The sequence below is a fragment of the Onychomys torridus genome, chromosome 19, assembly GCF_903995425.1.
Source record: "Onychomys torridus chromosome 19, mOncTor1.1, whole genome shotgun sequence".
Classification (NCBI taxonomy): domain Eukaryota; kingdom Metazoa; phylum Chordata; class Mammalia; order Rodentia; family Cricetidae; genus Onychomys; species Onychomys torridus.
In genome coordinates, this window is record NC_050461.1 from 16,543,155 (window position 1) to 16,687,333 (window position 144,179).

Consider the following 144,179-nt stretch of genomic DNA (forward strand, 5'->3'; position numbering starts at 1 on the left):
AGGCCAAGACTTAGATGTCTAGTAGACTCAGTTACACATATAGTTAAATTTATGTCATTGTGTTTGATATCAGATATGCAAAAGGTCAATACTAGTCCTTAGCAAGTTTATAAAATAATCCAGTCAAATTTTGGTCTTCTTGAATTCTTTCCTGATCAGGTTTACGTTCTGCTGGCTTGGAGATCTCTTAGTTCAGTATCTCATCATTGTACTGCATCACACTGGATCAACATTTCTGCTCTTACTTATGGCAATGTAGAAGATCTCTGAAAGGAATTCATGAAAGTCAGTGAATTCTTGGTAATTGTAAAATAAAAACATTTTGAGTAAATGGGCATATATTGAGAGCATTCAGTGGTATTGTCAGATTATCCAAAAGGTTCTGTTCGTCCACAAGTAAAGAAACACTATCAGCTAGAACAGTTCGAATCCTGCTTCCCTGAAACACAGATTTTTTTGAGATAACGATCCTGCCTTTGTTTGTAAAGCAAAGCATCTCACTCATCTTCCCAACAACTTCATCATGTGCTTGGTACATGTAGCCATTTAGCATCAGTCCAAAGACAGTGAGATGTTAGAACCCACAAATTATTTCTCATCCCACTTAGAGTAAATCACAGCTTAGGTCACTGCTTAGGAGGTCAAAAGTACATACTTTACCACCAAAAGAAGTACAGAATGGTAACCTTTTACTAAAGTTAATCAGTCACAACAGTCTATAGTGTTTATTAGTTCTGATCAGTACTTACGTTTATCTTTCCAAGCAATTTCTATCCTTGCTATTAATTTCGATCAGTAATAAAAAACTTTAACTGTTATTGGCTATAACTTGTATGTGTATTATGTAACACACACTTGCATATGCACATGCTACACACACACACACACACACACACACACACACACACACACATGCATACACTCAGGCCCACATGCCTTAAAGGAAGAGTTTTAATATTTTAAGTAGTCATGTAGCCTTATTCCTGATCTCAAGAACAGTGTAGCTGTTCCTTATCTTTTCCCTTTAACTTGATTACAGCTCCAATCATAGGAACTATTTCACCAAGTTAGCACTACTATAAAACAGCCAATGGAATAAAAGTCCCAAAGCGTCTACCCATTATCTATCTCAGAATTCAGTCATTGCTTCACATTCTCTTTGGTACTAAATCTTATATTGCAAACTGTATGTTCAGTGGACTCATTAGCAAAGTACAAAGCCTTAGTCTTTGTGTGTAATCAATTGGGTAAGTTTGAAAGCTTTTTTAAAACTGAATTATTATTTTTTATTTGTGTGTCCCTCATGCATGCCTGATCTTTGTGGAGTCCAGAAGAGAGCACTGGATTCCCTGGGACTAGAGTTACAGACAGCTGTGAGCTGCCCTGTGGGCATTGAATCTTTTGGAATAAGAGCAAGGGTTATTAATTGCTGAACCATCTCTCCAGTCCCTGGAAATTGCTCTTGATATCAAGCTAATTTGTAAAGTGAATGAAAAACAAATCTATGAATCATTACTTTATTGTTGGTACAAAAACTCATAGATCAAGTAAATGTCACATTTTTCCATCAGTGGCTTGATGTGTGTGTAGATATAGTGCAAGCCCACTTTGGTCTTTTTCAACATGGTAAATAGTGTAAAATTCACAAAGTAGAGTGGTTTCAGGAATCCCAAGCTGTTCTAGCTCTGTGTCTTCATGAACCATCATAGAACATTCTGTACAAGGTATAGATGCTTAAACTGGGGGAGAGACTCATTTCTGCTTACCCAGAAATGTTAGGTTCAAAGTTGAAGAAGCATCAAGTATTCTTTTTATATGAAGATACTAATATTAGAGTATTTTCAGCCATTTAAAAAATTTTGGTTTAATCATGGCTTCCTCAGTAAACTTACTGTTTTTTCCACAGTGTCCTTCTCCCCATTTTTCTCTGTAAGGACAGAAGTCATGCCCATACATTCTCTACAAGATGCTCATTATCACGTGAAGAGCATATGTGTAGTGGATAAGTACCAACTAGTACTGGGTAAGTAGCATATATGTAAGAAAAGTACATAAACTGGTGAATAGAGTTTAGGTTACCCTTCCTGGCTGGGTGGGAGAGACGGCACTAGGTTTTCATCGGCTTCCTCCTGTTTGTGATGTCAGAACAGGGATTTGTTTAGGGAGCATCAGCAACACCTGCCGCCCTTTCTATTCATTCTCTGTGTTCTTCGCCTAAGAGGGAAGAAGTTAAGTCCACACCTGGCTGGTGTAAGCCCAACATTCTGCCCACCACCAACTTGTTATTGTTTCCCACAGACATGTTTCAAATGTTCACAGTGTGTGTTCCTAATGTGCCATGTTTGTGTTTTAAGTGTAAATAACCTCTTATATGTGCTGCATAAGCAGCTCTTTGTTCAGGTCAGTGGCAAAGAATGGCCATACCTGATAACAAGTAACTAGACAGCAAATTCAGAGACTCTGACCTAGGAGAAGGCTGTAGGAATTTGTTTAGAGGCTGGGGATGTAGACCAGTTGTGAGAGTGCCTGCCTAGTGTGTGTGAAGCCCTATGATCGATCCTCTCAACAGAAACACAGGGGATGGTGGTGTCTGCCTGCGATCCCAGCTTTTGGGGTCAAGGGCAGGGGCTTCATAAGTTTAAGGCCCTCCTTTCGTCTATTTATCATTTTCAAGGCTAGTCTGTCTCTGTCAAAAAAAATATATTTTTTTTTCAGAAATCAAGGTACTTATGTTCCTTTATTAATACAAACAAAATAAGATCTTAGAGATTTTTGAGTAGTGATATAGTGTAAAAGAGAGAAAAATTAAATTTTGAGATTCCACAAAATCAGCAGCTTTACTCCCTCAAACAGAAGCAAACAATTATGGTTAAACAGATTGTTAAATTACTGTATCCCTGGCTGCTTTAGTTGGCAAGTCATCACTGAAAATTTCCTTTAAATCTTCTCTTTAGGGCAAGTGACATAGTTCAGCAGGTAACCTCTCTTGCCACTGAGCCTGATGACCTGAGTTCAGTCCCTAGAACCCACATGGAGGAGGAGAGAACTGATTCCCACCTTGTCCCCTGACCTCCACACATGTGCGTGTACACACACACACACACACACACACACACACACACACACACACAGAATGTAAAAGTATATTTTCAATTCTTCTGTAGAGTCAATGAAGCTGTTGCTGTTGCATCTGCTCTGTGTTATGTAAAAATAAAACCCAGGGGTTGGGGATTTAGCTCAGTGGTAGAGCGCTTGCCTAGCAAGCACAAGGCCCTGGGTTCAGTCCTCAGCTCTGGCAAAAATAAAAAACAAACAAACAAACAAATAAATAAAAATAAAACCCAGAGTATAGCAGATAACTAATTAGGGGGATACATTTTCCTAATTGATAGGTAGAGTTTTAATTGGCTAGATTCTTCAACAGATAAGTAATTTAACTCACCAAATCCATCAATTTGTCTTCTCTCTCTCTCTCTCTCTCTCTCTCTCTCTCTCTCTGTTCCTTTAAACATATAAAGTAAACAAACAAACAAACAAACAAATGAAGTTTGGAACTGAGTGAGCTGTAACTATTCTTCTGCTGAAGCCCATTATCAAATTTCTTGAGATACTGAGGAGGGAACTTAATGACCGTGCAGATTCGGTGCTTTGAGGAAGCACAGGGGGGATTTAGGTCACTTATGCTGCTGACTTCGGGAAAGTGTTGCCTTCATCTGGTAGCACTGGATAATTACCTGGCAATTAGTCTAATTATCCATTTTCCTGTAGATGTTTTCTTTAATTGTTGGTGAGATGTTACAAGCCATACTTACAGTATATTCATTTGCTCAGCAAATACTCAGAGGTTTCTGTGTATCAGACATTGCCCTAGATACAGAGAAAAAGAAAGAATGCAACGGGGGAAATATCCTTCATAACATTTACATTCTAATGAACAATTGCTATGTGTATTATAATATAGTAGAAGGTTTGAAGAAGAATAAGAAGAATAAATCAGTCAAAAAGCAAAGAAATTTCCAGAGTCTGTGTAGACTTTTCTTCTGGTTGACTTAGCCAGCCTTTCCAGCAAGGTGACTTGTGAGGAAAGACTAAAGGAAGTGATGGCTATTCTTGTGACTACATCTGAAATTCACTAAAACCTAAAAGGGCTGGGCACATCTGTGAGGAGTTTTTTTACTTAATTGGATCTTTTGAAGTGGGAAGACCCACTTCTAATCTAGATCTTTGAAGTGGGAAGACACTCCTCTAATGTGGTCCACACCTTCTGCTGGAAACCAATATATATTGGACATGGAAGAGGGAAGTTCTCTCTTTTTTGTCTTCTTCCTTCTGTCCCCTAGTCCATTCCTTCACTGGCATTAAAGTCTACTTCTTTGGGATCCTGGCTTATATGGAAGGCCACCTGAGATATCCAACCTCATGAAGTGAACTATTACTGGATTCTTGGATCTTCCATACATAGGCAGCCACTGTTGGATTAGCTGGACCACAGCTTGTAAATCACACCACACACAGACACATAGACACACAGACACACACACAGACACAGAGAGACACACAGTGAGAGACAGAGACAGAGACAAAGACACACATATTGATTCTACTAAATTTTGTTATTCTAGAGAATAATACAGAAGGTGAAAGAAGGAAAGAACCACGTGGACATGGGGGGGACCAGTGATCCACGTAAGGACAAAGGTGAAGGCTTGAAAGAGTGAACACAAAAGAACAGCCAGGAGGCAGGAAACTTGGAGTAGAGGGAACAAGAGGACAGCAGTAAGATGTGAGTAAGAAGTGACATGAGTCTGCTGAGAAGCCTTTTCAAACCACCATACAGACTCAGCTCTTCATGAAGTGGGATAGAGTTGGAGGCTTTGAGTAGTAGAGGAATACATTCTGATACATATTTTGAAGGTTAATTTTGTCTCTATGCTGAGGACAAGTCAAAGGCATTTTGATAACTCTCACAGCCATCTAGGCTGTCTCCTTTGAGAATGGTAGTAGTGAAGGAAGTGACAGGCAATAATTATGAATTTATGGGTAACAGATTTTGATAACATGGTGAATTTGAGGTATAGGAAAAAGAGAAGATTCGAGGATGACTATAAGTTTTTGTTCTGGGCAACTGGAAGCATCAGCTTGTCATTACTTGAAATGAACAAGAAGGCAGGAGACATAGGAATAGAGTGAGAAATACCAGGATTTCAACTTCTTATTTTTCAGATTGAAATATTTCTAACTTAAATGAAGATGTTAAGTGATCAACAGTATATTTAAATATGATAGTCAGAAGTTATGCTCAAACTAGGAAAAAATACAAAAATTATCATAGATAATAGTATTAAAGTTGTGGAATTAGAAGAAATATCTTCATTAAATATCAATTAAGATGTTAAAAAGATGAGGACTGAGGACTGACATCAAAACATCTAATTCAGAGGATGAAGAATTTTGCAGAGTAAGAAAAGTCAACTAATAAAGTAGAGGAGACTCTGGAGATGAAGAAATGCTTGTAGGGCTGATCAAGCTGGTCAAATTCTGCTCAGGTGAAATAAGAAGAGGACTGAGAATTGACCACTGGTTTAGCAAAGTTGAGGACATCAATGACCTTGACAAGGGGCATGCTATTGGAGAGGTGAGGAGCCACCTAGATGTTTGTTAGTCATGTAAATGGAATTATAGTTGAACTACTATATATTTATCAGATTAGTATAATGTTTAGAACATTCCAAAAGCCAGCCTGTTGATCCAGGTATCTAGGCAGAAGGATGAGTGTGGCCACATCTGGTGGTCTGCTAATGAGCTAAGGATGGGAAGGGGAACTGGATTTTTATGAAGAATCCAGAAATACACACTGGAAAAAATGATAACTTTTTCAACAAATGGTGCTCATCAAACTGAATCACTGCATGTAGAGGAATCAAAATAGCACTGTATTTATTATCCTGCATGAAACTCATGAATCAAAGACCTCAATATAAAACCAGGCACACTAAACCTGATATAAGAGAAAGTGGGAAATAGCTTTGAATTCATTGGCAAAGGAAAAGACTTTCAGAACAGAGCACAATTAGTATAGGCACTAAGATCTACAATTAATAAATGGAATCTAATAAAACAGAGAAGTTTCTGTATGGCAAAGGACACTGTCACTCTACAGAATCGGAAAAGATTTTTTTTTTTACCAACTACACATCCAATAGAAGGCTAATAATCAAAATATATAAAGAACGCTAAAGACTATATATCAAGAAAACAAATAACACAATTAAAAATGGGGTATCTCATAGAATTCTCAATAGAGGAAACTCAAATGGCTGAGAAACACTTAAAATGTTCAAAATCCTTAGCCATCAGGGAAATACAAATCAAAACGATTTTGAGATTTCATCTTACACCTGTCAGAATTGCTAAGATCAATAAAACAAATGACAGTTCATGCTGGAGAGGATTTGGAGCAAGGGGAATACTCATCCATTGCTGGTGGGAGTGTAAACTTGTATAGTCACTTTGGAAGCTACTTGTGGTAGTTTCTCAAAAAACTGGGAATCAATCTACCACAAGACCCAGCCGTACCACTCTTGGGCATACCCAAAGGATGTTCAATCATAACACAGAGATACTTGCTTAATCATGTTCATTGCTACTCTGTTCACAATAACTAGAAATTGAAAACAATCTAGATATCCCTCAACAGAATAATGGATAAATAAAATGTGGTACATTTATATAATGAAGTATTACTCAGTCATTAAAAAATTACATTATGAAATTTGTAGGCAAATGGATGGAACTAGAAAAAAATCATACTGAGTTAGGTGTCTCAGAGCCAGAAAGAAACATATGGTACATAGTCACTTATACATGTATATTAGTTGTTAAGTCAATGACAACCAAGCTACAATCTGTAGAACCATGGGTTAGATATAGAGTAAGGGACTAGAGAGTACAGACAGATCTTGTTAGTAAAGGGAAAAAGAACAGATAGTTATGGATGGATGGTGGTGGCACTAGAACAGGAGGATCAAATGGGGAGGGGATAAGGGGTTAAGGGAGGAGACAGCTAAAATTAAGGGCCATTTGAGGGGTAGTAATAAAACCTAATACAGGAAATCTTCCTAAAATATATACAAATATGAAATTATCAAAAAATGGATGAGACAGAATCCCAACTCTTCTCATCAAATGAAACTTCCAGTACTGGGGTTGGGTTACCTCTAATTGAGTTGTTGGCCTAAGGGGTCCTATAGGAATCCTCAAACAACCCAGGTTATTGCCAAGACTATAGGTTGCTCTCCACAAACTGACAGCAAGGCCCCATTACTGAAGACAACACCTACAAGACTCACACAACATGCGGAAGTTGAGAAAGGGCCTAATTAGAGCCTTCACCCTTACGTTTTAGCATCTTTGGTACAGGAACATATCCTGCAAGCTACCAAAAGAGAAATGTAAACACCAAGCCAGTCACAAATATTTGGTGTCCTGAATGCAAAATATGATAGGGCATATGGTAGTATAAAGCTTGCAGAAGTAACCAACCAGTCAATATCTTGACTTAAAGCCCTCTCAATGAGATGGAACCCATTTTTGACACTGCTAGGCTGACAAAGAACCAGAGACTACATAGTCCAGGCAGAGATGTAGGGTGAAACCAAATACTATCGTCCTAAAAAGAAGTAGCAGTAAAATCACTCCCTATGACACTCTGATAGACTCATAGATCAGTGCCTCCTGCAGCAGATTGAAACAAATACAGAGACCCATAGCCAGACATAATGCAAAGAATGAGAGATCTTGGAACACTCAGCCCTAAATGGGATGTCTTCAACAAATCCCTCCCCTCAGGGTTAAGGGAACCAAAGAAGAGCAGGCGAAAAGAGGGCCAGAGGGTATTGAGGACACCAAGAAAGCAGGGCCCTCTAACTCAACATGATCACAGCTCATATCAACTCACAGAGGTGGAAGCAACCTATGCAGGGTCTGCACAGATCTACACAAGGTCCTCTATGTATGTATTATGACTTCCAGTTTAGCGTGTTTTTTTTTTTTTATGGGATTCTTGAGTGTGAGAACGAGAGGGTCTCTGATTCTTGTGCCTTCTCTTGGGCTCTTTTCCCTCTGTTTGTCTTGTACAACTCTGTTGTAATAGCTTTTGTTTTATCTCATTATATTTTATTTGGTAATGTTTTGCTATTATCTCTTAAAAGCCTGTTTGTTTTCTAATGAGAAGCAGAAAGGAAGTGAGTCCAGATGGGAGGGGATGGAAGGAGGTACCGGGGAGAGTTGAGTGGGAGGAAACTGTAATCAGGATATGTTATGTGAGGAAAAAGGAAACAAAAAACAAACAAAAAAATGTCTTATAATTCCCCTTTTATTTCTGCTGGAGATAAATTCCCTGGATTTTCATTCAATTGTGCACATCTTGATTTTCCTTTCCTACCTCATAGGTATTTTCATTGGTAATTGGATTCTGTTTTACAGTTGGTTTCTTTCAGCATTTGAAAAATACTATGTTACTTCATTCTCATGGAAGTCAGTACTTCTGTTTAAATATTTGCATCAAACGTTGTAACAATTTCCTATCCACCTGTATTTTTCACACATCTTCACCCCTTGAGGTTTGTGTTTAAGAACAGCTCCCAAATGTCAGGCTCACTGGCCAATACATGGACTGCTACACACACTTGTAGAACAAATTCCTCCTGGACACATAGTGTTCTGATGCTTAAAGCCTTTTCCCAAAGAATTCCAAGTCAGATCCCTAGAAATAACTACTTTTATCTATAAATAACTTTTCTACCAAGAAAAGCATTTCTGTGACATAAATAGAATTTGCAATTTACAAAGGAGTAGGAGGGATGAACTTCTGGTTCTCATTTATATCGGTCAAGTGTCTGTCTAGTCAACATTACAAAAATAATGCCAGCCCTAAAATTCATTCATTTTTCCTTTCTAAATTTTTGCCATAAATTCACTGAAGATTCCATGACAGACTGAGGATCCCAGACTGTGTGGTTGTGTGGTCTGTAGTTGGCAGTAGATAAACTGTCAAGAAAACTATGTAATGCAATATATCTCAGTATCTTGTACTGTTATATTTATCTTAAGATATTCAGAAATGCGGGATAAAAAATAAAACGCAAACCACTTGTCTTCTATGAAGTATGTAAATATTTTAATGAGGTATGGCTGAAGCATTTGGTTTGTGCCTTGTGGTTCTGTCCTTCTGTTTACCAGAATCTAACAGTGCACATAGATTTTGGAAAACACAGAAGATCAAAGGTTCTTCCGGGTTTTCTTCAAAGCCAGTGAAGAGAAAAACAGGAAAACCATAATAATTAATGTTTTCCAATATTAACCCCATTACTATCTCCTACTTAGTGTTTTTTTTTAATATCTTATTTTTGTGCTTAGATTAAAAGCAACCCTAATTTTCTTCAATAAATAAAAGATGATGAAAGCATTTTCTTGGGACCACAAAATAAATGAAAACACTTAACTGCGCGTGCATACACACACACACACACACACACACACACACACACACACACACACACTCTTCCAGGAGATTGAAGATAAACAAAAACAAAGGAGATATGAATGATTTGGTTCAATGCTAGAATGCTAGCAAGAGATGTCTGATGACTTCTTAGGTTGGACCCCAGGAACGTCTGATGAAACATTTCATGTGAGCTACTGAAGACACAGAAAACTAATTAAAACTTCAGACTAGTATTTCCTGAACTATTTCTTAAGATGACTGGTTGCTTTTAATAAAAGGATTTTTGTGTAAATAAAATAGAAAGCATCCAGCTGAACTAAGTAATTAGTGAATTAGGGTATTATTCCTATGTGTCAAGATTTTCACCTTTCAGACTTTATGGAGGTTAGATGGTTTGGTGTCTTGAGTGAGAATGCTCCCCCTCCCACCGCTCATATGTTTGAATACTTGGTTGGTCCCCAGTTGGTGGAACTGTTTGGGAAGGATTCAGAGGTGTGGTCTTGTTGGAGGAGGTGTGTCACTGGGAGCAAGCTTTGAGGTTTCAAAACGCCCAAGACATTCTCAGTTAGCTCTCTTGACTGTGCACTTGTGGATAAAGATGGAACTTCTCAGCAGCTGCTGTAGTGCTGTGCCTGCCTGCTTGCTTCTATACTCCCCACCGTGAGGGTCCTGGAGTCTGACACTCTGAAAGAGTAATCCCATTCTCCTATAACTTTATTTTCTTTTATTATATTTATGTTTTAATTTTACACATCAGCCATGGGTTCCCCTATCCTCCTCCCTCCGGCCTCCACCTTTCCCCCAGCCCCTCCCCTCCATTCCCATCTCCTCCAGGGCCAAGACTCCCCTGGGGATTCAGTTCAACCTGGTGGATTCAGCACAGGCAGGTCCAGTCCCCTGACTGAGCAAAGTGTCTCTGTGTAAGCCCAAGGTTTCAAACAGCCAGCTCACGCACTAAGGATAGGTTGAGGTCCCACTACCTGGGTGCCTCCCAAACAGTTCAAGCTATTCAATTGTCTCACTTATCCAGAGGGCCTGATCCAGCTGGGGGCTCCACAGCCTTTGGTTCACAATTCATGTGTTTCCATTTGTTTGGCTATTTGTCCCTGTGCTTTTCCAATCTTGGTCTCAACAATTCACACTCTTACAATTCCCCCTCTTTCTTGAAAATTGGACTCCTGGAGCTCCACCTGGGGCCTGGCCAAGGATCTCTGCATACACTCCCATCAGTTATTGGATGAGAGTTCCAGCACGACAGTTAGGGTGTTTGGCCATCTGATCACCAGACTAGGTCAGATCAGGCTTTCTCTCAGCCATTGCCAGAAGTCTACAGTGGATGTATTATTGTGGATTTCTGGGGACCTCTCTAGCACTTTGATTCTCCCTCTTCTCATGTGGTCTTCATTTATCATGGTCTGTTATTCCTTGTTCTCCCTTTCTGTTCTTGATCCAGCTGGGATCTCCTGCTCCTCTAAGCTCTCTTTTCCTAGAACCTTGCCCTTCATTACTCCCACTGTCGTCCAGGTTGTTCATGTAGATCTCATCCATTTCTCTGTCATTGGGTGATCCTTGGGTCTTTCCTAGGGTCCCATTTTCTAGGTAGCCTCCCTGGAGTTGTGAGTAGCAGCCTAGTCATCTTTGTTTTGCATCTAGTATTCTACTATGAATGAGTACATACCATGTTTGTCTTTCTGAGTCTGGGTTACCTCACTCAGGATGATTTTTTTCTAGATCCATCTATTTGCCTGCAAACCTCATGATGTCATTGTTTTTCTTTGCTGAGTAGTACTCCATTGTGTATATGTACCATATTTTCTTTATCCATTCTTCAGTTGAAGGGCATCAAGGTTGTTTCCAGGTTCTGGCTATTATAAACAATGCTGATATGAACATAGCTTGAGCAAATGCCCTTGTGGTATGATTAAGCATTCTTTGGGTATATGTCCAAGAGTGCTATAGCTGGGTCTTGGGGGAGATGGATTCCCAATTTTCTAAGGAAGCGCCATATTGATTTTCAAAGTGGCTGTACAAGCTTGCATTCCCACCATCAGTGGAGGAGAGTTCCCCTTGCTCCACATCCTCTCCAGCATAAGCTGTCTTCTGTGTTTTTGATCTTAGCCACTCTGACAGGTGTAAGGTGGTATCTCAGAGTCGTTTTGATTTGCATTTCCCGGATAATTAGGAATGTTGAGCAATTCCTTAAATGTCTTTCAGCCATTTGAACTTCCTCTGTGGAGAATTCTCTGTTTAGTTCTATAGCCCATTTCTTAATTGGACTGTAGGGAATTTTGATGTCTAATTTCTTGAGTTCTTTATATATTCTGGATATCAGCCCTCTGTCAGATGTGGGGTTGGTGAAGACCTTTTCCCATTCTGTAGGCTGTTTGTCTTGTTGACCGTGTCCTTTGCTCTACAAAAGCTTCTCAGTTTCAAGAAGTCCCATTGATTGATTGTTTCTCTCAGTGTCTGTGCTACTGGTGTTATATTTAGAAAGTGATCTCCGGTGCCAATGCGTTCAAGACTACTTTCTACTTTCTCTTCTAACTGGATTTATGTTGAGGTCTTTGATCCACTTGGACTTAAGTTTTGTGCACGGTGACAGATATGGATCTATTTGCAGCCTTCTACACATTGACATCCAGTTATGCTAGCACCATTTGTTGAAGAGGCTTTCTTTTTTCCATTGTACATTTTTGGCTTCTTTGTCAAAAATTATATGTTCATAGGTGTGCGGGTTAATGTCAGGGTCTTCAATTCGTTTCCATTGGTCCACATGTCGGTTTTTATGCCAGTACCAAGCTGTTTTTATTACGGTAGCTCTATAGTAGAGCTTGAGGTCGGGGATTGTGATGCCTCCAGAGGTTGTTTTATTGTACAGGATTCTTTTGGCTATCGTAGGTTTTTTGTTTTTCCATATGAAGTTGAGTATTATTCTTTCCAGATCTGTGAAAAATTGTGTTGGTAATTTGATGGGGATTGTGTTGAATCTGTAGATTGATTTTGGTAAGATCGCCATTTTTACTATGTTAACCCTGCCTATCCATGAGCATAGGAGCTCTTTCCATTTTCTGACATCTTCTTCAAATTCTTTTTTCAGGGACTTAAAGTTCTTGTCATATTGGTCCTTCACATGCTTAGTTAGAGTAACCCCAAGGTATTTTATATCATTTGTGGCTATTGTAAAGGGTGATGTAGCTCTGATTTCCTTCTCAGCCTGTTTGTCTATTGTATACTGATTTTTTTGAGTTGATCTTGTATCCTGCTATGTTGCTGAAGGTGTTTATAAGCTGTATCAGTTTCTTGGTTGAATTTTTTGGTCACTCATGTATACTATCATGTCATCTGCAAATAGGGAAAGCTTGACTTCTTCCTTTCCAATTTGTATCCCCTTAATCTCTTTGTGTTGTCTTATAGCTCTGGCTAGAACTTCAAGTACTATATTGAATAAGTATGGGGAAAGGGGGCAGCCTTGCCTTGTTCCTGATTTTAGTGGTATTGCTTTGAGTTTCTCTCCATTTAATTTGATGTTGGCTGTTGGATGGCTGTAGATTGCCTTTATTATGTTTAGGTATGTTCCCTGTATTCCTGATCACTCCAAGACCTTTATCATGAAGGGGTGTTGGATTTTGTCAAATGCCGTTTCTGCATCTAGTGAGATGATCATGTGTTTTTTTTTCTTTGGGTTTGTTTATATGGTGTATTACATTGATGGACTTTCATATGTTGAACCACATTTGTATCCCTGGGATGAAGCCTACTTGATCATGGTGGATAATTGTTTTGATGCATTCTTGGAGTCTGTTTGCCAGTATTTTATTGAGTATTTTTGCATCAGTGTTCATGAGGGAGATCAGTTGGTAGTTCTCTTTCTTTGTTGCATCTTTGGTTTAGGAATCAGGGTAATTGTAGCCTCATAGAAGGAGATTGGTAATATTCCTTCTGCTTCTATTGTGTGGAACAATTTAAAGAGTATTGGTATTAAGTCTTCTTTGAAGATCTGGTAGAATTCTGCACTGAAACCATCTGGTCCTGGGCTTTTTTTGGTTGGGAGATTTTAATGACTGATTCTATTTCCTTAGGGGTTATTGGACTATTTAAATGGTTTATCTGGTCTTGATTTAACTTAGGTATGTGGTACCTATCCAGAAAATTATTCATTTCTTTTAGATTTTCCAGTTTTGTGGAGTAGAGGTTTTTGAAGTATGACCTGATGATTCTCTGGATTTCCTTGTTGTCTGTTATTATGTCCCCCTTTTCTTTTCTGATTTTGTTGATTTGGATGCTCTCTGTCTTTTGGTTAGTTTGGATAAGGGCTTGTCTATTTTGTTGATTTTCTCAAAGAACCAACTCTTTGTTTCATTAATTTTTTTGTATTGTTCTCTTTATTTCTATTTTATTGATTTTGGCTCTCAATTTGATAATTTCCTGGTATCTGTTCCTCCTGGGAGATTTTGCTTCTTCCTGTTCAAGGGCTTTCAGGTGTGCTGTCAAGTCACTAGCGTGAGATTTCTCCAACTTCTTTATATGGGCATTTAGTGTTATGAATTTCCCTCTTAGCACTGCTTTCATAGTGTCCCATAAATTTGGGTATGTGGTGTATTCATTTTCATTGATCTCTAGGAAGTCTTTAATTTCTTTATTTCTTCCTTAACCCATTGGTGATTCAGTTGAGCATTATTCAGTTTCCATGAGATTGTAGGTTTTCTGTAGTTTTTTTTTTTTTTTTTTTTAAATCTAACTTAAACCATGGTGGTCTGCTAGAACATAGGAGGTTATTCCAATTGTTTTGTATCTGTTGAGATTTGCTTTGTGGCCAAGTATGTGGTCGATTTTAGAGAAGGTTCCATGGGGTGCTGAGAAGAAGGTATATTCTTTTTTGTTTGGGTGGAATGTTCTGTAGATATCGATTAAGTCCATTTGAGTCATAACATCAGTTAAGTCCATTATTTCTCTGTTAAGTTTCAATTTGGCAGATCTGCTCAGAGGTGAAAGTGGGGTCTTGAAGTCTCCCACTATTAATATTTGGGGTTTTATATGTGATTTAAGCTTCAGTAATGTTTCTTTTACATATGTGGGTGCCCTTATGTTTGGGGTATAAATGTTCAGAATTGAAACTTCATCTTGGTGGTTCTTTCCTGTGATGAATGTATAATGTCCTTCATGATCTCTTTTGATTGATTTTAGTTTGAAGTCTATTTTGCTGGCTATTAGGATGGCTACACCAGCTTGCTTCTTAAGACCATTTAATTGGAAAGTCCTTTCCCAGCCTTCTATTGTTAGGTAGTATCTATCTTTGAATTTGAGGTGTGTTTCTTGTATGCAGCAGAAAGATGGGTCCTGTTTTCGTATCCATTCTGTTAGTCTGTGTCTTTTTATAGGTGAATTAAGTCCATTGATATTAAGGGATATTAATGACCAGTGATTGTTTGTTCCTGTTATTATTTTTATTTTTTGGTGGTCATGTGTGTGTGTGTACTTCTCTTCTTTGGGGTTTACTGCTGTGGTGTTATCTATTGCCTGTGCTTTTGAGGGTGTATCTGACTTCCTTAGGTTGGAATTTTCCTTCTAGTGCTGTCTGTAGGGCTGGGTTTGTGGATAAGTATTGTTTAAATCTGGTTTTGTCTTGGAAGGTCTTGTTCACTCCATCTATGATGATTGAGAGTTTTGCTGGGTATATTAGTCTAGACTGGCATCCATGGTCTCTTAGTGTCTGTATTATATCTGTCCAGGTCCTTCTGGCTTTCAAAGTCTCCATTGAGAAATTGGGTGTTATTCTGATGGGATTGCCTTTATAAGTCACTTGGCCTTTTTCGTTTGCTGCCCTTAATATTCTTTCTTTATTTTCTACATTTAGTTGTTTAATTATTATGTGGCAAGGGGGACCTTTTTGGGGGGTCTAGTCTGTGTGGTGTTCTATAGGCTTCTTGTATCTTCATAGGCATTTCCTTCTTTAAATTGGGAAAGTTTTCTTCTATGATCTTGTTAAATATATTTTCTGTGCCTTTTGAGTTGGTATTCTTCTCCTTCCTCTATCCCTATTATTTGTAGGTTTGGTCTTTTCATGGTGTCCCAAATTTCTTGGACATTTTGGGTCATGACTTTGTTGGCTTTAGTATTTTCTTTGACTGATTAATCTATTTCTTCTACCGTATCTTCAACACTAGACATCCTCTCTTCCGTCTTGTGCATTCTGTTGGTTATACTTGCATCTGAAGTTCCTGTTCATTTACTCAGATTTTCTATTTCCAGCATTCCTTCTGCTAGTGTCTTCTTCATTTTTTCTATTTTCCTCTTCATGTCTTGGACTGTTTACCTCGTCTGTTTTGTTGCTTTTTCATGATTTTCTTTCAGAGACTTATTGGTTTCTTCTGCTTTATTTGTCCTTTCCTCTAGTTTTTTATAGTTTTCTTCCCATTTTTTGTTTGTCTGTTTCTCCACTTTATTTTTTATTTCTTCTATATAATGCTCTAGCCTCTTCATGATGTTACTTATATAGTTGTTTTCTTCTTCTTCTTCCATTCCGTGATGTTCAGGTCTAGCTGTTGGAGAAGGGCTAGGTTCTGGTGATGCTGTATTGCTCTTTATTTTGTTGTATGTACTTCTGCCTTGACGTCTGCCCATCTCCTTGTGTATTCGTCCTTGGTCTTATCAGTGCACTTGGTCCAGATAGAGCTGACAGATTTAGGGAGCCTCTCTCTGGTCCAGATGGAAGCTCTGGTCCAGATGTGCTGGCCAGATGGAGCTGAGGGCTGGACTCTGAGTCTCAGGAAGTCCCTGGCATCTCCTTATCTTGTCCAGATGGGAGCTCCTCTTGTCCAAATGGGAGTTCCGGGGCAGGATGGAAGCTCTGGTCCAGATGGGAGTTCCGGGGCAGATGGGAGCTGGGGGCTCTGGTCCAGATAGGAGTTCTGGGGCAGGATGGAAGCTGGTTTCTAAGTCTCCAGAAGTGGTTGGGGTCTCCGGCAGATGGGTGTGGGGGCAGGGTATGGAGGTTGTAAGGTCCACCAGAGGGTCTTGGAGAGGGTGAACCTCCCTGGTGGGGATGGGGGTCCTGCCCTATGGCCAGAACCTGGGGCCAAGTTGGGCCGATCTTCCCCAGAATGGCAGGTGCCCAGGGCTAGGACCTAGGTGCGGGCCTCTCTGGGTGTCTCTCCTATAACTTTAAACTCTTGCTTCTATAAGTTATCTTGGTCGTGATGTCATTTCACAGCATTAGAAATGATGGCTTAGATAGATAGCCAGTGTTTCTGTACCTTCAAACTATATTGGTAGGTATACATATATGTGTGTGTATGCTTTTTCACATATGTGTAGTAGTGCTGCCTTTGGTGGGTTTGTCATTTCATCCTTATTCCTATGTCTTCTCTTAAATTTTATTTTGCCTTATACTAAAATTGTACAACAGTTTTCTTCTGGCTACCATTGACTTGGTATATATTTTCCACATATTTTAGCTATGATGTACCATTTAACTTTAGATGTTTTTCTTGTGATCATTGTGCAACTCAAGTTGTTTTTAAAATCTAACTCATCTACAACACAATTCCTACACCCAAGTCTCACAGAACATCACAGAAAATAGTGCAGAAAGATTGTAAGAGCCAGAGAACTAGAAGAACATCTACTGAAAGATAGTGTCTTTTCCTAGGCCCTCTGCATGGCGAGACAGTTGTGTAGCTTGATCTGCTTGGGGGTCCCCTGTTGATAGGATCAGAATCCATCTCTGATGCATGAGTCAGCTTTGTGGAGCCCGCTACCTATGATGGGACACCTCGTGCAGCCTTGAGGCAGGGAGAAGGGCTTGGACTTGCCTCTACTGGATGTGGGTTGGGAGGGGGAGGCTGAGGGGACAGGAGGAGGGAAGAGGGGCATCTTTGATTGGTGTGTAAAATGAATGAAAAAAATTCTTAATAAAAAATTTTTTAAAAAAGGGTTGGGGATTTAGCTCAATGGTAGAGTGCTTGCCTAGCAAGCACAAGGCCCTGGGTTTGGTCCTCAGCTCTGGCAAAAAAAAAAAAAAAAAAAAAAAAAAAGATAGTGTCTTCTATACATGACAGGAAGCAGCACACATGAAAAATCTTAACAATGTGGTTGCCTATGTTAGATCTCACAAGGACAGCACCAGTTGATACACCAACATGAATGGGAAAATTTCACAAGAATCTATCCTTAGATTAGTAGCTACAGACAGTTAATGGCTACTTAGAGAGGGAGGTAGTCAGTCTTCTCCAGGGACGAGCCACCTGACAGGATATCCACTCTCAGGTGATCAGCCCTCAACACATTATACATGGACAATAGTAAATGAAATATATAATGTTATATATAATATATAAATTTCATACCTATCAATAATAATTGAAGAAGCCATGGATTTGAGAGGGAGTGGCATCTTAGTCTGCTTTATACTGTTGTGAGAAAGACCATAACCAAAAGTAACTTCAAAAGGAAGGGTTTTAGTTCAGCTTACAACTCTCAAATCGTGCTCCATCACTTAGGGAAGTCGAGGCAGAACTCAGGGAGAGAACTCAAGGCAGGAACCTGGAGGGAGGAACTGATGTAGAGGCCGTGGAGAAAAGCTGCTTTTACTGGCTTGTTCCTCCTGGCTTGCTCAGCTACCTTTCTTACAGACCAGGACCACTTACCCACAGATGGTACCATACTAGACTTCTCTATCAGTCATTGATCAAGAACACCCCACGTACCTGCCTACAGGTGATCTGATGGAGGTACTTTCTCACTTGAGCTTCTTCTTCCCAGATGATTCTAGCAAGTTAATTAAAAAAACAACAACAACGACAAAAACAATGATAAAAAACTAACCAAGACAAGTAGGAAAGAGTTGGGGAGGGTCAAGAGTGTGGTGGAAATGATATAAGTACAAAACTTATACATGAAATCTCAAAATAAAATCAAATAAATATTAAAAAAACAATTTCCAAATTCTCTAACTTTATTCAGTATATCAATTCATTTGCATACAGGGCACTATTTATTGTAATTTGAAATTATTTCAATATCTTGGCTTGCTGACTCTTCAGCTCACTATTCTCTCCATTTTCCCTACCACCCCACCACTTTACTGGCACATAGTAGAATAATCTTCTCTCTCTGTCTCTGTCTCTCTGCGCCTCTCTTTATCTTTCTCTGCTTGTCTCTGTCTCTCTCTCTGCCTCTGTCTGTCTGTCTGTCTGTCTCTCTCTCCTTTTGCACTTGGATTGCAGGCTACCAACTACATGGTGAGGAAAAGTATTCCACTAATGTTCTCTTTTCCTATGCAGCTGCTTGGCCTTTTTTCCCCTGCTTCCCTTCATATTTTCCATTCTTGTTTTCCATTTTTCCTACATTATACCAAGTTGAACATTTATTTATTAATGGTTCTATTGAAATACAACCTATGTACAGGTAAGACCACAAATGTTAAAATGTCAAGTGTATACCGTGATTGAGTTTTATAAGTTCAATAAAGCTACATTTAGAGAAAGATAGAGCATGCTGATAACAACCTAGAAACTGCCCTTGTACCGCTCATGAGATGTTATCTTCCGGCAGCTGCTCTTCTGACCTTTATCCCATACAGCTTTGTCTGGTTTCTAACTTCATACAAATGTACTTGCGGAGTGTCGGCTTTTCTTGTTTTGAACTATAACTGTGAGATTAACCCATTTTGCTGCAGAAACTGTAGTTAATTTCCCAGTACTGTGTGGAATTACACTGTAAAATTACAACTTAGTTTCCATTGGGGTATTTATTGATATTTAGGTGTTTTCTAATTGGAACTATCAACATAATTCTGTGAATGTTCTCTCAATGTGTCTAGTGAACATTTATGTGTATTATTTTGGATCCATTCCCAAGACAACAACTGATTAATTTTAAGCTTCAATAGAATGTGCTAAATAAAATGGTAAGTGATACATGATTTTCAGTGCAACTGTATAAACCTACACACTCTCCAGCAATGCATGAGGATTCCAGTAGTTTCTTTCTCTCTTGTCAGTGATGTGAATAGTTAGGTCATAATACAAGATTTATTTTCCAATGAATAAGTTATACAACAACTTTTAGTAACACCTGTTCTGAGTGCTTTCTTGTTTAAAAACAAGGGTTCAGCCAGAAATAGTGGTGCATGTCTTTAATCCCCGTAACTGGTAGGCAGATCTGTGTGTTTATATCTAGCCTGGTCTACATAGTGAGTTCTAGGCCAGCAAGACTACATACTACAAAACATATACATACAACAAGACAGACTTTGGATTGGAGAGATAGCTCAGCAGTTAAAATCACTTGCTGTTCTTGTAGGGGACCTGGGTTCAATTCCTAACACCCACCCGGCACTTCACAAACTGTTTGTAATTCCGGTTTCATGGGATCCCACACCCTCTTCTGACCACATCATCTTCTTTCAGGCACCAGGCACACATACATGTACATGCAGGAAAAACATTCACACTTACAAAAATAAACTAATTAAAAAAAACAAAGTTCAGCTATTTTGGTTGGTTTGGGTGGGCTTTCTAGGGACCACCACCTTCTCCCAAGCCCACTCCATCTCTCTGGGACTCCTCCAATCCCAGCCTGCTCTTTGGCCACCACACATGACCTGCAAACTTAGAGCCCTGTCAGCTGCCATCCAGCTGCCCTATCTGGCCTTAGGACCCAGGACTACCCTGCCGGGGGAAAGTTGACTCAGGCTTCTTGACTAAGCCCCTGAAGGTATCCTGCTTGAGCAGATAAGCAGAAGATCAGGGATAATGATACCAGACGAACACAGGAAATTGAAATCCCAACTCGACTATGAATTAGCCCCCTCCCCAGCTAAACACCTCTGCTAAAAAAAGAAAGGTGACAGGAACAAAAGAAGAACTCCATCAATAAATTAACTCTACACGAGCTAAAATAAGATAGAAAACCAAAATAATATTTCTTTTCCCCCCAAAATACAAATCCTATAGTAATGGTCCCCAATGAAACATGCCATGGACAAACCTACAAAGAATTCAATACAATGATTATAATTATGGCCAAACAATTCAAAGAAGATAAGGAGATTGTTAAATAAGGAAATTAACCAAAGACATGAAAATGGAGTTTGAATTGTTGTATAAAACCAAAACTGAAAAGATGCTGGTAGTGAAAAACTCAATAAGACAAATAAAATCTTCAGTGGAAGGCATCACTGACAGAATGGATCATGTTGGGAACATTGACTCAGGGATGAGAGCCTAAGCAGAGGAATTGGACAACTCAATAAAGGCCAATGAGGCATTAAAAAATGAATATAACATGGGAGAGCTTTGGCACAGTATGGAAAGACCTAACCTCCAAATTATGGTCATAGAAGAAAAAGAATACCTTAGTGAAGGAATGGAGAATATTTCCACTAAAACTATAGAAGAAAAATTCTCAAACCTTGAGAAAGAGATACCTATCCAGGTACACGAGGCCTACCAAACACCAAATGGATAAAACCATAAAAGAGATGTATTATAGTTAAAATATTAAAAACCTAGGATAAAGAAAGGGTATTGAAAAACATAGGAGAGAAAAAGTCAAGTCATTTATAAAAACAGGACCTTTAGAATAATAGCTGATTATTCAACAGAAGCCTTGAAAGTCAGAAGAGTCTGGAAAGATGTATCTCAAACCCTGAAAGATCACAACTGTCAACCAAGACCATTATACCTAGCAAAAGTAGCTTTTAAAATTGAGAGAAATGAAAACTGGAAAGTTTCAGTAAAAACACAGTAAAGGAATTTATGAGTAGAAAGTCAGCTCTACAGAGGAAACTAGAAAGATTACTTAATCTTGAAGAGAAGGATAAACACACCCAAGAGGTCAAAGGGAACAAATAAACAAGTAAGTATCAGGATAGGTAATCAAAAGAGTTCTGAGAAAATATAACAAAATGACAGGAGTTAGCACATGCCCTTCAATAATAACTTTGATCTTAAGGACCTCAATCTCCCAACAATAAGACATAGGCTAACCGTTTGGATTAGAAAACAGGTTTCATCTTTCTTCTGTCTCCAAGAAATACACTTCACCATCAATGGTAGATACCAGCTCAGAGTAAGAGGATGGAGAAAAGATTCCAAGAAAATGCAACAAAGGAACAATCTGGCATAGCTATTTTAATATCTGTCAAAATAGACTTCAAACCAAAATTAGTCAGAAATAATAGGAGGACACTTTATACTAATTAAATGATAAATTCACAAGCAAGGTATTACAATCCTAAACATACATGTACCAAACACAAGGGCACCCAATTTCATAAGATAAATACCATGAGATCTAAAATCACAGATTGGCCCTGACACAGTGGTAGTGGGAGACTGCAAAACCCTCCTCTCACCAATATCCAGGTCATGTAGAAAACGTACTAAACAGAGAAATTCTGGAGTTGAGTAACACGATAAATCAAATTGACCTAACATGTATCTACAGAACATGCCATCCAAACACTAAGGAATATATATTCTTCTCAGCAGCCCATGCAATATTCTCCAAAAACCAACCATACATTAGGGCACAAAAGAGGCTCAACATATATAGAAAAATTGAAGTAACAAGCTGAATTCTGTCTAAGTACCATGGAATAATGCTGTATGCCACCATAAAAATAACAGAAAGAAAACAAACTCATGGAAGCTAGATGATACAATTGAACCATAATTGGGTCAAGGAAGGAATTTTAAAAATTCTTAGAACTGAATTGTAGCTGAAGTTATCTCCAGTCCCACCTGGGCCTGCAGCCACTCAGACCCAAATAAACACACAGACGCTTATATTATTTAAACTGTTTGGCCCAATGGCTCAGGCTTCTTGCTATCCAGTTCTTAAATCTTAAATTAAATTTCTATTAATCTGTAAGTTTCCACATGACTTGTGGCTTACCAGTACTTGACATCTTACTTCTCATGGTGGCAGTGTCTCCTGACTCAGCCTTCCACTCCCAGAATTCTCCTCTCTGCTTATCCCACCTGTACTATACTTCCTGCCTGGCTACTGGCCAATCAGCATTTTATTTATCAATCAATCATAGCAACACATTTTCACAGCATACAGAAAGACACCCACAGCACTGAATAAAAATGAAGACATGGGGTTGGGGATTTAGCTCAGCAGTAGAGCATTTGCCTAGCAAGCACAAGGTCCTGGGTTTGGTCCTCAGCTCCAAAAACAAAAAGATACAACACACAAAAATCTATGGGGCAGTCCTAAGAGAGGAGAGCATATAGTACTAAATGCCTACATCAAATCTTTTAGAAATTTGGAGGATTTTTTTTAAAAAATATAAAATTTAGATCCAAGTATTTTGCTAGACATAGGTACAAAAAAAATATTTCCTGGCAAGATGCACCCAATCATCTCAGAATCTCATCTCTATTTTCTCCCAAAGCACTGGGAAATTTGTTTTCCTTTTAAGATAAAAATGATTGTTTGAAAAGAGAACTTCCCAGGAAAGTCAGCAAAATATTGTTCTTGTGTCATTATATAGGCAACTTCTGTATGTCTTAAGAAAACTCCACAATGAGACATGCTGCATGACAAGATGGGTAAGTGTTGTAACTCTTACTGAAGGAGAAACTATTTTCTAATTTTGCTTAACTTCTATGCACTCTAGAGTAACTCTAAGTGCAAAATACACACTGGCTATCATTTATTTTAAATTAATTAGACTAATGAATCTCCTATTGGCTTGTATTAACTGTCCATGAATGGAGCTCCCTCCATGTGCTTTTTTAAAACATGCACACATTGTGCAACCTGCGCACTGATAAAAATCCAGTCAATCTAATAATGTCAATCTCCTGGGACCTTCATGGAGGTCACAAGTAGAGAAATCACTTAAATTGCTCTGTAACTCTTATCAAGAAAGTGAATAACTACTAAGGCTTTCTATGACTACATTTTTGACACATGGGCATTTAAATGTCACTCACACCAATGCACTTTGCTGTAAGTGAGGAGGAAACAAATTAGAGTGCATCATGCAGGCCAGAGGCAAAGTAGTGACTGTGAGTTCACATTCTAGGCTGAATCAGTGATTATACATAGTTTTAAAAATACTAGAAAGTTATGTTTGTTTGTTTTTGTTTTTGTTTTGTTTTTTGGTTTTTTGTTTCTTGATACAGGGTTTCTCTGTGTAGTTTTGGTGCCTGTCCTGGATCTCGCTCAGTAGACCAGGCTGGCCTCAAACTCACAGAGATCACCTGGCTTTGCTTCCTGAGTGCTGGGATTAAAGGCGTGCACCACTGCTGCCTGGCAAGTTATTATTATTTTTTTTAAATTCCCTTAAAATAGACTATACAGTACAATAATAGGGCACATGTTTTCTTTTTCATAAGCTTGCTTTCCAGAAAGGTTTGAAATAAGCTAGAAAAAATATTGGTCAATATCCCCACCTACTGGTTACTCCACACTAGCATTTTTCAATTAGTGAAAGAGCAGCAGGAGCCTATGACTGTTAGTATTTAGTACACGCTTTTTTTTTCATAAGTTATTAGCAATATTAACAATAACTTATGCTTATTAAACTCTTATTTTGGGTTGGAGACCTTTTCAATGGATGGATGTACTATGGAAAGATATCACAAAATAATAGAATCACAAATAATAGACTCATACAATTATATTTTGACTTGGTCAGTATGATCTAGTGAAAAAATAGTTTCTGCCATTATCCTCATGAGGAATTCACTCATGAACAAACAGGAGAATCTGGACTGTGCAATCTCTCTTGTTTAGAGGGTTACAGCATCCTCCAAAGAGTTCTTTCTGCCTCCATTTCCCCACAATGGTATTTCATTCTTATCTTTTAACAATTTTCTCATGGTGATAAAAAGAAATTAAGTAAGTTCTGAAGAAAAAATTAAATTAAAAAATTAATTCATATATGACAGCTATAGATGTTTATAGGCTACAATATAATAATTCATGTATACACCTTATAATGATCAAATCATAGAACTTGTCATCTCCATCTCCAGAAACGTTTACTATTTCTTTATGTTGCAGGTTTTTTGACTCTCTTCTCATACTTTAAAAATAAAAGAGATAATGCACTGTTGTAAACAAAATTCGTCTTACTGTTCTGTGGAATAAACTAGGATTTTTTAAAAAAGATTATTTTGTTTAAATGACATTTGTATGTGTATGGGGGTATGTGCACATGTGTGCAGGTGCTCATGGAGGCTCGAGGCATGGGACCCACTGCATGCTGGAGCTACAGATGGTTGAGCTGCCTGATGTGGGTGCTTTCTGGGAACCAAAGTCAGGATTTCTGTAAGATCAGCGTACGCTCTTTACTACTGAATCATTTCTGCAGCACCAGAAATCTAGAATTTACCCTCCTATTTAACAGTATTTTCACTGTACTACATTAAGAGACACAGAGAGGGTAATAACTGAGTGAAGCCACAGGAAAGATTGGAGAAAACACTTCCAAATGTTTTGTCTACTAAAGTATTAATCTCTATAACATATGAACATATATAATACATGAAAAAATAATAATAAGGAAATAGTTTAACTCAAAGCTGGGCAGATGATCTGAACAAATACTTGTCAAAAACATAGAAAACGGTCAAGAAGTATATGAGCCATCCAAAGCGCAGGCTGGCAAGTCAATAAGCACATATATATGGTGGTGTGTACCTATAATGTCCAACATTACTTGCTTATTATCAGGGAAATGCATCTCAGAGCCATTGTAAGCTATCGGCTCACCCCAGTTAGAATGGCCAAAGTCAAATCACAGAAGGGAAATTCTCTGTAAAACAGAGAAAAGGGAACACTTCTGCCTTTGTTGGTGGGAATACAAGTTAGTACAGCCACAATAGAGTACAGTATGGGTGTTGTTCAATAAATGAAAAACAGAGCCGCTATATCCGAAGTAAACAATCAGTGTGTGAAAGACACCTGCACTTTCATGTTTATTGAAACACTATTTGCTACAGCCAAAATATCAGATCAAGTAAGTAGACTTTTAAAAAAAAATGCTTTCCTGAGAATATCATACACAAGTTCCATGCATTTTGTTCACATCATCTGCTCCCTCCCATCCCTTCATTTCCTCCCATGTTCTCCCACACATCCCTCTCTCAAATGTCTTCTTCTTCTATAATTATATATACACTTACACTTACTGAGTTCAGTTAGTGTTGTTCATATGCACATGGGTGTAGTAGGTCTGACCACTTGGGCATGGGCAACTTATAAGTGGCTTATCCCTGGAGAAAACTGTCAACTGCCTATAGCTCCTCAACTAGGGATCAGACCTTGGGGTTTCTCCCTCCTATACTGGGATATTGACTGGTGTGGTTCTGTGTGGGTCTTATGTAGGCAAGACTTCATAGGTACAACATCCCTGTTCTGTCCAGAAGATTCTGTTTTGCAGCAGTCCTCCTGAACCTCTGGCTCTGTCTTTCCATGCTTTCTTCCTTGATGTTTCCTGAGCCTCGTGTGGAAGGGTCGTGTTACAGACTGGGAGATGAGCACTCTACCACCACAGTCTCTGCATTTGGTTAAGATGTTTCTTTGCTGAGGGGTAGGAGTTTCACTAATCTATGTGTATAAGGCTAAGTATTTAGAAGGAAATTGGATATTAAAAAAATAGACTTCTAAAGTATTATAAATAAGCACATATATGGTAGTGTGTTCCTATAATCCCAAGACTCACCTGTTAGTTTGGGACAGGAGGATTGTAATTCTGAAGCCGGCCTAGGCTACATTGTGAGATCTTTTCTCAAAAAGAGATAATAAAAAGTCTTATAACTAAGACAATAGTCTTGGAAACCAACTATTGCCAAGGAGGATTTGTGAGGAAAAAAAGAGACCAAAAAAGAGACCAAAGTTGTTCTTTGTCAAGTTGATTTCAAAGCACTCAGAATGCTATTAAAGCAAAATGTCTATCTATATTAGATAGAAATCTCACAGTTTGAAGACTGAGAAAGAATATAATCTAGATATCCAAATCCTAGACCTTAAATTTCAACCTGGTTTCATAAGAGGGTATCATGTACAAGGATTTAAGGAGGGTCTTAGTTACTTTGCTATTGTTGTGGTAAAGCAACATGACCAATGCAATTTATAAGAGAAAGCATTTAATTTGGGGCTCACCTCTGCAGAGAGTTAGAGTCCATGATTATCATAATGGGGAGCATGGCAGCAGGCAAGCAGTTAGACATAGGGCAATGAGGTAGCTGAGAGCTTACATCTTAATCCACAAGCAGGAGGCAGAGAGCTAACTGAGGATAGTATGAGGGTTTTGAAACCTCAAAGCCCAACCCTGAGAACACAACTTCTTCAACAAGGCCACACCTCCTAATCCTTCCCAAACAGTTCCACCAACTGGAGACCAAGTGTTCAAACATGAGCCTATGGGGGCCATTCTCATTCAGACCACCACAGGGCGTATTTAAGTGAGAGTAATGTTAGCAAATCACGGCCAGAGGGTGGACTGCAGTGCTGCCGTGAACTGTTTGTTACTCACCTTGTGTACGGGGATCTACAGCTTTCTCCTCTAATTCTGAGATCTCTGTAATTACTTTGCCTCTATAATAGCATTGAAGTGACACGATGACAATTTCCAAGCTTAGGTATTAAAAGGGAGCAGCTTCTGATTCTTGGGATACTTTCTCTAGGACCCAATCCAACTGCCTAAAGATGGCCATGGCAGAGGTCATTCTTGGTCCTTCAGTTATCCCAAGTAAACCTTAGAGAACATTAGAGATGTGAGTCAAGCCATTTCAGATTCTCCAGAGCAGACCTCCCATCAGAAAATGCCTTAAAGCATCTTAGTTAATACCACATGGAGCAGAGAGAATGCCCAACTAATCATTGCTTGCATTGTTGACTCATGAATTCAAGAGGTATCTGAAAAATTTTTTAATATAACATTGCATTTTGGCATAAATTGTTGAACAGCAGCAGCCAACAAGTATATCTGTTCTCAACTCATTCTCAGCCCATTCTTACCATCAAACTAATGATTGCAATGTAATTTGCATCTTGCCATTTTTTGAGCCTGAAATAGGTAAAATTCTGAAGTTCTTACAGTGGCCTTCAAGGTCTGATCAATCATGCTTCAGCAGTTCTCTTGCTTTACTCCTGCTCATCTCAACTTTACTTACCATCTCCCAACACACTGGCCACCTGTGGTTGTAAGTAAGATTTGACATGTTATTCTCTGTCTCCCATACCAAGAATCCTCTCCTCTGTCATAACTTTACTGACAGTCTTTACTGTTATTAGGTGTTCACTTAAGTCTCATCTTATTATGATGCTTACCTTGGTTTCCTTATTCAAAGCTACTGTTTGCCTTTATTCCCTAGCAAGTTTTAGCACTCTTGATTCCATTTAGGCTATTTCTTTAATCTATCTGTCTGTCTGTCTATCTGCCTGCCTGCCTATCTATCCACCCCATCCATCCATCCATCCATCCATCCATCCATCCATCCATCCATCCCTATCTATCTATCTATCTATCTATCTATCTATCTATCTATCTATCTATCACTATCTCCATCTATCTCTATTGATTTCTGTGTGTGGGCACACACACACATATGGATCATTGCACATGGAGGCAGAGGGACAACCTCAGGTATCATTTATTAGGAGCCATCCCCTCAGTTTTTTGAGACAGGGCTTCTCACTGGCCCAGAACTTGTCAAATAGGCTAGGTAAGCCAGTCAGGGAGCCCCAGGCATCTACTTCTCCATACAGGGATTGCAAGCGTGGACCATCTCAGACATCTTTTCCATGTAGATCCTCAGCTCAGTGCTCCTGTCTGCAATGCCAACGTTTCGCTCACTAAGCTATCTCCTCAGCCTCTATCTTAGGCTGCTTTGACCTTTTCTCTTAGGTTTGCTCTTTTCTCTATTACAACTTTTAAACTCATGATGGCGTTAACGTGCCCATTATCTTCACCAGAATGAAATATCCTAAAAGACAGGATTGTTTCTACTTACTCACTGATGAATCTCATGTGTGTGGTATGTACTGAGTACTCAGTATTTGAATGAGTATTGCTTTGAGTTTTGCTTTTGTTACACCACACTCGGTAGACATGAGGCCTCGAGAATGACTACTACTTCAGTTCCCGAACCATGATCAGAATATATTGTATGAACACACACACACACACACACACACACACACACACACACACACACACACACACACAGCTCTTCATTGAGGAGTCAGTGGCTCTGGAGGTGTCCTATTCACACAGGCCACACAGGGAAGTGTTTCTCTTCATTTAGCTGCTCAAGCACTCAGTAGCTTTTATAGACATGGTCCAAGCATGTATTCAAGCAAACAGTAGACTGGCCTTGTCTAGATTTGCAGAATACAAGAGCTAATGGATTATGGAGGCTTCCAATCATATTTCAAAGGAAGACCTAGAGGGATAGTTAATGTGTAGCAGGGTAAGGGTCATTGCAGGAAATACCTGGGAAGATAATGTGTGAAGCTTTGAGAGTGAAACCTAAGAATCAGTGGAGCCTTCCTGGATGTTGGAGAGGCCAGGATGTCTGGTTAGGAAAGCAGCAGGCAATGAGAATCACGCCAGACAAAGATCATCTGTGCTGCAAATAGCAATGTCCATAAAGGCAGGGCTACACAAGCCCTTCAGAGCTCATATCCAAACACCACACACCCTGTTTGCTCTGACAGATTTGAGACTTGCTTTGACCTCATCCCTCCGTTTTATGCACAAATTCTTCCCTTTGGGGGATGAAAATGTTTACTCTGTGACATTGTATATTGGAAGTTTGTAATTCTCCTTTGTTTTGGTTTGATTCTTGAATAGCTCAGCATATATTTGGTGATAGTCCTGTATGCTTAGAAGATAATTATTTTGCATGCAAACACGGAGCAATGTGGTATTCAATCATGGTGACATGTTACAAGGTACTAATATTGGTGGAGATATTGAGGAATGTTGCAGTCATCTTGCCATTTTTAAGGAATTTACAGATCCTTTCTAGCTTCATTGTAGCATTCAGATGCTATTATTCCATTATTTTTCCATTTACAGCAAATTATACTCTTTTTTCTTTTTTGTTTATTATTATTATTAAGAGATTTTTCTATTCATTTTACATACCAACCACAGATTACCCTCACCTCCCTCCTCCTGCTCCCCAGCGTTCCCCAAAATTCTACTCCTTTAAGTTTGTCTTGGTTATTCTTTCTGGATCTGGAATTTGCATTTAGACATATGAGATACTTTTTAAAAATCTCCTTTTCTCTCAATGTCCATAAACCCATCCTCACTTATTGTGTTCCTGCTACATTTCAGTACTATGCACAGATCGATGGCAGCTTTGTGAACTTATTGGAGGTCAGGAATCCCTTGTGTAGAGCAGGTCAATTGGCCAGGAAGATGATGCAACCTTCATCCTCAGCAAGCACAGATGGGTTGTCTCAGTGCACACATTAAAGGCTACCTCTGACGGGAGATTTTCTTCCTTCAGGGCATAGTGTTGATGCAAAGTATACCCCATGTTTGCTGCTCAGTGACCAAAACTGTGGTGACATTACAGTCTTACAGTCCCTGGCACAATGAATCTTAACAAAATAAAAAGAGGTCATGAACCTGAAAGGGTCATTTTATGATCACTTTAAGGGAAAATTCAGAATTTTATTACCCACGACGTGTATTCGTATTTATACAAGTCTTCACGATTCCAATTGCTACAGCTTAGACTCTTAGATTCAGTCACCTCACAGTAGATGATGAAATGATTGGAATTCTAAAAGGTGCCTACTGTTGGCACGATAAAATTACTTCTTCTTTCCATAGACTTGTCATTATCGTTATACCGGAACAGGGTCAAAACAGAAATCACGGTACTTGACCCTCACTCTATTAAAATCCTTACTCCACTTCATCACTTCCTGTATCAGTGGTTGCAATTTCCTTCATTTTATGGTCTTCCTCAATCCTCTCATTTGTAACACTAAGTGAGTACTGAAGGCAATTGGCAATCCATCAACTATCTAATGGAAACTCGTCAAAGGAAAATTTTCCCTTAGTTTAATTTTCCTTATAAGATCAACCTGTAAGTCAGATAACGACCTGATGACTTTACCTACTACCTCTAAAGGGAACGGTTAGCTGTCATGTCTCTCATGTGTCCCTTCAAATTTAATTCTTAGTTATAAACAGATAGTTACATTTCTAATGTGATTAAGTTGTAAATTAATACATCTAATGGCTAAGCTTTACAAATAAAAGGTCTTATTTATTCACTCTCTAATATGAAAGCTGAGTTCACATTGATTTCAAGTTCATAAGTAGACTTACATTTATTGTGGTTTTACATCTGCTTTTGTATTGTCCTGCTTGTCAGTGATTTGCTTCTGGAAATCTGCACAAAGAGAAATTACAAATAGATCAACCTGAAAGGTGTAATCATATGTAACTATTTGCTTTCTGTGTTAGTGTAAATGTTATCATAGTTTATTTTGAGTTCTGAATGCCGTTTTATTTTTTTTAAAGATGATATGTGATAGTCAGTTACACATTTTCTGATTTACCCTGCAACATTTTAATATTATAATATATCCAATCAACACTGAAAGATACATTGTTAAAATTCAACATAGCTTGAATTATAAATGGAAACCCACAGTTTTAGTACTGCATCCTTTAGGAAAATGATCAATTGGCCTTTGCATTTGAAGGACTGGTCATGGTAATTTTTGTTATCTTATCTTGTAATTATGGTATTATATTATTTTATCTTATAAGTATCAATATCAATGCTTTTATTTTCCATTTCTGTTTCTAATTGATGGCTCTTCTTATTTATTTTAGCTTGGAATGCTTATTTACCTGTTTTGTTTTTTTAACATGAAGCTATGATGAGCAAACAACTGTCATATAAAATAATTAAAATGGATTCTCTCACTTTTATATATTTTATAACTATCTTGTCACACTTTATAATCAAATAATCAAAAGTTTACTTTGTGTCATAGATCACTAACTGAAAAAAATACAAGAAGATCATATAATGATTATTAAATTACTAAATGATTATTAAATTACTGATCTCACACAAATACACCTAAAATAAACTAAGAAGAATTTTCTACATGTCATGTTCTACATGAGATGTCCAGTTTAATAGTTCACTAATTATCCTTGGAAATGGAAACAGTCCCTGGAGAATGATTCAATAACTTCCTGAAATCAGGCTACATGTTAGATTAAGAAGGCAATACTCGCAATATGCTGTGATGAGCACATTAGCAGTTAAAATGCTGAATGTGTCCTGGAGAATTTTGAACAGGTGTTCCCGATCGGATGCCACTGGAGGGGACTAGAGTCTCTGGTGTGCTGGTCCCTGTGATGCTTATTTCAGTATGCTGGGTGCAGCACAGCCTCTTATAGATGTCTGGCGTCAAAGACTAGGAATATGATGAAGGGAAGTGATCACCTTTCCCCGCCAGCCCCAAGTCTTTCCTCCACCCGGTCCTTCTAAATGAGCACCATGTTACATTGTAATGTGGTTGAAGGCATCCTGTACTAGCTCTCTCTGTTTCTAGACTATGGCTTGGGTTGTAACAAAGTCTCACCCCCTTCCCACATTTTCTTGAAATAAATGTTCCTTGTTGTAATTGAGAAATTTATAACATCTGACACCATCTTGATAAAATCCATGTAATGCATTGGTTCGTTGGCCCTCAGGTTGCTATGACTTCAGGTAATTCTGATGTAGACAGTCCACTTTCAAGAAACACCAAATCCCTTGGTTCTCTTACACCTGACCCTCTTCTTCTCTTGATCTAATATTTACTTCTTATTATATCATTCTTTTGTTATTTATCTACCCTTGGCATCCAAAAGCAATGTTGTGGAAAGAGTAGCATTCACTCAGCTCTTCCATTTGATAAATTGTTCAATAAAGAAAGTATATTGGGCTCATGTGATTTCAAGCCGAGTGAGAGATGGGAAATAAATGCACTGTATTTACAGTCTTGAAGTACAACCTGCACTTGTCCATTCCACTTAGTGACACTGAAACAAAATTAGTAACTTAAAGATAGAATTATTCTTATTATTAATTATTAATTATTATTTTGAGTTTTTAAGACAGCATTTTTCTGTGTAGCTGTGGCTATCCTGGAACTTTCTCTGTAAACCAGGCTGGCCTCGGACTCAGAGATCGTCCTGTCACTGTCTCCTGAGTTCTGGGACTGAAGGTGTGCATCACCCCTCCTGGCTAAAACTCATCTTTTTTAGCTTAAGGAAATCATGTAAGTTCTAAAAGGAGTTATTGATCTGAATATTGTATTTAAAAAGCAATGAATTTCATCAAAATTACAAGTCTTAGTAGTCAAATGAGAACATCTCTGAAATGATTACAATTAGCCATTCACATAGCAATTTTATAAAATATAAACATTGAACACTCAGGAAAAAGAGCTATAATTTTAAATATCCTCTAACAAAAATCCCAAGGGAAAAGATTGGCTAAGCAATGGCACAAGGAAGCATGGAGAAGAAAACCAGGTTGGGAGTCCACTGTGGACTATAAGATATCAAGAATAGATGTGGCATATCATGCCTAAAAAATTTAATCTCAATTCTCTGGAGGCAGAGGCAGATGGATCTTTGAGTTCAAGGGTCATCCTGGTCTACAGAGTGAGTTCCAGGACAGCTCGAGATACACAGAGAAACCCTGTCTCAGACACACACACACACATTATCTAAAGTGTGTCTTGCTTTAATGTGTCGCTTTTAAAATAATTTAATTTTGCTATATTTTTAATTACAGTAAATAAAGCATGGTTAAAATCATATGTAAAGCATCTAACATTAATGTTATTTATTGACTTTGTTAGGATAGAATTATGATAGAAACACTGAAAAGTATTCTGGTTTTGCTCATTTCTCCCAAATGAACATTTATATGACATTAACTGGCTTTTTGTCTTTGTCTTACAAATGCCACAGTAAGTTATAAAATTAAGTGCATTATAAAGTAACATCTTCTTTCAGAGCTTTGAAATAGTATAAGGCACAGTTTGGCCCCAGAGAGAGACGCTAGGAAAATTGTGGTATAAAGACTTCAATCATATACTGTGGAAGTGCACTCAAGTTTTTCTATTTTTAAAGTATACCTAATTTATTTAAAAGGTTTAGGGTTTATATTTGGAACATCTTATTCTATTTACATCCAGAATGCAACTCTTAAATGAAGAGCTTGCAGAAGAGACTGCTGAATTCTCTCAGTTTTGGATAGGAGAAGAAGAAATCTGTGAAAAAAGTTACATTTTTTCCCCTTAGCCAGATCACTTAAGAAGTATTTTCTAGTACACTGTTATATCCAAATTGGTCTCTCCAAAATGAAGTGTGTACATATGTCTCTCTGTGTATAAACAATGCAAGAATTTCATAAAAGATAAAATAGATAATAAGGTTCATTTCATCCACTTATACACAGACCTACAAGCTGTTTTTCAACTGCTATTTTTGTGTCTTTTATAATATTTGACTTTTATAGGAACACTTTGAAATTTTATGAAAAATTTCCTCACCTTTGAGTTGCATTCTTTCCTCACCTAAAAACTCAAAGCAAGCAAGCAAACAAACAAACAAAATTCCTTAAAACCAGAAACCAGCCGGTTGGTGGCGGCGTACACCTTTAATCCCAGCACTCGGGAGGCAGAGCCAGGCAGATCTCTGTGAGTTCAAGGCCAGCCTGGTCTACAAAGTGAGTTCCAGGAAAGGCGCAAAACTACACAGAGAAACCCTGTCTCAAAAGACCAAAAAACAAACAAACAAACAAAAACAAAACAAAACAGAAACCAAGGGTCTGAGTACATGGCTCGACCTATTGTTCATGAAGTCCTGGGCTACATCCCCAGCACTGCATATAAATGGTAGAGCACGTCTGTCATCCCAGTGCTTGGAGTTCAAGGTTGTCCTTGGTTACAAAGTAAGTTTGAGGCCAGCCTGGGTTGCATGAGACCCTTTATTAACACAAAACAAATAAAAATCAAACCAGACAAATAACCCACCAAACAAAAACCAAAACTCAAAGTTAAAACCAAAACATGTCACTTCATTCTGCAAACTGCTTCTCCCATTGCTGAAGTCAACACATTTGTGTCAAATGTGAAGCTCAGCTTTCCACAGCCATACATGCTTTTGCCACATATAAACCATCCAAATTCTAGTACCGTAAATCAATTGTTACACCTTTGTGTCAGCTGTGTAGGCTGGGCTCGGCTTTTCTATGCTCCATGGGAGCTCATGCTTGAGAGGCTGTGGTCCACCGGCTAGAGGCTGCTGATTTCCGAATGGCTTTGCTCTCCACAGCTCCCTGCTCAGGAAGTGGGCTCTGACTAGTATAATCCTGGGTGTCAGCTCCAATAACAAGCTTATCTCCTAAAAACTAGCCTGGTCAGATTACATGATGATTAGTGGTCCTAAGGCTTCTAACATCAGCAAGAGCCCCACTGTATAAATGCTTTTCAACTCTCTCCATGCACTTTTGTTGATAGCAAAGTTAAGAGTCAAGATGGCAATGAATTGAGTAGCGTAGGGATAGAGGATGCACAAGCCTTTGAAGCTAGTACTGTGACAATTAATACAAATATCCTTAGGGGATCTTTAACCAGCCTTTTCCTTCTGTCTTCACTTGCTCCTGTCATGTTTACTCTGCACTTTCTTTACATCACCCAGTTTTTCCAATGTCCCTTCCCCGTAACTGACTCATCCTTTTAACCGTCACTTCTGAATTTCACCCCCAGATTTAGATCCTTATGATAAAGTTTGTATATCTGAGCTTGAAAAGGCTTTTTAAAGCGGATCTGCTCTTTCTCCTCCACGTTCACCACATTGCTCTTCACCCAACTGCCCCTAGTGCTGACTCTTCTCCTCGCCCATGTTTTCTAACCTCTCTGCCTCTGCCTGTTCCATTTCCTCTATCTGGAATGCATCATATATTCAGTGGCACTGTGAGTGAATAAAATTCCTTCAAGTCCAGAAAAGTTATAGTCTCACTAAAATTATTACTCACTTGTTATCTGTGGACCAAAGCTGTTCTTGCTCGTGTATTTGTAGCACATGCTGGACTTATCACCCTGCATTCTCCCGTATCGGCCTCCTCTACCATACAAAGAGTATCCACAGGCACTTGTTTTGGAGTCAGTATTATGATAAATTTAGCTTTGAGTTAAAAGAAAGAAAGGATGGAAAACTGCCACTACTTCTCATTTATAAATATTTACTAGGTTCCCGTCATATGACAAGTGCCATTTAACACATATATTTAGCATTTCATACAATTTGCAAATTGTACTTTTCCCATTTATTATTCACACCAAGTCCAACACTCCATGGGAAACAGTTGTTTCAGTCAGACCACACTGACTGAAAGAGATACTGGATGCTAAGCTTCAACAAAATAACATCCAGTTAAAAATAGTAAAAAAAAAAAAAAAAAAAAAAAATTACGTTGACTCAAAAAGTGAATATTTGAATATTTTAAATGTACTTTCCCCTCCACTTTTTGACAAGGGCATTATAATAAAAATATGTGCTGGGCGGTGGTGGCACATGCCTTTAATCCCAGCACATGGGAGGCAGAGGCAGGCGGATCTCCGTGAGTTCGAGGCCAGCCTGGGCTACCAAGTGAGTTCCAGGAATGGCACAGAGCTACACAGAGAAACCCTGTCTTGAAAAACCAAATATATGTTTCTCAAGTCTAACTTATTTTCTGTGCAAATATATATCTCTAGTATTATGCAAGTATCTTCCATTAGTAAATAACCAAGAGTTTATGTTTACTTATGGTTTTGAAAAAACAATCAGCTTAATATTTTTTGTTTTACTTTGAAACAAATTTAATCCGGAGGATAGCATAAAGGGTAGCAAACACCTATAGCATATACTCTTCTGGCCTTGTAATTTTTCTAGTTAATGCATCAAATAAGAAATGAATGGATTGAATCAGCCTTTCATGAGGGTCAGATAATGAAGAACTACAAGGGAATAAGATTGCCTCATGAGACATCTAGACAGGTATTGAAACACTGTGGCTCAGGACCCACTCTTAAAGGGGAAGTCCCTGTTCTGGACTTGAAAGTCTGTCTTCGAAAAGTTTTTCATGAAAGAAGTTGTTATGCTCTGTGAAAATACCTGTTAACTGGGTTTTTCCATGGCTGCAGTGAGTTTTAGCAATTAGCTGAGAAATTTCTGACATGGAAAATACTTCTTACCTTCCTGAAAAATAACTTCATTTCCATACAAGACCTACTATTTGTCACCAGGAAATGCTCCTTCTTCCCACAACCATCACCAGCACAGGCCATCCACTCTGGGCCTCATGTCCAACTCCACCTCTGTTCACTGCCCCAAGGAACCTAACTGTAGCCTCCTTGAAACTCTCTTTCCTGGCTTTCACCCTAGTTATTTATTATTTACATGGATTGATAGTTATAGAAAGAAGAACAGTTAAGTCTACATGGAGCAATAAATTTGGTTTCCAAAATGTAAACATGTGTATAGATGACAGGGTCTCATGTAGCCTAGGCTTGCCTTCAGCTTCTTACGTAGCTGAGGATAACCTTGAATTCCTGATACTTCTGGTTCTGCCTTCCAATTACTGAGGTTACAGGTGTGCACTACCATTCCCAGCCTGATCTCTTAATTTATTATTTTTATTTTTTGAGATAGGTTATCTCTGTGTAGCCTTGGCTGTCATGAAACTCACTCTGTAGAGCAGGCGGGTCTCAAACTCACAGAGATCTGCTTTCCTCTGCCTCCTGAGTGCTGGGATTAAAGGCCTGCGGCGGTGGCAACGCCACCGCCACCGCCACCACCACCACCACCACCTGGCCTGATCTCTTAAATTCTAACTGATGGATATAGTTTCTATTTGTTGACTTTCTAGTTCCATTTTGTCTTTTTAAAAAATCATTTCTCTCCTTACTTATTTATTACAATGTATCCCCTTTAACCTCCACTTCCTGTCATTCTCTTTCACCCCCACACTCAATTCATACAAAGTGACAACATTATGATTGAAGAAGGAAGGAACCAGCTTGAAAAGGAACAGAGGCACGGTTAGTTTATGTTTACCAGACTATATACAGCAAGACTGCCCTCTGCGGCTGGGTCTCAAAGGTGTTTCCAAGTTCTTGGCCTTCCTTTTATTCAAAGAATCAGAAATAAGGGCCCACACAGATTTTTAAAAGAAGCAAGACACTTTTATTTGGAGTTAAGAGGTAGTACAGGCTAAAGAGGGATACATTGTTAAGACTGACAATGGGCCTCGAGAGTGAAGATATTCAAGGGCTTTGATTATTTTTCAGGGCTTCCTTTTATTAGGTTCAAGAGAAGGGACTGATTACTAAGTGGCGTAATTTGAATGGTTGTCTACTTTGATAGACTAGGTCACACATTCTTTTTTTTTTCTCCTGCTTCAGATGTCCTTTCCCCCAATACATCTGATTTAAACATATGCATATCTTTGCATAGGCATAAGATAGTAAATAGGGAATTCTCCCTTAAAGGTCACTTGAGGACACGATTTTGCCTTGCTGTACATGCACCCAAAGCAAGTTCAGGCTGGAATGGTTTTTTCACTCTTCATTCACATTGAGAATACACTCACATAGAAACCGTCTAAATTTGATCATTACCAAGGCACTAAACTATCTTCTAGGGTTTACTACTTTAAGAGTGATAGCTCATATTTTGAGAATCAAGAACGGAAATATTTCAAGCATTGCACATTTCCTTCTCAGATGAAATAGTAGTTCTTACTTGGTCAGAATGTAGCAGATTCTTAAGCTATTTCTTTATAATATTGCTTCCCTTGCTTTAAAGTATTTTTTTATTCAGATAAAATTTCCCACCTGAACCATTTTGAAGTGTGCAATTATATAGTTTTCTATGTGCCCACACTATTCAACCATCATCATTATGTAATTCCAGAAAAATCTCATTTTCCCCTAAAACAAAGCCAATAAAGAGGAACTCTTCATTTGTCCCTATTTCTGGTCCTGACAGTAACATTAGTTTACTTTTTGTCTCTATGGATTTTCTTGCTTTGATTATTTCCAGTGAATGTAATAATATATTGCCCTTTGTATGTAAGTTTTTTCAGTTTGAATAATGTTCTTAGAGATCAGACATAATAATATCATGCATTAGTACTTCATTTTTTATGGTTGAACACTACTCCCTTGTATGTTATACCACATTGAATTTCTTTATCCAGAAACAGATTGGGCATTTGTATTTTGTCACCTTTTTGAGTATTATCCATAATGCTATCATGAACATTTTTATATTAGTTTCCATTTGCTTGAGTGGAATGAGAATCTGAGAATGAAATTACTGGATCATATATTCATCTTTTTTTTTTCATCTGTTTTGTATTTCTGCCGGCAACAGATGAAGGTCCCAATGACTTCACAATCTCACCAACAATTATTTTCTATGCTTTGTGTTTATAAGATTGTAGTAGTCTTTGTGGGTATAAATTGGTGCTTAACAGTGGGATTGATGCGTATTTTCCTAATTTGAGTGATACTTAATATCTTTCACACACACACACACACACACTATATATATATATATATATATATATATATATATATATATATGTATGTATATAACAAATGCCTATTTACACATTTCCTTTATTTTCAGAACATTTTTGAAATTGTTATTAGTTCTTTGAGAATTTCATGCAATGTGTTTTGATCCTATTAAACCCTCCCCACAACCACTTCTCTGTCCTTACTTTGCATCCTCTTCCTTTTTCTTTTGCTCATTTTAGAAATCAGGATATTGCCTTTTGATTTTGGAGCTGTAAAGGGTTTTATATATTATGAGTATTCAAATCTTATGGGATGACTTTTAACTATTTTCCCATTGGGTAGACAGATTGTCTACCTACTTTTCTGGTAGCCTTCAGGTAGATGAATTCTGAAGGAATCCAGTTGGTCTACTTTTCCTTAGCTGCTTGCATCTCATTGTGTTTAAGAAGGCTGGGCCAAGTCCAAAGCCAGGAATATGTATGTCAAGGTCTCCACGAGTTGTATAGTTGCAGATCATATACTTAGAGGTTTAGTCTAACTTGATTTTTGAGTATTCTGTGAAGTAGGGTTCTACAGTCATCCTTTGATAAAAGCTTTAGCAATGTTAACTGAAAAGCTTTTCATTGGCTTGTCTTTCTGCCCTTGTCATAAATTGTGTGTTGTTTTCCAGAGGACCAGAACCAATGGTGTACACACTGTTATGAGAGGGTTCATTGGATGAGCACATAGAGTTTTAGGCAGAAATAGATCCACAATGGTCAACTTCAGGCTGGGTACCATGGAAACAAGTTCCAGACTAGTCCAAGAAGCTGGAAGCCTCGGAACAAGGAAAAGAGGCCAACAGTATAGTGATAGTCTGAGGCTTCAGGTCTGGAATTCTCCTAGAAAGGCATGGTGCAACTTCATGTCAAAGGCTGAAGAATCTGAAATCTTTTACCTATGGGCAAGAGTCCCTGCCAGAAATGCAATGGCTAGAGAACAATTGAACACGCATGTGCATATCTTACCTTCTTCCTGTGTGCTCTCCCTGGCCTCCTCCCCCATTGGAGGATGCTCGCACAGTCAGTGCCTGTCTTCCTCAATCAATCTATTTATTCTTGTATCAGTTACCTCAGGACACCCTCACAGAGGACTTCCACTATGGAATGTTCCTGAGTGTGTCTACACATTAGCATTGAAGAGGCAAGCCCTATACACTAAGCATGCTTGGAGGCTTTCAGAGGACTTGGTAGAGACTAGGATGCCAAGTAGTCCTAGGTAAGGAACAGTACCTCTCTGTCTAGCATATCTACACTGTGTATGCTTTCTGGGTTGTGTGATGGACTATTGGGGTATTGCAGGGCTTGGGCTCCATTAACCCTTGTTTTACTTTCTCATGATTCCCAAATGGAAGACTAATGGGACAGAAAAGACACATCACACAAAACATGGAAGGATGGGCTGACTTTGGTCCCATATGGCAATACTGCAGGGCATATGAGGAATAAAAGCATAGACAGAGTTTGATACCACCTACAGTTCCAGTTAGAACACATCCCTGCAGAAACTGGGGCTGTTGAAATCACACATGGTCATCCAGGATGAGGGCTGTCTTGCCCCATCATCTGAACACCATTGTCAGTGTGTCCTCATGGAAAAGGTTGACATCAATTCTTCAAACTCTGGGTGTAATTTACTACTGAAGTCACCTTATCTTGGGATTTTTAATTTTGGAAGATTATTGATTACTGATTTATACCTTTAATTGTTTCATGCCTTACTGGTAATTCTTAATTCTGAAGAGAAACACAAAGAACTTCAACGGTGTTTTGTAAAGCAGACAGTTTACTTTAAATTATGGCCAAAAATTTGGGTAGGGCCTTACAAGATGTTAGTTTGCATTTCCATTGATCAGTTTAGTTGGAAAACTGCCAAATATTCACTTAGTGTCTGTATGACTCACATACACAAACACACCTTCTGGATATCAAGTGGTCTATATTTTAAAACTAAAGGAGAAATTCCAGTCATTTTCTGAACATTTCTCTCATGGTTATGTGACACGAGTGGGTAGAGCCCTTTTGTGAACACAAAAAGGACTTCTGTGGCAGAATGCACCTGAGTGTGTCTCTGGAAAGGTAGCACGCTGTCCATGCGAGCCCTGAAGTGAAAAGCCCTACAGCTAAGGCTCCGAGGCTTTCAGAGGACTGGGTAGAGAAGACAGATGTGCCAAGCTGTCCTACTTAGGGCATGGCCTCAGAACTGTGGGTGTGTGGGTAGGTGCGGCTCCAGCCTGCCTTCAGCAACCACAGGAAGCTGGTGGGAAGAGCTTTGAGAGAGGCGACGCCTCTTCCAGCAAGTGCTGTTGAAATGGGGAATCTGCACCCCAAGAACCATTTCAGGGCCTCGGAGGGAACTCTGCTCTTGGGGAGACTGCTCCCTGTAACTGGCCCTGCAGTTATCGGCCACTCCGGGTCTTATTTTGTTTTGTCTGTGTGATTTCAAGTTAATGCTCTTTCATGCTAAATTCAAGGCTGATACCCCAAAAGAAGATACAGGATTGGCTATGATGAAATGATGGGAACCAGTGCCCGGTCCTATCTTTTTCTGGAGGGCCTGCTTGTCAAGGATTTAGAATAGAATGAGGAAAACCACGTGCCAGCCAGGCAGTAGGATCCCAAATCCCCCCATAGCACCATTCTTTAAATAAAATCCAACTTACTTTAAAAACAAAACAAAACAAAAAACAAACAAACAAACAAACAAAAACAAACAAAGACAACTTTCGTCATTTTGGACTAGAATGTGATTAAATTTAAGCAAATATCCCTTGTACCACTCACTGCTTGGCATGACGGCATGAAATGAAAAATTGTGGAGGATGCAAATCTTTTTTTGTACTGGAACTGCAAGGAAATGAACTTTTCCTCCCATCTCCACAGCTTAGAGGGTTGTGAGCATTCAAGCCAGTGTGCACAGTGCGGAGCAGAGTGCACGGTGCAGAGCAGGGTGATGCAGCCAGCTCTGCCTTCCAGTCACTGAAGAGGGTGCTCCTCTCTCCTTGGGTTATTCTGGAAATACATCTGTCCAAAGCTGTGCAAAGACTGGCGAAGACTGGATGGCACTCTAGGTTTTGTTTCCTCTTGTCCTACGCTTGCAGAGTCAAGGCTGTCCTGACAGGTGCCTAGGTTAGGTCTCCTGAGAGTAGAGATGAGGACAGTTGAAGCTGCTTGTCCCAGTACAGAGGAGAGCTAGCTAAGCTTTCTGGGATCCTTCAGGAAGTTTTCCACAGAGAAGTGGTTCTGGGCCTAGAACAAGGTGAGGGAGAGCGAATGAAAGCAGGTGTGGAAGGGAGCTGGGAGCAAGCTTCTGCCCAGACCTGAGCTGGGAAAAAGGCAGCCTTGCCTCCGCCCTCCTCCACCCGGCCATCTGTGCGGTACCTGTTCACCCTGTCCCCTCTCGGCCATCGGGGGCTCTGAGCCTGGGGCCTCCTCCCTGCCCTGCAGCCACAGGTCCCCAGCCCCGCCCCCGCCCCGCCCCGGGGCTCGGGGCTCTACACCGACCTGGGCCAAGCTCCCCGCCGGCCGGCGCCGAGATCCAAGCGCTGGAAAGGATGGCCAAGGTCCCGGAGCTGGAAGACGCCTTCGCGCAGGAGCAGCCCTCGCCTCAACTTCCCTCCGAGATCGCGGAGGAGTGCTGCGCGCAGCTGCTGGGCAAGGGCTTGCTGGTCTACCCCGAGGACAGTGCGTACCTGGCTGCCGGAGCAGCTGCGGGCGCCCCGGGCAGCGGGGAGAAAGGCGGAGACCCCAGGCTGCAGGTGGGAGTCAAATCAGGTGAGTGCTCCGCTCGCCCCGGGGGCCAGACAGTGGCTGAGTCCTCAGGGCGTCCAACAATAATAATAAGTCCACTCTGAATACACATATAAGTGGGGTGCTCTGTCGGGACCATTTTATTTCACCAGGAAAAATGTTAACGGAACCACTGTTAACTCCGAGGGGTTTTGCTCAACCCCTGCCTTGCTCTTTCCTCCTCGGGCTCCGTGTTCAATGCAGGTAGATGCGGAGGCCACCGGACTGATCGCATGTTCCCTTGTTCTTTGTCACCCCTTTAACTGGCCCTCAGAGATGCATTTAAGCAATGGTAACTTTTCCTCGGAAGAAGAGGATGCGGACACGCATGAGAGCAGGACCAAAGCGGCCGACACTCAACTCTCTCAGAAGAAGAGCATCACGCAGATCATGAAGGACAAGAAGAAGCAGACTCAGCTCACCCTGCAGTGGTAAGCCGGCCCTGGCGCGCACGCACCCACTGAAGTCCACCAGCCGGGGTCTCTAGGACCCTGGCTTTCCCCAAGTTGCTTGTCCCTAAAACTTCCACAAGTTTAAAAGACCCACGAGAAATGCATCCATTTTCTTTTCCCTGCCTGTTCGCACCATCCATATTCTGATCATAAAAACAAACAAACAAACAAACAAACCCAGGATATATTTTTGAATAAACAGGATACATTTTTTTTAATAAAGCCACAGAGATAATTTTTTTCTGTGATTATTTGCTAAACATGAAATATATTTATTTGGTGTTTTTATGCTTTCCAGATATGATCCTTCAAAAATAACAAAAAGTGGAAGGATCTTAATTCTCTGCCTTAATCCCCAGGAGGGCAGATACTATGTCAGTTAGAAAATAGATGAATTGAGTTAGAAGTAAAAAAAACAAAAAACAAAAAACAAAAAACAAACAACAAAAAAAACCCGGAAAAATTAGTTAAGCTGTCATGATTAAATAATTTTGAATTTTTATAATATATCATCACATTTATGATTTACTATAGCAAAACATTACAAATTGAGCTTTGTCTAAGATCTTTTAAAACTAAGAGATTATCGCCAGGTCTTCTACACATTAACAGCATTTTGCAACACTCGTCTAAAAGGAAGAGACATCTAAAATAAGACGGTGTCATTAAGAACCCTTGCATAATGTGAAGAATTAAGGGCACAAATTTCTCCCCCAATTCTGAATAATAAATAAAAGATTGCTTATTTACTGATTATTCTTTCTATCTAGCTAGTGTTATCTAAGAGTTAGAAAAAAATCGAAAAATAGGATCTATAAATGCTAGTAAACTTTATTTTTATTATTTAATCAGTAAGTTCTAATTTGTATAGCCTGAAGTTCTGAAACTGTATGCTTGAACCCTTCCAACATTTGAAATATGAAACACATATTCCTGTAAAGTTTTGTTTTGACTGTTGAAGTCTGCTGTCACGATTACCAGTTAAAAATACCCTGGAAGTGTAAGCAATTGAGAAATTATCTGGAATGTTTAGGAAACAGCTGCTGTCCTAAGGGTAACTGGGAAAATGCTTGGATTTTGTATTATTTTAAATGATCTCTCCCAGGTTTTCAGTTCAAATTGAGGGATTAGAAACAATCGTGGGTTTGTTTAAAATTCTTATCATATATATGTCTAGCTTAACTCAGTATTTCCAGAACAAAACAACAACTGTAAAAACAATTACCCAACTAAATGGATTGTGGGTATTGTATTCCTACCTTTAAAATGCAAGTTTTTAAATAACTATTTCTCACAAGAATTTTCATGTTTTGAAGACTATCAAGCGCTTACATTTTTGTTTGATTTTCCCAATATTCTAAAAAAATGAGTTAAAACCCTAAGTTATTTGGATTTTGAAAAATCTGTAAGGCTGTAGAATTGTCTTGGGAGTGTTAAAATTAGAACTGAAAATCAAAGTAAAAATATGGCACATTAATTCCAACTTTTATTGTCAATTAGCTATTCAATTTTTGGTAGGCAAATTTATTTGTTTTGAAATACTACATCCTAGTTGGGTTGGGTATTATTAATTAAAAGAATATCCTAGTTGGTTTGGATATTTTTAATTAAAAAAATAATTGGTATCTGAAACTCATGGATTAGGTCTCTTAACTTTTATTTTGTGTGCATTAAGAGTATGTTAAATCTGAAATCTTGAAAGACTTGACCCAATTTTAATCTGAATAACACTGCATTTACATTTTTCTTGTGTTATAAATGATTATGATTTTATTAAGCATGAAATTAGTATTAGTGCATTTTAGTAAAAATAATTTACTGAACAATTAGAAAAAAAGGGGATTGAATCTAGAAACTTTGCTTTCTAGATTGTCATTCAGATAATTATAACACAAATATATTCACTACATTAAATTTAGTTGAAATTAAAAGGAAATCTACCCAGATTTTCCAAGTTTATATAGTTACATCTGTACTGCAGAGTTGTTATATGTTATATTTGGAGCCTTATGTAGAGACATACTGTTTTAGGTATAGTAGATGATTTAGATAACGGGAGGTTAAATCACAGTAAAATGATTTAAGAGTGGAATTAGATCATTTCAGCTTCAGCGAAGTCAGTTTACCCTGGTGTCTTTTCCAAACAAATACAGTACCATGTTTTCTCTTGTTGTTCAGAAATAGTTTGTGGATAAAAGTAAAGGTGTCTGATGATTGACAAGCTGAAGCCTGGCAATCCTTTTGAACTGAGGATATTAGTTTTAAAACGTAGCATCTTCAATGGCTCCATTCATAGTCCTAGATCAAGCAGAAAACTACTGAACACTAAAAGTGTATGAAGAAGTAAGACCCGGTGTTTGCAATGGAGGCCTGGAAGGAGGGGTTTCTACATTAACACCACATTGTAATCATACTAACAGCTGATCACTATGGTTCTACATTAACATCACATTGTAATCATACTAACAGCTGATCACTATGGTGCTACATTAACATCACATTGTAATTATACTAACAGCTGATCACTATGGTTCTTACTCTTCTAAAATTAATCCTTATGTTTTGTTTGTGTTTATGTAGTCACACGTCTGTGCTTGCTTACAACACAAACATATAGCCTTGGAGCTCCTGTGAGTCAGGAGTCTAGACAGGCTACCTTGGCACTAAGTTCATGGCCCTACCAGACAGAAATTAAGAGACTAGTTGATGCTGGAATTTCACAAGACCTTTTGCTGTTGTTTCTAGAATCTCACTGGATGTTGAGAGAATTTACTTCCTGAACTGTAGAACTGTGGCCCTCAGCTCCTAGAGGTTACCTATCATTTCTTTAGAGGTGGCCCTCTTTAGAAATTGCCATTTGCTTGTCCAGATCTGTAGAGGGCGTTTGCTACTGCTTCAGACCGCCCTTCTGTTTCTGACTTCCAGACGCTGTTTCTAGGGTTTGTCAAGTTAAGTGGGATCATCAAGAGCATTTCCTTTCTTAGGAAATTAATTAACACTTATACATAACCTTTGTACACATCTTTAAAGTCCCCTGTTGCGTTTTGATTATGTAAACACTGGACAGTGACAGCGGCATAAGCAGTGTATCCATTGCCATAAACTGCTAGAATTTTTGAGGGAAAGCCCAGTCAATCAAATTCCTCTCAACAATTTTGAGATACATAGCATACAATTTTTGGTTATTTTTATCCTGGTATTATTTTAACCATCATCCAGAACAAAGAAAGCCCATTTATGTCTGCTCATTAACTCACTTGTGTAGTCTGTTTTCAAAATGAGCATTAAGTCATTGAGGGGGCAGGGAGGTAATAGTGAAAAGATTTGACCTAATTCTTGCCCTTTTCTCTCAGGCTTGAAGACAATTACATAGTATGTGAAGGAGTTTGCCTCCCACGGTGCATTCTTTATGCTCACTATTTAGATTTCTGCAGGAAAGAGAAACTGGAACCAGCTTGTGCAGCCACCTTTGGAAAGGTATATGACATATATTGGCTACTACCTTACAACTAACAAATTAGGATGACAACGTGTAAACTGATTCATCTGAATGAGTTCTTTCAGAGAATGTTAAGACATTTGCTTTATAAGCATAAATGAGCTTCCTTAGTGTTTGTTTGGAACTGCTTTATGTTTACATCTTGATTTTTTTGAGTCTCCAAATACTGGCTATCCGATCTATTGTGAGCTCCAGGCAAGCTCCATAAAGCAGTACCATGTTCCTTCACGAAGGATGCATTCAAGAATACAGTTAGACTACATTGGGAAGCAAAAGTAAGTGAATGTGAACTCATAAATGCAGGCTCTCGTTATTTATATTGTCCAGCCACTTGAGATTTTGATAGATTTTTATTCTGCTACTTAAGTAGCTGTCTTAAATCTTTGTTTCAGTATGAATATGTTTATGCCATAGAATTAATATTTCTATGATAAGATTCGTTAAATTTCTGTCATTTCTGTCATTAGGATGGGAATCTATGAATCTGACAGTAGGTGACTTATATATGTTGATACCATTTTGAGAACCAGGAAATGCTGTTAACTCCTTGGTAAAACACTCATCTTTGAAAGCCCTTTCAGTTGTCTGTCCTCTAATGATTTAGGAAATGTTAGTAGAACTGAAGAGAGTTTGGATCTTCCAAGTCCAGATCCTAATATGTAGAAGACTCATTGTCTAGAAAACAATAAGAGTTATGGTCCGGATCCGCAGGTTTTCAGGATAGGAAGAGACAAGTGATTCGAGCAGAATTTTCTATGTATCCCAGGCTGACCTTAAACTAATTATGTAGCTCAGGTTGGCCTTGAACTTGTGATTCCCCCAATCAGCCTGTTGAGCATTGTAATTATAGGCATGAATCATTATTCCTAGCTCCCCACTTTAAAAGCCCACTTTAACTGTGGCTCAACTCTATACTTTAAAGAAGTAATTTATTTGGGGGCAGAAGAGATGCCTCAGTGGTAAGGAGAACTGACTGATCTACCAGATGAACCTTTGTAACTCCAGTTCCAGGGATCCCAGGCCTCTGCTGGACTCCATGGTTTTTCCATGAATGTAATACACAGAAATACATGCTGGTAAAACACCTATACATATAAGATCAAATAATGTTAAAAAGTAGTTTAATTATTTTGAAAACATGTTTTCTTACACAGAGATTATAATATGGAGTGTGGTACTCATGGGCTTAAAACCATGCCTGTGATTAGCTTATTTTATACTTGCTGATAATCAGTCTCCTCAAGGCTCAGGGCACCCTCTGAGGCTGGATGAGACAGCTTTAGATGTCCATGTTAGTCCTACAATTTTTCTGAGTCTACTTTATGTCAGTTAACCTTAAGTGGGAATCACAGAGCACCTTGAACATCCAATAAAACTAGAAGTAATGAATTCATCAAATTTTCCATGGAGCTCTCTTCAGATCCAAGGATCCTTTCAGAATGGCAATGGGTGTTTAATGCGGGTAAGCTTCTGAATGGAATTATTATAGCGGAATCTAAACAGTCCTCCCGAGTGTGTGAATAAAGTAACTATTGCTCCAGTAGTTACATCAAGCAAAAGTAGCTCTTGGTAGCTCTTCCATGGTAATGGATGCCATTCTTCTTAACACACGTGTATTACTTTCCTGTAGCTTAAGTGTTCCTTTTTGTCCACCATTTACTTTCTTAAATTAGTAGGAAAGGAATGGCTTGCATTAGAGCTACACAAGTTACAAACTTTATCTTTCTTTTTTAGACAATTCGCCAAAAGTTTCCCCTCCTGACAACAAGAAGACTTGGAACAAGAGGACATTCAAAGTAAGAATGGGCAATGGGGTTCTCCTTCATACTTATAGACGGAAGATGACTATCTTTGTCAGTGACGGGAGTCAGACATCTTCTTTCTTGATGACGTAGATGTACTGGGAAAACACATCAAAGAAAAGGGTATATATTAGAATAAAAGGGAATATATTAGAATAAAGTTTAGAAAGACAAATTTATGAAGACCACCCATAATATCTATCATTCTTTCTCCTGAAATATGTTAAGTGAACAGTTTTCATGATTTTAAGCCATTGTGGAAGTCACCAGTGTCACGAACAAGGAATGTACAAGACAAAATTTAATGACCAATGAGATCAACAACATCCCCCCAAGGACAAGGTCAACAAGGGAAGGGGAGCTCTGCTGTCATCCACATTCTTCCTAGACTTTTTTCACTGAGATAATTATTTCAGCCATTGCACATCCCCTTTCCACCATTCAAGACAAAAGGCATTCATAACAACCTGCTCGATCATCTCTCACTATTAATCTGAGCATACAATAAGCTATATGCGGCCTGCATCTGGGCATTCTTGGCTTTTCTTTTAGACCTATCTCTGCAGATCTCCATTTCAGGCTCACCAGCGATTCTTCTTTCCATGTTTTCATTTTCAAACAAAATCAGATTTTTCAGACTGACTGAAAAAGCAAGCAGGTTATACCTGTCATATCCATCATCACTTTTTTTGTTTGTCTTTTTTCCTTGAAAGACTAGATACCATTCACTTCCCCCACTGCTGGGCACATTATTCTGCCAAAACACTTCTGTATCTGGGTAAAAACCCAAATAGCTTATTTCTACAATTACTCACCTTTCTTGGTTCCTCCCTAGCACTCGCTCTTTCTGGCAATCCCCTCTTCAACACAGAACCTTGGCCTCTGGCTTTTCAATCACTCACCTCCCAGTTTCCTCCATCATCCTATCTTACAGCCTCTCTCCTGAATTTCAGTGCAGTGCTGGCTCATGGAAGGGTAAGACAGCCCCATACTAATTTAAAGTTTTCTGATAACCTTAGCAATAGTAAAATGAAATGAATGGAATTAAAATTCATAAAGTTTCACTTAACCCAGTATATAAAAAATTATTTCAGTAAGTAATCCATATAAAATTTCAAGAAGATATTTTGTTTTGTTCATATTGAGTTTTTAAAATTCCATATATATGTTTACATCCTCATTCAAAACTAGCCATAGTTCACATTTTTCTTACTGTACATGTCTAGTGGCTGTGCCTGACACTGGCTAGCTCTGCTCACTTGCAAAAAACTAAGTCCTACTTTTTGAATTCTGCTGACTTTGTCTCTCCTCATTCTCACTGTCATAGTGTCACCTTGACTTTCTAGTCATATAATATAATACTTTCACATTGACTTTCCAGAGTTCTGACAGAATCACATCTCTCCCGCACTCAGTGGCTTTCACAGGCATACAATTTCACCTCTTTAAAAAGTATCTATATTTATCTATTCTCTTTCTCATTCCCAGTCTCTCTCTGTCTCTGTCTCTGCCTCTCTCTCTTTCTCATTCCCAGTCTCTCTCTGTCTCTGTCTCTGTCTCTGCCTCTCTCTCTTTCTCATTCCCAGTCTCTCTCTGTCTCTGTCTCTGCCTCTGCCTCTCTCTCTTTCTCATTCCCAGTCTCTCTCTCTCTCTGTCTCTGTCTCTGCCTCTCTCTCTTTCTCATTCCCAGTCTCTCTCTGTCTCTGTCTCTGTCTCTGCCTCTCTCTCTTTCTCATTCCCAGTCTCTGTCTCTGTCTCTGTCTCTGTCTCTCTCTCTCTGTGCATGTCTGGGTCTCTATACAGGTGTTATGCATGGCACATGTGGAGGTAAGATAATAACTTTCGGAAGTCAGTTCTCTTCTTCTAGGGATTGAACTCAACTCGTCAGACTTGACAGCAAGTACCTGTATTAGCCAAATCATCTCACTGCTCCACAATTTCTACTCTTAAAGATAACTTCTTACCTCGATATTCAAAGTCTATTATGACTTGGTTTCAACTCATTTTCCTATCTTACTGTTTCTCAGTATATTGCTATGTAAATATCACTATGGAAATATCACTAAATTATCACCCCAGTACCCTTTAAATCACCCCAACTGCCTCTCCTCCGGCAGAAGGGAAAGTAGCTTTCCCTTCTGAGGGAAGTCTTGTACTTGTAAGTGTTTTAAAATCTTAGCTACTTAAAGGAATGAATCCTGAACCTTCTCTTCTGAGTATTCTCTTATTCTGTTCTTTTGCATAGGGTCTTTACACTCTCTCATAACTGTTTGTTAGTATCTATCTCAGTATGACATTAATGTAGCCCCTTCCTGAGCAGGTAGTATTTTGAGGACAGATACTTTGTCTCATTCACTTTTAATCCTTTCTGTTGTCTGACAAATAATGTATTGTCAATCAATACTTAGTTCACTGATTGTTTAAATTAATTTAAAATTAAGAGAATAGATAAATATAGATACTTTTGAAAGAGGTGAAATTGTATGCCTGTGAAAGCCATTGCGTGCAGGAGAGATGTGATTCTGTCAGAACTTTGGAAAGTCAATGTGGAAATTAATTTTTAAATTATTTTAAAAAATATTGTGGCTTGTGAAAGAAGAATAAAATACCACAACGGGAACAGAAAAAAGATAGTCTTTTCCTTCGGTTAGGTTTGGCTCAGTTTGGTTTGATGATTTCTAAAGCACTGTGTTTTGTGAGTGGAGGTGAGATCAGACAGTGTTTGAAGTAGAAAGATAGGGGCTAAGAGGCAAAGCAACACAAGCAATCCTCTTGACAGGATCTGCAAGAGGGCGGGTGGGCAGCCTTCGGAGAAAGTCATTAATCCCAGAAGGAGCCTTTAGGATTAGGGATGAATCATTAACCATGCCCATTGTCACACAGCCACACTCCAGTTCTTACGTTGATATAGCAACATTTGGCGACTTCTGGCAACTTATTTGATAATTAAGAGCCATAGACATGCTCAAGGCATTAACAATTTGAGATTTTCTGCCTTATTGAAATACCATTTGCTTTTTATGACATGGCTATCACCCTTCCAGGTATTTATATATTGTAAGTAGAAATAATGCCCCTGTGTAAACTAGGTATGTTGGAAGATATAGCAAGATGCATCTTAGAAATGGGTAATACTTTGATGTGATTATTCTTATCCATGTAACATTCCTGGTTTTGTTTCTAAAAGACATCCTCTTTTATTGTGGAAGATAGTACATCTAAGATAGCATGCCTGATAGCGGGAGCAAGAATTACAGTTGGACAAATCAGGGTGAATTCTATGCTCTTGTATGTGGATGTGTGACAGCTGGACAGGTCACTCAGCCTCTATCAGAAAAGTGGCTGTATGATACCTTATATCATTGTTTTGAGAATGAAATAATATATATATTAGTGGAGGATCAAATGTGCGTTCAACTTTTAGAAAAGAGTTATACTCTTTTATAAGAGAAAATTGTGACTGAAGGCATCAAACTTGACAATGCAATGAAAAGTGATGGTTTATTGAATTGTACACAGAAGCATGTATACATTTTCTTTAGGTCTAATCCTTCCAGTAATGAGACAAGATAGGAACTACTGTGTTTTATAAATAAGGAAACTGTAGTTAGGAGGATATTGACTTGCTTAAGGCCACAAAGATACAGCCCATAACAATGCTTGCATTTGTATGAAGGTTCAACTGCTTTAAAGTTTATGCTTTATCAAGTATTAAAAATAAGGAAACTCACATGTTTCTAAAAATCAGTCATATTAACAAAATGATTAATTTGTTGAACTTATTATCTTTATCTTTTTAAATTAAAAATTTATAAATTATTTTACTGCTCTAACAGTTCTCTCTCTCTCTCTCTCTCTCTCTCTCTCTCTCTCTCTCTCTCTCTCTGTGTGTGTGTGTGTGTGTGTGTGTGTGTGTGTGTGTCTTTTGGTTTTTTTGAGACAAGGTTTCTCTGTGTAGCTTTGGAGCCTGTAGCCCAGGCTGGCCTCAAACTCACAGAGATCTGCCTGGCTCTGCCTCCTGAGTGCTGGGATTAAAGGTGTGCACCACTGCCCCTTGGCTGTTCTTAAGATTTATTGCTATTAGATTCTTCCTTAAAGACAAAAATGTTTCATTATACTTCTCTAATTTATTTTAATAAATAAATTTTTCTCTAATATAAATTTAGTCATCTCTCAAATCCTAGAGATATGTATTTTATATGAAAGCAAATTTGCACCACCAATGAATTCTCTGCCTCTTAATTTTAACCCTAAGCATCCTCTATGCAAATACATTATCTTCCAACCATTGTTTCTGCTAGGTGTTTAATACAGTACTCTAAACAATTGCTAAATATTTGTCAAATTACTTTAAAATATAAGTGAACTTGTCAATAATTCATTTTAACTTTATTGTGTATCTTGTTTAAAATGTTAATATTATATAACATTCTGATGATCACCGCTTCAAAAGTAAAATTTCAATTTTGCCATATTTTCACAGACTAGTTAATATCTAAATATTTCATTTGGGATTGTCAGTTGGAATTGTTGATAGATGATGACTGACCTAAAAGGCTTTTCTGTGTTCTGGGCAGGAAGAGGTTTCCATGGTGTCTGAAACTGACCTCAGATGTACTTGGGGTTCATGGAGCAAAGACTCTTTCCACTGAATAGCAGTATGTGGAACCTGCAGGTTGGAAAGCATGATCTCTCTCCAGGTGTAAGAAACACCAATTTATGTAAGAAAGTGATAGTTGGAAGCTCTGTGAATTGAGTGAACTCATTTTTGGTTTTTAAGTCTTCCTTTCTCAGCCTCAATAATGTACTCTGCATATAAGTAGACACCAAGACTGAAACCAACTTTATCTTCATCTTTCTTCTCCTCCTCCTGTGATGCCAAAAGAATACATAAAGCTGTAGTTTCTTCAACATTTTAAATTTACATTTTCAAAAAATGAAATTCTATATGTACCACAGAGTAAAACTCATGCATGTTTTATGATTACGAATAGTTCAAGAATGTACATTAAGTTGGAATTGAGGTACAAAGAAAGCATGGTTCTAAAGAGCTTTGGGGGTATAAAGAACTATAAAATAGGTTATCTGCTGTCAAAAATTTTTATTATTAATATTAATTAATAAGCATCGTATTTACAGTCTCAGTAGTGGCTAGCCTCTGGGGATGCAAAAACAACAAAAAGAGCCTGTATGTGTCTTTGCTCAAAATAGCTTAACAAAGTAAAGAGGGGTGAGCTCATTAATAGATAGCATGAACAGGGTGGACTGTTTGAGTCAGTTACATTTTAATTTCTGGTAGACTTTGATCAACCAAATCTTGGTTTTCAGACATGATGGGCAAAAGCTATTATCTTATTTATTGGAGGTGATTTAGTGGGTTAATAAAACTGATATGACAGCTGCTCTTATCACAGCAAGTTATTGCAAGTCCCTGAGCAGCTTAACCGCATCATTTCCTTATCGGTGATCATTTGTGTAGTGTAAACAGCGAACATCAGGGCTCCTAGCTCAGTGGGAACATATGTTTCAGGAATTCTATATGAGAACTGATGAGAAAAAGAAGAAATGTAAGCATAGGTATACACTGATCAGCTAATGAGGAGAAGTGCTAGGCACAATGTGAACATGCTAGTTGTGTAAGAGAGATGTAAGGATTTTACCTCATATACTAAGGATCTGTTACAGTTATATTATGAGCCCACGAATTAATTAATCATTCCTGTGCATTCATAACTTACAAATGAGATCATTCGCTTGACATAAAGCGTAAGTCAGAGGACAGTTGCTGCTAATGAATAAATACAATTTTGTTAGAAAATTAGAAACACTAATTTTGTGACCGATTTTTTTTTCTAGAGAACATACTCAGAATGTTAGTGGTATTATAACCTGTTTCCCTCAGAAAAATGGATGTAATCATATAGTGATAAAGAACTATGAAATGCTAGAATGGCCCATGAAACAAACAGCAGGTAGGGGTACGTAGATCAAACCAGTCTAGCAAATCTCACTCTTATTCATCATGTGTTAGCATATGTTCTTTTGTTGTAATATTTCTGGAAACACTTCCTAGCAAGATTTATTTTAGCAAAATCTATTAATGACAAAACGGTGTTGTAAAATGCTACAGCGGAGATGAAGAATCCATGCATACCCTGCATGAACCCACTCCTCCCAGTTTTACAGGGTTTATATTTAACTCTAGGAAGGCAGGAGTGCACGTGCACTATCTCCTCTCTTTTCTGAAAGACACTAAATCATCACTAACTAAGACGATAACAGGTGCCTTGTTAGACCAAAAGAAAGCTTAAGGGGAGACAATTGTTTTATTGGCTCCTGAAGAAGCTAGGTACAAAGCATGGCAGTGGATAGAATAAAACCCTGAGCTGTGTGTCACCACCAGCTTCCTGTCTAACATGCTGTCCTCATGTCTGTCCTACACAATGCTCAAACATGCAATTTTTGCTTTGCCCAAGTGTTTTATTGGAAATTCACAGTGACGGGTGCTTGCTAAAGAAACTACTGGCCTTAAGAAAGTTAGTGTTTTATTGTTTTTCCAATCCCTAGAACACAATGATTTATAAATGTTTGAGGATCTCCTCAAATCTTAGTGCTTAAGCCACGGGACATAGATACTAATGATTGCAGGGATAAGGCCACAATGGGATAAATAGCCGAGAGTGGAATTCAGTGGACAGAGAGATTAGTTTTGTCTCAGAGACTAGGCAGTTCCGCACGCTAACAATATGCCTCAAAGTTGACTAAGACAGATCCTATCCCAGGAAGGGAGGGAGACATTCCCAGCGAAGAGTTCAACAGAGCAAAGGTAAGGAGCCAGCACAAGCTCTTTATGGAAAGCAAGTAATCCAGACAGAATTGGATAAGTTTACAACATGCTCACCGCCTGAAAGGACTAACCAGATAGTCTTATATTACAGAAGATAAGAAATTTTGATCTCTACCAAAGTTTAGATTTATGATGATAACACATACGTGACTATATATGTTTGACCTTAATTGGCAAGTTATTTTTTATAGTTTCTTTATGGCACATTGTTGCCTTTAAAACTTTTTCCACATATTCCTTCAATTATTCAACAAGTTTATTGACTTCCTGTTACAGGAAGCCTGCTGTCTAGAAGGCTTTATTTACACGTGGAAGGTCAAATATGAAACATCCCAATCAATGTTACAGATCTTAGGGATTCATGCTGATTATTTGTGCTACTTTAACTCAGGATGACTCCTGGAGAGAGTGTGCATGAGTGTACACATATTCAAACTGTGTTTGACTTAAGAATTTCTAATTGTGAGTAAGCTTGAAATACAAAACTGGTTGTGTTGTCTGCATTTTGGCGGTGAAGGCAACATGCACTGTTGAAACACAGAATGTTCTGGGAAACCATGGCCTTGAATTTTGCCTTCAACCCAGTAAGGCTGTTAAATCACCTTTAAATGAACCACAGGGTTGGTAAGAGGGCACATGGGGTGAAAGAATTTGTCATGCAAACCTGACATTTGAGCTTGGTCTCTAGAAATCATGGTGGAAGGAGAGAACTAATTCCTGAAAGTTTTCCTGATCTCCACACACAGGCACTCACAGTTACACCACACCACACACACACTCGCATGTCATGCGTCTACATATACAACAAAAACAATAAATAAACTTTAACAGAACTCACAGATTTTTTTCAAGTTTTGTTATGAAGTGGGAATAATATTCTCCTTATAGATTGCATTTGAAATCATGTAAATACAAAATTCTTTACATGAGTAGGAACTCAATAAACGGCAACAACTTCTATTATCCTTTGTTATCACCCACTTCAACTATAGCCCGTGTTAATTTGGAATTACCTTTTTTTTTGCATTATTTTTTACTCCAAGACTATTAACTCCTTCAGGACAAAGAGCCTCCTCTATCTGTCACTGATAGAGTGTCCCCTTCTAGCACACACAACACAGAACACAGCTGAAGAAGGGGAGACTCTCTTCCAATGGTTCCCTATCTCCAGGCATGTTCATAAGATGGCATTGATGGAATACGTCTGTCCATCTCATCAGTCATAAATAAGGAGACATTGCTAATGAGAAAAGCTGCTGCTTCTCTGCTGTAGAGGTGAAGGCCACTGACCAAGTCAGATCGCTGGTGTCTGTGTTAATATGTCACTTAAATTTGACTAGTGAATAAAATGCACAAAACCTTGACATTGAATTCAAGTAGAAACAAAACCTTCTATTTGTGAACTTCCTTGCCCTAATGGTTGGATTGGTGATAAAAAAAATAAACAATAAAATAAATCATTTTCTAAAAATAAGAAAGTAGTAAATACATATGAAACAATCTTAATGTCATGAATAAGAAAAAAAATACAAATCCACACTAGCCAAGGTCTTGAAGGACGTTGCAATTTAAAACAAATACAACTGCAGGTCATTTTAGAAGCTGGAAATGTACTTGCTTCTGTGGTGATCAGCATGGTCACTAGAGCAAGACTGGCAGGCATCTAGCTCAGGAGACCATGGACTGGGATGAACAGCTGGTCTTATCTTCCATGTCTGTTTCATTCATCATTATTCTGACAACTGCCACAATGGCCAGATGTGATAGACATGCTCTAATGTTTATTGGACTCATGGATACCTCTTTGATTTATCTGGTTGTCTGCCACCTGTAAAGGCAACGTAGTTCTTCATAAACTGCATGGCAAATCACTTTACCATGTGACAGAATAATTTTTATTATAGGTTGAAAAGGGGGGTTAGAGATGAGAAACAAGAAGATAGGAGTTCTAATAAGTTTATCAGTGTTTGATGCTTAGCGTATATTGTTTTAGCAAGTGGCTGAAGTGTAGTCGTTTAAACTGCAAAGGCTAGGGAACAAACAGTAAGCTTTGCAAAAGAACGTGAAATTATGATATTTTTCCATTTAAAAAGATTCTCTTGTCTTTGGTTCCCACTTATTTCTTCCAATGCAGTGACATTGTACTGGTATCCTAGTTCTAAAGTTTAAAAAGGGAAGTATTAATACTTATTTCAAACCCCCAAGCTCATAATCCTAATTCTACTACTATACCTGACCATGACCAAATGTATATAAATTTGCTAGTTTATTCATAATTTAATGTTACTGTTTATTACTCATTGTTTAACGGTTTCTGTTACTGCATTTCTTTTGATCAAGACTTTATTAAACTTCTTTCTTTTACTATAGAAATGTAAAATCAGTTCAGCATTTCTGAGCTTTCATAGACATTATTTTTCCATCTCCTTGCTTGTTTTAATACGCCATAGGGATCCTCTTGCCTATCAAGTATCACATAGTATATCTTTTACAATCTATAAGAGTAGAGTAGTTTTGGGAGTTTTCTGTTCTAGGCTACAGTTTTCCTTACCCAAACTGAGACTTTAAATCTTGTCTTCCATACTTAAAAAATATCACTCTTCCTGTTTCTCAACTATAACATCATTTTAATGCATAGATGCACACACACACACACACACACACACACACACACACACACACATTAGTTTTAAAAACCACTGTCTAACTCAAGTGACCTTGAGTCAATAGAAACAGCTTTGCTGCCATGGGCCTTGTGTTTGGAGGCTCTGATCCCAATGTCTTTCAGCTTCTTGCTTTCTTAGAGCATCAGGAAGTCCATGTGCCACTCATTAAGGAGTGAATTGCCTTCATCCACAGACTGCATCTCTCCCCTGGGGCCCCTGGAGGCCTGACACTTCTCCTCTAAACAGCCTTGTTTCCTTGAGCTCTGGGGCCCTGCTCCCAATCCATCCACAGGAGGTTACCTTGCTCTGCTCATGTACATGACCCTAGATTGAAGAGTGGCTATGGGAAACTTGTGAGTGGTGGAAGGATCTAGAATGTGCGGTATTCTCCCCCCCCCCCCCCCCCAGTGAACAAAGCAAGAGCTCTAAAGTGGTGTAAGGGTGGGTTCCTCCAACTATCACGCTCTCACCTGGAGCTCCATGAATGTAAGAATCCTAATTTCTAGTCTGTTTGCTAGGTCATCATGGGTGTGCCCTGTAAATGTAATAGCACAGTAATATCTTATGTAGCAACTCATTTAATTGATTTGTATTTTTAAGTAGTTTGACATTCTATATGTACTTCTGTCCTGGGCCATTGAAATATTTAGGTATGGAACTACTACACCAAGTTGTTTTTTTTTTTTAAATTCCTGATGTCAGAAAAGTGGCTTGAAGTACATAGCTGCCATTTCTCTATCCCCTACGCTGATATGGGAATGCCAAAAGTAACATTTGACAATACAGTTAGTCTGGAGCCTAGTGGAAATGCCCTCATGCCTTGGTTTCACCCACTTCCTGACCCTGGATGCATGTAGATGGGAAAGCATGGAGGAAAAGTGGGCAATGGTACTGCCCAGGGAATGTCTTCTAGGGGTTGCAGTCCTTACTGGGTTGGTTCAGTTATTCCTACTTTTCCTTTCTCTTTCACTAACACAGAAATGGCTCCTGTCTTGCTGTAGGTATCATTACTATGGGATTGGCATCAAAGAAACCAGTGCATATTACCACTCCGTTTATTCTGGAAAGGGCCTGACAAGGTAGAGTGATGTCACATTTAAGATGCATCTCTCCAGTTCTTTAAATATGCATAATATCTGTTCAATAAAATGACTTCATAATTTTGCTTATTATGAAAATGTTTTCTTCTAATCATCAAATATAACATCAGCTTTGTGTGAACATTGCCACCATATAGTCTACATTACTTGATAAATTATACAATTTTAATGGTTAGTGAGAAAATAACAGTGAATTAGGTGTCCCCAAAAGATGAGGAAGAGAATTCAAGGAATCATAATTGCCTTTAAATTGGCACTTACTTAGGGGCTGGGGAGATGGCTTCAGGGTTAAGAGCACATGTTCTTGCAGGGGACTCACATCCTCCAACTAACAACCATTCAAAACTCCAATTCCAGAGGATCCAATGCTGTCTCTGGCCTCCACAGGCACAGCACATACATGGTGTATAGACATTCATGCAGTCAAAAACACCCATATATATAATGTAAAAATAAATAAATCTTTTAAATATTCTCACTTAATTATAAGATTGGCTCTATTTTCAGGCTGGATTCAAGAAAAATAAAGTTTAAAATGTGATAATTTTGAAGATACAGTTATTTTAAAAATCTGTGCACTTAAATAATACCTTACCAACACAGAAAGGTTATTATATTAATTGCTAAACACATAATCTTAAGCATCGTTTTAGTAAGACAGTAAGATATGATTGGACCATTTGAGTCTCTGTGACAAAAATCCACGTTACTAGAAAGAGCACATTGTTTTAAGCTGCCACTGACTATCAGGAGCAGCATATTAATATGTGAGGTTATAGTCAGTAAAACCAGTGGGTACACAAATTTTAAAAGAATGCTGGAACGTACTAATTAAAACTACTCCCAAGACTTCCTTGTGGTGTGGTTACTGAGAATTGCTTGTAATTCTTAAAAGAAGAAATTCTTTTAAAAGTAAAACAACTTAGGGAAAAAAATAAGTCACTTGAGTTATGTCAAGATTAATTCAGATGTTACAGTAGCAGGTTACTAGTGAATACCCACAATAAAACATAAATACAGGCCAGGGCACATCCAAACCTTTAATATAAAGTGTTTTTGTTTACCTCAAGTCTTACCCAACTTCTTGAGATATCTTTTATTTTAATTTCCTCCACAAAACCACTTTTTCTTAGACATCTGAGCAGTAATGATGTTGTGAACAAACTTTTAATGTCCTCTGTGTTTTCTTGGATGCTATAATTACAATTTCTCTCAAACTAATGGAAAATGTATGATTTTTAAGGTTTTCGGGGAGCAAATTGAAGAATGAGGTAAGAATGCTTTTCGTCTATGTTTCTGCTATGTGTCTTAGAGGCTCAAAAGTTTTGTTCTTTAAATGTAAAAGCAAATGTTATTTATTGGGAGCTACTTGGAAACAAGGACTCCAAATACTGTTAAGTCAGACTTGGAGTGAGAAAGTCTGTATAGACCTGCTCAACAGCTTCCAATTCACTTGGGAGGGCTAATTTTCAGTGATCTAATACCATAGACTTAGGAACATGAAAAGTAGACCACCATTGACCTAAGAATTTTGACTTCAACAATTAGAAAACTCTAGTAGAGGATACAGAAAGAATTGGTGTTTGGATTATACTAATTCAGGAAAAAACTTTAAGAATTGTCAAGAAGCCCCAGCGCTATACTGCACTGTGGTCTGTTCTGCTGCTTTGTGTACACACACACACACACACACACACACACACACACACACACACACTATATGCAATCTTTTCCCCTTGGCTTCCTCTTTAACCTCTCCTTAAAGAACAGATCAGCAAACTGACTTTATCTAAATGAGTTAGAGAACCATTAGGGACTGCATGGCTAATTAGGCACATGATAAGACCTTCATTATCTTCGGTTTAACTAATCATTAAAACAAGGTGCCACAGAACTAGATGCACATGACAGTGTGCTGTGCAGTAAATCCTAACTCAAGGTAAAGTGTAACTCCATTAATTTGATGAAATAATGCAAGCACATTATCTTAAAGAATAATAATAAAAGCCCCCAACCTTCTGAAATGACCAGTTTCTTTCCAGGACTTTTAAAACAGTTAATGGTTAATTATGCAATAAACTCCAGATTGCTATTTTATCAATGAAATAATGGCTTTTTATTAAATAAACAATTATGAAACTGCAAAAATATTGACTTAGAAATACATTTTGGTTCATTAAAGATTAGGCCAATAGGGGTTTTAAGTGATTTCACTCAGGTGTTCTTCTGGTCCAATGAGGTATGGCAGAGCTTCTGATCCATCCACTGATCTGCCATGTGGACAGCACATCTTAGCCCACATAGGAAAAGGAAACTGTTTGTCACAGCTACTTTTTCCTCCTTAGATGACTACATGACTAATTCAGATTTGGCTAGTGAAGATTTTAACAAACTATTCTAGGCACATTATTCAGGCTGTGTGTTTTCTTCAGGCACCTGGAACAATAGTAATGCCAGTTTGTGATGATGACTCAAATCAACGCAAGAAAGGGCCTTTTAAAAGCTAAGAACTAAGTCATCTGTTGCAGGCAGAGGACTGAGTTCAGGGCCTTGCACATGTTAGACAGTTTCTACTACTGAGCTGCACCCCTCCTACCAAAAGTGATTTTTAAATGATATTTGCACAACGAAGTTAAAATTTTAAAGCTATTTTGTGCTTAAGGTAATCAACGACTCCTGTTTGCTAAGGACAAGAAATAATCAGTGCAAATCTATGTATACTTAGGGTTATTTGAACATTAATAATTCTGAGATAGGCTGAGGAGCTGCCAATACTGTTGATTTATAGCCAAGGTAAGCGAGGCTGAGAGGTGCATGGGTTTAAAAACAATCAGAATAGGGCTCTGCATTTTAAACCCATGATTAAAGCTATTAATTTACATATTCATGGTACCACAGTCTCCAGGGCACAAGGTAGTATGGAGATATTCATGTGGAATTTAAGACCATCAAAATTCGTAAGACCACAAAGTAACTATGCTTACTGCCCTCTTCGGTTTTTGTTGTTGTTTTTGTTTTTTAATTGTTGTTTAGCTTCTGCTGTGGCCAGCTTTTGTTTGCTTTCACATTTTGAAGTATTTCAAGCTTCATAAAACTATGGAGAATGAAGAATAAAATTCCATACACTCACCATCCCAGCTAAGACTTGAGAATGAGGTGCACTTCTTCCCTTCAACCTGGAAAGAGGCAAGGCAAATTCAGATGGAGGATGCAAACTCTGTGCCAACAGGCCAAGGCAGCTTCTGTTAGGTGGCGTTTCTCTCTCAGGTCATGTGCTGTCAAGGAGCATGGGAAGAAACTCGGCTCTTCTCTAGGAAAGTCAGTTATTCTCATTATGCCATTCCTAGGGAAAAATGCAGTTCCAAAGTCCCAGGTGCCCACTGCGTGCTGGAACTCTTTTGGGAGACAGATATTAGTTATATATCTTCTTGGGAGAAGTAGGAAAATTCAATAATTTTTGATACTAATTCATGTCTCATGGATCTTCTTTTGAGAAATGAGGAAACAGTCTGTAGAAAATAAGAATGGTAGGATATTATAGAATTTAATGACAGGAGTCAGCAGGAATGCAGAAATATTCAAAAGCAGCCATAATTTTTAAAAAGCACCTGTATATAAAAATTAAAATTAAAAGAGATTTCATTGGTTATGTCTACTAGTTATCGTAAATATTCCTATTCTTTCTTTTCCTTTTTTTTTTTTTTTTTTGGTTTCTTGAGACAGGGTTTCTCTGTGTAGCTTTGCACCTTTCCTGGCACTCACTTGGTAGCCCAGGCTGGTCTCAAACTCACAAAGATCTGCCTGTCTCTGCCTCCCGAGTGCTGGGATTAAAGGTGTGTGCCGCCACCACCCGGCCCAATTCTTTCTAACTTATGTATATATTTATATTCTAAGAGACATTTCTTTTTTCTGTCTATTTTCCTTTTCTTGAAAATAGGTTTTTTTTCCCTTACATAATATATCCTGATTACAGTTTCTCCTCCACCTACTCTTCCCATTTCCTCTCCATCCATCCCATCTGGAATCCTTTTTTTTGTCTCTCATTAGAAAACAAATAGGTTTCTAAGGGATAATAATAAAATAAAATACAATATGATAATATAAAAAACCCTAATATATTGGAATAGGACAAAACAAACAGAAGGAAAAGAGACCAAGAAAAGGCACAAGAAAATGATATAGACTCAGAGACTATACCCACTCATTCACACACTCAGAAATCCAGCAACACTAAAATGGAAGTCATTATACACAAAGAACCTGTAGGTCTAAAATATAGATATAACTATACATAAAAAATATAAAACAAGATATATATATATATAAAGAATATATAAGGTAAAATATTCTATATAATAATATATGTATGAGATAAGATAAAATATCATATATATATATATATTATAAGATTTTTTTTTTAAAAAGAAAGGCTCTGAGATGACATTATGAGACAAGGAATCTCCAAAGACACCATGGAACTTGTTTTCTATTTGCATCTACTGCTGGGCATGCATCCTACCCTCAAGAGTAGTTTGTTTCCCCAGCGAGACTCCCTTGGAGAAAATTCAATTTCTGTCAGCAAGTGGCTCTCAATTGGAGACAGTTTCTGAGTTAGAAATGGGGGCATGTGTATACTTCCCCTTCTAGTTACACAGACCCTATGTTACTCAGACCCGTGTAGGCCCTGTGCATGCCACCTCAGTCTCTGTGAGTTCATATAAGCAAATACATACCATATTCGTCTTTCTGTGTCTGGGTTACCTCACTCTATATAAAACAGCATGGCATTGGCACCCAAACAGACTCATCAATCAATAGAAACAAACTGAAGACACAGACATAAATCCACACCCCTATGAACACCTGATTTTTGACAAAGAAGCCAGAAATACACACTGGAAAAAAAGACAGTATCTTCAATAAATGGTGCTGGTCAAACTGGACAGATGCGTGTAGAATAATGTAAATAAATCCATACTTATCACCCTGCACAAAACTCAAGCCCAAATGGATCAAAGACCTCAACCTAAAACCAGATACACTGAACCTGATAGAAGAGAAAGTGGGGAATAGCTTTGAACTCATTGGGACATGGAAAAGCTTTCTGAACAGAACACCAATAGTGGAGGCACTCAGATTAACAATTAATAAACCGGACCTCATGAAACTGAAAGGTTGTTGCATGGCAAGGGACATTGTCATCTGAACAAAGCCGCTGTCTACAGAATGGGATTTTTTTTTTTTTTTTAACCAACTACACATCCAATAGAGGGCTAATACCCAAAATAAATAAAGAGCTCAAAAAACTAGATATGAATAAAACAAAACAGTTTAAAAATGAGTTGCAATCTAAACAGAGACTTCCCAAAAGATGAATCTCAAATGGCTGAGAAACACTTAAAGAAATATTCAACACCCTTAGCCATCAGGGTAATGAAAATCAAAACTACTTTGAGATTTCACTTTATACTCTTCAAAATGGCTCAAATCAACAAAACAAATGACAGCTCATGCTGGCAAGGATGTGGAATAAGATGAACACCCATTCATTGCTGGTGGGAGTGCAAACTTGTACAGCCACTATGGAAATCAGTGTGGCGGTTCCTCAGGAAGATGGAACTGGATCTATCTTAAGATCCAGCTATACCACACTTGGGCATATGTCCAAAGGATAGTTCATCCTACCACAGAGACACTTGCTCAATCATGTTCATTGCTGCTCTATTCATAATATCCAGAAATTGGGAACAACCTAATTGTCCCTCAAACAGATGAATGAGTAAAGAAAATGTGGTACATTAACACCATGTTATGAGTCAGTCAACTGTTAAATAAATGAAATTTGCAGGTAAATGGATGGTACTAGAGACATTTCTATGGTAATTAATTTTTTGAAAATAATCAAAATAGCTATAAACTTAGTATAGAAAAATATACAGGAAATAATAGTTAAGAGAAGTATAAACTTAGAAGAGACCATAAAAGAACATGTCTAGTAGATACAAATATTATGACTCTGATATAAGCTCACCTGTAGACAAAAAAGACAATGCAGTAGAAATTCAGTAGCTGAAAAAAACATCCTAGTAGGCATAAGGATTGAGTGTGATTAGTGTTGACTAAAATAAAAAGGGAGGGAGATGTTTTCCAGGCTTGCCTCAAGTCCTTGCTAGAGGAAGCTGGGTTATCAAAACAAAAGGTAACATGCATCATTATAACTGTGTCTTTGAGAGAAAAACAAAGTTATTTTTGTTGTTATTGTCATTTTGATTCTTTACTATTATGCTTAATGTTCATTTTAAAACAAAAGTTTATCTTTTACAAAATTGATTTTATGTTAATATATGTGCTTGAGAGAAAGAGATGCTGATGGTAGCTTTTATAGTTTATTTGGTATAAAACCCATAGATTTACTTGTTTTTTTTTTTTGTTGTTGTTGTTGTTGTTGCTAGTTTCATTTGTTTGCTTTTTCTTCCTTTATTGTTTGAGAACTTCACACATGCATATAATGTCTTTTGATCAAATCTGCCCCCTTCTTTACCCTCTTCAAATGAAACTGAGTCCCCCTCCTCCAGCAAAAGTCAATCACAAATAGTTCCTCAGCTAGGGGCAGGACTTTGTGAGTTCCTCCCCCAACCATGCTGGGATTTTGGCTGGTTTGATCTTGTGCAGATCTTGTGCATGTGGTCACAGGCACTATGAGTTAATTTGTATAAAGGCACTCTTATTCCCAGCAAATACTGTTTTGCTACAGGTGTGTACAATTTCTGTTGCCTATAACTTTTGACACCCTCTACCATGATAACCCCTGAGCCTGGAAGAGAAGGGGTGTGATACAGATGTCCCAATGAGAGCTGAGTACTGCTCAGCTCCTTATGTTCTGCACATTGGCTAGTTGTAGATCTCTATATTAATAACTATCTAATACAAGAAGAAGCTTCTCTGTTAAATACTGAAAGATGCACTAATCTATGTGTATAGAAATGAGTCATTAGGGGTTATTTTAATACTATGCACATTTAGCAGAATGGGAGTATTGTGTTCTCCTCTAGGACCTATGACTTGTCTAGACAGAGATAGTATTTATAACTATATTCTCGGTTATGGTAGTTACTAGTCATGTGACGCTATTAAACAAAACAAAATTTTTAGTCACATTAGGTATATTTCAAGTGCTTATAAGTTACATGCAGTTAGTGGTTACTATTTTAGACAGAATAAATTCAGAACATTAACATCATCATGGAAGTTCTACTGAAAAGTGCTGCTGCAGGATATGTAAAAAATTTGACATGTTAGAAATGTAATAGGATTAGGTTGACCAGATATCTCAGAGGTTAAGAGTACTTTCTTAACCAGTTCTCGGTTAACTGCATCCACATCAGGTGACTCACAACCTCATAAAACTCTAGTTTAAGGGTATTTGAAACCCTCTTCAGGCCTCTATGGGCACCTGAATTCATGTACACATAACTACACACATCCACATAATTGAAAATCAAAATATAAACATCTTTAAAAAAAAGACATATCGCCAAGTATAGAGTAGATAATCCACAAATGATAAAAAAAAAATGACTATGACAAAGTGATGATGTTCAAGGCACCTATTCTGGTTGGCTAGCATTCATATTATATGATCAATATATATTTTGAGTACTAGCAATAAAAGTTGTCAATAAAATTTGCTCAATACAAATATTTGTTAGAAAAATGCAAACCAGTCTTGGTGGTGCACACATTTAATTCCAGCACTTTGGAGTTCAAGGTTAGCTTGGTCTGCAAGGGGAGTTCCAGGACAGATAGGATAGGGATCTACAGAGAGTCCTTGTAAAAAAAATCAAACTGGAGAGAGAGAGAGAGAGAGAGAGAGAGAGAGAGAGAGAGAGAGAAAAAAAAAGAGAGAGAAAAGGAAGGAAGGAAGGAAGGAAGGAAGGAAGGAAGGAAGGAAGGAAGGAAAGAAGGAAGGAAGGGGAGAGAGAGATACAGACAGACAGAGACAGAGAGAAAGAAAGAAAGAAAGGAATAAAGAAAGGAGGAAGGAAGGAATGAAGGAAGGAGAGAAGGAAGGAAGGAAGAAATGCAAATTTATTAAAACTATTATGAGTGACTTTTCACAATTATTGGATTAGAAACATTAAAAGTTCTGAAAAAATGCTGTTGTTAGGAATATTGAAGAAAACACCAATGAATACTGTAAGAGGCAATATCTGATGAAGTTGAAGGTGCCATATTTGATGATGGCATTCCTAGAGAAACCATCAGAGAACAGAGAGGCATCTATAAGGATGTTCATCTCAGCATTGTTTATGGTTTCAGAATACTGGAAAACAATTTAAATATCTATTGTGATTTAATCGTAATGAATGCGCTGTCTTTAGGATTCATCTAAAGCACCTAGGGGGTAGGTGACAAAGGACAGTTAATGTCAAAGGATGCATACTCTATGGTGCCAATTTTAAATAATGAATATTATCCAGAACATATTCATAGAAAAATACGTTTTAAAGTATGCATAGGAGTGAGCTAGACCACACCCAATTTATTAACTACTCCTCGTGGAGAGGGAGGGTAGTTTGCATGAGTAACGAGGGCTGCAAAGGCTGCTTAAACACATGCCTGCCTCATGTATTAGTCAGGATGGTAAGTCTATGGGGTTTTATTATCCATTCTACACAGCTTTGCAAAGTCACAACAGAAGCTAAACAGCAATTAAAAAGTAAACACAAACAGAAGGAGGACAGCAAGCCAGTTCCTTTGTGAGCTTATGGATTCAGACTGACTTAAAGTTTTAGTTGATAGGCTGGGCGGTGGTGGTGCATGCCTTTAATCCCAGCGCTCGGGAGGCAGAGCCAGGCGGATCTCTGAGTTCGAGGCCAGCTTGGTCTACAGAGTGAGATCCAGGACAGGCTCCAAAACTACACAGAGAAACTTTGTCTTGAAATAAAACAAACAAAAAAACAAAGAAAAAAGAAACATTTTTAGTTGATAAATATAGCTTTTAAATGTGGAGAATTTCTCAGAACCCTTTAATTCCTTGCAATAAAATGAAACCTAATTACATTATTTTGTGAAGGAAAGCTTTTCTCCAGAAACTAGCTATTTTTAAAAAAAATTTATTTCCTTTCATTGAAGATAGATTATTTTCTCACATAATATATCCCAATTATACTTTTCCCTCTCTCCATTCCCCCTAGTTCCTCCCTTTCCCCTCCTCTCCAGATCCACTGCCTTTCTATATCTCCCGTTAAGAAAGAACAGGCTTCCAACAGACAACCACCAAACACGACAAAATAAAATGTAGTAAGATGCAGCAAAAACTTTCATATCGAAGTTGGACACAGCTACCCAACAGAAGGAGAAGAGTCCCAACCAAGGTCAGGCACAAGAGTCAGAGACCTACTTGTTCTCACAGTCAAGAGACCCATAAAAATCCTAAGCTGAAAGCTATAATATATATAGGACCTGGTGCAGACCCAGGTAGGTCCTGTGCTTGTTGCTTCAGTCTCTGTGAGCTCATATGCTTAGTTGACTCAGAGGGCCTTGTTTCCCTAATGTCTTCTACCCCCTCTGGCTCTTATAATTTTTCCATATCCTCTTAAATGAGATTCCCCGAGCTCTGAGGGGAATAATTTGATAGAGACTTCTCATTTGGACTCTCTCCCCCTATAATGTTTGGCTGTGGGTCTCTGCATCTGTTCCCATCTGCTGCGTGAGAAAACCTCTCTGAAGATGACTGGATAAAGCACTGATTGATGAGTCTAGCAGACTACTAATAGGAGTCATTTTATTGATACTTAAAAAAAAAATACCAGTAGTTTTTGGTTTCACCCTAGGTCTCTGGGCTATCTAATCTCTGGTTCTTGGTTACCAAAACAGTGTCAGGTATAGGTTCCTTCTTGTGCTATGGACTTCCTACTCCCACAAGTTTTGTGCCACCATTTCCCTAGCAAATTTTGCAGGCAGGACAGATTAGGTCAAAGGTTTGTGGCTGTGTTGGTTTCCACAGGAGACTGGTTTTATTGTTTGACTTCTTGGTGTTTTTTTTTTTTTTTTTTTTGAGCAATATGGTGTTTAGTGTTTTTTAATCATTTTCCCATAGTTCAAGTTTCCCTTTTGTAAAGGTAGGGATTTTTTTAAAGGTTTATTTATTTATTATGTATACAGAAGAGGGCGCCAGATCTCATTACAGATGGTTGTGAGCCACCATATGGGTGCTGGGAATTGAACTCAGGACCTCTGGAAGAGCAGTCAGTGCTCTTAACCTCTGAGCCATCTCTCCAGCCCCAAGGTAGGATTCTTATTCAATGGAGTAAATAAATGATTTTTCATTTACTCTCTCTTGTCTCCTTATCATACCATTGTCATAAGATGTAGACTCCTTTGATCATGTGTTCAGGAGTGGTATTGCTGAGCCTTAGGGCAGATTTATATTTAGTTTTTCTGAGAAATTCCCATACTGATTTCCATCCTGATAGAGGCTGCCCAGTTTACATTGCTGTCATTTGCTTTCTTGAGGCCAACCATTATAAATGGTTGAGATAGAATCCTCAAAGTTGTGTATATGTTGCATGTGTTGTGTGTGTGCAATTGTGTAAGAGAGTGCAGACACATACATACCGCAACGTGCTTATGGGGGTCAGAGGAAAACAGTGGGTGTTGGTTCTCACCCTTACACTTGGGGACAGGGTCTCTTTACTGTGGTGTATTAACAGGCCAGCTGGCCAGAGAGATCCAGGGGATCCACTTTTCTCCACCTCTCTTCTTGCGTTAGGAGAGTCAGGATTACTGATACAGGCTACCTCTCTGAGACTTCATGTGATTTACAAGGATTCAAACCCTGCACAGCAAACCTTTTAATCCACTAACTCATCTTGGCTATCAAATTCATGTTTCTTCTTTGGGGAGCATGCTTCAGTTTCTTATGCTATATCTCAGTTAGGTTGTTTTCTTGTTTAGTTTTTAAAATTCCTTGTGTATTCCAGATACTATTTTTTCTGTCAGATATATAGCTGGAAAGGATTTCTCTCACTCTATAGATTGTCTTTGACTAACTTAAGTGCTTCTCTTGCTATATAGAACCTTTAGAATTTCATAAGGTCCCATTTGTCAACTGTTGGCCTTACTTTGCAAGCAACCAGATCGATACTTAGACACTTCTTTGTTCTCTTCAAAGGTTTTCCTGAATTTTTTTCTCTAGCAGTCTTGGAGTTTCAAGTCTCACATCAAGGTCTTTGATCCATTTGCAAGTGATGTAGTTCAGGATGAAAACAGGATCTTCTTTCATTCTTCCAGATGTAGATAATCTGTTTTACCCATCACCACTTGTTAAAGATTCTGTCTTTTCTCCAATGAGTATTTTTGGCATCCTTGTCAAAAAAATATCAGGTGGTATCAGTGTGGGTTTCTTTTCCTGTGACTCTTCTGGTTTGGGGTAAATTTTGTCTCAAACAGCTAGAATATCAAAGTTACCATCATCCCTTGGAGAATAATCTCCTATTTTCATAAACTACAGGGAAGAAAATTCCCCAATTGTTTGTTTCTCCTTCACATTAACTGTTCACGGTTGGTTGAACAATGTTGTATCAAGATCAATCTCAAGCCCTCCCTCCTTGGGATATGCATTTCAAATATTTACAGACTGTTATCATGTCCTCCTTCCTCATCACATAGCCTCACTGGGCCACTTAGTTCCTTTCTTTGTCCTCCTGACAAGTCAGACACTCTTACCTTGTAATCACATTTGTCTCTTTTCTGTAGGTTCCCTCTTTTTTGCTCCTAGCAATAAGATTAATTGTTTACTTATGAATACTGAAGTCATCAGCTGCAAAAGAAGAAAATGAAACAAAACCCAGCAGAAACCCAAAGAAATGAAGCAGACTTCTGTGACTAGTCTGTAGTACAGAACCTGGCATCTCCTGTAGCACAACCATAGCAATGAGGACATGGAAAGACAGCCAGTGCCTTCTGGTTCTGTGCCACACACTCTGGAGAACATAGTATCATTAATGACTTTTGCCATCTTTGTGCACAATTCCCAGCATACCCAAAGAAATGTAGTTTTAAAAGTTTTTCCTTGGGCTGGTGTGCCTCTTGCACATCTTCAGCCTGTACTGCTAGCTACAATTACACAAAAGTATTACCAATATGAATATTTCAAACTAGTAAGATAAAAGCAGATATTTTGCTTTGTAATGCTTTCTAGCATGCTAAGCGATTTTGCTGGGAAATTTCTATTTATAATACCCCAATACCCAGAGAGATGGACACATGACCTATCCCACTCCCTGCACTTCAATTTACTATATCCTTTTTGTTTTTAGTTAATTTTTAAAGTAAGATTCCCTCCTCACCTCTTTTTGTGTATATTCTCTGACTCTTTGTAGTTACTACTTGTATCATGTCTAGTATCCTAAAGGTATAAAACTCCAGGCTGAATTTAAATCAACTAAATCTCAGTGACACATTGAAAATGACTACTTTACACCTCCATTCCTATCCTTTTTAGTTGTATTACAAATCACACTTTATACACATGTGCCCCCAATCATACACCGACAGTTATTGTTTATGAAATTACATAGAAACAAAATATGGAGGTAATAAACAAAAGTTACAGTAGCGCAAATGCTTTTCTTTCTGTGCATTATTAGTCTTTTAACTCAAGTGAAAACAGGAAGTAGAGTTGCAGCTGACTTTTGTAATTACCTTGTATTTATTGACCTTTTCTTCTTAGCTCTTTATTGCTTCGTGTGGCGTAAGGCACTCTCTGACATTCTTTCATTTCAGCCTGCAATACTCTGCAAGCTTGCAGAGTAACCCTGGTGATATCCAGCTTATCCTGCTTCCATCCTCTGAGAATGCCTTACTTTCTTTCTAGCTTTTAAAATAATGTTTTCTTGAACCCTTGAGAACTTCATATAGTGTACCTTGATCATATTCTCTCCCCCATGGAACCCACTAATTCCTCCCAGATCTACCCACCTATCTTCCAACTGCTTCTAACTTAATTTCTTCTCTTTCTCCTCATTTTTCTTTATTATTGTTGAATGTATACATACACATAAATATACAAATACAACCTACTGGGTCTATTTAGTGTTGCTCATATTCAGATACTTTTAGGGTTGACCATTTGGATAACCAATTAGGAGGCTCATCCCAGAGGAAGACTGATTCTCCCTGTCTCATAAGACATTAATTATCTATCACTCTCTTTATCTAGGGGTAGAACCTTGTGAGGTTTCCCCTATCCATGCTGACAAAGCAACTGGTATTGTTATCGTGCAGGTCTTGTCTCCACAACCATAATCTTGTGGTTTCATAGTGCAGCTTTCTTGTTCTATATAGAAGATACAATCTCTCACCAGATGTCTTGGTCCTCTGGCCCTTACAATCTGTCTGGCTCCTTTCCCATGATGTTCCCTGAGGTGTAGGTTTGATCAATTGGGACTGGGCAGTTCACAGGTTTGGGGAAAATGGCAATAGTAGGTTCTCTAAGTTCCATGGCATCACCAGCCATGAATAGTTGGTTAGACTCACAGTACTAGGCATGAACATCCTCCTATTGAAGGGGTCCTAAGTTCAATTAGGACAGATGTTGATTGCCCTCAAGATAAGAGTGCTGTTATTGCACCTTTGAGGATATCTCATCCATATTGATGATTGTTGTGGTTTGTAGGTCCACAGGCAGGTAAGACTGTTACTTGCTTTCCTCCATTGGCAGCTTGTATACCACCTTCCAATTCTATGAGATTTAGTTCTCAGAAAGGAGGCCTCCAGGGTAATTTCAGCTCTATTCCTCTAAGTCTTGCATATGAAGTGTGTGGTGTCTTCAGCAGCACAGTCTTAAGCTTCAAACTGGGAGGAACAAAGGGAAACAGTGCTAGCCTACATAGGCTGGAGGAGAATCTCATGAATATCCCTGACCAACAACTTGAAGGATTTTGCAAGCCTGGTACTGAGGATTTTGTTAATTAGTGTATGACTCTTGGGGGATCATTGTCAGTCCAAATAAGATAACTTCATTTAAATTATATATATGCTATACATACATATGTATGTATGTTATATATACATAACTTATATACATTATGTATAATCTTAGGTAAACATAACATGATTCCTTAGTATTATTACCCCCTCTCTCCCTCTCATTCTTACTGTCTTCCCATTTAAAAGCCCCCCTCTGTTTTTTTCATTTCCCCTTTCATATAATTGTGCTCTGCTACTCCTCTCTAGAATACCTTCCCCCACCTACCCCTACTTGGTCCTTCTTTACTTTCACGGTTTCTGCTGTTGCTCTAGGTTACATACTCACATCTAAAAATTCAGAACTGGGAACTATGCATAAAAGAGAACATGTGAGTGTTTGTCTTTCTGGGTCTGGGCTAACTCATTATGATATTTTCTTGTTCCACCTATTTACCTGAAAAGTTTATGATTTTAAGTTTTCTTTATAGCTGAATAGTATTCCATAGTGTATATGTGCCACATTTTCATTATATATTCATCAGTCATAGAACATTTAGGTTATTTCCATTTCTTAGCTATTATGCATAGAGCAATGAAAATGGCCGAGCAAGTATCTGTGAAGTAGGATGCCTAGTCCTTTGGACATATTCCCAAGATGAAATAGCTGAATTATACAGTAGATATATTTCTAGATTTCATGGTTTCTCCATGCTGACTTCTGTAGTGGCTGTACCAGTTTGCAATTCCACCAACAGTGAATGAGGGTTCCCATCCCCTTTCCCTGTCTGCTTGCCAGCATTTGTTTTTAGTTGTTTTGTTGATCTTTACCATTCTGATGGGGGTAAGATGAAATCTTGTGGTTGCTTTGGTTTTCATTTCCCTAATTGCTAGAGAAAATGAACAAGTTTTTTGAGATATTTCGTAGCTATTTTTATCACTTCTATTGAGAACTCTGTTCAAATCCACAGTCCATTTTTTAATTGGATTGTGATTTTTGACTGGTTTTTTGAGCTCTTTATACATTCTGGATATATATATCCTCTGTCAGATGCATAGTTGGCAAAGGTCCTTTCCCAGACTGTGGGCTCCCTCTTCATTTGCTTGATTGTTGTCATAGCTCTATAGAAGGTTTTTAGTTTTATGAGATCCCATGTATAAATTGTAGATCTTAATTCCTGGACACATGGAATTTTATTCAGAAAGTCCTTTCCTATACTTATATTGTAAAGAGCACTGCCTATGCTATTTTTCCCTAGAACTTTTGATGTTTCAGGCTTTACATTGAGGTTAAAACTTGTCCTTTCATTAAGAACTAAATTCTAGCGAGGCAGGGTGATGCATAGCTTTTGTCTCAGCACTCAGGAGTCAGAGGCAGGTGAATCTCTGTGAGTTTGAAGCAAGCCTGATCTATAAAGTGAGTTCCAGGACAGTCAGGGCTGTTGCACAGAGAAACCTCATCTTGAAAACAAACAAACAAAAACACACCAACAAACAAACAACAAAAACAAAACAAAATTCTTTATTTTCATAAGGCAGCATTGTTTTTCTTTTTGGCCTAGAGTACTCATCTTTGATGGTCCACTGACAGTGTTCAAAATACATGGCAAACCCAAAGCATAGAAAGTCTTTGAAATAAATCTTGAATTATGAAGACTAATTAAATGGAGTGGGTTGAAATCAACTTGCAATTATATCAGCATATGAAGATTATGTCTGTAATAGTTCTTGACTATTCTTGTTTTTATTTAATATTTATCACACTTGAAAATAGAGGTTAGGGCTAAAATTTATAGCAATTAGGAAAAGTTGGTTTGCACGTTAATATAAAATTGGTTTACATGCTTATATAGAATCTTTCCATATGAAACCAGTGATATTTAAAGTATTTGATGTTTTAAGACTCAAGAGTCTTCCAAACTTTTTTTCCTGTTTTGCCATGAAAATTCTAGAAGGATATACAAATCCTGGTACTCATAAGACAGGGTGAACACCCTGCCTGTGTACATCAGTAGTCAATATTTAGTCTAGTAAACCTATTCAACACACATAGATGCACAAGGAAACATGAGAAACCCAGAGGTCTGGAGATGCTAGAAGACAGGACAAAATTCCTTCCTACCTTTTACCATATTTGTAATTTTATTCCTGACTCAGACTTTATATTGCAACCACACCTGTTTATTTTTTCTGTTAGTTTTAATTTTTGTTTTCTGAGACAGGCTCTCTGTGCCTCGGAGGCTGCCCTTTGAACTCCTGGTTCTTCTGTTCCTTCCACCTAAAGATAACTGCCTCTGAAAAGTTTGTTAACTTCTGTTTCTAGAGCGGGAACAATAAGTTCTGGCTCGTGGGACATTATAAACAGACATTCACTCTTCCTGTGTGGGTTTCCCACAGGTGTCAGCTCTGCAGTATTACACATATCACACAATATGTCTTTGCAATTTTTTTGGTAATTTGCTGAAGTCTGCCCTCCTCCAGAGATGCAAAAGAATGACAAACTTTTATATTCAGTGTGGGGCGCTGATGTAGAGAAGTTCAAATTACAAGTTTGGACACCAGAAGACTTGGATGCTAATAAAGTCCTAGCAGTAATTAATCCACCTGAGACTCAGCAAGTGGATCTAGTTCTCATCATCTTGCTTATGTTACTGGGAAATGCACAGTTGGGATCCAGCAACCCTTGATTTTGCAACTAAAATATTTTTTAGCAATTCCAGAAGTAGACCTTCCAAAATGTACCATTAACAAATATGAACTTAAGTTTTCTCTCTGAAAATGGCAAATATTCAAAACAAAACTCCCGAGTGGAAGGGAAAATATTTTGGTGATGGAGTTACTTAACATTTGGGAGAAAACTGACTGATGTATCTGGTTAATTAAGTTACACAGTTTATCCAAACCTCTAAGTGTACACAGTTTGAAACGTTCATTTCTGTTTCATTACTGAATTTGGAGTCCATAACCATGACATTTCTTGTTGTGCCTCTCTTAATTACAGGGTGGTTTTACTCGAAAATACTCCCTTAGCTCAAAAACAGGAACCCTTCTTCCAGAATTCCCCAGTGCTCAACATCTTGTGTACCAAGGATGCATTTCTAAGGACAAGGTATCAATTAAAGACACTTCTCTATTGATTTTCTGATATGTTGGCTCCGTATCTCCTTTCATTGGGAATCTTATGGCACTTGCAGGAAGCAGTCAGAAATCTGCATTATCAAACAGAATTGATTGATTTATAGGAGAGACAAATGTTTACTAACATTGATTAAACACTTTCCAATTAATTATTTACCATCTCTATGATAGTGCATAATCAGAAGGTGGTAAAATAAATCTCAAAAGGCTAAAGATTATTTTTATTTAAAATTCAAAATTAAGGGGAAAAAACTAGACTGTGTTTATTGCATCCAGATTTTCAGTGGTAAGCTTTATAGCAATGAAGGGGATGCTAAGGAAATGTAAGGGTTACACAAGGTGTCAAAAGGGAGAATTGTTTTCACTGGGTTCATCCAATAAGTATCCCTCAATAAGAATTTCCAATGAGTCTCACACCAAATCTTCTCTTATTTTTGCACTTCTAAAGTCATTTGGTGGGGGAATCACTGGCTCTTTATTAGTGGGTACCATTATTGAATCAGAGCTTAATGATCTTCATGTGCTTCTTTCAAGTAAAGCTCATTATATTCACATTGGATGGAAGTGCTTTTTGACACATTTCATAATTTGAGGTGCAAACACACAAGGATGTCATTAATAGTCAAGTGAATCATTTTAGCAATAGGAGTTTTGTAGAAAGAGGAAACAAAAATAGGATATTGGTTTTTTTTTTAAAACTATTGATACATAAATAGAGATACCGAGTAACTATAGGACTCATTTGGATGCCAGAACTACCATGCCAGGTAAGAAGAGACCAAGCAGTGAAGATAATTTTCAGATGTTGAATATAAACATTCCCTTCTCTTCTCACTTCCAATCACAGTTCTCTAGGTTAGCACACTTTTTATTTATAGATGAAATGACTTCATACTAGAGAAACTGGGATAAATGTTAACATGTGGCAGCTTGGGGGGTGGGCTGTGGAAATCACTGGAACTTCCCTTCTTGGAGGGAGAGTGGTATTGGCTCTCCTTTGTGGAGAGGGTTGCTTGCATGCAAACATGCCATGAAAATGTTTACTGTGTAAATATACCTGGTGAGAGCCAGAGAAGGAGGCAAGTGACAGAGAAAAATAGAGAGGTGAGGCACACTGGCCATTAGTTTATTTCAGTTTCTCTGCTGGCCTCCAAGGAATTCTCACCTTTCACACTGAAATTCTGGTAGATCATTTCCCATTCGGGTACCAAGGGTGATTGATTAGAAAACCCCCTGCCTTCTAAGTTCATTCCCAGTGAACTCTTTGGCAAGTCCAGGGACTGACACCCTTCTTTGTCCTGAAATACAGCTTAGCCCTTTTACCTTCCTACAGTTGCCAAGATCCACAGGTGATCTATCAGCTTCTAAAAAGAGGTTGGGGCTAAAGCCAAGGGCTTGAATCGCCATCTTAACTAAGGCAGAAGAGTGGAGAATGCTCAGTGAGGAACTGATCCCAGTAAACGTCATTGCCAACAGCCTGGGGGCGGGGCTGTACTCTCATTCTGCTGCCATCACTCAAGGTGGAGGTCAACTCCACTCCATGTTCACTGCCTATAATTGGCCTGAACCTTGACTCTTTCTGGTAATGTCTAAAATGAAATCTATCCTCAGAAAATAAAATCAAATGGTGTTTCTGAAGAAGGCAAGTATGCTGCCATTTAAGTTTAGTGTCATAGGGCATGCAAATATTAGATCACACATGAAATACTAATAATAAGATCTGAAATGTCTGCTGAGCTGTGTGTAAAGCAGCATATTTGGAAAAAATAAAGCAACATGTGAACTAGAATTTATAATTACATTAGTAGATTTTGGAGCCTGACATGTTAATTTTTATTAATTTATGTAAATTGAATAAAGTAATTGCATTATAAAATTTTAATACATGTATATTAGTTACTTTGATCATATGCATACCCAAGTTACCTACATTTTTCTGCTTTCCCTCATTTCATGGACACCCTTTGTATTTCCTAACAGTATCAAGATGTAAGGTTTTGAGAATCTTATGGCTTCCCTTCCATCCTTCACACTGTCCTTATTCTCATGTAAAAGGTTTGCCTTGGTGACCTATCTAAAAATAATAGTTCTACCTAAAGTGTAGAGCAAGTTTCATTTGCTTTGATGCAAACGTCTTGCTGGAGATATCCTGTGGTCAGCATAACTCCTTGGAAAGAGACTGCTAATTTTCATGCCATCATTATTTAGGGGCAAACTAGACCATAATGATGGATGCTGTCCCCATAGTAAGAGGTAAAGTGCAAAATGGTAGGACAGATGATGACCACACCACCATAAGATGCTGCTGTTATCCAAAGAGCTAACATTCCTCATTTTTGAAAACATACACTAACCACTTTGTATGTGTTAATTCATTTAGAACTTTTATTAAGGTGACTCTAGAGTCAAAACCTGAAACCACTGTACCACACAGCTCCCAGCATCCAAAGAGTTGATTATTTTAGATCAGATATGTGGTAGGATACCTTTCATTCAAGCACTTAGGAGGAGGAACGCAGATGTCTGTGAGTCTAAGGCCAGCTTGGTCCATACAGTGAATTTCAAGTTGGCCAGGGTTACATAGCAAGACCTTGTCTCAGAAAAAAAACAACAGCAAAAAGTTGATGCATTTTGGCGTTGTATGTTCATTTTTTCCAATACAACATATTTTTTCTTATGCAGAAAATTAAGATGATATTTTAGACAATAGTTCCCTTGCTACTTCCTTTTAAAATGCTCTTATTAATATCATGTTGTATCATGTTACATCTTACCGTGTCGTATAGTATCAGATAACCAATTTCCTCATCTTTTTCCTTCTCTGGGCAGTAATCTTTAGATAAGGATCTGCTTCTTATTCTGGGTTCTTTGCACTGAGCAAAATGCCTGGCCTGTAACAGGAACATCAAAGTATAAAATAAATAACAAAATTTTAAAAATTCCTTGGCTAAGCTTTTTCTTCCTTAACATAGGTTGATACTCTCATAATGATGTACAAAACTCACTGCCAGTGTATCCTTGACAACGCAATCAATGGGAACTTTGAAGAGGTGAGGTTACAGAATGCTTCTCTATGGCATTATGCAAACATTCACATCCTGTTCTTAATAATTTCAATGTGCCATTTGCTCTACAATTAGATTCAGCATTTCTTACTGCACTTTTGGCAAGGAATGCCTGACCATCTCCTTCCCCTGCTGGAAAATCCTGTTATCATTGACATTTTCTGTGTTTGTGACTCAATTCTTTATAAGGTAAGCTCCTTGGGGTGCCTTAAGCAAGAATAATTTATTTCTTAAATAATACCCTGAATGCTTGTAAACATTTACAATTATTTAAAAACTTTTTACAGTGAATGAAACCAGCTCAATTTCTGTTTACATCTAAGAGCAATCCAAAATAAGATGTTTTGGCTAATATTTGAAAAATTCATGAAATTTTGTTACCTCTATGAGATGTTTTCATATTAACAAAATACAACATCTACTATCTCAGGAGGAAGCAGAATTAAATACTCTCATTGGATTAACACCTTGAAAATCTCTAACTTAAATGCATTAATGTCTAATTCTGTCCTTAACCTAATAAGAATCCACAGATTTCTTCAGAAGGGTCACAAGAAGAGAACCTGGGACAGATGACCAGGTTGACCCAGCCAAACATTTAGTGGGAAGAGAGAGAGCATCTTCCACAGTTCAGCAGTAAGAAGGCCCTAACAGAGGGGGGAAATAATATTGCACCTTAAAATGAACTTGCCTGCATTTACCTGCCAAGTTGTCATATGGAAAAACAAAATGATCCTTTGAGAACATATTCTGAGTTGGCAAGAAAGTTCAAACATGTTGGGCAAATTAGTGACTTCTTTGTTCTCAGGTTTTCGGGAAACTACAGGAGACACCAGCTACATCATTCAGAGGCAACTTTGCAAACAGTTGACAGCTTGACTTGAGGATAAGAAGTGAGGGGACACATCTTCATTCTCTGCTCAGTAGTCGCAAAGCGAGAGAATGCAGAGCCAAGTACAGGGTTTTCTTGCCTTCACTTCCGGCTCACATTGATGGACAAGAAAGAGCAAGGAACATCTTTGTTTTGTTTCTTTTTATTTTTTTATTAAATAAACGCCAATATTTACAAAGAAAGATTCAGTTTGCACTACGTGATTGCCTCCAACGCTTACCACTTGAAAAAGCAATTGGTGGACATGAGGTAGTTCTAAATGAACACAAGGGAGACCTAGGCTCAGATACGCAGCTGTCACCATCAGAGCAACACCACTGAGATAACAACTCAGCTCTTCTGAGAAATACCTTTCATACACCCACCCTTCCTCCAACCCATGCACAAATTATTTTTAAAATTTTAGCCCAATGCAAGAATGTCCTGTTCTAAGTATCAATAAATACATTTAGTTCTCTTCCTCATGGCAGGACCAGGGAGGCACAGTGGGCACAGAAAATAAAACAGTGTAAACTGAGCATCCATAAGTTCTTTCCCCGCTTACAGAGAGCATCTAGTCTGCAAAACAGTGTGTGATTAGCAAGACCAATCCATGAGTGATTCACAGTAGGGCTGTTAATCGACTGTCTCCTATGTTCACATAAAAATCCCAAATACCCACTCCTGTGGGAGAAAAATCTAACCTTCAGAAAGGATTCCTGTTACTCTCTAGGAAAATCACAAGTAAAAGTAATCAATGAAGAGTGCACCTTGCATCAGAAATGATCATTTCTGGTCCTGGAGATGAAGCTCACCAGGCAGAGTGCTGGCTTAGCATCCTAGAGGTCCTGGGTCAGTTCTTAGCTCTGCCTAAACCTGGGTGGTAAAACACACGCCCATTCTCCCAAAGCTCTAATCACAGTCATTTCTAAAGGCTTATGTTAACTCTGTTTGCTTTGGTTAAGGTTCTTACAGACGTCCTCATTCCTGCCACAATGCAAGAAATGCCTGAAAGGTATGTTCAGTCAATAAAACAAGACAGGTCCTTACAAGAATAACAGTTTCACCTCAAACACTATGTTAATAAAAATACCATTGGCTTGGAATTCATTCTTTTATGAAGAATACTTTTTTTTTTTCTTTCTATTATCTGGAAGGGGTGTGTCAGGGTCTTCATATTTGGGCATCAGATAATAAAATGAGTAAAATGAAAACCTAAAGTACCTTCAGTGTGAGACCTGCCAAACATGGTCGACCTCCAATGTGCTTCAAAGTTCTTCAATGAAGCCTAGATGGAGAATGCATGGGATAGTCAATGGGAACAATAAGCAAAATAATGAAATCTATGAGGGAATTTTGGAGAAATCTTAAATTACACTTTTATGATTAACTTTAACTTAATCTGCAAATTAGGAAGTGGTATAATGAAATTACAACCTTCTTTCAGTAAAGAAATAAGATCTTAAATACTTTATTTAAAATGTATGGGGAGATTTTTCACACAGCTGTTTCCAGGGTGAAAACATAACTTTGGGGGTTAATGAGCAAAATTTTCTCTTGAAAAAAGTCTGTAAAATAATGTAAATTATTTTTAGACAGAGGCCACAAACTAAATTATGCCTTCATGTAGTGCTCAAATGCACATAGAAATATTTATTTTTGACATCTTTTCTTTCTTTATGTAATAGTTGGCCTTGGTCTGGTCAATAGTTTTTTCAGTTATCCGTGGAGCACTTCAAACATCTAATCTATACTCTGAGTCAGTTAGTTACACATGGTAATTCATGACTATCTAAAACAGTAGTAACAGCTGAGTTTTATATAAACAAGCAGCTAGTTATGAGACTATCTAAAACAGTAGTAACAGCTGAACTTCATTCAATCATTTTTTTCCCAAAATACCTTTGACTATGGATAATTGAAAAACTGAAAGCACAATATTAACATTATTGCAGTTCCTCCGAGAATATTTCCACATTAATGTGTACGGCTCAGTGCTCTCCTTTTAAGAGAAGGCATACTTTCCCATCATTCAGAGAATATTGTCATTTATTTAATTGACTCATTATCATTGAATGATAAATAAATGCTTAAATATTATTCAAGAGTAAATATTATAATCCAAAATTACAAAACGAGGAAGCTGGATGTGGAGAGTCATTTAATGTCCCAGAGGCAGCTAAATCCCAGAGTTGGACTGAAACTTGGCTTTTCCCTATGTTTTGTCACTGCTTCCCACACACAAACTCATCAACTACACTTAGACTGCTTCTGTGAAACCAATATGAGGATTTTAGAGTTTTAAATATTTACATCTTCTACACACTACCACAGTTTGCAATTTTAAGTGGACTCTGTAAGTAGTACATTTTTTTTATCATCTGTCACATACCATTATACTTGGATGATAAGAATATATATTTAATAAAACTTATCAAATGTGTACAGTTTTACAATGTCAATGTAATATCATCCAAGAAGTCAAATATGGAACAAAAAGCTGACACATTTTTTTCCAAGAAAGTATTTCATAGAAACTAATGAATTGTGTGTTAATAATAAGGTACCCATTGTTTACTATTTTTGTGCTAGGCTCAAACAAGGGTGTTTCCCATGACTTATTTCATGTAATTCTCAAAATAATCCCATGACCAGATACTGTTCTTAGTCCCATTTAATAGATGAGGAAGCTGGAGTTTGAGGAAATTGGGCATTTTGATTATGATCATACATGGCAGCTCCAGGCTGAGTCTGGTTTCAAATTCATGCTTCTGGAAGCCCTGGCCAACAGGATCCATCCATTGAAATGAAGATATTCAATACGTTTTTGAACAATGTAGCATCTAACCCAGCGTTTTCTTTGTAGCTTGCTAGCAGACATAAGAAATTTTGCTAAAAATTGGGAACAGTGGGTTGTTTCATCCTTGGAAAACTTGCCAGAAGCCCTAACTGATAAGAAAATCCCCATTGTGCGAAGATTCGTGTCTTCTCTGAAGCGACAGACGTCTTTCTTGCATCTTGCTCAGGTATGGGGTCCGCTGAGAATGAGTCCCCCAAATCAAAGGGAGGGACTCTTCCAGTTAAAGATCTTTCACAATTTGAAGGAAGTGAAGTGTGCAACATCAATATGAAACGTGTAACCTAGGGCAAATACTAGACCTGAGAGAGGATGCATAGGTATAGAATTATATCTGTATGTCTGTGTTTTAGCTAACTGTACAGACATGCATTAAGATCCTGCTTTTGAAAATAGACAATGCCCATGTAATAGGATGTATATAGTATAAGAAGTTGGATTGAGAGCATTCTGAAATTCTTTACACTTGCTTTGCAATGTTTTTGTGATTCTAATTTATTTCAAAATAAGAAGTAATGTTACTGCAATCTCAAAAGCAAGATAAGGTACAAGGTAAAGCTGTGAGCAGTGAGGCTGTGTGGTTCCTTTTTCACATTTACTTTTTAAATTTGGTGTGTGTGTGTGTGTGTGTGTGTGTGTGTGTGCGCGCACGCGCACATGAGTACAGGAGCAGTGAGGCTGTGTGGTTCCTTATTTACATTTATGTTTTAAATTGAGTATATGTGTGTCTGTAAATGTGCACATGAGTACAGGTGTCTGCACAGGCCAGAGACATTGGATACCCCAGAGCTAGAGTTGCAGGTGTCTGTGAACTGACTGACATAAGTACTGGGAATAAAACTTGCCTCCCCTCCACCCCCCCGGAAGAGCAGTGTATACTCTTACCCCATGAACCATCTCTCCAGCCTGGCTATGTGATATTTAACGTTATTCAACCTCCAAGCTCTCTACTCTTCAAACTGCAACTGACAGCCCCTGTCAGATATGGAGCAGCAAAATCATTCATACATAGAAACAGCACCGACACTTGTCACTGTCACTGTAACTGTTGGCTCTATGAAGGTTTCAGTATCCTGAATTTAAAAAAAAAGAAACAAACTAGAGATAGGTCCAGATAAGATATGTAACATTTAAAATGTTATTTTTAAATTAATATTTAAATTTTATCTTCCTTGCTGTGTGATGATGGATCAAAAATATTATTTTCATTTTCTTTTTTTTTTAAGATTTATTTATTATGTATACAGAAGAGGGCGCCAGATCTCATTACAGATGGTTGTGAGCCACCATGTGGTTGCTGGGAATTGAACTCAGGGCCTCTGGAAGAGCAGTTGGTGCTTTTAACCTCTGAGCCACCTCTCCAGCCCTATTTTCATTTTCTAAATCTCAAATGAAATTTCAAATCTGTCTCAAAGATGATCATGAGTTTCAGCTATTGCTTTTAAATTTAAAATGAGGAAAATGTTTGAGCAGAGGAGAGAATTCAGTCAATAAAGTCTTTGCCTTACAAACATGAGGACCAGCACACACACAAAAGCCAGGCACAGTAATAGCTTATACCCATAAAATCGGAACAGAGAAGACAGAGAGACAGGATCCCTGGGGCTTCCCAGCCAGTCGGTCTAGTTCAATCGATCTGTTCCAGGTTCAGTGAGAGGCTTTGTCTCAAAAAATAATGTGGAGAGAAACTGAGGAAGGCACCCAATATAGACCTCTGGCCTCCACAGAGACACATACATACAACTACATACAAACATGCATTTACACACAGATAAACTCAAAAGTTACTTATGATTGTTTTCCTTCAAGAAACTACTTTTATCAAAGCTAAAGACTTTCCCAGGTAGACTGTAATTGATACACTTCAGTGCCTTTTTTGTCTATGTGCAGATTGCCAGACCAGCTCTCTTTGACCAGCATGTGGTGAATTCCATGGTATCTGATATTGAAAAGGTTGACTTAAATAGTATCGGATCTCAGGCACTTCTCACCATCCCTAGCAGTACAGACACAGAATCTGACATCTACAGTGAACGTGAGTCTGTTTAGCTAACAACAGAATCTCCTAACTTTGACACTATTGACCCCTTGGTAGGTAACTTATTTGGGGGGCAGGGAGGCTGTATCATTCATTGTAGGACACTTACCAGAATCATTGGCTGTGCACCAGATGTCATGAGCAGCATTCTCTCCAGCTGTGACAACCAAAATTGTCTCTAGATGATACCGAATGTCCCTGACAGCAAAATCACATCTGTTGAAGAAACTCTTATGGAAATATTTTTAATTAGAAACAACCAAAAATATATAACCTGGAAATAATCCATATGGCTTTGAGTTTTCTGAATTTTCTTCCACTTTTAAATGACATACAATCACATTTGCTTATGTCCTATGCTCCTGTCATTATACGGTGTATGACACATATTAAGATTGTGCCTCAACACAATGCTATTAAAAATACAGATCTGATTCAGCCTTAGACTATTTGACAAAGTTAACCCAACCCATATGAGTGGTTAGGCATCTGTGCTCAACACTAAGAGAGAGCAGCAGACTCTTTTCCCATCACTTTCTGCCTGCTAAGACAGAACAACCTGCAGCTGCCTACAGGATATGACACAAGCAATGGTTTGTTCTTGGAGTCCAACATCAAGCCTCATTTCAGTTAGCTACATTACATCCCAGGGTTCAGCAGACCTCAAACTCTTCAACAATATGATAATCCTAGACCGTCTCTTTAAATTTTCTGAGAAATGTTGTCTGTGTAAATGGCTCAGTTCTGCAGTGCAGAGCTTAATTTGTAGAAGATGGAGTCTTTCAAAAAGCAGAAAATCAACAAGCCTAGCCTGGGCCGTTCATTAGCTTTTGGCACTCATAATGAGTTACTTTCAGCAAATAAAAGTGCTGAATTAAAAAGAAATACTCATTATAGTAATTATTCCCATCAAGGACATGTATACAAATCACATATATAAAGTATAAACCTGTATTTCAGTGTATCCCAAAAAAGATACACTAATGACTAAGTGTTTTTGTTATTATTATCAGGAAAAGAAATAAACACATTTCACATATTTACCCATCTCTCTTTTTATGCCATAAAATTTCTTAAGATTTGTAGCTCAAAGTTTTATCTTGGATTCAAAGTAGTTGTGATATATTTTAATTTTGAACCACTACATGCTGACTATTCACAGTGACAAGTTTTATTATGAGATTATTTTCACATACGTATATGATGTATTTTGATCATATTTATTGTTAATAACCCTTCTCCTTCTCACTCCCACTGATCCCCTTCCTCCTCCCTCCCAACTCTTGTTTGTTCTCTTTCTGCTCCTCCCGCCTCCTCCTGCTCCTCCTTCTCTTCTTTTGACATGGCAGATGACTCTATCACTGTGTTCCAAGAACTGAAGGATCTCCTCAAGAAGAATGCTACAGTGGAGGCATTTATTGAATGGCTGGATACTGTGGTCGAGCAGAGAGTGATTAAGGTATTTTTACGAATCATTCAGAAAGTATTTGTAAGAAAAAATCTGAAACTGGCTGGGATAATTTTTTTTTTTTAAACTGGTGTGGAAAAGATCCAGACTGACTGTGGATTTTTAAACCATGTTTTGTGTATTTGTGATAAAAAAGGAAATGGGGCCAGCCTAGATGGCCATCAACAGATGAATGGGTAGTGAAAATGTGGTATCCGGTGGAATTATTTTCATCTGTAAAGAAAAATGAAATTTGTTGGAAAATGGCTGGGTCTGGGAAGCATAGTATCAAGTGAGATGATCCAAACCCAAAAGGACAAAAGCAAGTGTTTTCCCTCACACATGAGCCTGAGACAGAGCCTGAAAGTGCATACATGTTACAGTGTAACTGTGGGTAAAGGCAAGAAAGGGTGAGAACAGGTGATACGAAAGGATGAGGTGGGGAAAAGGACAGATGAGACATGAGAGACGTAAGAGACTTGGGTGGCACTGTGGGGAGTCTACACATAGTGGAGGGCAAAGAGATGAGGAGAAGGAGTGTCTACTAAAATACACTTTGTTCAACCGTGTCATAATGATATTTAATAGCTTATATGTTGATTTTAAAATGCTTTATAAAGTTTTTGAAACCCTAAAAAATTGAAAGATCCAAATATTAAAATTAGGAATCACCAGTTTGAAAGCACTGAACAAGGAGTTAGCTCCAGGATGCTATTTTTTTCCTCTATCAGTTTATAAAGTTACACCTGAACTACAGCAGTAGTTAAAGACAAACATAGAAACTGGAAAGATTTGAGTCTTTCCAAATAAACAAATTTTCTTAACACTGACTGGAACTGTGATTTTTTTTTTTTTTTATACATTGGAAATTCTGAATTCTTGAAGGTCACAGTTTTACATTTTCTGTTTGGTCTCTTCCACAGTTTCAGTTAGTTCTCAAAGCCATCCATCATGAAGAAAGGCACTGAGAACAAACATGTCCCTCACTAGCTGGCGAAAGCCACTCCATATCAAGGAAACTGGTTACAGTCTGGGGACTTTTTGTTCTGGAAGGAAAACAGACTCTCGTTCAGGACCAGAGGAGTCGGTTAATCATTTACAGAAAAGTACAACCCTCGCTTCAGACATTACCTCCTGTCCTTCTTATAGCTTTATCAAAAACAATTGAAGATAAAATAAAAGCCTGTGAATTATTTCACTTTATAGTCTAATTCTAATAGGAAACCAAGCTATAAAAGAATAAAGACAAAGTGCCTTGAAAATAACAAGATGAAATAAAAAACAAAAACAAAACAAAACAAAGCCAAAAAACCAACCACAGGCTGAAGTTAAAAATCCCGGGGCAATCATTTTATTTGATGACATAAGTATGGAGCCACGCTGTCTATAGGCTTGTCTGGCTGTTCGTCTAAACAGGGCACATGTGCCGTGACGTGGCCTAGTTCATAGCTTCGTTTTGTTCCTTTACTTTTAGACAAGCAAACAAAACGGAAGATCCCTGAAGAAGAGGGCGCAAGACTTTCTGCTGAAGTGGAGCTTTTTTGGTGCCCGAGTAATGCATAACCTTACCTTGAACAACGCGTCGAGTTTCGGTATTCAGTGTGCTTTACGATGATTGGTTTCTGCATGATTGCACTCATTGTTCAGCTCACCCATCTTCAACACCTTATTACTTATTTTTCCTTCTCAAAACACATTTGGCTATCAAGCAAGTTGAGAGTGGTAGCTAGGAGCTACAGCTGGGGAATCAGATCCTGCAGTGTCAAACACTCCCACCGTTTCTCTCCTTGAGGCATTGTCTAAGCCAGTCTGAGGAATATCCTTCTCATAAGGTATAGGTATTAGGAGAGTTGGTGCAAATCAAAACACTTCCCCCTATGTAAACCATCTGTAGAAGTACTTGCATAGGTTTTCTGTATAAAACAAACAATAACTGAGACACTATTCCCCAGAGGCTCTATTATGTAGCATGGGGACTACCTGCATCTTTCCCCAATACCCATCATTATGTAGCATGGCTGCCTCTTGCATCTTTCCACAGTACCCATCATTATGTAGCATGGGGACCACTTGCATCTTTCCCCAGTACCCACATGGCTGCACTTGAGGAACCAACGTGTAACTTAGAAGGCACAGGCTCCTAAGGTTCTGAACGGTCTTGCATGATCTTTAAACCCACCACATAAACTGGGATGTTAGCCTTTTCAAAAATTGAGTACTGTCTTTGCCCTAAACTTTCTGAGCTTACTAACCTTCAGTTACAGTACTACACATATAGACAGTGAACTGGATTTTAAAAACTTTTTATGTTACAAAACAGGTTAGAGTCAACTCAGGATTCATCTAATGTTCAATGGAATTAAAGTTAAATAATGTGTTGCAAGGTTAAAAATAATAGTCTATTATTTAGAATAGTTTTTTCTTATATTTTGAGTTTCTTAAAATGCACGGCACTGAAGCCTGACTTTAGTGTGAAGAAAAGACTTTTGTTAGGAAAACTGCTGAACAGTTCAAAGAAGTTAAAAGTTCGCAGGTCTGCCTTTCATATGAAAATTACTCATTTGCTTTTATTTTTAAATCAAATATGGTTCAAGCTGGAAAGACATCTTATTTGATAAAATTTTCAGACAATGTTGGCCATCGTCTAATTATTTAGTGCAAAGTAAACAGAAATCAAGCAGAAGAGAGGTCATTCTCCACAGCTCAGGCTTATCATGCTCCAGTGTGTGCCCTCTTAAAGCATAAAGCCTGTCTCACTTTCATCCACATTTTCCTTTGATGTAATTAGTGGCCAAAGGGCTGGCAGGACAGTGCACACAGGGAGCTGAGCAGGAGGTACACAGAAAGATTAGAGACCCAAGTTAAGCATGTTGGTCTTAGCAGGTCATTGAAAGTCCAACGCGTGTTTGTTTATTTCAGTTGTTCCTTGTAAAGTGTGGTGAGATGGTCACAAAGATAAGTTTCCTCTTTCCTTTTCTCTCTCCTTTTCCTCTTTCCTCCCTCCTTCCCCTCTTTCCTCTCTCTTTTCCCCCACTTTCTCTCTGTACATGCCCCCTCTTCTATAAACAAGGTTCTTTCCACTTGATCCGGATGCTTCTGGATGAATACATCCTCCTGGCCATGGAGACTCAATTTAATAACGACAAAGAGCAGGAATTGCAGAACTTATTGGACAAGTATATGAAGAACTCAGGTAACTTCAACAGCTATTATACTTTCCATATTCCTTTATTAAAACCTAAGTTTAAGGATCTGTAGGTGCACACGGTGTTTCAAATAGTCTGTTTTCCTTCAAGCTCAGCACTACCAGCATCCTAGTTGAACACTGATGGAGTACCCTCTTTCTTTCATTTAGCCACAAAAGTGAAAGTTCCTCAATAAAAACTGGAAGTTTCCACAACTTAACATTCTTAATTTCTGAGACTTTAGATAAAGTTAAAGAAGTTACTGTCATACCCACAAAAAATCCTTGTAATTCAAAACAGCACATGTAGCAGTACCATGTAGAAATGTAACAGGAGATCGGAGGAGGAAGGACAGCCTGTTTTGGGTGAGAAACCTGCCTTTTAAAGCCTGTTTAGCCCAGAGTGGATTGTTCAGTGCCCTTCAGAATATACCTGCCCATAAATACTCAACTACCAAACCTAGTACTATAAATATCAAAGACGTCCAGCTTGTTGTGGATTTTCCAGATTTGTTACTCAACCAAGATCCATTTTCAATGTCTTTTGCTTGGGCTTGTTAATGAAGAATATTTCATAATCCTTTCTTTGTCTCTTTAAAATAACATTTGCAGATGCAAGTAAAGCTGCCTTCATGGCTTCCCCGAGCTCCTGCTTTCTGGCCAACCGTAATAAGGGCAGCTCACTTTGCAGTGATACCGTGAAGAATGAAAGCCATGTGGAGACATCCTATGTCCCTCTGCCTCCCAGCCAGCCTGGAGCCATACCCCCTGCTCTGCACCCGTTCCCAGCTGAGAATGCTGAGAACATGCCACTCACAGGTATGAGGAGAAGCAAAAAAGCACACCTTACATTTTCCAGCACATCTCAGTGGACCCATTCCTCCATTTCTCTTAACACTCACAAGTTCAGGAATGCCAAGGAGAAAAACATTTTATATTATAAAAGAAAAAAAGCCCATTTTTAAAATTTACAAGTTTATATTCCTGACATTTTGCAATTACTGTTTATGCCATTACTCATGTGATTATCTCACATTGACAGTAACTCATATCAGAAGTATGAATAGGTTCTTCATTTAATAGATGCATAAAATATGCATAAAATCTTTAAGATACATTAAAGGTAAAACATGGGCTGCTTTCTAGGCATTGTGGCACCATCTGCAATCCCAGCATTCAGGAGATTGAGGTCAGAAGGTCATTAGTTCAATCCGGCCTGGGTTGTCTAGCAAAACTGTGTCTTTTCCTTTTTTCTTTAATAACAAATTATTTACTTCATAAAAATATACTGCATTGCACTTCCAATTAAAATGCCTTACCGTATATAAACTATTAACACACAAAGAACATTTCGATTGATAGACTTTCCAAATTCTTGCCTATTATTTTAAACATAAGTTCTTCATTGGTTCTTTGGGAATTTCATAACATGCACCTGAATTCTACTCATCTCCCAGTCCTCTGTATTCACCTGCCCCTCACCCTAGGAATTGAGCCTCCACCACAAAACAAACAAACAAACAAACAAACAAATAAATAAATAAAAACTCTTCGATTCTGCTCCTCCTCCTTTTCCTCCTCTCCACCATCTCTTCATTCATTTGAGAGGCACTAGGAGCTGTGGTATGTCATGCAGCACTTCCTCTTGCCCAATCAGCCTTACTTGCTAATGTTCATTGCAATGAGTCATTGGCCTGCTTCAAGGCCTCTGGTTTCTGATACGCCATATCACTGCACCCTTACCGAAACTCCCCTCAATATCCTGCCACCACCCTGAGTCATGGAGATCCTGTGGGTATCCCAGGGTGGCCAACCCAAGGCCTGGGAAGCAGGTCTGGGTGGTGGCTGTGTGCAAAATCCTCCCTTTAAAAACTGGGTTGCTTATTTGATTTTGGCTTTGGTGAGATTTCTCTTCCAGCCCCTTTAGGACAGCTATACAATAATTTTATGCTTTGCAGCAAGATGAATTTTCAGTAATTTGAACTAGAGATCAGAGAATATTTTAAATCTGCTCATTGGCTCTTAGGCTTTTTTAAAAAGTCCCATTTTATACATTAATTCATTGGACATGCAGAATTTTAAGACAAGAGAGGCCTTTGTGTTTCCTCATGTTTTCAGCTATCTCTGAAACAATGGGCATTGTGATATCAGTGCATTTTTCTATTATTAAGGATCAACATTTTGGTTTTTTTTTTTTGTCATAGCACAATCACACTCCTTGGCCCTTCCTACTTGTGAGTTCTTTTTTTTTTTTTTAATTAAAAAATTAAAAATATTTTTTCATTAGCTTAGTTTACAAAGAGAGTTCCAGGACAAGCCAAGGCTATACATTGAAACCCTATCTCAAAAAACAAAATAAAAAAAGGAATTTTTTTTTATACAGTATATTTTAATCATGTTCTTCTCCCTCCTCCTTCCAGCTCCTCCCAGATTATCCCAGATCCTCCCTCCACCTCCCCACCTTGTGAGAAAATGAAACAATCCCAGGTTTTACTCTTACCAATTCCAAGTTACCACTGCTGTTAAATATAGTTGTGTTGTGAATATATATGTGCCTATATATTCTCCAGTTCAGTTATTTACAGAAAGTAGGAATTACTAAGTTGGAACAAAGGGCACATTCATACATCATTTGAATACTTTTAAAGCCATGATCTCATCTACTTAGTAGACTACTCACAGAATGCTCTCAATCTTTTTTCCAGGTCAAATAGAGCTTTCACAGAGTACTGGCCATCTGATGACACCACCTATTTCTCCAGCCATGGCAAGCCGAGGAAGTGTCATTAACCAAGGACCAATGGCAGGCAGACCCCCAAGTGTGGGCTCAGTTCTCTCAGTTCCAACACATTGCTCAACATATCCAGAGCCAACTTATCCTACCCTTCCTCCAGCCAGCCATGACTTTTATGGGACCACCTCCAACTATCAGACTGTGTTCAGGGCACAGTCTCACCCTTCATCAAACCTCTATACTCACCGTGCAGAGCATGGGCGATGCATGGCCTGGACTGAACAGCAGCTTTCCAGAGACTTCTTCAGTGGCAGTTGTTCTGGCTCTCCATACAATTCCAGACCACCTTCCAGCTACGGACCATCCACACACACACAAGAGTCACATAGCATACAGTTTTTGAACACAGGAAGCTTCAATTTCCTTAGTAATTCAGGAGCTGGCAGCTGCCAAGGAGCAACATTGCCTTCTAATTCTCCTAATGGTATATAACTTTTAAAGACATTTTCTGGCTTTTGAAAAGGCAATTAAGCAATCTGAAATTGAGTTTCACCCTTGCTGATCATGATGCCATCTAGTAAAAAATGGTAAAAATCACAGAATCTTAGCCCTTGCAGAAAATGTCTGCCACACGCAAACGTATTCCTTAATTCTGGTGGACTTATTAAAGTTTATCATACACAATTTAAAAAACAGTGAAAACTTATGCCGGATACATCCAAACAATATTCTGTCCTTTGAAAATATTTTTAATGGAAATTGTGTCTTCTAGAACAGCACATTTTAAAGATTGGCTCTAAAATCAATATTCCATGTTTGGTTACAGAATCGTGTTCCTGGGAGAAAGACTGTAAATAGAAACTGTGTTTGAGAAGAAGTATCATTTAAAGGGTTAACAGTACTTGTGTCTTTCTTCATAAACATGCTTTATAAATTTAGATAAAGAAAATATGGCAAAGATATAGTCAGTCTCAAAATGAATAATACGTGTTACCTTTTATCTCAAAAATATAATAGTAAACCATACCACATGAAAGCGTAAGTCCAACTCTCAAGTTACTAATAGAAATAATATTGACCATTTGATGTTTTTAGGACTATACTCAACTGTTATTGCTACTGAATCACCTTTCATGGGGTGATTCAGTAACAAACAAACAGAATATTCTCAACTTGTTCTGTTCTAGGATACTATGGAAACAATATAAACTACTCAGAAGCTCAGAGGCTCGGATCGATGGTGAACCAACATGTTTCTGTCATCAGCAGTGTTCGCTCACTGCCTCCCTACAGTGACATCCATGATCCACTTAACATTTTAGATGACAGTGGCCGGAAACAGAGCAACTCGTTTTACCCAGACGCATCTTCTCCAGTTGCATGTCGGACTCCTGTAGTAGGTAAATTGTTTTCATAGTCATTGGAAGCATTTTAAGAAGTGACAAACTTCAGATACACAAGGGTGATCTGGGGGGAAGTATAGTGGTGAACTAGGCATGCGTGGCCCTAAGGTAATTTATCATTGGCTCTGAAGTTGTTTTTGCATGTGAGTGAAGAATGAATTTTCGTTTCTCATTTTCTGTATGATTAGTACATGCCTGATTTAAGATCTGTTGCTCTTTCCAAAAACAGTAATTTATGTTTACTATCTATAAAAATTTTAGTATAGCTGGTTCCAAGATATTCTAAATAGTAGTGAACTTTATGAGAACAGGAATGACACAATTTCCTCACTCTCTTATGACTATCATTGGACTCACAAGTGTCAAGAGTTATCTTTAGTCCCCATAATCTCCATCAGCACCTCATACCACTGGGAATGTTTGCAAAGTGTATCCTGTGATAGTAGCAGTTAGAATTTTCTTTCTTTTTTTTTTTTTGTAAAATGTGATTGAATACCATGGCAGAAAATGTTGCCTTTTTTTTTTAAAATTGTTCTATATCATACAATTCAAGCCAAAGTGAGCAAATCAGTGTGCCTGCTATGAAGTCTTCCAGCTGCTTCTTCCAACCTGAGCCTCACCTGGGAAGGGTCTAACTGCACCACCTGGTTGGCTGCACAGTAGGAGCTTAGGAAATTGATGAGTGAGATGAAAGAGAAAAACCAATGCAGAGGCTTCAGGTGTGGCCCCAGGGGCGGACCCATCCACTGTCATGTGTGAAGCCTTGGGTTTGACTTCTAGCACCAAACTAACAACCTTAAATCTGTACATACGTTTACTCTACTTGACTTAATAAGTTCTTTCTGATAACGTAGGTTTTGAACCTAAATCTATGAATGCATTTAGTTTGGAAAATGAATAATGAAGGACCAAAGGGACAGTATGCATTCATCAAGTATCAAAAAAGTGTTAATGTTGATGTGAGAGAATTAAATCTTCACTGGAATTGATTTTTACACTAGTGTAAGTGAAGGGCATAGGACACCCAATGGAAACATGGGGAAAATGAAATAAATTCCATCTCTCATCACTCAGTGTACTTTTCCAATAATTCAATAGGAAGTACTTCTTCCCTTCCTGTGGCCATCACAAATGTGCCCTGAGTGGTCTAGCAGCTCATCTCCTGCTATCTGCTAATAGTCATTGCTTCTAGGTTACTCTAATGAAGCAGAAAATTCCACTTCAGGAAGTTTCCTCACCACCAGACTAAAATGTGCCGCGTTGCTATTGTTACTATTAGTTCTGTTTACTTGTGGAGATAATGGAGGCTTTGATGGACCACGGCTTGGAGGTAGGGTGGATTCTAAGCTTTAGCTGTCAGAGCTGGCTACCGAGCAGATTGCAAACCGGGTTTCAGAGTGGAAGAGGAAGGGAGTGAGTGAGCAAGCAGAGTGGGGCCTGGGACTCACTGGCTTCGTTAGTTATACAGCCTGATCCTTAGAGACAGAGCATGCATTACCTTGACAACGGGAAGGCATCAACCATGCCAGAGGGATGTAGACCTCTTGAATATGTTCCTGAGGCTTTGTAGAGAAACTGTATATCAGACCCAGGTATGAGGATACTGAGGGAATCAGGACACAGTTTCTGCTTGAAGGAAGTTTATGCTCTAGAAGGAGAGAGTAAGGCAATGAATATGCAAATGAATGCATTACAAAGATAATTTCATCATCACAGGCTTTCTCTCATATGCAGAACCTGGATTTAAATAAATGTATTTGTAGTTATGTATGTATATCTCTGTATGTGTATATGAGAGAGGTACATTTACATATGTGTATGCATATAGGATCGTGAGAAAGGAGGAATAACTCTTAGTAGATATGGAATATATAGATGTATATGTATATAATGGAATGCATGTGATGAGAAAGTAGACATTTGGATTAATTGGGCAGAGGGAAACCAACTGGAGTGGGAAGGGAGTTTGGGGAAGGTCAGTGGGAGACAGAAACAAACCAGAACAAGTATAAAGACCATAGATACTATGATAAAACCCATTACTAGAAATATTAACCTAAAGCAATTTATTACAAGATAACTTTAGCTTCTCTGAAATGTGTAAAGTGGTAGCTGGCAAAGTGGGAGCTGTTTGAAATAGGTGTCAGGAGTAGAATCCTGAGTCAGGAGCACTTCAATTGAGAACTGGGTAATCCAGAAGAGTGTTGGAAATTGGATGGCGGCGAACTAGACAGAAGAAATGGCCATTACAGAGCCTCTGGGATCAGAAAAAAAGTTGCCAATTTCTGGGGGCAGAAAGAAAATCCATGTGCCTTGAGCAGGTAAACAAGGGGGAGAGTGAATTTTAGAAGTCAGTTCAGGTAGGGTTTTATGAGTCATGGCTAGGAGACTGGGTTTTGTTCCTAGAGTGTAGTAAGGCATGGTAGGCTGGGGGGTGGGGAAGAGTAGAAACTGCTGTAACACATCACCAAGATCTTTCTAGCTCTTTCCTGGAGGGCGAGAGACCAAAGCAAGGGTGAAAGCATGAGGCTGCTGTATTGGTCAGGAAGCAATGGTGATCAGAGGTGCAGGCAGAAGGCAGAGGCAGACGGGAGACATATTTTAGTGACAGGATGTAATATGATATTGAGTTGCCTCTATGAAATAGTATCTGGCAGGACAACAAATGGGAAAAATAGAAGAAAATATTATTGTTCTAGTGAATCATGAACATTCACATTTGAAATAGCTGATATATGCTAAATGCAAAAAACCATAAAGAGATTCAGATTGAGTGGCACTATGTCCATTTGTTTTCAACTGTTGATTATATTTTCCCTTCTAGCTTCCAACTTGCAATCCCAGATTCCCTCATCTTCATCCCAGTGTATGTATGGAACTTCTAATCAGTACCCAGTGCAAGAAACTCTGGACTCCAATGGATCAAGCAATAGGGACATGGTGTCCTCTTTACCACCCATCAACACTGTGTTTATGGGGACAGCAGCTGGGGGCACTTAAAGGAACACTGTGGGATGCAGCTGAAATCTTGGTTGCAGTGATGTCATTATCCATCCCCAGCTGCCATGAGAGCAAAGAAGAGTCAGTGGCTGGACATGATTTTCAGATTGCTGATACTTGGCACAACGCCATAGTAAATGGAGATACTTGTATTGCACACAAAGAGGCAAAAATGTGAGGTCATTATTGATCATAACTTCAAACACTATCAAATGAAGCCAATGGAAATTTGAAGATGCAGACATTCCAAAGATGTAATACTTCACTTTCTAATTTATTGAAAAATATCTATGTTCCTTCGTCTTTGGTTTCTAAAACAAGAAAATATATTCAATGCCTTCACAATATCTTTAATTTATTAGGCTCTCCTAATCATTGTTTACTGTCACTTACTTGACAAAAAGTCAAATGTCCATGTTCTACCTCCTGTGGAAATGTTTACAAGATCAAGACTTCAATGTATTCAGCCTAGACCAAAGTGACTTGACTTTCTTTCCCTGTGCATTAGTGCGGTGATTTCTGTTACATAGCAGTGTTCCAATTCTATGTAACTGAATAGAGATGATAAACACTTTCCTTCTTTATTTAAAAGGATGTGAGGAAATAAAAAAGAATGTGTGGAAGCACTCACAAAGGTGTGATTGCTCTTGGCATTGGTACTGTTCCTGAAGAACTTGGGGACTTGCAGGCCAAAGAATTTTGGGTATGAAATGAAAGAATAAATAAAGCTTGCTTGCTGCTTAAGACACTATAATTCAAGAGTGTTTGTGTATCAGACTCATGCATGTACACGTTAAGAGACTGTTTAATTTTCCTTGCTTTTAAAAGCACTTGTTTATGAAGTACCTTCCTAAACGTCTGGGAAGGAATAGGTATTCCAGGATCATCTAGATGCAAAGCCTAGTTCAGAAGTGAATTATGGGTAAGCTAATGCAACTGGTAGCACCATCTATCTATATGTTTCTTTTTCTTCTCCATATGTTCTGTCTGTGAGATTTATGGCCTATACTAGAAAACTTCCATTAACTATAAAGAATCTCTTATTGTGATAGACCTCAAAATATTTGTGTAGAGAATTAGGTTACACTATTAAGTTCCAGGTACATAAGATTTAACAGTGCCAAATATCCTCGGTATATCATGCTGTGCTTTGGTGAAAATAAACTATGGACTTGTTTCCAACAAGAAATTAACAATTGCTTGTGGACTTGTTGGAATATTGCTACCATTTGCTTAGTAGCATGCCCACTTAGTAGCATACGGTATGATCTAATGAACAAGAAGAGAAAGTTCACAGTATTAGCAAATCACAAGAAATACAAAGCTAGGTGTTCTATCCCTTCCAATAATAATAATATGGTGTGACTATAAAGAATGGTGAAACTATAGGCTTGCAATGAAGTAACAGCATTAAGGATTGTTTGAACATAGCTCTTTGAGAGTTACAAACAAAAATTTCAAGGCATGTTTAGCATTGTCAGATGCTATGTTATATAATGTGGAAAAATATAAAAATGAAGGTGGCACTGCTGTACCTTAAAACACCCCAGTGTGGAGACAAAGGGGTGGGGTGATAAGAAATTAAACACTGAAGATTTGAGGGTAGAAAATTAGCATTGAATAAATGATGTTCCAGGAGCATCTAACAGAGTTTGAAGATGAAGAGAGTCAGACTGGAAAGGGGAGGCTTTAACTTGGGAACTATTTGGAAGACTGTTTTATGTAAATGTCCAATAGCTGAGCACAGATAGATGTGGGGGACATAAGTATAAGATCATTTTCAAAGACATATGAGCATTCTTTCAGAAAATGTAGTGTATGATAATTCTCTAGGCTTATTTTAAGGTATCTGGTGGAAATAGTTGACCAAGGTGTACACAGAAACCCAAAAGACAGGTGAAAAGCATCCCTGGGCTTCATATGCTCCTGCTTGATGCTGACTTCAAGAAGCAACACATGACTAACTTTCCCTTTGTCCCAGAGAATGCCCTTGGAGTCTGTGTTTGTTAGACGCATGACAGTGTTTCCCAATCCTGACTATTGGTATTCACACAAGATGGCTCTGCCTTATATAACTGTTTTTATTGTGCAAAATTTAGTTTAAAGTCCCTGGTCCTCAAACACTAAGTTCCAATAGAACTGCCTTCTTGTGACATATTTCCAAATGTCTCTAGATAGGCAGTACAAGTCCTACATGATTCAAAGGAGAGATGCCTTAAACTTCACCTAAGAGGAACAAGGGACCATGATATGGCACACTTACCTACCATTGCTTACACTCATCGTTTAAGAATTGCTCCTTCGTAGTTCTAAGGCCTCGATGCTCATGACATTTTGGAGCATTTTTTTTTTGTTAATTTTAATTGCAATTTAAAGATCTTTGTGGCTTTCAAGTGAACATTATGGAAGTTCTGTAGTCTTCATTATAAAAAAGTAGCCATTCAAACTTTGCTTAAATGAGATGCAAGTTTTAAAATGCTACATTTACAATTCAACTCTTAGAGTTTTTCTTTTCAAATTGTGCATAATTGTGACGACTGTTAAAGACAGGTAAATGTTCCAGTTGATTCAGTGAATCCTTAAAATATTTTTTTATTTAAAATTTTTTTTTCATTTTACATACCAACCACAGTTTCCCCTCCCTCCTCTCTTCCCATTCCTCCCCCACCTTTCCCCCATATTACTTCCCCATCCACTCCTCAGAAAGGGTAAGGTCTCCCATGGAGAGTCAAGGAAGTTGGGCACATCAAGTTGAGGCTGGCCCAAGCCCCTCCCCTCTGTATCAAGGCTGAGCAAGCTATCTCTCCATAGGGAATGGGTTCCACAAGGCCAGTTCATACAGCAGGGATAAATTCTGGTCCCACTGCCAGTGGCCCCACAAACTTCCCAAGCCACACAACTGTCACTCACATTCAGAGGGCCAGCTGTCAGTCCAGAGTACGTGAGCTCCCACTAGCTCGGGTCAGCTAACTCTGGGTTTCCTCATCATGATCTTGACCACCCCTCCCCACCACTCTACCTCTCCCACCCCCACCCCCACTTATGTCATTATTGATGGTAAGAACTTTCAGACTTCCTCCTAGCTCCCCTTACCTGTGCACTGGGGATTGAACCAAGAGGTCTCTTACTAGGCTACATCTCTAATTTTCCTTACAGCTTCTTGAAATGCACATTTCTCTTCTACTTTTGTTTCTTTTTCTTTTTCCAAGGCAGGGTTTCCCTGTATAATAGCCCTAGCTGTCTTGGGACTCGTTTTGTAGACCAGGCTGGCCTCGAACTTGCAGAGATCCACCTCTTCTGCCTCCTGAGTGCTGGGATGAAAGGAGTGGGGCTATAAAATACATGTTTCTTGAAAGTCAAGGTAGGTAGGTAGTGCATTCTCCTTCTCTGAACTTCTAAAATGCACAAGGGAGGAAAAGAGAAAGAGAAGACACTGGACATAATACATTCTGAAACGCAAACCTAAAGTTGTTTCTTTGTGTATTTGTGTGTTTGTTTGCTTGCTTGCTTTTGTAGGAAGCACATGGCGTGATATGCTTGAACCCTCTGGAAAGGACTTCAGTTTTCTACTTAACACAGAGAGACATTAGTTTCCACATAATCACCACAATAGCTCTGTGCTCTTTAGCAAACTGTTCATACTATCTTGTGGCAGCAGATGTATAATCCAGGGTAAGTTTTAGAAACTTCAGCAAAGACCTCATAGAAAAGTAAACAATGTGACTGTGCCACATTGGACATTTTGTCCTTTGGGAAAGATTAGAAGTGATGGATTTAAATGAAAGGTTATTGCTTCATCTTATTCAATTATTGAACTTTAAAGTAAATCTTCGAGTTTATAGATGGCAAAGAGCACAGTCTGAATGTTTCTAAGCATATCAATTAAATGAAAAGAAAATACTTTTCAGTCTTTCCTTGATTTTAGGGACAAATGGCTGAAAAATACGTTATAAATGAACTATGATGAATGTATTTAGTGTTTTTAAGGTATTTGATGTTTAAAGAGAGTTTGTCTTGATAAAAATTTTTCAGTAATATTCGACCCCTGACCCATACCCCATGATCTTTTATCTTTTCTTTTTGAGACAGGCCTAAGTTGCCTTTGCTGGCCTTTATGACATGATCCTCTTGTATCAGCATCTTGAATGCTGAGATATCTGGCATGTACAATCTTACCTACATGTATCTCTTAAAAAATAATGATTTCGGGCAATATAAGCAACTTTTAGTAAAATTCTGTATTCTTTGTGAGTGTGCATGTGTCTGAGGTGTATGCGTGTGTTCCTGTACCTGGCTCTGTGTGTATACAAGTGTGAAGGTGCTCATGTACATGTTTGCATGTGCATATGGAGGGTAGAGGCTGAAGTTGGGTGTCCATATTGTACTCCACTTGGATCTTTTGAGAAGATCAAAGATCTCTCTTTAAATCTTAGGTTCACCAATTGGTTAGACTGGCTGGACAGCAAGTTCCAGGGATCCTCTCATCTCTGCCTCTCCAGCACTAGGATTACAGAGTCTAAACACCATGTCTAGCTTTTTATGTGGGTGCTGGGGATCAAACTCAGGTCCTCATGTTTTCTGGCAAGCATGTTCTCTATACATAGCCACAAACTCAGTCTTATAGCACTTCTCTTGAAAAATGAACGTAAATGACAAGGAAGAGAAATACGTATTAATGCATTCAGAGGACATTCTCCCATATTGTTGGTATGGTTTTAATCCTAAAACTGAAGGTAACTGAAGAGGAGGAGACCCAAGCCGAGATTTCTCGGTGTAATGCTATTGTTTTTTCATCTTTTCTTAAGATAATTGTAGAACCTCCATGGAATCAGTGAACACACTTTACAAAAGTGAAAAATTAACTACTCAATATGATATCTGCTCTAAAGTAAAGAAAAGCTGTACCTTTTATTAGTTCAAAACAAGGGTGCTGTTCTTACCAATCAATAGTCACAGCAAGGGCCAGAGATTTACAGCCTCCAAGCATCCTTAAACACACAGAGGCAAATATGAGCTTCGGGAGCAGTTCGCTAATCAGCATTTGTCATTTGGATTGGTGTGCTTTAGCTTATTAATGCTCTGCATGTGACCCCTGTGGAAAATAAAACTGTCCCCACATTTTAGATCACAAACTGGCGAGCTCCCTTGCCTTTGTATTTGTGTATCTGGGGGCATGTAGCTGTGCTGTTTGGCACACAGGCAGTCGTTCATCCATTATTCATGGTGTGGCCCCGTTACAACTCATAGCATCCATTGTGACTTTCTGTTGTTTGAGGAAACTACTTAGAATCTAGAGACTGTACCTGGGAATGATACTTGCTGTGTTTTTATGGATATTTGAGTAGTCACTTGCCTGGGGATTATAGGACAACACACCAGCAGAGAAAAACCCTCTGAGGGCACACCTCTCCCAGAGAAGAAACAGCCTGTGGTACAGCTGTGTTTCTATCATGTGTGGTTTCTCTCTAAGAAATACAAGGGCAAAGTGGCTAGGAACCGACCTGCTCCTCTCCGAGTCAGTCATTGGCACAACTTGACTGCTAAGAGATGTAGTTGATGCCTGTGAGGCTTGTGCCTGGCTTAGTGCTGCTGCACGAGTCTTCAGTAGGGAGCAAGATGTGTCAGCATAGAGTGGCCAAGTCCAGAGAGTTCTTAAGAAAAACATCTTCCTAAGTCCAAGACTGGCCTCTTGAAATGCACAGGAATGAGCTCTCAGGTTCTTCTTAAGAGATAAAGACAAAATTGATGCAAAAATATGATATCAGGACAGAAAAAACACATACAACATCTTATTTTCATTAGTTTTTAGGCTAACATAAAAAAAATGGGTTTCATTATGGTATTTTCACATATGTGTTTTATTTATACACAGCTATTAAAGCATGACAGAGTTCAGCAGATCTGCGGTTAGGGATTTTGTTAATGTATAGTAAGTCAGGTAACTTAGCTTTTCAGATGCACATTTTCCTCATCAGAAAACTGAGATAGTTGAGCTATTTAGCACTATGGTTCCTATGTGCCCAGGTTCCCTGAGTGCTGGCTGTTATCATTACTGTTATTCTAACCTCATAGAATCATTTGGTGCAACATTCTTTTGTGTCTTTATGCGAAATGTAGACTTATGCTTTTGTTAGAGTTCTCTCGGAAGAGACTCTAAATAAAAATATTATATACAAATAAAAGAAAATGCAAGATCTAGTAAATCATTAACTAACTTCTGCACAGTAATTTTACAAAAGCAATTCTCATGGGATAAAATATGGTTTACTTGTTAGACACAAAAATAAAAATTACAATCAATAGGTACACATATTCTACTGATATCATTCAATATTAATTTTCTTCTATGAATCAGCAGTCCTATGAGGGGCTGTATCAATATTTATCTCAGTCTGATGGTTTTTGTTTTCCACAGATCTGCAATAAACACTAACAACATTACATTTTTAGTAAACACTTCCACAAGTGAGAAAATATTTTTCATTTTAAAAGTCAATTGATTCATATTTATAAAGTATAACTGATTAATCCAGATGGAAGGAACTAGAATGAGTAGAGCGAGGGGAAACCATAATCAGGATATATTATGTGAGGAAAAAAAATCTATTTTCAATAAAAGGAAAAAGTATATATAACTTATTAAACTAATAATCAGAAATTATTCACATGTTGGGCATTTCTAACATCTTTTCAGCAATAAAGTTAGGGACAAGATGTATTCTGTTACTTTTTCACAGTTATAAGGGAGACCTTTGCCAAAACCATTCTCCCAATGCACTAAGCTGGATGTCAAGAGTCATGGCTGAAACTCCCAATAGGTGTTCTTCAGACACTTCTATGTACATACCCTGGACATTTGCTTCCTTCTGGATCACATTCCACCATGTGGCCCTTGGCCTTGTTATGCTGTGAAAGCGACACAAACCTGAGGTCATTGTTAAATCTCCCTGCTATGCCCTTTTCTAGGCATTCTATGGGTATATTCCTGAGCTCACGTACCTTCTTCACAGCCCAGGGTGAACGCTCATTGCTTGTGAGGCTGATGTTTTTAGTCTCAACTCCATCAGTCCTTCCATCCCTTCTAGAGGGATCGATCTTAAGTACAAATCAGGCCTCTACTTACGATCCTTCACTGGTTCCCCTTTGACCTTAGAACAAAGTCCACACTTGTGCGTAAGCTTTATCATAACTTTTCCAACTTGGGGCTAATATTGATTGATGTAATGTATGTGGTTTGGAGGAATTTGTCGACAATCCGGTTTACAGGAGTTTTAGACAGCAAAGGGAACCACTCTGCTGTTTTGGATTTGCACTGTGTTTTGAAGACCAGCTTAGGAAGTGTTGGCATGGGAAAGACAAATGGTCAATAGAGCCAGAAACACTTATAAAAATCAAGTAGCTACAATAGCTATATGATATTTCAAGACACTGGCATCTGATACAAACTACATTGAAAAGAGAACATTATTAAATGGAAGTTTTAAGCTCAATTCAGAGTATTTCTAATGTGAGGCAAAGTGATATTGAGAAGTGAGGTCAGCCCCTGACATAAAGTCCAACACTAGACACATAAAGGCCCGAACTGAGACTGAAGCCGAGGTGAGAAAGCTAATAGCATGAGAATTCAATAAGCTCAATAAAGTTTATTCTTCTTCCTTATGCTTCTCTTGATCCTCGAGGATCCTTGTTTATTTAACCTTCTAGACAGACGACATTGCCTTCTTTAAATCTGTCCTGAAACCCCAGCACCTCCCCCATATACTCCCTCTACAATCCCATGACAGGTATACACACTCAACAAATGCTTGTATCTTTCCTCAGGAGACAGATGTTACAGTGTGCACTGGAATATTATTCCTGCTAGCAAGATATTGGCAATTTTTCAATTGAGACCAATAAATAAATGTGTTGTGGAATGTTTGTTTAACTATGCAAAGAAGTGTTGCATTTGTTTAATTATGCAAGGATGTGTTGCTGTTTTACTTTTCTTGCCTAAGGTACCTGATTGGTCTAATAAAAAAGCTGAACAGACAATAGTGAGGGAGGAGGGATAGGCGGGACTTATAGACATGGAGAGTAAGTAAAAGGAGGAATTTAGGCTTAGGGAAGAAAAGAAAAAAATATGCCAGAGAGACAAGGGGCCAGCCAGCCAGACATGGAGGAAGCAGGAAAGTAGTACGTACTGAACAAAAGAAAGGTAAAAAGTCCCAGGGCAAAACATAGATGAATAGAAACAGGTTAAATTAAGTTAAAGGATCTAGTGGGACAAGCCTAAGCTACGGCCGAGCATTTATAATTCATAATAAGTCTCTGTGTTTTTATTTGGGTGCTGGCTGGTGGCTCAAAAAAAAATGTCAGCTACATACATGGAGTTTTAAAAGAACAAATATGTATGCAATGCAATACTATAATTTAAAAAAAGTAATGAAATCTAAACACAGAAATAAAATTAAGTTGAAAATGTTGACAAAATATAGCTCAAAGAATACATTTTAGTAGCTATATATGTTTCAAAACCATAGAAATTATTATTTATAAATGAACATGTTATAAAAGTACAAACATGAAATTGGGTAGTATGTAAGTAAACATAGTCATGTACACACAGAGACATACATGTAAACATACATATATATGTGGGTTATCTTCAGGATAATGATTACTTCTGAGAGGGGAAGAGAAGCTTGGAAAGATCGCTCTGTAGTTAAGAGTACACACCAAGCACTGTTCCTGCAGAGGGCTGAAATTTGGTTCCTAGCCCCTATGTTGGGTGGTTCACAACCCCCTGTAACTCCAGCTCCAGGGAAATCAGGCACTTCTGGGACCTGTATTCATATTCATACGCACAAAACTAAAAGTAACACAAATAAATATTTTAAAAAAAGAAAAGAAAAGAGAGGAGAAGAATGAGAGCAGGTCATGGGCTTAGTTTTGTATCTAAAACACCTTGGTTCTAAAAAAGTGTAACAAATTCGACCGACTGTATTTGTTAAAGTTTGACGTTAAACACCCTGATGTTTGATGTGATAGTACACACCCTTTCCAATAAGTTAAAATGTTCCATGCTATGTTTTGCACGAATAACTTTATTATTAACTGCTGATGAAAATTAGAGCATATCTGGGCTCCCCTCACAAGGCAGGCTCAATCTTCGAGATGCCTTCTCTTCGGCTAAGCTGCCTTTACAGTCAGTTGTTACTCTGGCTGTATCATCTTGACTCCATGTCATCTTGACTCCAAACCTGGTCTTCTGTTCTTGGTCCGATCCTCAGATTTTAGAAGCAGCTTCAACCCGAGGAGAGGCGGTTTTCCACAGTTCAGTTCTCTGAAAACGTCCATCTATCCTTTGAAAACTCACAGGCCAGGTGTGAAGCAGCCACATGCTGGAATTGCTGGCTGACTGGAAAGCAGAGGAAAGCTCAAACTGGCCCTCGGAAGGGTAGCCTCGTGCGTGGTGCATATATGCAGTTTAGAAGAGGGCAATGTGAAGGAAGCTGAGGTCTGGTCACCAAAATCAGCACCATAAAAACAACTAATAGCGACCGCTAGAATTCAGATCGCCAGATGTTCTAAAGAGATGGTGCGACAGTCTTCAATTTTCACTCCGAATACCACCTTACAAAAGAACGATTTTAAAAAAATAAAATAAATAAAATAAAACAGCATTGAGGGAAACAAAATTTACGAAGGACATCTAAACCGTCGAATGACCTCCCGTTTGTTCCTGGTAGACTTCAATCATGTCTTCCTCCTCCAACCCCAGCTCTTCAGGAGTGTGGTTATCAGCGATCCTCTGGCCTTCGAAGAGAAACTTCAGCGAGTTCGATGGGACGCCCTGTCTTCGACAGTAGGATTCCTTGAGTTTCCTGAGGTGCGTGGTCGTTTTCACCTTGAAGTGTATCTCGTTTCCATCCTGTGCAATGACTTTGACTTCAATAACTTTCCCTTCCTTCTGGTCCTCTACGATCACACTTGAAGGCTTTGCCTCCTGGTGAGACATGGAGACCGATGGGTTCCCCAGAAGAGTCTCCGTAGCAACCGCCTGCGAATCCGACTCTTCACAACAGCCCACGCCGTGGCTGGAGGACTTCCTGTACATCTTGTGTCACTTCCGGGTTCCAATTGGTTAGCATCCATAACCATTGTGAGGGAGGGGTGGTGCTAGCAGATAGGCAGGCTGGAGCAGTCCCACGTTTCAATCCACAAGGAAGAGGCAGCGAGCACTCTATTTCATATGCAGGCGGCGGTGGCGCACGCCTTTGATCCCAGAACTCGGGAGGCAGAGGCAGGTGGATCTCTGAGTTCGAGGCCAGCCTGGGCTACCAAGTGAGTTCCAGGAAAGGCACAAAGCTACACAGAGAAACCCTGTCTCGAAAAACAAAAAAACAAACAAACAAAAAACCCTTTAAAATGTGTAGTCCAGGCTGGCCTCAAACTAGTGATCCTCCTGCCTCCACCTCCTTCAGCAAATCCTACCGGACTGATGAGGGGTCCCTGGCACTGGGACCTGGATTTATCCCTAGTACATGGATTGGCTTTTTGGAGCCCATTTCTTATGGAGGGATGCCTTGCTCAGCCTGGATATAGGGGAGAGGGGCTTGGTCCTGCCTCAACTTGATGTGGCAGAGTTTGTTGACTCCCACGGGAGGCCTTACCCTCTCTGAGGAGTAAATGGGGAAGTTGAAGGTGGGGTGAGCGAAAGGAGAGGATGGAGGGGGAACTGTGATTGGTATGTAAAATGGAAAAAAAAAAACTTTTAAAATAAAAATAGTTTTAAAGAGTTACCTTTAAAAGAGGAGAGCTTCCTCAATTTTAAAAATAAAACTACACCCATATGAATTGGTTGGACAATGTAGCAGTGAATGGAACAGAATGAGAGCTATTAAGAGTTAAAAAGAAATGAAATCCCACTAACAATGTTTGCCTCTTTAGAGAGATCAGTTAGGCAGTAATAAATATGTTCTCAGCAAAGATGGAGAATGTTTTTCCTAATTACAGTAGTAAAGATGCTTAGGAATTAAAAAAGAAAGGAAGTCCCACATACAATCATTCATAAATAAAGCCTACATGTATAATTTTATACATACACAAATGTTCACGTGGATACATGATTTTAACTCATCTCTGTACCTACTGGTATATACTTACTGCTTGTGAACCTTTCTGTATTATATAGTTGATTTTGACAGAAAATTGTTGGGAGCTGTATAGTCTTTTCATTTGAGTATAACTATCAATTCCCAACTATTGTATCTCCCCACCACATATACCCCTTCAAAAGTGCATACGCTATAGGTCAATGTCAACTGTCCTAGTATACATTTACTGTCAACTTGAAAGAGCCTAGAATCCCCTGAAAATGGAGTCTTACTCAGATAATTACCAGGTTGGTCTGTGGGTGTGCCTGTGAGAGTTTGTCTTGATTGATATAGGTGGGCACAGCCCTCTGTGAGTGGCACCATCCATAGAAGGTCCTGGGTTATCAAGACAACTATCTAATTACAAGCTTGTGTGTCAGAGAATAAGTAAAAAAATCACCATTCCTCTGTTTTCTTCTACAAGCTCTTGCCGGAGCTCCTCCTTGAACGGAATCATAAACTAAATAACCCCCTTTCTCACCCACATTGCTTCTGGTCTCAATGTTCACCATCACAACAGAATACTGGGGGGTCCCCTTCAGTTACACCTCATTATTTTGAGACAGGTTTGGCTAGACTGTCTGGACAGCAAACTACAAAAAGCAGACTGTCATGGCTTCCCCAGCACTGGTATTATCTCAGTGCTGGAGATCTGAACTCAGGTCCCCATGCTGGCTTGGCAGGAACTTCACCAACTGAGCCATTTCCCAGCTCTCCAACTTCGTTATTTTTAAAAGTGGCTTTAAGTCTTTATGAAGAATAATTTCTTAGCTTACTGGAAATGATAAATAATAATGCCATCTTAGTTTTCATTGAATTTTAATATGTAAATTCAAGTATAAAATATTCATGATCACGAAGAGTTGTCTAGATGGTGGATGAAACCTCTTGGATAGTTTCAGCCTCAGATGTGTCCGTGCCTAATGTCTGTATTATCATAGTTGGCTGTTAGTCTTTCCAGTGAATGGCCTTTTGCAGGTATGCATATGATTTTGCCTGCCCTACTTTGGAATTAGAGGAATGGAGCTCAGCATTAAAAATAGTTAAAGCAAAGTTCTTAAGATATGACTAATATATTTCATTATTCTTACAGAATTTTTCTAAAATATTAACAAGACACATTAATAATTTTCACAACAATAATATTTAATATATTGGTTTATACTCATGCCTAGCATTTAGAATATCTTAAAAGTAGGTTATTGTTAATAGCTTTGTTGGTCTGAATCCCCCTAAAAGACCTTCAAAACAAAAACATTTCTCTGTGTTCAAATGAACTATATCTTTAGTGACATGGAGATCTATGGAGGGACTGTAATAGAGTAGATGAGAGATAATAAACACCACACATAATGAGAGAAAATAGCAATAAACATCCATGCTATTGAAATCTAGGCATGATAGAGGTCACAACTTGACCCATTATCAATGGCAATGTCACAGTTCATACTTTCAAGTTCAGTGAGTATTGATGAGGTTATAAACATATGGATGGCTTCCTCCCTTGAAATTATTCCTCCATGCAAACAAACCTCTCAATAGCCTAGCAACTTGTCTGCTTGCAATGTTGGGTGGCTCTCTCACATTCCCTTAGACAAGAGAAACTATCCAGACACATCTTCCACATGGACCTTCCTGAGGAATCAAATCCAATTTCCTGTCAAAGGTCAGAGCAAGTATTATTTATCAAAGACTTTTCCAAGTCATTCAAAGATAAATCTTTTGCTTGAACTATTTTTGCTAGAGACAATTTTGTCTGCTATAGCAGAAGCAAATTCTAGGTCCGAGACTTAGGTGTAAAATGAAAGTTATATTTGGTTACTACAATTTCTTAATCAGTGGCAAATGTAGTGTAGGCACGATACAGTTAAGGCCTCAACACTTGCAATGTGATAAGTTTTTTTTTTTTTTAAAGGAGAATACTAGCCAGGTGTGATGATGTACATCTGAAATACCATCAGTTGAGGCTGAGACTAAAGGATTGAGGGTAACCTGGGCTACATAGCAAGTTTGAGGTCATCATGGTATATAGAGAAACTAAAATGCTAAAAATAAGGAATAAACAGAAAGCACAGAGAATATTTAATTGATGGAGCATTAGAGAGGGTGGTGGCAAGAGATGGGAGGCAATAAAACCTGATCAGGAGATTGCGCTTGTGCTACTAACTGACCAAGAGCTACAGAAGGAAGTGAAATGCTCCTGGGGTGATATCTGATGAAGAGCAGAAAGAGGAATAACCATTTTAAATAGATGGACCTTGCGGTGCCTTAGGAGCATGCCCTAACCAACTTACTTTCATTCTTAGAACTCTTGGGAACTGTAATTGTTGGATTATACACATGTGGTCATGAAGGTGTTTTTTAAATTATGAGCAGTTTCAGCAGCACCATGACATCCTCTGCATAAGCTGCTCACCATGCTTTCGTGTACCTCATCAAGACTTGCAACATGTGTCTGTAGATAAACCTTGTTCTTCAAAGTCTCCACATGCTGGCAAATGAATTCTGGAATAATACAAGAAATTATTGAGTGAAGGTAAAAATTCACAACAGATCTAGTTCCTTATTTGATTGATTATCTCTTAATTACTACATCAGCAATAAAATGGTGCAACCAGATTGTGTATCCTCCTCCAAGTTTAGTGTTCCTCGTCCAAAAAACAAGTCCTGTTATCAAAGCAACAACACCACAAAAATCTTCATAAGGCAGGATTGCAATGAAATCCAAGTCAATGGATATATCTCATGTCATTCACTGAGTGTCTAACTGAGTTAGAGAGGATTCCAAAAACACATAAAGATAAATCATTTTTCCTGGTGAAGCAGAATGTTGTGATTAAGCCATAGGTAACTGTGAGCAGGCTTGTTATCAGACATTACACTTTTTTAAATTACCCAGTAAAAGGTACAGTAGACCCACATACACACTTCATTGCTGATCTCCAGCTCATCTCTGAGACCCACTGGCATGTGCTTGTGGACATTAAGATAAGTTTTATGATTATGAGCAGTAAAGTCGCTGCTCATGCAAAGTATGTGCATTGGACAAAGCAGTGATTAAAAGAAATCCCTGAGGATATATAGAGCATCGAGCAAGGTTTAGAAATATGTTGAAGTGTCCTGTTTTTGTTTTTGTTTTTGGTTTTTCGAGACAGGGTTTCTCTGTGTAGCCCTGGTTGACCTGGAACTCACTCTGTAGACCAAATTGGCCTTGAACTTACAGAGACTTGCCTTCCTCTGCCTCCTGAGTGCTGGGATTAAAGGCATGTATCACTGGTGTATTTTATTGGCTGAAGATTTAGTGGCTTGTCCTTCTGGCCCCATGTATGTATAAATGGTCAGAGTATGAAATCAGCTATGTCCCACTAGCCTTGTCAGAACATGTAACTTCCAGAGACTCCCTTCTTCTAATATCTCTGTATTGCTGGAGTGTTCACGTTTCTTTAAATCAATTGCCATACCCTAGTTTCCTTTTTCATCTTTCTGCTTTGACGTATGTGGCTGATACAATTCTTTGTCCAGTCCGCCCCACACATTGCCAACTGTCATTGCCTTTCACCAGCAGTTCTAAGTTCTTTTATGAATAGATAGGTCAACAACCAAAGCACATATTGTGAAGCACCAAGGCCTGTCATCTGAATAAGGGAGGCAGAGTTTCCAGAGCCAATAACCTTTGCCTGACAGACCTCATTTCCTATCTGGTGCTTGACTGTCATACACACAACTACGATCTGTGTCCTGGGAACCAGAAACAATGCAAGGAATCAGACATGGGGAATAAATGAGTTTGTAGCATCAGAATGACCCAAAATCTCAGTGGCCCTTAATAAAGTTGTACTGCACGATCTGCCAGATGATAAGTATTATTACCACCTGAATGGCATGTATCCAAAAGACATATTCATAGAAACTCCACCATACTTTATACATTTTATTCCCATGCTTCAAGAATAAATTAATGCAACAAACACCTAGGGCATTCTGGAATAAATTTGCCCCTACATCATTCTCATAAAAAATAAAGAAATAAAGAGCATTTATTCTGGAAGCCATGACTAGTAAATACACAAACTGTAGATTACCTAAGCACATTTTGGGGTTTCTTGGCATAAATCTGAGATACGTGCCATTTGCTTAAAATGCAAAGAAGAGAAAAAGAGAACCATGGAGTCAGAAGAAGATAATAGATAAACTAAGTTAGCAAACAAGCAGAAGCAAACATTCTGTGGCTCTGTGGAATCACAGAAATGAATAAAGGACAGATTTCTAATCATAGAGAGGCAACTCCTACCAATGTGTATCTGAAACCATTTTAAATGTTCTGATCCCGGTGCACCAGCCCCTCTACTTCCGGAGAGTTTTGTTTTGTTTTTTTCCTTTTTGGCAATGGCACAGATGGACTCACAACTGGGGAGAAGGTACAAAGATTCTATCAGGCAGCTGAACTAGGACAGCTGACCTATCTGCCTCTGGGCTTGGTTGATCATTACCTTTGATCAAATAGAAGGCCACATGTTCCAGCTGCCCTTATGGCCTGGTTACTACAGTGGGAGAAAGGAAGGCTAAAGCGAGCAAGAAAGTGGATTTAGGGCAAGGTAGATATGTGAATTGGCATATCTGCTCGAATCCAAGCAAGTTATATGTGTCCAAATTATTAATTTAAAAAAACAGATATTTAGATGAGATAGAAAGGCTCCTAATAAGTTTTATATGCTTCCTGTAGTGGAAATGATGAGCTCGTGAAAGGAATTGGAACTACTAAAATTAGAAAAGCGCATAGAAAGACTTTTTAAAGTACATTAAAACATAAAAGTATGTGAAACTTAAAATTACATAAATACATGGAAAATACTGAATAAGTGCATGGGGTAAAAAGGAGGGTTATGCTGAGAGCAGTTACTTTCTATGACTTCGTATTGAATCTTTGTTGAATGCAGACATGTAAGGACCACCTCGCCTGCAGAATTCCCAGTGGTACATTATCATTTCAGGCAGTGGCTCTCAACCTTCCTGATGCTGCAACCCTTTAGTACAGTTACTCACGTGATGACCTCCAACGATAAAATTATTTTCATTGCTACTTCATAACCGTAATTTGCTACTGTTGTGAAATGTAGTGTAAATATATGATGTGTAGGATATCTGATACATGACCCCTGTGAAAGGGTCATTCAAGCCCCAAAGATGTCATGACCCACAGGTTGAGAACAATTGGTTTAAGGAGTATCATATTGTCACTGAACAATCTTTGTTTTCTATATGGAGATTGCTATTTTGGTAGATCACAAGATGTACCTAGATACTTCTGCAAGCCAACAGTGTACAAAATTAAGGCTTTCTTCCCCAAATGAGTTTTAAAACATAGTGTTATTTGAGACAGATAGATACAAAAAAGTAGTAAGTATGAGAGAACACCTGACAAATTAATATGTATAAAAGCATGCTTTTTTTCTTTAAAATGTGCAGTTTGGCATAAATAAGAAGGAGAGTGGAGTAATTGAACTTCAGGTCATTGAAAGTGGTTTTCTATGATGTGAGAAATTACAGGGGACTTTGAGTTTAATAATTTTCTGTATCCATTAAATGATGACTGTTATAATAATTAGAAAAATTCTAAAATACTGTATAATATAGTATATATAGACTCAAAATTTGTCACTAAATTGGGCTTGCGATACATATCCTACAGATTCTTGATGTTTTGCTGATAACCAGGAACTAATCAGTGCCCTCTTGAAAAGTCTCCTGCTTGCTCTGTTTTAATCTGTTGAGTCAGGGCTGAGAGAGTCAAATCCTGAATACTTGCCTTGCCATTGAAAGACCGCTTTGCATTAGAAATGGTAGGTATTGGTCAGTAAAAGACAGGTACACAATAACTTTTCTAGATATAAATGCAAAATATAGCAGAAAATGTGGACAGTCCCAAACCAAAACTTAATTTGGATAAAAGGAAAATATTTGGAGAATGTGTCCATGGAGGTAAATGAATAAACTCAGAATGTGGGAAGCCCTCACATCTGGAAGGCAAGAGGAGTAGGTGGATGGGTGAGAGGTCATGGGAAACTTGAACAAAGACCTAGAGTGATGTCACTGAGAATGTGACTGCTTGAGCCTTCGAGATAAGTCTATCTTCTTTCAATTTTTAACGGAAAATGAAGCTGAGTAAGAGCTCCAGTTTTATTCATTAACTTTGAAAGACTAAAGACTAAGACTTTCAAGTCTTAACATGAAAATGTGTGATTACACAGCAATGCCATTTCCTTCGACGCTTCTGCTCAGACAGGGACTGACTTCCATGTCAATTCACCAGCTCAGATGTGACAAAGTGGCCCAGTTCATCCTTATGACACGAATTCATATGTTCAATTCTGAAAGTGTGGTTTCTTTTTTAGATTTTGTAAATTTTATTAGGAAAAAAAAACCCTTGCAAACCATAAGCCATCCCACACCAAAATTAACCAGACCCTAAGTGTATGTACTCAGGGAAAGTCTATATAGTTAGAATAGACATTTGGAAAGGAAGCTGGGGAGCTTTACATTGGATTTTACGTTTGCAGATATAAAATGTGTATAAAGACAACTTTGCACATTATGGCAACTTGAACTACTCACATCTTGGACATAATATGCTCACTGTGAGAACAGCATTCTTTCTTCCAACAGTGGTCAGCATGAAATCTGAATCCCCTTCCTAAATTGTAGCGAAAATCAGAATGGGATTTCAGGACTCAAAACCCATCCGTGTAACTTCACTTTCAACCATGTATTGTATTCCTGCTCACTGTCAAGAGCTGGAGGTGTTCTGGCAGAAGACAGAGCACGTGTTTGTTTGTTTGTTTGTTTGTTTTAGCTGCTCAGCCCAGTTCAGCAACAGCCTCAAGAGCCAATAATCCCTCCAGTATGACTCTCATATTTGACTGTATAAAGCGTCACTCACTTATTGCTGCTAAATTTGGTCTGTCTTAAGAGGACTGTTGTAACACAGGTAAACAGATGCCTTCCATTTCACAGTCATCCCATTTTTAGGACTCCTAGGAACGAGTGTGTCTGGAGTAGATAGCTGTCCACGCACACACGGTGGAAGATAGCATCTCTTCAGCACGGCATTGTCTGAAATCACTGTCTCCACGAAGAACATTTGCAACCGGGTTTGTCAAACAGAGTCAGGTCAGATCAAAGCCAGGCTCCGTGAGCAAGGCTCCTGGCAAGATGAGTGCAGGCCGTGGAGAACAATCGGGCGGCAGCAGCGGCGGCACAGCTGATGGGTTCCCGTGCTCTCTCTCGCCTCTGACCACCTTCATCTCACACAGGCTGATAAGAGCAAGAAAAGTATCAGAACAGGACAAAGACTAATGATAGGGTATTTTTAACAGGATCAGACCAAACCTAGAGAAACAAATAAAAATCCCCAAGGAATAACAAGATCTTTTCACGATGAATTGTGTTGACCACATAGTTTTCCCTACAAAGCTATTTTAAAGACTTTTATCCCACACCTTCCAAGACTCAGGAGAAGCAGTTGGTCTGTGAAGCAGTTTGTCAAGAACGCACTCACCAATGATCCATCACTTTTGGAAGGACACCTAGATAGGACGCTAGGAGCAGGTTCATAAGCATGGGTATACCCTAGGGACTGTCTTAGCTCATGAGGATTGTAAACTAGATGATGTTAAAGGTACAAGCACTCCCAGTAATATTCAATATTCCATAAAGAATTGCTTTCTGATTACGTACTGTGAAAGAGAATTTTTTATTCTGTACCCGATAAGAACCCAGGTATTGATAAGTCTCCAGTCCTTCGCTCTTCCTTTCCTCGGGCTCTTGCAAGCTCGTGCACTTAACATGGTTCCATAGGTTTTGATTCATACATTTTTCAGCGTGTTCATACATCACTATGAATTTACATACTTTCAATAAGTTTTAGAATTATTACAATGACTATGAGTTCATATTACCAAATCAAAATAAAAATGCATCATTTTTTTCATAAATATAAGTAGAACCAAATTTTATGAAAATCTTGCCTGTCTTTAAAGGTTTGTTTTACTAGTGGGCACTCATCAAATTTAGACCAACACCTGTGGAGCCTCCACAGGACTGGATTAAGGACCTCTACATAAGCAAGACAGTTGTGTAGCTTGATCTGCTTAAGGGGCCCCCTGGCAGTAAGATCAGGATCCATCCCTGGTGCATTGGAGTCCACTACCTATGGTAGGACACCTCACACAGCCTTGAGGCAAGGGGAGGGGCTTGAACCTGCCTGAACTGAATGTACCAGGCTCTACTGACTCCCTATAAGAGGCCTTACCTTCTTGTAGGAGGGAATGAGGGATGGGTTTCGAGGGGAGGGGAGGAGGGAGGCTAGAGGGGCCAGAGGAAGGAAGAGGAGGATCTGTGATTAATATGTAAAATGAATAAAAAATTTCTTAATAATAAAAAAGAAAAAAGGTTTGTTTTAATTTTAATTTGTGTGTGTGTGTGTGTGTGTGTGTGTGTGTGTGTGTGTGTCCACTTGAATACTAAAACTGTGATTCCCACCCCTGGGGTATCTGCTGAGTCTGCCCTCTGCAGGCACCTGCACTTATGAGCTCATGCCCCCACACAGACATGCACTCCATACACATAATTAAAATTAATAAGACATGAATTTATAAAATAGAAATAAGAAACTCATGTGCTCACATCAGTAGTGCACTGGATGTGGAAATCCACTGAAAGTGGGCTGTGTACCTGGGTGCTGCACTTTATGCCTTACCTTAGTGGCCCCAGGAGCCTGGAGCCACCGACATCTCCACTTTACAAACCTGCACACTTACATATCTAGTAAGAAGCAGCGGCTGGAGTTAAAACTAGGTCCCTTGAGATTAAAGCATGCTTTCTGAAGTGTTGCGGTTCTGCCCAGAACTGGACTTGTGGCGTGTTGCTACCTTCTCTCGTCTGTCCTCACCCCGACACCTTACCTGTGTTACAGTCAGCTATTGATGGCCTGCCGTGAACTGTGTAGGCAGAATATTTGATTTGACCTTTACTGAAAGTCTTCAAATTATTTGATAGAGGGAGGGGGAAAAGAGGGAGGGAGAGGAAGAGAAAGAGAGGGAAAGAGAAAGAGAGAGAGAGACTTTGATCATCATTCATATCATTCATCCTTGGCAACTATTTTCTTAATTTTTTCTATCTGAAATAGACATATATAATACATGTCAGAACTAGAAAATTGCTTTTTTTAAAGGACCACTTTCAATCACATATCAATTATTTTGTTGTTAAAGAACTACATTGGGGCTTAAAGGTAAATGCTCAAGTGTCTTCAGATGGATGCACTGATTGCAATAACTAGATGGCTCATTTTGCTTCCTAACTCTACCAGATACCTCAAGACATTATTTTACAAAGACATCAAACAACCTCAGAACGCAAGTGCTTTGATTTGCAGTGTTTCATTGATGACAGGGCCTCAAGTTTTGTAGGTTATGTGGCTCCCCCAGGGAGCAGCAGGTACAGGGCCCAGTCTCCTTACTGCAGTTCCTGAAGGCTGGAAGGGGATGTGATCATTCATTCTCTCCTTCAGAGCATGGGAGGATGTGAGTTTACCCGCCAATTACCAATACCAAGCCAATGTTTGTCATAAAGCACAAATTTTCCTCTAGAAATACGTTCTTCTTTCCTGGAAAATTCACTGACTCACTATTACAAGTATCTGTAGCTAACATGCCCTATTAGATTCTTGAGGCCACAGAACATATGCAAGAAACATTTCTAACACTGAGGAACATGCAAACCCGTATTTAATATCACATTCCCTCTAATAAACTATGCTAAGTCAGCACACACAGGAGGAAAAGTAGTATCTTTGAACAGGAGCTTCTGGTGACAAGAAACTTGCACCTGCAGTTAATTTTAATTCTATGACAGGCCCCCTGCTTCATCTCCTGGGAAGAATTATTTCTCCTCTTCCTTCACCTCCTGGTTCCATTAGGAAAACAGGACCCTAAAACTGTGACTCTGTAGTTAAAAAAATAAGGTCACTGTTTTTTTTTTTTTTTTTTTTTTGTACCTTGAGGTGGGGAAGAGTTTACCTTCTTACCACAACAGATGGTTTTAAATGCAGTGATTACAAAATTCTGAAGGTAAAATGGTTTAATTACTAAGTCAATACTGCCTCCAACCTGGGCTGAGCTTCAGCATAAAAACAACAGACGGCGGAGAGCAAACGCCAGGACAATGTTTAACCAGAGCTGTGCACAGTGAGTGTAGTGGGCTTTCCACGGGGCCCCAGTAAAGCACGAAGCACACGCTTGTGGGCTCCTATTTGTTGAGTAACCTCAGGGAGAAGAAATATGTGTGTGTGTATACATATTTCACCATGTTACATGCACATAAACACAATTCTAATGATGGATGTGGGAGCTAACACAGGAGGCAAGGTTTGGGTTTAGAAAAACGGATGCAAAAATTCTAGGATGTGCATAAGAGGAGTTTGTCACAGGGACAAGTGTACAGTTCTCCAAAAAGGAACATTATATGTTAGTAAATCCTGTCCAGAAAGTGACTTGCCCTTATCCTCTTAAAACTCAAAAGAAATCCAAATGCTGGTACGTCATTTGATTGCTTAAGCAATTGTAAAGTGTTTTTAATTTGTAAGAAGGGACTGTCTAAGTTTATTCTCTTCATAAGTAGTATATAGGATATATAAGTAGGATTTTAAAAATTGAAGTTGATAAAGATTAAATGTCTAAATATTAATTTAAATAATTTTAATTAATTTTATTTATAGTAAATTTGATGAAAATGTTCCTGTATTCAATATACTGATTTACCAAATGTGTTTTTCAGTTTTATTCACTCAGTAAACCATGCATGAAAATTAGTGTAAAATACATGCACTTTCCTTGAGGTCGTATGTATATTCTTGCCTCCTAGCTGCTGAACATCTGACATGGGCAATTAGAAGATAGTTTGGGTCACTGGGCTGAGCAGGTGTGGAAGGGTCTGCGTAGTTAAGCAAAACAAACATTTCTGATCGTCTTATCTCTGGGCTTTCTGATCTTAATAAATGTCACCAGGATAACCCAAAGCAACTCTCCGAACGACTCTATGGGGAATTAAACTCAGAAGCGTTCTGCAATTTCTGACCTGTTTAGTGCTGGAAGGAGAACCGCTCTTTACAGTTGGAAGTGGCTACAACTGTGTAGAGATTTGGGTACTGAGAGTAAACGTGGACAAAAAATAAAGGCAACAAATCCTACCTTCCAAAGCTAAATATAAGAAAATAGGGTTTTTAAAACATACTAAAACATCAAAGTAAGACAATATTTGTATTATAGTCATCATATTAATATAAATTTTAGGAAAATATTAATATGTAATTATCTACATACTTACTGACGATTTGCATAAAATTGCTTACCTAGTTTTAGTTTGCGCCACATTTTCTGAAACTTCCTAACACGTACGCAAATTGTTTTATATTCTTAAATCTCAAATACTGAGAAAAATTATGCTATTCTTCCTTGGCAAACTCTTGAAAGTCACACCTTTGAAATTCATTCATGTACTTGATTTTATTGTTTTCAGTCACGAGCCTTCTCTGCTGGCCGCCATTCTAACATATCATCGCACTGAACATCAGCATAGATAAAAACAATGACACTTACCGTAAGCGTGCCGCATAGTGACTTTTTACAAATGAATACACCTTGTGCAGCCAGCTTTGGGGTCAGAAAGCAAAAGTTGCCATCACCCGCAAACCCCAAAACATTCCACTCCCCCTAGTCGCTATCAGTGCATACCAACTACTACCTGACTTTATGAAGAAAAGATAGTCTTTGCTTATTTATACATGATTTAAATTGAACTATACTAAAGTGTCTGGCTTCCCCAGCTCAACTTCTTGCTTTTGAGTTATGGATATTCTTTCTGTTTTGCAATTTCATATACAATATATGTATATGTATACATACATATATATGTATTTACATGCAATGTATTGTGATCATATTTACCCCAATCACCCTCTCATAGCCCCTCCTTCTCTTGCAAACCGTCTTCCTCCCAACTAGTCCCTCTTCTATGTGTGTGTGCGTGACTGAGTTGCTACTTACTGGATCAGAGAAACCTTATCAATGACTATACCACTGAAAAAAGTAACAGTCATCAGCTGTCTCATGAGCTCCTGCACCCCTCCACAATGGAATACTGAAGGGCCCCATCTTCTGTGGGTCTTATGCAGATAGTCACGGATACTGAGTGCTCAGGATGGCCACAGCCATGTCTTGGTTAGAAGCCAGCATTTCATAGCACTCTCCTCTGGCTTTCACAATCTTGCCACCATCTCTTTCATGATGCCCCTTGGGCTTTGAAGGGGGCTGTAGAGGTGTCCCATTTAGTACCGGGCATCCATGGTAACCTGCTCTCATCACGTTAACACTACATTAATAAAGTTTCTTCCCCAGCAAGCTGCACAGGAGCTTCCTCCACTATGATGTTAGTGAGCAGGAAGCTTGCAGCTCAGTTCACACTTGGATTTCTCTGTGGCTTGCATCCAAAGTGTGGGATGTCTTCAACAACTCACTGTCTAGCTCTGCAGGGGAACTAAAAGCAACGTTGACCATGGTTTTGTGCGATGAGAACCGTCCATTCTTGCTGTCATGTACCTATCTCATTGGGTGAAGACATCACAATTTCTCCCCTTTCGTGGTCAGCTTTGCTCTCTCCACTAAGGTTGCTTCTGACTCACCTCTTGGCAAATGCATTCCTATTTCTGTTAGATGCACTCTTAGGTACAGGACACTTACGGCAAAATATAGGTAATATGTTCACCTTTAAGGAATATAGCCAAAGCTGTACCATGGAGTGTTTGGGCAGCATCCTCTGTTTTTATGTTCTTGGACTGTATGAATTGCCTTGTGTGAGCACGATTTCATTTATATGAATGGCATTAGGGAACTGGGGATCTGACTCCATCGTATAACACTTACCTAGCACAAAATTATCATAATTATGTTTCAATGGTTTAATGTTATATTTTTACTGTTTTCTATCAACCTATATTTATAGATTTAAGATCTATGCATACTGACATGTGAACAATGTCTGTTATTTCTAATTGCACACATCCATAGGATTATTAAAGTGATATAATGTATAACAATGAGGAAATTGTTTCATTCAACAGTGAAGTATTATGAGCTGTACTTAAGTCAAATTCTTTTTTTTTAAAGACAGGGTCTCACTGCACACCCCTGGATGGCCAGGAATTTTCTGTGTAGATCAGGCTGGCCGTGAACTCACAGATAACTGCCTGCCTCTGTTCTATGATTGAAGGTATGCCCCATTGCACTTGGCTTGGGGCCAATTAATTTAAGGACTATTTTATTTCATAAGAAAATATTTGTGGAAATTAGTATTTGGCAAATGGAAGATACATCATTTACAAGGTATGATACAGTTGAAAAATATATACACTGAAAAGAAATATACCAAATACAAATAACTATTATTATGGTGGAAGAAATGAGACACTTTTAGGTTTTTCTCTTTATATTTTTCTATGTTTTATACTGAGTGCATAACCAGGAAAAGATAAATGAAAAGGGAAAATAAGACCAGAAGCCAGGAACCATGCAGAAATTCTGCTTGCTGTTTGGCTCTTTGGCTCATGCTCAGCTTGCTTTCTTCTACAATTGAGACCTACTTGCCCAGGGATGGTTCCATGTCGACAGGCCAATCTGATAAAGGAAATTCTTCAGTTGAAGTTTCCCTTTTGAGATGACTCTAGGCTTTGTCAAACTGACAAGCCAAACTAGCCAGGAGGCTGGAGAGATGGCTCAGTTGGTTGACTGAGTACTGCTCTTATAGAGGACTGAGGTGTGGTTTCCAGTACCCACATTAGTGGACTCACAACCACCCATATCTCCAGCGCAAGGGGACCCAACGCTATCTTCTGGACTCAGCAAGCAGTACACTCAGGTGCACAAACCCACTTTCACATGCATACATATACATAATTTCGGAAATAAAAACAAAATTGTTGCTTGAATTTCTAATGGTCTTATAATAAAAACCCAGAGCTAGATATTGGGGTAAATGCTGAAAAGATCAGAGAGGCAAAGGAACAAGCCCCTGCCACATCTACCTCTAGGAATCCTCAGCCTGAAAAGCCTTTAGTTCCTATCTCCTCATGCCTTATATACCTTTCTCTAACCAGCTATATCACTTCCTTCTTAGTGCTGGGATTAAAGGCATGTGTGCTTCCCAAGCAAAGGCATGAGATCTCAAGTGTGGGGATTAAAGATGTGATTCTCAAGTACTAGGATTAAAGGTGTGTGCCACCACTGCCTGGCTCTGTTTCTCTCCTAAACTGAATCAATCTCATGCAGTCCGTGGTGGCTTTGAACTCACAGAGATCTAGACAAATGTCTGCCTTCTGAGTGCTAGGATTAAAGGTGTGTACCACTGCTGCCTGGCCTCTGTGTTTAATCTAGTGTCTTGTTCTGTTCTCTGATCTTCAGGTGAATTTTATTAGGTTACAGAATATATCACCACACAAAACCTTTAAAAAGTGTTAAAATGAAAAAGAATGCTTTTAACATTTTTTTCTTTTAAATTTTCAACACTGTTCTAAGAACCAACCTTATTATCAAGTTACCATCGTCACTTTCAATTTCTTGAAAACTATATTCCTCATGTATATTAAAACTCACACTGAGTAAGGAGTTCTGAGTTTCAAAAGAGGATTTATTTTCACATCTCTCTTTAAATCTTTGGCCAGTACTGTAACACACACACACACACACACACACACACACACACGGCTGATACTAGTGTCTTGGTCATGTGTTTCCCATTATATTTTACACCATTGTCATGATGACTTATTACTTGGTGGTTTTGTTTGCATCCACTTGAAAACCTCATTTTAATGACATCCTCTCTATGGAATCTTCATCTCTTACTCCACTGCCTTTGTTGTTATAGAGGTATACCAGAACTCTACACATCTTCAAAGAAGATACAAAATATTTTCTTGTATTTCTGAGTGCTATGGAAATTTTTCATCTGTGATTTTTGTGTTAAGATGCTGTTTTTCTCCTAACTTATTAATTAACTTTATTATATTTAAATCATATGTGTAGCATTTTATTATTTTAATTAAAATATAATTGCACCACTTTCCTTCTTCCCTTTACTTCCTCCCGTCTCCCCACTTTCTCCGTACGTTACTTGTGTGTATATGATTTCTGGGATGAGCATTCGGTATTGGATAACCAATTAGGGGGCTAGTCCCTGGGGAAGACTATTTAATTCTTGAGTGGCCTGTAGTTCTCCATCTATGAGTGGTGCCCCATGAGAATTTCCCCTTCCATGTAACATGGCTATTGCTGTGGTACTTCCTCAGGTCTTCTTTGGGCAGCCATATTGTTGAAGTATCAGTATCAGGGTTCCTTGTCATCTCTAGGAAACACAATCTCACAGCAGCTTTCCTGGTCCTCTGCCCTTCTTTCTGGCCCCTTCTTCTGTGATGTTTCCTGAGCCTTCAGTGCAGGAGTTACATTGTGGATATATCAGTTGGGGCTGGGCACCTCAAGATCAATTGTTCTTTGTATTTAACCTGGTTGTGGTTGCCTTCTCTTGATGAGGCATGAGAGTTACACTTATCTATGGTGTAAGAAGAGATATTTAGGATGCAGTTAGGAATTATGCTGGCTTAGTAAAGTGGTACTGCTCCTCTAAGATCTATGATCTCACTGATGGCTGCTTATGTTTGTAGTACCAGGGACAGTTACTCTGTTGAGCAGTCTGTAAATCCAATTAGAGAGCTGTTGACTACTGCCAAGATACAAGTGCCACTGTTGCATCTTTAGAGTTATTGTGCTCTTCTGGTCATCATTTTGGTTCATAGGCATTACAGTTGGATAGGACTATTAGTTACTTCCCTTCCTTGGAAGCTTGCACAGCACCATCATGTACTACGGAAGCTACTTCTCAGTGAGTGAGAAGACTGATCCTTTGGGTTTTGTGTTTGAAGAGCATGGTGTCTTCACCCACTGGGAGGTAACGATAACTTGTATTGTTTGGGGAGTCTCTGACTCACGTGACCAACAACTTGAAAGGTGGTTTCTCATGCCTGGTTTCTCTCTCTCTCTCTCTCTCTCTCTCTCTCTCTCTCTCTCTCTCTCTCTCTCTGTAAATAATCCATGGCTCTTGTGGAGAGTATTGTCAGTCCAAACTGGATAACTTCATTTGAACTATATGTGTAATACATGTACTCATAGATTTCATTGTGGTGTATGTAATTTTGGTAAATAAATAATACAATGGCTCCTATGGCTTTCCCAAACATCCTTAGTGTTATTTGTCCCTCTTCCCTCCCTCTCCTTCTGTATTAACATCCCTTCTTCCATCCCAATGAAAGCCCCGCCCATTCCCCCTTTCAAATCACTTGTACCCTCACCCAAATGGAATCGTTTTATTTTTCCACTTTCTGTGGTTACTCCACTTTATATACTCATATTTAAAAAAAAAATTTGCAACTAGGAACCACAAATGAGAGAGAACATGTGGTATTTGTTTTTCTGGGTCTGAGTTACCTCACTCAATATATCATTTTCTAGTTCCATTCATTTATCTGCAAAGTTCATGATTTCTTTATTTTTCACAGATGAATAGTATTCCATAGTGTATATTACTACAGTTTCATTATCCATCCATCAGCTAAAGGATATTTAGTTTGTTTCCATCTCCTAGTTATTACAAATAGAGCAGCAAAGAAAATGGCTGGGCAAGCTTCTGTTGAATAGTATGTCAAATATATCTGGGTCATGTGATGGATTTATTTGTAGCTTTTCGAGAGCTCTCCATGGTGGCTGAAAATGAATACTTTATAACATAATTATTGTTACTAAATAGAAGAAGAATTTCTACAAACTTTGATTCTTATTGACCAATGAGTTGGGCTTCTTGGCTTCGTTTCTCCCTTTACCTGCCTTTTGTCTTCAACTATAAAGAGAAGTGAATGGGGCCGTCTCTCGAGTATGATATGAATCAAGCCCTTTAACGTCAGAGAATGTCTCTTATATGACTTAGACCAGATAATCAAAAGCATGCTATTCCAAGGATGACCACATATGCCAAGGGACTTTGAGCCTTACACAATGGAGAAAACCCCAGTGTGAATGAACATCATACCTTCCTTTCTCTTTTTATCATTTTTCTTTATTAAGAAAATTTCTACTCACTCCACATATTATTCACAGATCCCCCTCCTCCCTCTTCCCACTCCCCAGCCCTCTTTCCCAAGCCACCCCACATCCCCACATCCCCCAAATCGAGGTCTCCCATGGGGAGTCAGCAGAGCCCAGCACACTGAGCCTAGGTAGGCCCAAGCCCCTTCCCATGGCACCAAGGCTGTGCAAGGTGTCACACCACAGGCACCGGATTCCAGAAGCCTGCCCATAGACCAGGGACAGATCCCAATCGATTCCCCTGATTGGGTGCCCCCAAACAGTTCAAGCCAAACAATCATCTTCTGTTTCCAGAGGGCCTAGTCCAGTCCCATGGGGGCTCCACAGCCACCAGTCCATAGTTCATGGGCTTCCACTGGTGTGGCCGGTCATCTCTGCACATCCTCCCATCATGATCTCGATGTCCCTCGCCTGCAGTATCTCTCCTCTCTCTCATCAGGTAGATTCCAGGAGCTCAGCCTGGTGCCTGGCCGTGAATTGCTGTGTCTGCCTCCATCAGTCATTGGACAAAGGCTCTATGATGACAGCTAGGTTATTTGCTAAGCTGGTCACCAGAGTAGACTGGTCCAGGCACCCTCTGGACCACTGCCAGCAGACCAAGGTAGGGTCAACCTTGTGGATTCCTGAGAGCCTCCCCAGCACCCTGTCTCTTCCTATTCCCATGATGAGGATCTATCATGCATACCTTCCTTTCCAACGCACTGTCAGCCATCATATGCAGCTTCTACCTCACTCTAGCTTTAGAGGTGAAGTTACTCACTCTCTGGTTGTTGTTGATCACTAACAAGGCTTGGTGTAGAAAATCTATGCTTTGTAGCTTTGATTGAAGCTGTCTTTCACCTCCTCATGTTCATTTTTCCATCAACTGTCTTACATTTCAATCTTAATAAATATAATCTGAATCGTAAAACAGACAATAATTCATCAAGGGACAAAACACAAGTAGGACTATATCATGACTTTCATGGTGTGCATTTCCTCTATATACATCTCTTACTCCACACTAGAAAAAAACTTAAAAATTTGAAAGTATCTTTAAATCCAAAATGATGGAGGATAGAGAAATTGAATGAAAAAAAAATGACTATATCAATCTTCCCATAGGGCTAGCTGAGCAGACACCTCCTCTCATGAGCTGCCCTGGCAGTTGACTTAAGACACCCAAGAGGGTCACAGCCACTGTGTTCCAAAATCATCCACCTGGTGTACTTTTCTCTTTCACAGAAGCTTGTCTCTCCAGGCTCCTCTTCTCTGTCATCTAATCATGTAAAGACTAAAGCATCGTCACAATAAAGGCCCCAACGTATTCATAGAGGAAATGCTATTCCCAGGGGGTATCACTACTTTATCCTTCACTTCTCTGTACTTAAAAAACAAAACAAAAAACAAACAAAACACTGCCTTGCTGTGCACAAGTTAATATATTACATCCTGGTCGACCAACTGTAGATTCTGAAACTATCCAGAGAGTAAGATTTCTTAATGGCAAGCCAGCATTCTTTACGTGAACAGTGATGCAGTCTGTGGATCTTGTCTGCATCCAAGACTAAAGCATCTCTGCAAGGCGTCACTATATTCTGATCCTTTGAAAAATGTTTCCAAAGCCCTATTCCACCCAAAGGTAAATAAAGGAGAACGTGAATACACTTTTAGCCTTCTCTTGGTGAACTACTCTTACTAATGATGGCAACAAAATTATTGAAGCCTGCAATAAGCCATCCAGTGCTTGCATGGGTCATCTATGACCACTATTAAGATTTAAATATCCCCTAAAATTAAACACTTTGGGGTTATTAATGTTTCCTTTCCTCTCAAAATTTTTGTGTTGAGAGGAGGTATGGGAGGAAATGTGTTAGCAACAGTAGGATGTGGAGGATAACTCTAAGTACATTAAACATCTGTTGATGGAGCCATTAGCACCATTGTAGCGACTGCCACCTGGCCCTTATTCCACCTTGTTCCAATTTTAGTATCTGAAAATACACTGTAGCAATCATGTAACACTTCTTTTAAATCTTTTACTACTGCATTAAGTGAAGCCTAAGTACCTATCGGTTCTCACTGGGATGAAAAAAAAAAATCTGCGTACAGCCAAAATCAAATGCCAATAAGAAAGTAGCAAGGGTCAAACATCACTTAGCATTTCAAGCTGGCTATGTTAGTATCTACCTGAGAGGAAGTCCTTAAAAGAGCAAATGGAGGCAGAGGTAAACGAGATTTTCCTCCATCAGTCTATAGGTTGTTTTCAAGTACAGCATTAGACTGATCGTGGACAGAGAGCTAAAAATCTCTCAAAGGAAGGAAAAAAAAAAAAAAACCCTCCATTTTCGCTGAGTGCTCAGCCTGAATTAGTTGCTCTTTCCTGGAAAAGGCACAAGAACCAATGTTCTTCCTGAGTCTCATTAGACTCCCACAGCCCTGCTCCAGACAGTATTTATTGTTGCCCTGATTTACAGTCCACACATCCATTGTCCTCTATAAACCGGGGTCCTAAGGCTACAGAAACACTGTTCCAATCGTGAGAAAAACCAAGCTTCCTTGTTTGTTGACACCTGGGTTCCTTTCCCATGACCATTTTTTCCCTATAAAATAAACCCTACTGAAGGGGTTCACCACATTTGATAAGGTGCTCTAAGGGACCTACAAAATCAGAAACTCCCTCTTTCCAGATCTCCCCTTCTGTGTTCCCACTTCAAGTTTATTCATCTGTGATTGGGGGTCCCGGTTGAGCAATGTTTATGAAATGGACTGATGGAGTCGCTGACGCGGTTGCTCTCAATGAAGCCGTCCTAGGTTCATCCTCTCCTATGCTGTCCTGAAGCTGCTTCTCCGGTACCACATGCTATATATCTGCAGTGTTCCTAGAAATTGAAAAATGGAGAAAACATGTCTGTCTGTCTGTCTGTTCCTTAGACCTTGTCACATATCTGTCCTTACATTATGACAAAGATGTGCCTTTGACCAAGGGTTGATGTAGTTGATCAGTTCTCCAGTCCTATGCAAGACACAGACATCTATTTCCCTTCTTGCTGAAGACTGACAGTGTGAGGACACTGACGTCCTCAGTGGTCTTTGACAATTTGATCTGCTTGCTTTCATTCAATTTCAACTGGCGACTTTGTCTTGAGTTTCTTTCTTTGTAAAATAAGGAAAATAGATGCTTGAGATACCTACTTCATGAACTGTCATCTCGATACCTGGGTAGGAACGATGGTGAATGACCAGGCATGGTGATTTGCTCCTCTAATCCTAGCACTCAGGAGGTGCATGGGGGGAGGGGAGACAGTAGGACAGTCACAAGTTCTAATCCAGCCTGTTACTCTAAAATGAAACCCTGTATCTATCTGCAACAAAGACACTAAAGGGGGACACTGTCTACCTCCTTTTCTCTCCTCAGGACCGCTGTCTGCCTCTCAGCCCCACTTCTACACTCCAGGCTCCCAGTTGCTCTTCCACACAATCGTTCTCATGTACCCCACTGACCCTCACAGATGCTCTTGGAGTTCTCCATCAGCTTCCTAAATACTCCTCTAGGGTCCCCAGATGGGAGCTCTTCTTCACAATTTCACTTATAACTGGACCCATCCTCTTTAGAGTTCTCCTGGACCACACAAGCTAAGGTAGCTCCTCCTTCCACCCACATTATCCTCTCTCTCTTGGCTTTATTTATTTTAGAAATCAGACCTCTTGAAAATGATTTATAATCTCTTCTCACATTTAGAGTCTGCCTCCTCCAACCCCTCTTTGAACAAGGCCTTTTTTCTTTGCTGTCATAACTCTTGCATGGCATGTATGTGTGTGTGTGTATGTGTGTGTGTCGGGGGGGGGGGCGGGTCTTGGTTTATAGTAGGTGCTCCATGGGCATCTGAATTGAATTGTTTTCTTTATTTAGTGAATTAGAAAGCAAGCAATCCTAGAGCGCCTTTAGGGATTGTGTGTGTATGTGCTGAGGATGTAATCTGATAAAATATGGCTCCATATTCAGGGCACTCAGACTGCAGAAGAGAATCAGGAAAAGAAACTTCAAGAGCTTTCTTTGCTGAAAAGGGGTTAGTAGTCATTCCCACTGGAAAATATTTTCATTTTTCTGCTATCTTCAAGATATTTTCACTGTCCCCTTTTTCTGCTACCTTTAAGATAAATGAAACTTTACCAGTTTTGATCTTTCTCAATATTGGTTTTTATAAGTCATCTTATAAAACTGATTAACATCTTCCAGAACTTTTTACAGCTGCCTGCTTATAAGATATGAATACATATAATTTTACATATATGTACATTATAATGGTTTATATAATTTTATGGAATTCTATTGTGTTACTTTAATAAACATCTTTAAAACATTTAGAATATAAAGTTAGTCTAATCATATAGATGTTCAATTTCTGTTCAAGAATTTCTAGACATGAGATGTTGATGTTTTCAGCTAACTTCATGGTTTATATTCCCCCATACTAGTATCAAACCCAAGTCCTTGTGCATGCTAAGCAAGTGCTTTATGACAGAAAAACCTGATTTCTGTCTTCATGAAAGAAAAAGCAAACCCCAGTTCTTGGTTCATGCGAAATTAAGATTAAATATCATTGTACATGCTATATCATTGATAACAATAGAGGAAATAAAAAGTGAAGCATGATGGGGAACTGAGTTATCTCATTGCATTGAGCATGAGAGTGTGCTCAGCTCAAGAACCCACATAGCAGCAGCCAGCATTACTTCATGATTTAAATAGACACTTGGATTCCACAAATTAAATCACCTGTTGCAATAAATGCAAATGTTAATTAAATGATACTACAGATATAAGCACCATTATTAATAAGTTCACATGATGGAGAGGGTCCCTGAGAGTCTTTTTCCTTCCTAAGTTTCCAAACTGAAAATGTATTATTGTGTGATTTGATAGCTGCTGTGTCAGGCAGGTGATTGTATGCCAGTAATCTAAAACGAAGACAATAATATTTGCATTGAAATCAATATGTGTATAATTACTCCATGAAATATGCATCCAGTGCTTTTAATTTTTAAATTATTCCAGCATCAGGGATCTTGGGCAAAAAAAAAAAAAAATGTAATTTTAACAGTTTCCTACATGATGCTGTTGGAGTTGGTTCATAGACTATTCACTGGACCCTGTTAGTATCTCTAGCCTTTCTCCATAACCACAGTTCTATGATATATTGGGATCCTAAACACATGCTAAAATGTAACAAGAGCAATCTAAAATTCAGTTTTTCCTCTGCAAGGGAGTTCTCTCTACAAGAAGGACTCTGAAGATGAACATAGATTGTGTCAAACGATAACAGTAAGGTGATTTCAGTGGGCTGTATTGACGCAAGTTTTCTCCTTGTGATCTGTAGCAGTCAGATGGCAAAGCAGCTGATGCCCAGGAGGGTCACTCTCTGCCCTGAGGTAGCTCAGCGGGTGACGGTCTCCCTTGCTTTTTATAGAATGAGCATTTGATACAGCTGGGCTGGAGTGTTCTTAGAGTGTTACCAGCTAGGCCAAAGTGGATCAGCTGTTCCCGAGGTCCCTTTAAGCCTTTGTTTTTATGGATTGGTTCATTTTCAAAGGCAGCATGTAGAAAAAAACTTGCCTGCCTCGCCCTGCTAATTGCCCCCGAGCGCCGCTCTAAAAGCCCCCAGACACTTTGCTGCTAAGCGGATGTGGAAGCCCACTTGTCCTAGACATCCTCTAGAAGAGTTTGTAAGACCTGTCTGTGTCCTCGGCCAGCTCAGTTGGAAAGAGCAGAGGGTATTTCCCGGCTCATGAATTTGTGTTTATCTAAATCAGTCTGCATCGTGTGATCAATCCTACTGTTGGCAAAGCTACGAGGAAATAAACATAAAGAAGAAAGAAGTATTGCGAATTAGACAATGTGGGAAGATCAGAGGAAAATTAAAAAGGAAGGGGGAATTAAAAATCACTAGAAAGAGAATCCTAGTTTCATGTCTTCTGGCCCCACTTTACCATAGGAACCTTTGTATCACTAAGAGATGCGGATGCGGGGCGCATGCGCATACGGATGCGGATGAAGTGGGGCCTTCTTATAACACCCTCATCAATGCACAAGTACGGGGTCTGTAAAACAAGGGTGAAGAAGCAGTCAAGCCCTTAAAGAGACAGTTTCTAAAAGCTGTGTGATGACAATAACTTGGTCTTCCTCTGGATAGACAAATTCGTGCTCAGTGCTCCCTCTGCTGGCTCACCAAGAGTAGGTTATCCGGTTTATAAACCAAATCAGCCTCACTTCTGTCCTCTGTGACAGTTTGCTAGGAAACACAAACACCGTTTTGATGGAATGTGGACCACAAAGCCAACATACATACTCCCAGCAGTTTATGATCTTCAATTTTTACAGAACCACGACTCGTCTTCCGTAGAAGGCAACGGTCCCAGGTGGAGCTATCTTCTCGGTAGGAATGGTATCAAGTGTGCCTGGAAACAAGATTGAAGCATTTTCGGGTGCTAATGCAGCTGCTCTTGGCAGCCTCTTCCCCTCCTCCTTTTCTGCTCACACCACACAGAGAGTGGCAGTCTCCAGTCTTCCTTTGGGCAAACTGAACTACTCTAGACATGCTGGCTTCTGTAGCCAAGAACAGGACCATTCAGAATGTCATGGACAAATGCAATGCCTAGAAACATGCCCTCCTTTGTTCCCCATCTATAAAAAAATTCATGATAAAATCCTCCACAGTATCCAATATCTCCTTCCCATTCTACTGACAGAGCATACATCCATACATACATATTTGTATATATATTCTTACTAGTTACCTTAACATTTTTACAGTTTGTATTGATCATATTCAGCCTTCATCCTCCCAACTCTTCCCAAATCCATTCACCTCTTTGCTTCCTACTGAACTCAGTATCCTTTTTACTTTTATTTTTTTCCCCATCAAGGCCAATTCATGCTGGCCAAATATTCTTATATGTGTGCCCTTCCACTGGAGTATGGTGACTTACCAGGGGGCACCTATTTAGAGGAAACTTGCCCTTTCTTTCCCAGTCACTAATAATTAGCAACAGCTCCCTAGCTAGGGGTGCAACTTTGTGCCCAGCTCCCCTCTCCATGATAGGATTTGGTTTGGCTTGGGCATGTACAGGGCCCGTGTGTATTGTTATATCCACTTTGAGTTCATATGTTAAATTGACCTGTGGAGTAATCAAATTCATTCTTATCTGGGATGTTCAGCTGTTGGCTACCTTTCATGATGCTGAGGGTTGCCATGCATAATATTGGAGGAGAAAAGTAACCATCGATCTTACCCAGCTGTGAACCCTGTGAGCTACAAGGCACTGCTCATTAGTGTAATAGTGGCACAAATGTGCTGGAGGTAACCAATTGCTCTATGCTCAGCCTTAAAGCCCACTCCACAAGATAAAGCCTGCACGTGACACTATTACTGTACCAATAACATATGGGTAGACAGATCATAGGCCCTAGGAAAGAACCAACTACTACTACTCTGCTAAATGAAGAAAATATTAAAGCCACTCCAAATAACTTGTCATTATACCCATACATTAGGGCATCTTTCAACTCTCAACAGAGAAGCTGCTTGCAGTGGATGGTGATCAACACAGAGACCTGCATTTGGCCAAGGCACAAATAAGACACCAAAGAATACCCAGCCCTAAGTAGAACATATATACTACACTACTCCCTCCCAGAGCTCAGGAATCATTGTGGAATCAGGCAGAGGAAATGTAAGAGCGAGAGGTGGTGGACGACTACAGAGCCTTACAAAAATGATATAATATTTCTTTTTAAGTTTCATAATGGATGATTTATTTTAAAACTGCATTTGTTTGTTGTAGAAGGGCATACATGTGGGTGACGGTATGTGTATAGGCATTGGAGGACAATATTTGAAAGTTGGTTCTCTCCTACTACTATATGGGTCCTGAGAATTGAATTTGGGTTATCATGCTTGGCAACAACTGCCTTGTCCTAATAATCCATTTGTTGGTCTATGATTATGGGTCATTTCAAACCTATACAAAAATAAAAAAATAAAAATAAAAAAGAAGATGTTAGCCCATATGATCCAATAGCTGGAGTCAGAGAATAACAAATTTTTAGACCAATCTGGACTACACAGCAAATTCAAAGCTAGCCTAAGACACACAACAAGACCCTGTCTCAAACCAAGCAAAAATTAACTACACATGGACAAACTAAAAGTGTTGCACTTACCAAACTCCCCACAGCTGTGTTATCTTAAAGTCTACCTCATGTGTTATTTCATTATAAATATTCTAGTGTTCATTATAAAAGGAAAAGCCTGTATTGATGCACCTAAACAATATTAATCCAAGCTTAGTGGCACATAGCCCTGCTTCTGGCATTCAGAAGGCCATGGCAGAAAGAGAACAAATCAGAGGGCTATCCTGGGCTGCAAAGCAGGACCCTGTTTCAAAAGACAAATTAAAAAAGAGATAATAAATATAAATTGTTACTATTGAATATTCAATAAGTTTTCAAGTTCCAATTGCACAGTAGCTGCCATGTCTAAATTCATTTCCAGAAAAGGTCCAATTGTGTTTGATTGGTATGTCTTTTAAGACAGTTTGGCATATAGATTCCTACTCCTGTTTACCTTTCCCTTGCAGTTTATTGTCCTGTGGAATTCTTGTTGTATCTCTACACTATATTTTAAGAATATTTTGGTCCTCTGTATATTGATATTTGTATATGATCTTACATACTAGTACTTGGTCTTAGGGCCCTGGTAGGCTTAACTTCACTTTTTTCTCAACAAGTTTATTTGTAAGAGGTGGCCTGGACTTACATAGAGGCAGCAGGTTAATTTAATCACTACTTGTTTCCAATAGCAGCCGTTGATGCCAAATGCCTAAACAATTAGTTCACTGGGGGCTGGCTGACACTCTGCTATAATTTCTTATTTATTTGTCCTACAAAAAGAGAGTTATGTGGTTACCCAGTAACACTGTTTGTGCAGGGAAAGAAAGCTGAATGACTAAGTCTTAACCTTTATTTTCCAACCATCAAAATAGTGAATTGAGTCTCCAGAATATTCCACAGATGATCAGTTAGTTTTGTTTAGAGTCATGTCTCATACTCTTGCTGTAGCTGGGGTTTGATACAATTCACAGCTTCTACAAAGTGTCTTTTCTCTTTCATATGCACATCACACTTGGTGATTAGACATGCTTATCTTTCAACCTTTCATTGAACAGGTCTCCCCGATCCTTTATCTTGAGGGTACCCGTTCTTTATTGACCAACCAGATGAAACAAGTTCTTGGACACTGTCACTAGAGGGCAGCACGACCCCAAAATTCAAACTCCTCTTGCACTGGCCTCATTTATTTTTCAGCATTTTAAATATACTTTTCAACGGCTATAAAATTTCACGTTTTGTTCCCATTATGCCATAATTTTATACATTTTTAAATTAACTAGACTTTTTAATATAGATTCTGATTATAAAACAGAAATTTAAAGTTACCTTTTTTTTTTCTAATTCATTTTTTGAGACAGGCTGTCATGAAACATGGGCTGACCACAAACTCGCTGTGGAGCCAGACTGGACTTGAGCTGTTTGAACCCCTGCTTCGCCTTCCCAAGTGCTGGGATCAGTGGTGTGCACCATCACGGCTGCCTTTGACACTCCGTTGTTTTACTTGAGGATACACTACACACAAGACGTTTCACCCATAGCCTAGACAAACAGCTTATAAACTGCTTATGGCCACATTTATTTAGGAGAGAGTTGCTTAAAGACCACGAAGGCAGACAGCAAAGACCAAAGACAGATTCCTCTCTTATGAAAGATCATCTCTTCTCTTGGATAAAAAGACTTTGTACTGGATCTCTATGGAGGATGCTAAAGATGCCAAGTTGTCTGTGTACACATGACACCCAAGCTTTAGCAAGGTAAACTAGTGTTAAGGAGGCTCTGGAGACTTCCTCAGATGGATACAAGAAAAATGAGGATTCCTAATGCCACTTTGGGAACACTGTGTCATCCACGTCTCCTAACCTTCTTTCCTATAGTCATGGAAGCCATTTGGCCATTTCACTTTAGTCTCTTTGCCGTAGGCCGGCAAGTGCAGAATGGAAAACAATTTCGGCACAGGCCACCTGGATTCTTGCCCTCAGCCGACCGCACATTTGTCGTTCATACATGGACTTTTGGCTGCCTTCTCTACCAGCCATCTGTTAAGAGGGGGCATTGTGCCTGCTCAGATGGGTCGGCTGCCACTATTTCTCAAAGTCTCTTGCAAAACAACCTGCATGTGCTTACCTATCTCAACTTGCCTAAGTTCAAATCACATTTGCTTGCTAGATTTGAAATTGTTGGTGTCTTTCCATTGTTTTAGTTGTTGATGGGTTTTGGATCTTTTTATTTTGTTTTGTTTTTTGTTTTATTTTGTTTTTGTTTGAGACAGAGTCCTGACTGTCCTGAAACTTGCTTTGTAGATCAGGCTGGCCACCTGCCTCTGCCTCCTGAGTGCTAGGATTAACAGTGTGTACCACCACCACTTGCATCCATTTTATTTTTAAAGTCATAACTAAAACTTCATTTTCTTTCCAGAACAGTTTTAGGTTCACAACAAATCTGGGAGGAAGGGACGGAGATATCCCACAAAGCTGCTGCCCTCATACATACCTCCTAAAATTCTGCACAACTAAGAAATACTGGCCTCTGTGTCTGGATAGACAACTGGTGATATTCTCCAAAGAATGACTCCAGAGTTGATGTCCCTGTGGTAGACAATGACAGTGACTGCCTCCTCCATGATTGACTGCAGCCAACCCATAGAGCTGTGCACATCACAACTGTCTTCTTTCATGGGACCAGCTCTGAGAAAATGGAGACTAGATACTTGTCTTCCTGTCAGCCTCAGGACCATGTCTCATCAGTTGGCAGAGATTGCAGTATCTGATTTGTATATCATTGATTACAGCTTCAGCTCATAGGATTCCTTGAGTAGTACTGAGGTTTCCTGTGTGATGGCTGATTTGCTTATGGGATGCCCAAGAACTAAGAGTCATTTCAAAGAAGCTTGAACACAGCCTTTGTGCCTTGGACCCTCAGTAGCATTTTAAGTCTGTTATTTCCCTCTTCAGAGTCTGAACATGCTTCTCTCCAGATTCTTCAGCATCCCAGTGTGGAATCTGAGTTTTTCAGGTCTCTGTCAGGTCTTCGTCTTTCCATCGGAGAGATCATCATGCTTGGCAGCCAACTTGTGTATCCTTCTGCATTTGACTGAGGACCATTCCACATTTTACATCTGGATTTGAAAGTAAAACTAATTTAGGAATCAAGCCTAACAAAGTCAGTGTTCTGCCCAGATTAGGAACCCCCAAAGAGACCACCAGAGACCGAAGATGTCCAGAATGCAATAGCAAGGTTTATTTGATTCAGCACACATGCATAGTTCAAGTTAGCAGGGAACTCTTGACCACCACACCCAACACAGCAAGGCAGGGAGGAGAGTTCCTCTCTCTTGGGGAAGTTAGTTTTTATAGGCAAAACCCACAAAATTTCTTAGAGGGGAGGGGGTTAGTACGGGTCCATCCTTGATTGGTCCAGTTTATCCCGGGCCCAGATTTTGTCTTATTTCAGCTTATCTGTTTGCCCTGTCAGGAGTTTTACAACCCATCTCTGGGGGCCGGTCATGTTATCTCCACAGAGGGGCATCTCGTGGTTAATGGTCACCACCAGACATCCTGACTTTGTTCTTTTAAAAACTCCTGAGTTTACCCTCTCCAGGAAGGGGAAACTGACTCAGTTTTGTTTATTTTAAGATATCTCTTCCCTCAGCTCTTTTGGGTTTCTGGGGAAACTGTGTCTGGGCCTTTGGTAGGGGGTGGTCTTTCAGTTAGCAGATATTGCATGAATGAGTTCTCAGCACCAAATCACACAAGAGTCTTTTCTTTCTCTATACAAAGGCCAGATTTCATCATTTCTAAGTCTCTCTAATTCAAAATTACAAGCAGAAAAGTAGTGGTTTCTCTTTTTCTTTCTTTCTCTCTCTCTCTTTCCTTCCTTCCTTCCTTATTTATTTGTTTGTTTGTTTTTCTCTTTCTTCATTTGTTTTTATTTTTGTTTTGTTGTTTTTGAAACAGGGTCTCTCTATATACCCCTGGTGGGCCTCGAACTCACAGAGATCCATAAGCCTCTGCTTCCCAGGTGCTGACATTAAAGGTATGCACCACTATGCATGGTTAGAAGTGATTTCTTAACTGAGACTAACAATAAATGAAATATGCAAAATTATGTTCTCCTTTAAAAAAGAGTAACAAGCCAGGCAGTGGTGGCGCATGCCTTTAATCCCAGCACTTGCACTCAGGAGGCAGAGGCAGGTGGATCTCTGTGAGTTAAAGGCCAGCTTGGTCTACAGAGTGAGTTTCAGAAAAGGCTCCAAAGCTACACAGAGAAACCCTGTATCTCAAAAAAAAGTAACAAATGACATTAAAAATACTGTCATTATGTTCCTGATTAAATGAATATTAATAGTTAGATTTTATATAGAAAATGGACTTTGTAATTTTCTCCAAAGGTCTTCTTACCTGGTCCCCATAGGAGCTTCTGGAACTACTGAGCTGTTGTGAGTGAAGCAACTGTCCAGAAAACTATGCAGATGAATGACAGGTGAACTTTCTAGAAGATGTGTAGCTGAAGAAAGAAGCCAGAGCAGATGGAAAAACTCATGAGCTGAACAGAAGCTATGGGCCAGGAAGCGGGAAAATGAGCTCCCTGAGCACTTCAGGAGGCCATAGTGGGGTCCTCCACATGACAATGAGGACCACACTGTGAGACCAGAGAGTGATGAGGCCAGGACTGCTTCTGCAAGCTGCCTGAGGTGTGGCATTCCAGGTGGCTATGAACTGAATGCTTTGTGTTTTCCTAAGTTCCAATTGAAACCAAATCCCTAAGTAGTGGTCTAGGGAGTGGGACTTTTTGGGTATATGATAGGATCACAAGGGCGGAGTCCTAGTGAATTAGATTACTACTTTTATCAAAGAGATTCCAAAAGAAGTCTTTTCTCCCTTCTACACTGTAATATTACATATTCATGACAACCATCTGTGAACCAGGAAGTGATGCCCTCTGTTTACCACTCTCTTTGGCTGTGTGAACCTGGGAGAGCAGGGCCCTAATAATAAGATGGACTAAAGTCTTATGCAATAACCAACTTTATTCATAGCATCAGACAATTTATGCTCTGAGGGTTAAGAAGAGTCACCCAAATAAAATATACAATCACAAGGACAAGCCACATGTGACAAAAACATGTTTTCCATAGAGACGTATGAATAACAACAGCTGAAGTAAGCTCACTCCTATCTACTACACCTGGGAGGAACAGGAAAACACAATCCAAGAACAATTCTGTGTTTTTAAAGAAACTGAGGTCACAAGGTTCATTTTCTTAGAGTGTTCTCACTGTTGTACCCATTTCGCGAAACCCCCAGAGACCACTAAGGAGCCAGATTTTGATGCAAGCACACAAGGGTCCTTTTATTCAGGTTCAACCTGGGCCACCACCCAGCAGATGGAAAGAAATGTGGCCACAAGCCCAGGTATAGAAAGTTTTTATAGGGAAAAACCACAAGCTGCAAATTGGCAATTTACAATTGGGTAGAAGGGATATGGGGCAAGGTGATTTCTTGAAACTATTGGTCTAGACTTTGGGCACAAAACCACATTTGAGATCATTGGGTTAGACTTTTGGCAGGGAACCACAACCCAATGAACAGGATTATCTGGACTGCTCAGCAGGATTATCTAGGTATCTTCAAGGGCCAAGGAGGATACTGCCCTGTATCTGTTGAGTGTCATGGCACATTCCTGAGGTCCTTCCTGGAACTGAGTACAGCAGGTGGTCTGAGATGGTGGCCCTTTCCCTAAGATGGAGCCCGTAAAGTCAGGTCTAGGCCTTCACATTCAAAAGCACTCAGAATTCTCACAAGAATCCATTCTCAGACCATGGTCCAACAACAGATAACAATTTCTCTGGCTCTTTGAAATTAGACCTCTCAGCTTCCAGAACTGAATTTAAAAAAAAAAAATTGTATCTAAAACTGCCTTGTTTATGATATTTTATTATAGAATCCTGAAATGGATTAAGACTGTCCAAGGCCAAGCAAAGTACAATTTGAATTCATCATAGTAGGAGAGACCAGAGACTGGCAGCTGACGGCAAGGCTGGAATAGTTGAACCTACAGTAGGATTTGCCTTTGACTGAGCTCTGTGCAGGGAAGCACCATGCACATCCTATGCATCTTTACTTCTTCCAGTCTGAATAAAGAACCTTGTGTACACTTAGTGCTCAGAAAACATGACCAAACACAGGAAAGAGAAAGGGGTTTAGGGTGATGGTTTGAGGAAGAGAATATTAAGATTTGGCCATAGGACTTTAATACATGAATGACATTATTACCAAGCATCTTGGGTAGGACAAATGGATTTGCCATAACTTCCATAAGCTTGAACTGCTAGGTCATTTGCCGGCTGGGCCCTAAAGGATCTGAGAGTGATCTAGTGATGTACATGTTTTAAATCTGTAAAATTAACAAGTGAGGCATATTTTATGTTCTTTTCTACACTGGTTTTGCGCTTGGTCACAGTGTGTTGATTTTTTTCTCATTTCTGTGACAGAATATGCAACAGTTATTTGAGCTCAGAGTTTCAGCCCATCAAGGCCAGGAAGGCAGGGCAGCCTGCATGGTAGGAATGTATGGCAGACATCAATCATATCTTAAGGAATGGAGTAGCAGAAAGCCAGATTCATAGTGACTACCACTAGGGAAAGTATATCCCCAGCTAGGCCACAGTTCCAAATGTTCCATAGCTTCTCAGCACACCACCACCAGTGGAAGATCACATGCTTACACTTGGGAGCCCGGGTAACTCTCCACATTCAAACCACAGCACTCATCTTGGGAATTCTATTAGAATGCCTGACTGTTCAGGAATCTCACCACAAGGATGTTTTTGTGGTTCTTTTTGATTTACTAAGTCAGAGGTGTGGGGTTCAAAGTCATGTTTTGGTCTAGCTGATTCACAGGAATATTCCTTCTGTCCACTGTGATGATTCAGTGGCTAGGAACGTAGGAGAACTCAAATAAAGCCACCTGTTGTCACTGACATTAGTATGTTTCCTACAATATTGTCTCCAAAGGGTGCATGGAACAGATAACACAAATCTTTCCTCTTGTGTGTAGCTACAAATCAAACTTTCCATTTTTATTGACAATCAATAGAAAAGGTGTTATCCTGGGAGAATGTGTCCCACAATGCAGTACAGACAGCAGCATGTCCACTGGTATTCCTTTTTGAAAAGTACATAATGGCATAGAAGTTGTCAAAATATGTATATAAAGCACACATTTTTGCTAGACTATGAATAATTGATATGCGAATGTGAATTCAAATACCTTATGAATTCCACCTGTTGTTAATAACAGCCAACATTTTGTTAGTTGTATTTGTAACAAATTTGAGTTAACTTTATATTCTGATTATAAGAAATATTTTTTTAACTAGGCAATTAAAAAAGAATACAAATCTAAGTGTGGTGGTACTTTCCTGAAATGCCAGCACTAAGGAAGTTGAGGCAGGAGGTTTCTGAGTTCAGAGACCTAGGCAGTCTAAGGTAAAAATAAAGAAAAAGTATTTCAGAGGTACATTGTTCAACATAATAAAATACTATGTTATTTTCTCTTTTATTTTTAATTGAAAATAATGTTATTTTATATAATATATTCTGATCACAATCACAGTTTTATTTCCTAGATCCTCTGTACCTCCCCACCCTTTCAACTCAGTGACCCATCTCTCTTTCTTTGCTAATTGGTATAGATTTTTTTCCATACAGTATATTCTGATCATAGTTTCCCCTCCCCAACTCCTTCTGGATCCTCCCCACCTCCCTACCCCCCCAGATCTTCATGCTTTCTTTCTTTCTTTTATTAGAAAACAAACAGGTATATATAAAAAAAATTAAAACCAGCATAGGACAAAACAGAGAGAAAAATAATCCAGAGGAAAAAGCATAAGAAACACATATAGACATAGAGACACACACACACACACACACACATTCACACACAGAGAAATCCCACAAAAAACACAAAATATGAAGCCATAATATATAAGCAAAAGATCTGCATGACAAACAAACAAAAAATAACAACAAAAACGCTCCAAAACCTCCAAAAATACTATTGAATATGTGTTGTTGGCCATCTACTGATAGGCATGGGCCTGTCATTAAGTGCCCTAAAGTGTGGTTTGTATCCCCAGTTAGACTGATCGGAGAAAACCAGTGTAGCTGGGGTTATCTCCTGGTCCTGCCTGGCCCACCGTCAGGACAAATCTCTCTCACCCACCAGTCCCGCAGCCAAGTAAACACACAGAGATGCTTATATTTGGCCTAGGCCTAATGGCCCAGGCTTCTTGCTATCTAGTTCTTATATCTTAAATTAACCCATTTCTATTAATCTATACTTGCTATGTGGCTTGTGGCTTATTGGTACTTTACATCATGCTTCTCCTCGTGGCAGCGGCTGGCAGCATCTCCTGACCCAGCCTTCTTCCACACACCATTCTCCTCTTTCCTTGTCCCGGCTACACTATCCTTCCTGCCTGGCTACTGGCTAATCAGCATTTTATTTATCAATCAATCATAGCAACATATATTCACAGCAAACCAGTTTATCCTAAATGAGTGGTTATAAATTGGAGATAACTTCTGGGTTAGGGATGGGGGCTTGTGTCCATTTCTCCTTTTGTTGCTGCGACTACATCTGGCTTAGACCTGTGCAGGTCACATGCATGCTGCCTCAGTCTCTTTGAGTTCATATGTGCATTGGCCCTGTTGTATCTAGAAGGCCTATTCCCTTGATATTTTTCATGCCCGCTGGCTCTTATAGTCTCTGCCTCCTCTTTTACAGAGTTCCTTGAGCCCTGAAGTGAGAGACTTGATGCGGACATCACATTTGGGACTCAGTGTTCCAAGGTCTCTCACTCTCTACACATTGCCGAGTTGTGGGTCTCTATTTGTTCCCATCTAATCCAAGAGGAAGGAGGCTTCTCTGAGGATGGTAAGTACGACATTGATCTATGAGTGCAGCAGAATATTGTCAGTTATGTTATCTGCTATGTTCCTTTAGTAGAATAGTAGCATTTTGTTATCTACTAGGTCTATGGCCTATCTAGTCTCAGGTTCTCGGCCACCTGAACAGTGTCAGGGATGGTTCCCATTCATGGAGTGGGCCTTAAATCCTAGCAGATAGTGGTTGGTTACTACTGTAAGCTTTGTGCCCCTATTACATCAGCACACCTTGCAGGCCCATCACCATTGTAGATTGAAGGTTTTGTAGCTGGGTTGCTGTTTACCTTTCTGCTCTGGTAGACTGCAAAACACCCTCCAGTATCATGCACACTAGTCAACAGAGATGAAGGCTCTAGTCAGGTGTTCAGTGAGTTACATAGGTGTTGTCTTCAGCAGTGGGGCCTTACCATCAGTTTGTGGAGGACAACCAATAGCCTTGGCAATACCTTGGTATGTTTTAGGTTCCCCTTTGGCCAACAACTTGATTAGATATAACCCTTTCCAAGCACTGGAGATTTCATTTGGTGATGAGAGACATCAAGTAGTTAGGGCTTTGCATCTCCATTATTTTGTGATTACATGTAGAGTTACATCTATGAATTTTGTGAAGCTTTTGTTGTATTGTTTCCATACAAGCACTCCAGTGGCCCTCGGTTTTAGCTCTTTCTTGTCATATGCCTTCCCTTACCCTCCCTTCACCCCTCCTCCAGTTTCCAGTCCCCACTGGTTCATCCATAGCTATCTATTCTATTTCTCCTTCCTAGTCTCTTATCCCAAGACTAACCTCTATAGTTATATGGATTACATCCTGTTTATCAGAGACTTAACAGCTAACATCCACATATAAGCAAATATATATCGTATTTGTCTCTTTGAGTCTGTCTTGCCTCACTCAGAATGATTTTTTTCTAGCTCCATCCATTTACCTGCAAATTTCATGATTTTGTTGTTGTTTTTAAACAGATGAATAATTTCTCATTGTGAAAATATACTACATATTTCAGATCTCTTCATTCATTGATGGACAACTAGGCTGTTTCCAGTTCTGTCTATTATGAACAGAGCAGCAATGAACATGATTGAGCAAGTGTCTATGTAGCAGGGGTTAGAATCCTTGGGGTATATGCCCAAGAATGGTATAGCTGGATCTTGAGATAGATCTATTACCAGCTTTCTGAGGAACCCCCACACTGATTTTCACAGTGGCTTTCATTTCCTCCAGCAGTGGATAAAGATTGCCTTTACCCCACATCCTTGCCAGCATGAGCTGTCACTTATTTTATTGATTTGTCCATGCTGACTGGTTTATGATTAAATCTCAAAGAAGTTTATATTTGCACTTCTCTGATGGCTAAGGGTGTTGAACATTCTTTTAAATGTTTCTCAGCCATTTGTGTTTCATCTTTTGTAAACTCTGTTTAGTTCTGTGTGCCATTTTTAATTCGGTTATTTGTTTTTTTGATACCCAGGATTTTGAGTTCTTTATATATTTTAGATATTAACCCTTTACTAGATATGTGACCGGTAAAGATATTTTCCCATTCTATATCCTGCCACTCTGTTCAGATGATGATGTCATTTGCCATACAGAAGCATTTCAATTCTCTGAAATCTCATTTATTAATTGTTGGTTTTAGTGCCTGTGTTATTGGTGTTCTGTTTGGAAAGACTTTTCTTGTGCCAATGAGTTCAAGATTATTTCCCACTTT

The 144,179-nt window shown here is 38.9% G+C and overlaps 2 protein-coding genes across 4 annotated transcripts; one reads left to right on the top strand and one right to left on the bottom strand.

Moving 5' to 3' along the window:
- Nucleotides 1-42,653: 42,653 nt before the first annotated feature.
- Rfx6 (regulatory factor X6) lies at nucleotides 42,654-97,610 on the top strand. 2 transcript variants are annotated; one of them, XM_036169217.1, is made up of 19 exons: nucleotides 42,654-42,900; nucleotides 43,190-43,346; nucleotides 46,721-46,844; nucleotides 48,601-48,662; nucleotides 59,183-59,260; nucleotides 60,525-60,552; nucleotides 76,254-76,361; nucleotides 79,363-79,440; nucleotides 79,531-79,644; nucleotides 81,292-81,341; nucleotides 83,193-83,352; nucleotides 85,074-85,218; nucleotides 86,571-86,680; nucleotides 88,143-88,260; nucleotides 89,739-89,861; nucleotides 90,465-90,671; nucleotides 92,558-93,070; nucleotides 93,774-93,986; nucleotides 96,814-97,610. In XM_036169217.1, the coding sequence occupies exons 1-19, from the start codon at nucleotides 42,681-42,683 to the stop codon at nucleotides 96,987-96,989; spliced, it is 2,784 nt and encodes a 927-aa protein (XP_036025110.1). In that variant the 5' UTR covers nucleotides 42,654-42,680; the 3' UTR covers nucleotides 96,990-97,610. The 2 variants fall into 2 exon arrangements, with proteins under 2 accessions (XP_036025110.1, XP_036025111.1); XM_036169218.1 differs by lacking the exons at nucleotides 42,654-42,900; nucleotides 43,190-43,346; nucleotides 46,721-46,844; nucleotides 48,601-48,662 and adding an exon at nucleotides 51,581-51,827.
- A 9,073-nt stretch (nucleotides 97,611-106,683) lies between these two features.
- On the bottom strand, nucleotides 106,684-106,989 carry LOC118570215 (small ubiquitin-related modifier 1-like). Of its 2 annotated transcripts, XM_036168559.1 has the most exons (2): nucleotides 106,822-106,989; nucleotides 106,684-106,752 (listed from the first exon to the last, which is right to left on the bottom strand). In XM_036168559.1, exons 1-2 carry the CDS (start codon nucleotides 106,987-106,989, stop codon nucleotides 106,684-106,686), a joined length of 237 nt encoding a protein of 78 aa, XP_036024452.1. The 2 variants fall into 2 exon arrangements, with proteins under 2 accessions (XP_036024452.1, XP_036024451.1); XM_036168558.1 differs by having other exon boundaries at nucleotides 106,684-106,989.
- Nucleotides 106,990-144,179: the final 37,190 nt, after the last annotated feature.

Coding starts and splice junctions, on each gene's coding strand:
- Rfx6 (XM_036169217.1), top strand. CDS start 42,681: ATGGCCAAGGTCCCGGAGCTGGAAGACGCCTTCGCGCAGGAGCAGCCC. Junction 59,261..60,524: donor TCTGGAAAGGGCCTGACAAG/GTAGAGTGATGT, acceptor ATGATTTTTAAG/GTTTTCGGGGAGCAAATTGA. Junction 86,681..88,142: donor TCGAGCAGAGAGTGATTAAG/GTATTTTTACGA, acceptor CTTTACTTTTAG/ACAAGCAAACAAAACGGAAG.
- LOC118570215 (XM_036168558.1), bottom strand. CDS start 106,989: ATGTCTCACCAGGAGGCAAAGCCTTCAAGTGTGATCGTAGAGGACCAG.